Source organism: Sciurus carolinensis, chromosome 7 (genome assembly GCF_902686445.1).
Source record: "Sciurus carolinensis chromosome 7, mSciCar1.2, whole genome shotgun sequence".
In the NCBI taxonomy this organism is placed as follows: domain Eukaryota; kingdom Metazoa; phylum Chordata; class Mammalia; order Rodentia; family Sciuridae; genus Sciurus; species Sciurus carolinensis.
In genome coordinates this window covers 77308201-77432488 of record NC_062219.1, presented here as the reverse complement: position 1 = coordinate 77432488, position 124288 = coordinate 77308201, and the positions used below count along the sequence as shown (strand labels likewise).

The window sequence follows — 124288 nt, the reverse complement described above, 5'->3', positions numbered from 1 at the left end:
TATTATGGCCTCTCCTTTAACCGGAGAGAAAGTAAACAATGTCATTCAACATTGTTTACAAACATTTGCTTGTTGGGGCATTCCAAAAATTATTAAGACAGATAATGGACCTGCTTATACCTCTAAAAGTTTTAAACATTTTGCTGATACATTTGACATACAATTGGTGACTGGAATTCCCTACAACCCTCAAGGCCAAGGTATCATTGAACGCGCCCACCTTACTCTCAAAAATCATTTATTAAAACAAAAAGGGGGAATTGGGGTCTCCTATAGATCCCCCAGGGATAAACTTAACGTAGTTCTTTTTATTTTAAATTTTTTAACTTCGGATGACAATGGGCGTTCAGCTGCTGACCGTCATAGTTCTCCTAATTCCACCCCTCAACCATGGGTCAAGTGGAAAGATGTCCTCACTGGACAATGGAAGGGTCCAGACCCTGTCCTCCGTTGGGTCCGAGGGTCTGTTTGTGTTTTTCCACAGGATCAACAGGTTCCAGTGTGGGTCCCAGAACGACTGACGCGAATCACCGCAATACCTCCACAAGACTCTGCCCCTTCACCCCAGGAGTCGGCATGAAGCTTGCAGCATGCCCGGGATCCGCTGGAGACAAAACTTTCACGTTATTAATTATCTTAGTTTTTCCTGTGATGCCCTATGGCAGTCCACATATATCCAGAAATTTAGTTTGGTTTATTCATAATATTGAAACTAGTAAGAAACTAGTCCTGGCTCAAGGGCATCATGCCCTGAACACCTGGTGGCCAGACTTAACTTTCGATCTTTGTAAGTTAGCTGAAGGGTCTTGGGAACACACCCAGAAAACCAAAGGAGACTCTTATCCACCCTGCAGATTTCGATCTTGGTATTTTTGCCCTGGGCACACCCATACCTACCGATGTGGGGGGCCAGAAGCCTACTATTGTGCTTCATGGGGTTGTGAAACCAGTTCAAATGGATATTGGCTCAAAGGAAAACCTAGAAATGACTACGTACAATTTTCTGAAACTACCCCAGGTGAGTCCAATATAACTATTAGATTTACCCAAAAAGGAAAACAACAAATGGCATGGCTCCAAGGATACTTATGGGGAGTTCGCCTATATACTCGGCAAGGAGATCCAGGGTTCCTATTCCGACTTCAAATAGATATTATAGAATCTGAAACCCCAATTGGCCCCAATTTCATTCTTAAAAACCAACAGGTACCCTCAGTTTCCGGACCAAAAGTACCCACCAAGACCGTACCTCCTCCTATTAGCCCTACGACCACACTATCTGTTAACATCCTTCCTAATGACCCCTATGTTAATACTCCTCCTCTTGAAACCAGAGATCGGCTATTCAATTTAGTTCAGGGAGCCTATCAGGCCCTCAACGCTATCAATCCAAATAAAACCCTAGAATGCTGGCTGTGTCTTTCTTCCAGTCCTCCTTATTATGAAGGAATTGCCCTAATTACCTATTGGAATTATAGTAGTAATCCTGATCCTAAATGTGCCACTCTACCTAGCTCCAAATTTACCATCACAGTGATCTCTGGGCAAGGAATTTGTATAGGGAATATACCCCCTTCTCACTCACATTTGTGCAGTGTCAATTTTACTTTAGGTAATAACAAAGATGACCATTATCTTTGGGGCCCAAGTGGAACTTATTGGGCTTGTAGTACAGGACTAACTCCTTGTGTATCTACCACAGTTTTAAACTTTAGTTCCGATTTTTGTGTTTTAATCCAATTATGGCCTAAAATTTCCTATTTTACATCCAACTATGTGTTAGGGTCCCTTGAAGGACGAAATCGTTATCCTAGGGAACCTATAAGTATGACCATAGCCCTCCTTCTGGGCATAGGTGGTATAACTGCAGGAATAGGGACTGGGACTGCTGCCTTTGTAAAAGGGAACCAATTATTACATCTTCAAATAGCCATGAATGAAGACTTAGCAGCCATGGCAAAATCTATTTCTGCACTAGAAAAATCTCTGACCTCCCTATCAGAGGTTGTTTTACAAAACAGGAGAGGCTTAGATTTACTCTTCTTGCGTGAAGGGGGCCTTTGTGTAGCAATAAAAGAACAATGTTGCTTCTATGCAGACCATACTGGAGTAGTCAGAGAAACCATGGAAAAGGTCACTGAGAGATTAGCTAAGAGGCAAAGAGAATTTGAATCCCAACAAGGATGGTTTGAACATTGGTTTTATAAATCTCCCTGGCTCACCACCCTCCTATCCACTATAACTGGCCCCCTTATCATCCTACTCTTAATTCTGATTTTCGGGCCATGTATTTTTAATAAACTAATCCATTTCATAAGACTTAGACTTGACACTATTCAAGCCATGATGATTATTCACCAGCACCAAGTTTAAACTTCTTTTGATAACTATCTTCCAGCTTCAGTCTCTCCTGCAGATGCGGCCTTGCCTCTTCTTTTTTCCAGCCACAGAAAAAGCTCCAACCGTGCCTTCAACAACGTTTTCCTGCACCATCACCTTGTCCGACATCAACCTTGTCCGGCATCTTACATCTATTTTCTTCCTGGTCCTGACTGCCTTTAAGGCTAGAGGCCTCCCCCTATTTATGGCTATAATGCTAGGCCAGTAGTCAATGACAGGTAATGTAGGGGGTGGCCATGTACCAACCTAAGACAGAAGCTGTAGCATGATCTATAGTCTTTAATGACGGGTAAGGACATGTGCTGGACCCCTCAACCTAAGACAGGCACGGTCTCAAGCCTTTTCTTTTTTAATAAAAGAAAGGGGGAGATGTCGGGGTACCGCAGACCCCATCCTAGCCTGGCACTGAGCCGGGGCAGCCTGGGTTGCAACATCAAGGACTTCAGTGCGGCACCTGGCACTGAGCCGGGGCAACCTGGTTTGCAACAAACAGCTGACAAGGACTTCAGTGTAGCACCTTGGCACTGAGCCGGGGCAACCTGGTTTGCAACAAACAGCTGACACTGCTTAAGGAAGTTGCCCCGGCACTAAGCCAGTGCCAGAATGGACTGCTCTGATTGGACAAGGTGACTCATGCTCGCTTCGCCCTTATTGTATTACATTGTTATCATGCTTATTGTATTACATTGTTATCATGCTTATTGTATTACATTATTATCATGCTCTCCCCACATGCTCTGTAACCTGATTGGCTCATGATTCATATAAATATGACTGTAACTGCCTTGTAAAATCATCATCTGAGGATAAAGAGCTCTGATGAACAACTGATGTGTCGTGTCTCTCTCTGCGGGCAGAAGGAACGCGACAACAGATGTCTGTTTAATGTATGTATCTATACACACAAACATATTTGTGACAAAATAATGAAATACTCATGCAATTATAGTTCTTGTTTCTGTAATTGATCACAAGCTCACAGACGGTATTTATAACTACTTTATTCTACTGCCCCGTTTGTATTTACTTTGCCTTGAACAAGCACCTCTGGGGTTTGTGGTTCTTTACCTGTCACGGTAACCCAAACTTTCATTCCCGAAGGGTCTGGGCCATGTGTACTCCTTCCTGAATTGGATTGTAGTTTTCAGTTGACTTTAACCACAGGGCATGGTCAGACTAAGAGAGCCCCAGATGTAGTTGTCATCACCTCCTTTGTGAAGATGTAGGTCAATTTCCTCTTGGTAGTCAGGATCAATCACCCAGTCAACACCATAACTCTTGTCTTGGCCTGTTGACTCAGAGGTATGAATAAACCAGTGTCTGAGTGAACTCTTAACTTCTAGTTTAATGGAATATTTGTTGTTTCCTGGAGGAGGTAGTCCTCCCTCTGGGACTAAGAAAGACCTCTAGACGTGCGAGTAGTAAGTTGTAGCAACAAGAAGCAAAAATTTGACTAGTGATCCCAAAGGTAGCAGGGATGGGTACTACTCCCAGTTCTACCCCTTAATTTCTAGTCCCATGAATCCTGCCACTGGGAGAGGTAGTCCATATATTGGAAGCTGATTCATTGAACATACACAGACTCAAGAAAACCTTATCATCTAGCCAACACTATAGTTACATATTCTCTGAGACCAACTGCTTCCTGAAGTTAGGGAACATGGTAGGCCAGTGAATTTCATGAGCATCTGCCACATACTTTTTCTGTAAAGTGATCTCATTGTTCAGAAGCAGTGCTGTGTGGAATACCATGATGATGGATAAGTCATTCCGTAAGTTCATGAATGGCAGTTGTGCAGAAGCATACATGCAGGGATGTCAACTCTGTATCCAGAGTAATTTTCTGTTCTACTAAGAACAAAATACTGCCCCTTCCACAATGGAAGTGGTCCAGTGTGATCAACCTGCCATCAGGTAGCTGACTGATCATCCTGAGGATTGGTGCTGTGTTGGGGGCTCAGTGTGAATCTTGGCTACTGGCATATTGGGAACTCAGCGGTGGTCATAGTCAGGTAGACCTTAGTAAGTGGGAGTCCATGTTGCTGACCCAATGTGTAACCTTGCCACCATGGTCACTTTGTCCATGAGGCCATTAAGTGATGACAGGTGTATGTGGGGAAAGAGGCAAACTGGTCTAGATTATTAAACTTCTCCTCTGCTGAGTTCACACTGTGGTGAGCATTCACATGAGACACAAATGCCTTCATGTACTTTGTGTGTTTAGAGACATCTATATACACAACTCCTTTCCATTTCTGTCACCAATTTTCTAGACCTGTTTCTACTAATTCTCTGACCATCTAGCAACCATAGGTTACAGCCTGTCGAGTGCAGTGATGGAGGATGGGAGAGCAGTTACTGAGATCTGGGGTCTCTGATGCCCTCATGACTGTGGCATGCCTGGTTCCTGGACACTTAGCTACTGTAGCAATGCCCTGCATGAGGAGGCTCTGTGCAAGAGCCCTATCACTTCTAACCTTGATCTCAGGCACACAGCTTCCAGGAAGAAAGGAATTCTTATGGTAGACAACCACAATGTTTCACCAGCTCTGCTTCTCCAGTTCCTGCCTGCCTTACAGTAACTTTAAACAATGGACTTTTTTTTTTTTTTTTTGAACTCTAAACAAATGGGGTACAACTTGTTTCTCTGGTTGTACATGAAGTAGAGGCATACCATTTGTGTAATCATGAATTTACATAGGGTAATGGTGTTTGATTCATTCTGTTAATTTTCCCTTCTCCCCACCCCTCCCACCCCTCTTTTCCCTCTATACAGTCCCTACTTCCTCCATTCTTGCCTCCCTCCCACCCCCCACTATGTGTCATCATCCACTTATCAGCGAGATCATTCATCCTTTGGTTTTTTGAGATTGGCTTATCTCACTTGGCATGATGTTCTCCAATTTCATCCCATTTGTCTCCAAATGCCATAATTTTATTCTTCTTTATGGCTGAGTAATATTCCATTATATATATATATATATATATATATATACCATCGTTTCTTTATCCATTCATATATATATATATATATATATATACCATCGTTTCTTTATCCATTCATCAATTGAAGGGCATCTAGGTTGGTTCCACAATCTGGCTATTGTGAATTAAGGAGCTATGAACATTGATGTGGCTGTATCTCTGTAGTATGCTGATTTTAAGTCCTTTGGGTATAGGCCAAGGAGTGGGATAGCTGGGTCATATGGTGGTTCCATTCCAAGTTTTCTAAAGAATCTCCACACCACTTTCCAGAGTGACTGCCCTAATTTGCATCCCCACCAGCAATGTATGAGTGTACCTTTTTCCCCACATCCTCTCTAACACCTGTTGTTGCCTATATTCTTGATAATCGCATTCTAATTGGGGTGAGATGGAATCTGAGGGTAGTTTTGATTTGCATTTCTCTTATTACTAGAGATGATGAACACATTTTCATATATCTGTTGATTGCTTGTATATCTTCTTCTGTGAAGTATCCGTTCATTTCCTTAGCCCATTAATTGATTGGGTTATTTGGATTCTTGGTGTAGAGTTTTTTGAGTTCTTTATATATTCTGGAAATTAGTGCTCTATCTGAAGTATGAGTGGCAAAGATTTTCTCCCACTCTGTAGGTTCTCTCTTCACATTGCTGATAGTTTCCTTTGCTGAGAGAAAACTCTTTAGTGTGCATCTCCTTCAAAGAGCAGGCTCCACCTTATCCCAGCTTAATCTTCAAGATCTGTGTCTGTGAATCTTTATTTTCCAATCTCCCTTCACCCCTCTCCAGACCCAAGAGTTTGGTCACGCTGGTCATGACAACAGCCCATGAGTCTGTATATAATCATCTGGTTCTTTCTTCTTCGAAGTATACAACCAGTTGAACTCCTTTGCCAGTGTCCTTTAAGTGTGTCCCAGAGAGGGGCTAGAATGCTGTAGCAAATAACTTTTGGGTGGTGCCTACATATTGTAGAACCATCTGTGAACCAAGCCCAAATCTTTCTTCCTCTGTTACCTGATCACAGGGTACCTCCTTGAGGACACATGTGCAGGCTGGGAGAGAGAAGAAATGAAGCAAAAGTAGGACTATGGGCATTTGGGCCACTGCTTCACATAACTTACTTGTGCCTTCAGGACCTGCTTGGGTCTGACCACACATGTATTACTACTTCCATTTAATAATGAAGTGCTGCTGTGCATACCATTTATTTATTACATGCACTGTATTTATTAGGACTTGGCAGGTTAGATAGCAAGCAGTTCATTATGGGAAGCTCAGGTTGCATGGTAACTTGTTAGCTTATGCTCAAATGTTTGGCTTCTGCTAAGGTTTAGTAGCAGGTCAAGAGTTGTCTTTCAAAAGGATAGGAAGAGTTTCAAGATGGCGGACTAGAGGGCGGCTGCATTTCATGTTGCTCCAGAATGCAGGATTCAAAAGGGGAGATAGTGAGAGACTTGGGACCAACTCAAAGCCGCCGAATGAGTCTCTCCCGTTGGGGAGGCATCCCGGATGGGGCAGTAGCCCCGGAACGCAGGGAACTTTGTGAAGTAGAGTTGCCCGGCGAGACGCCCCTCCCCCCACTGGAGCGGTAGACACGGACAACTGGGATCATCATAGAGGAGGCGGCTCAGCACAGCGCTTGGACTCGGAGCAACCACTGGGGCTCCGGGCGGCTGCCTGAGGAGGAGCTGCGTGGCGAGCTGTTTGGACTAAGAGCGAGCGCTCCTGAACACCGGGGGGTTGCCCGGAGGAAGAGGAGGAGCACGGCGGGTCGCTTGGTCTAGGAGTGACTGCATCAGAGCTACAGGTGGTTGCCAGAGGAGGAGGCGAGTGGTGAGTTGTTTGGACTCAAAGCGACCGCTCCTGAACACCTGTGGCCTGCCTGGAGGAGGAGCGCAGTGGGTCACTTGGTCTCCGAACGACCGCTCCTGAACACCTGGGGGGCTACCCCGAGGAGGAGGAGGAACAGGGCAGGTCACTTGAACTTGGAGTGACTGCCTAGGGCTATGGGCGGTTGGCGGGAGAAGGAGACGTGAAGTGAGTTGCTTGGACTCCTAGTCGCTGCGTCGGAACACCGGGCGGCTGTTCGGAGGAAGTGGTGTGTGGCGGGTCTCTGGGTCTCGGAGCTATTGTACGGGGCTACAGGTGGTGGCTCAGAGGAGGGGCCGCATAGCCAGGCGATTAGGTGCAGAGCAGGGTCCCAGGACCTAGGCGGCTTCTTGCTGGAAGAGTCCCACAGAGACACGCCTAGGGGCGGAGCGAAGTTTCCAGGACTGCCGGCAGATTCTCTGAGGAGAGGCAGCCTAAGGAGACTCGTCTGCAAAGGGTGAGGCTCCCAGGCCCAGGAGGTAGGTCCGGGCCCCTGGAAACATTGCAGAGGAAGACAGCCCAGCCCAGGCGGTAGTTGTAGATTGAGGGGAACTTCCAGGAGGGGAACTGACCAGCGAGACCTCCCCACTGGGTGAGTCTTCCCTGTCAGGTGAGGTTTTCCCACAAGGATGGTAAAACCAGAGACACAGGCACAAACAGGCCTTGCCTCAGCCTGCAGCCTAGTTCCCCTTTGGATGACCATTGGTCAACAAGTGGAGGCACCTCTGCCCACTATCAGGGAATATACCCCACCTGAGGGTCACCACCCCTAGAGAGGCAGCTTCCTTGTGAAGCACCGCATTATCAACTTCCTCCAAGACTTCAGGCTACTGAAGGATAAGAGGGGATATACTAGCAATCTTCGGGGACATTATAAGTTGATAGAGGAAATCTGCAATATCTTAATGATCCACTGATTCCTGAACATTATGAGAAAACAAGGGAAGAAAATGCCCCAAACAAATCTAGATGTTATATCAATAAAATCCAACGACAGCATGGCAGAAAGGGAGTTCAGAATGTACATAATTAACATGAAAAGGGAAGCAAACGATGAGATGAAAGAGCAAATGCAGGCATTGAATGATCGCACGAAGCGACAGTTAAAAGAGCAAATACAGGAAGCAAAGATCATTGCAATAAAGAGTTAGATATATTGAAAAAAAAACCAAACAGAAATCCTTGAAATGAAGGAAACAATAAACCAAGTTACAAAAACCATAGAAAGCATAACCAATAGGATAGAACACCTGGAAGACAGAACCTCTATTGAAGACAAAATATTTAACATTGAAAACAAAGTTGAACAAACAGAGAAGATGGTAAGAAAACATGAACAGAATCTACAAGAACTATGGGATATCATGAAAAGGCCAAATTTGAGAATTATTGGGATTGAGGAAGGCTTAGAGAAACAAACCAAAGGAATCAACAATCTATTCAATGAAATAATATCAGAAAATTTCCCAAATCTGAAGAGTGAAATGGAAAATCAAGTTCAAGAGGTTTATAGGACTCCAAATACACAAAATTACAACAGACCCACACCAAGGCACATTATAATGAAAATACCTAACATACAAAATAAAGACAGAATCTTAAAGGCTGTGAGAGAAAAGAACCAAATTAATTCAGGGGGAAACCAATATGGATATCAGCAGATTTTTCAATCCAGACCCTAAAGCTAGAAGGGCCTAGAACAACATTTTTCAAGCCCTGAAAGAAAATGGATGCCAACCAAGAATCTTATACCCAGCAAAACTTACCTTCAAATTTGACGATGAAATAAAATCATTCCATGATAAACAAAAGCTAAAAGAATATACAAAAAAAGCCAGCATTACAGAACATTCTCAGCAAAATATTCCATGAGGAAGAGATAAAAAACAAAGAAGCAAATCAGCAAAGGGAGGAATTATCCTAAAGGAACTGTCAAATAAAGGAGGAACCAAGTTGTGTCAAAATAAATAAATAAATAAATAAAATTTAAAAAATGAACCAAATGACCGGGAATACAAATCATATCTCAATAATAACCCTGAATGTTAATGGCCTGAACTCTTCAATCAAAAGACATAGACTGGCAGATTGGATTAAAAAGAAAGATCCAACAATATGTTGCCTGCAAGAGACTCACCTCATAGAAAGAGATACCCATAGACTAAAGGTGAAAAGATGGGGAAAAACATACCATGCACATGGACTCAGCAAAAAAGCTGGAGTATCCATCCTCATTTCAGATAATGTGGACTTCAAGCCAAAGTTAGTCAGAAGGGATAAAGAAGGACATTTCATACTGCTTAAGGGAAGCATAAATCAGCAAGATATAACAATCATAAACATCTATGCCCCAAACAGTGGCTCATCCATGTATGTCAAACAAATCCTTCTCAATTTTAGAAACCAAATAGACCATAACACAATAATACTAGGTGATTTTAACACGCCTCTCTCACCACTGGACAGATCTTCCAAACAAAAATTGAACAAAGAAACCATAGATCTCAATAACACAATCAAGAATTTAGACTTAACAGACATTTATCGAATACACCATCCAACCAAGAGTGAATACACTTTCTTCTCAGCAGCACATGGATCCTTCTCTAAAATAGACCATATATTATGCCACAAAGCTAATGTCAGCAAATACAAGAAGATAGAGACACTACCTTATATTCTATCAGATCATAATGGATTGAAGTTACAAATTAATGAAAGAGTAAAAAAAAAAAAATCTCCAACAACTGGAGATTAAACAATATGCTATTATATGATGAATGGATAACAGAAGATATTAGGAAGGAAATTTAAAAACTCTTACAGGTAAATGAGAACAAAGAAACATCATATCAAAATCTCTGGGACACTATGAAAACAGTACTTAGAGGAAAATTTATTTCATGGAGCGCATTCAATAAAAGAAGTAAAACTCAACAAATAAATGACCTAACACTACAGTTCAAAGCCCTAGAAAAAGAAGAACAGACCAACACCAAAAGTAGTAGAAGACAGGAAATAGTTAAACTCAGAGCTGAAATCAATGAAATTGAAACAAAAGAAACAATACAAAAAACTGAGAAAATAAATAGTTGGTTCTTCGAAAAAATCAAAAAAATTGATAAACCTTTAGCCACACTAACAAAGAGAAGACGAGAGAAAACCCAAATCACTAAAATTTGGAATGAACAAGGAAATATCACAACAGACATGACTGAAATACAAAACATAATTAGAAGCTATTTTGAAAATCTATACTCCAACAAAATAGAAAATTTCGAAGACATCAACAGGTTTCTAGAGACATACGAATTGCCTAAACTGAACGAGGAGGACATACACAATTTAAATAGACCAATTTCAAGTAATGAAATAGAAGAAGTCATCAAAAGCCTACCAACAAAGAAAAGTCCAGGACCAGATGGGTTCTCAGCTGAGTTCTACAAAACCTTTAAAGAAGAGCTCATTCTAATACTTCTCAAAGTATTCCATAAAATAGAAGAGGAAGGAACCCTCCCAAACTCATTCTATGAAGCCAATATTACCCTGATACCTAAACCAGACAGAGACACATCGAGGAAAGAAAATTTCAGACCAATATCCTTAATGAACATCGACGCAAAAATTCTCAACAAAATTTTAGCAAATCGCATACAAAAGCATATTAAAAAGATAGTGCACCATGATCAAGTGGGTTTCATCCCAGGGATGCAAGGTTGGTTCAACATCAGGAAATCAATAAATGTAATTCACTATATCAATAGTCTTAAAATCAAGAATCACATGATTATTTCAATAGATGCAGAAAAAGCATCTGATAAAATACAGCACCCCTTCATGCTCAAAACACTAGAAAAAATAGGGATAGTGGGAACATTCCTTAACATTGTAAAGGCCATCTATGCTAAGCCCATGGCTAATATCATTCTAAATGGTGAAAAACTGAAAGCATTCCCCCTAAAATCTGGAACAAGGCAGGGATGCCCTCTTTCACTACTTCTTTTCAATATCGTCCTTGAAACTCTAGCCAGAGCAATTAGACAGACCAAGGAAATTACAGGGATACGAATAGGAAAAGAAGAACTCAAACTATCCCTATTTGCTGATGATATGATTATATACTTAGAGGAACCAGGAAATTCCACCAGAAAACTTTTAGATCTCATAAGTGAATTCAGTAAAGTAGCGGGATATAAGATCAATGCACATAAATCTAAGGCATTTTTATACATAAGTGATGAATCTTCAGAAAGAGAAATTAGGAAAACTACCCCATTCACAATAGCATCGAAAAAAATAAAATACTTGGGAATCAATCTCACAAAAGAGGTGAAAGACCTCTATAATGAGAACTACAGAACACTAAAGAAAGAAATTCAAGAAAACCTTAGAAGATGGAAAGATCTCCCATGTTCTTGGATAGGAAGAATTAATATTGTCAAAATGGCCATACTACCAAAAGTGCTATACAGATTCAATGCAATTCCAATTAAAATCCCAATGATGTACCTTATAGAAATAGAGCAAGCAATTATGAAATTCATCTGGAAGAATAAGAAACCCAGAATAGCTGAAGCAATCCTTGGCAGAAAGAGTGAAGCAGGGGGTATTGCAATACCAGATCTTCAACTCTACTACAAAGCAATAGTAACAAAAACGACATGGTATTGGTACCAAAATAGAAAGGTGGATCAATGGTACAGAATAGAGGACACGAACACAAACCCAAATAAATACAATTTTCTCATACTAGACAAAGGGGCCAAAAATATGCAATGGAGAAAAGATAGCCTCTTCAACAAATGGTGTTGGGAGAATTGGAAATCCATATGCAACAGAATGAAACTAAACCCATATCTCTCACCATGCACGAAACTAAACTCAAAATGGATAAAGGACCTCGGAATCAGTCCAGAGACCTTGCATCTTATAGAAGAAAAAGTAGGTCCAGAACTTCAACATGTCGGCTTAGGCCCAGAGTTCCTCAACAGGACTCCCATAGCACAAGAAATAAAAGCAAGAATCAATAACTGGAATAGATTCAAACTGAAAAGCTTTCTCTCAGCAAAGGAAACTATCAGCAATGCGAAGAAAGAGCCTACAGAGTGGGAGAAAATCTTTGCCAATCATACTTCAGATAGAGCACTAATCTCCAGAATCTATAAAGAACTCAAAAAACTCTACACCAAGAATGCAAATAATCCAGTCGACAAATGGGCTAAGGAAATGAATAGACACTTCACAGAAGAAGATGTACAAGCAATCAACAAACATATGGAAAAATGTTCAACATCTCTAGTAATAAGAGAAATGCAAATCAAAACCACCCTAAGATTCCATCTCACCCCAATTAGAATGGCGATTATCAAGAATACAAGAAACAACAGTTGTTGGTGAGGATGTGGGGAGAAAGGTACACTCATACATTGCTGGTGGGGCCAAATTAGTGCAGCCACTCTGGAAAGCAGTGTGGAGACTCTTTAGAAAACTTGGAATGGACCCACCATTTGACCCAGCTATCCCACTCTTTGGCCTATACCCAAAGGACTTAAAATCAGCATACTACAGAGATACAGCCACATCAATATTCATAGCTGCTCAGTTCACAATAGCCAGATTGTGGAACCAACCTAGATGTCCTTCAATTGATGAGTGGATAAAGAAACTGTGGTATATATATACAATGGAATATTACTCAGCCATAAAGAATGATAAAATGATGTCATTTGCAGGCAAATGGATGAAAGTGGAGAATATCTTGCTAAGTGAGATAAGCCAATCTCAAAAAACCAAAGGACGAATGATATCGCTAATAAGTGGATGATGACACATAATGGGGGGTGTGAGGGGTTAGTGTTAGGGTTAGAGTTAGGGTTAGGGAGGGGGGCAAGAATGGAGGAAGGAAGGACTGTATAGAGGGAAAAGAGGGGTGGGGGGAAGGGAAAAATAACAGAATGAATCAAACAACATTACTCTATGTAAATGTATGATTACACAAATGGTATGCCTTTACTCCATGTACAAACAGAGAAACAACATGTATCCCATTTGTTTACAACAAAAAAAAAAAAAAGAAAAAAAAAGGATTGGAGTTATCTGTGAATGATAGTGGAAACTTTCTCTAAAATCCTAAAGGCCTAAATTATAATTCACCTATTATTTTAATCAGTTTTTAGTTACTGTGACCAAAATATCCTACAAGAACAACTTAGAGGAGGAAAAGTTTATTTTGCAATCACAGATTCAGAGGTCTCAGTCTCAGTGCACAGATAGCTGCCTCTATTACTCTGGGCCCCAGGTGAGACAGCACGTCATGTGGGAAGGACCCAGCAGAGGAAAGATACTCAGCTCAGGGAAGGGGAGGGAGAGAGAGGAGGGAAGATACACCCTTCCAGGACACACCCCCAGTGACCTATCTCCTCCAGGCAAACCCCAACTGCTTACAGTTACCACCCAGCCAACCCATTCAGACTAGGATATATTTATTAGTTCATAACTGTCAAAATCTAATCATTTTACCTCTGAGTGTTCCTTTATTAACAGGAGATTTAGGGGGATATATTGGAGAAGAGAAAAGCACCAAGATCCATGAGAACTAACTTGTGACAAATGGTTGAAGTGTTGATAACCCTAAGGTAGGACAGTGGAAGTATATCACTGTTATTTTCCAGTTGAAAGCTTCTTCTTGTAGGTCCATTTTATAGACAGATAAGGAGAAAAAGGCATTTTTTAGATTAACAGCTTCATACCAAGTGCCAGGAGATGTGTTAATTTGCTCAAGTAATAAAATCACATCTGGTACAGCAGCTGTAGTTGGAATTACTACTTGGTGAAGCTTGTGATGATCCTCTGTCATTCTCCAAGGTCCATCTGTCTTCGGCACCGGCCAATTAGAATTGAATGGGAATCAGTGGGGATCAACACTCCAGCGTATTTGATGGTGGCACTGATCTCTGAAATCCCTCCAGGTACACAGCATTTCTTTTTGTTTATTATTTTCCTGAAAGAGGAATCTCTAATAGCTTCCTTGTGATCTTTCCTACCTAAGTAGCCCCTATTCCTCTGGTTGGGAAACCAATGTGTGAATTCTGACAGTTACTAAGTATGTCCAGTTATGCATTTTGGATCTAAGGGAATACCCACAGGATGGGTTCATGGATCCACTGGACCTATTGTGAGTTGGACCCAAACTAAAACTCCACTGACCTTCTGACCTGCACAACGCCATAAACTCCTACTGTGATTGATATTTTGAGTTTCTTATAATCAGTGTCAGTTAAGAGCCCATGTCCTATAGTCCCTGAAATGTTTGATTATTTCCTTTTACCCCACTACAGTTGCTGTTAAAAGGTCATACCTTTGGGGGAAGGATGAGAGAAAGATTAACAATAGGTATTTTCAGGAGTGTACAGGGGTCTTTCTTCAAGGTAACCAGTTCCCCTTAATCCAAGTGTTTCTGGGTCCGTGAATTGGCATCAAATCTAGAAATTGACTGAGAGGCCATAATTCTAATTCCATAATTGCAGTTATAGTTTTTATTCACTAGGCCTGGCAGTTTTCAGCTTATATAGATCGAGTAAGAATATGGTAGGTTTCTTATCTATTTCACCTCTGGGAAGACCATGATTAGCTCCATAGGTCTTCATGAATCAGGCTATTCTGATTGCTGCTTGGACTCTACTGTTCACTATGGTAATTATGCCCTACCTGCCTTCAGTGGCTGAGTCCTTCCACTTGGTCCTTGTAACCCTGGGATTCATTACATTTTTTTCTAGTTGAGTGGCTATGGTTCCCACTTACAAGGTCTGACCTAAAGATCTCTTCCAGAATGGTGGTGCCCCTCAGAAATTTGTTTCTCAAAGTATTAGTTAAAGATACATCTCCTAGACCTTCCCAGTATGATTAGTTTTAAAGTGACAAATACATTAATACATCAATCTCCCTAAGATTTTGAGTCCCTTCCTGTAGGTAAATTGAGAGAGACTGATCATCTACAATTTGCTCACAATGGGCCATCTTTTGATTCATGTTTAACTGACCACACAGGAGACCTTTATTAACTCCTTAAGAGCTACACAACATGTACAATCTCTACTTAGTGCATATTAAATTTGGCCTGATCCAACTTCTTACATTATCCCATTTCTTTAGTATCCATCTTCACAACAGTTCCTTGAATTTCTACTTGCAGGAATTTGAAGATTCAAGTAGTTCTTTTGGAGTGCACCACACATCTTTTTGGGTCACACTTTGTAGCATACCTTTAGAGGCTTGATGGAATATAGGTCTAGTTATTGGTGGAAGTTGTGTGCTCTGAGGAGAATCATCATTGTCTTGCTTAGTAAAGGCCTCAGGGGAGACCATTTGTTATGGTTTAGAAATAAGTGCCCCAAAAGCTCATGTACTAAAAATATGATATAAAACGATTAGATTATGAGAGCTGTAACCTAATCAGTGGATTAATTCATTTGATGGATTAATAATTTGAAATGATTACTCTACGGGTGGTAACTGTAGGTAGGTGGGATTGCTGGCAGAAGTATGTTACTGGGTGAAGGCCATTGGGGATTATCTCATGTCACCTGGTCCCTCACTTAGTGTTTCTGCCTCCCAGCTTCCCTGAGTTTCCTCCGCAATGCCCTTTTACCATGATGTTCTACCTCATCAGTAATGGAACCAGCAGAATATGAACCTCTGAAACTGTGAGCCCCCCCCCCCAAATTTTCCTCCACTATATATGCTTTCTGACTAACATACCATTACCGTTTCTTCAGGTACTGCTGAAATAACCCCCTGAGGTGTGAAAAAGTTGCTACTATTGGGGTTGGAGAGACCACTTCTGCTGGCAAAAACAAACAAAACAACTCATCAGAATTTAGGAGCTCAACATTTCCTGCTTCATCAGGTCTTCTTTACACTTCCCCATCACAAATTACAGATTTCCATTGTTTATCAATCAACACTCTCAGTTGTCTATTTATTTTTAACAACAATAACAACAATAGTATATATTTATGGAGTATGTGATGTGATGTTTATACACATACAATGAAATGACTAAGGCTAATTAAAATCACCTCACTTATTTTTTTTTTGTGATGAGATATTTGAAATTTATTCTTAGAAATTTTGAAATATGCATTATTTGTGATGGCTAATCTGAATTGTCACTTTGATTGGCTTAAGAGATGCCAAAGAAGTAAAGGATGGTATAAGAAATGAAATCAGAGAAAATACAGGAAGTGAATGATCACTTCAATAAAGAGGCAGTGATTACAAAAACAAACAAACAAAAACAACAACAAAAAGCAAGCAAACAAGCAGAAATCCTTGAAATGAAGGAAACAAAAGTAAAACTTCAATAAAAAGTGTCATCAACAGACTAGACCACTTGGAAGACAGAACCTCAGGCAATATAGGCAAAATGTATAATCTGGAAAATAGAGTTGACCACAGAGAGAAGATGTTAAGAAACCATGAACAGAACTTCCAAGAACTATGGGATAACATGAAAAGACCAAATTTAATATTTATTGGGATTGATGAAGGCTTGGAGATACAAAACAAAGGAATGTATAATCTTTTCAATGAAATAATATTGAAAATTTCTAAAACCTAAAAAATGAAATGGAAAATTAATACAACAGACTTTCAGGACCCCAAATGTACAAAATTACAACAGACCCACACCAAGGCACATTATAATGAAAATGCCTACATACAGAATAAGGATAAAAATGTAAAGACTGTGAGAGAAAAATACATATAGGGGGAAACCAGTCTGGATCTCAACTGATTTCTCAACCCAGACTCTCAAGACTAGGAGGTCCTGGAATGACATATACCAAGCTGTGAAAGAAAATGGATCCCATGCGAGAATCCTATATCCAGCAAAATTAAGCTTCAGATTTGAAGATGAAATAAAAACCTTCCATGATAAGCAAAAATTAAAAGAATTTGCAACTAGAAAGCCTGCACTATAGAACATTCTCAACAGAATATTCCAAGAAGATGAAATTTAAAAAAAGTGAAAACCAGCAAAGGGAGGAGCTAATTCAAGTTAAAAACTAGAAATAAACCCAAATGCCCAGGAATACAAATCATATCTCAATAATAACCTTGAACATTAATGGCCTAAATTCATCAGTCAAAAGACACAGACTAGTCGATTGGATTAAAAAACAAGAAGAAACAATATGCTGTCTTCAAGAGATTCATCTCATAGGCAAAGACATCCACAGTCTGAAAATAGTCAAGAGTTTTCAGTCAAGGGTTTTTCCCAGGGATGGGAAAAAACATATCACTCACATGGATCACATAAACAAGCAGGGATTTTATCCTCTTATCAGATAAAGTGGACTTTAAACCAAAGTTAATCAGAAGGAACAAAGAAGGCCATTTCATACTGCTTAAGGGAATTATGAATCAACAAGACCTAACAATTGTAAATATTTGTATCCCAAACAATGGAGCATCTATGTACATCAAACAAACCACTCTGAATTTCAAGAATAAAATATACCACAACACAATAATAATGGGTAACTTTAACACGCCTCTGTTACCACTAGATAGATCCTCCAAACAAAAACTAAATGAAGAAGCTATATAAATAAAAGAAATACAATTGGTAATTTAGACTTAATAGACATAGAGAATATTTAATCCATCAATGACTGAGTACACTTTCTTTTCAGCAGTGCATGGATCCTTCTCTAATATAGACCATGCTATATAAGTATCGCATATGTTGGCATACAATTGTAATATTACCATAAAGTAGCATCTGTAGGGTTATTTAGATATCTCCCTTTCCATTGATATTAATTTTTGTGTTCTTACTTTTTTCTAGATTATAGACTTGTTTATTTTTTATCAAATTTTAGCTGTATTATTTCTTCTGTTATTTCATATATTTTGGCTTTTACTCTTATTTTTTCCTTCCTACTACATAATTTAAAAATAATATGGTTGTTTCTGATATAAGTACTTTTAGTTATAAATGTTCATCTCAGTACTATTTCATCCCAGGGATTCTGATATTTTAAACTTTTATTATTACTTAGTTCAAAGCACTTTTTATTTACTTTTCATGTGCTTTCTTACTTAACCTCTGAGATATTTATAAGTATGCCAATTAATTTTGAAATAGTTGACATGTGGGGTTGGGGTTCTATATATCTTAAGGCGATTGATTTCTAATGTAATAAATCATGCAGGAAACACAGTCTGCATGATTTCAAATTAAGAAAGTAATATAAATGCTTTTTATATTGATTGTATTGGTTACATACATGTCAAAACTGATCAAATTGCATACAAATATGTGCAATAAAGCTATGGAAAAAAATAAAAGAGAGATGTCAAAGATTTTAAGAGGCTTCTGGGTGTGTGAGGGTATTTCTAGAAATGATTGACACATGGGACAGAAAACTGAGGAGACCTGCTGTAAATGTGGGTAGCACAGTCCAATGGGGTGGAAGTTTGAATGGAAAAAAAAAAACTGTAGAAAAACAATGAAGCAGAAGCTTGATTCTTCTTGAGTCGATGTTATGATTGGTGCTGCGATTGCCTGAGGACATCATATTCCAGCTCCTTCACTCTTCTAAAGCAGACTCTGACCAGAAACTCTCCAGAGAATTTCCAGGCCTTTGGTTGGTCTCAACTGGGGTTGTATCATTTGATCTTTCTTGTTCTGAGGCTCCAGCTTCTTGAACTGAGCACCAACTGGTTCTCCTAGCTCTCTGGCCTATAGACAGCCATCATGGGACTGTCCAGTTTCCAGTTACATAAGCCAATTTAATTAATCCCCATTTTATAATTTGTATCTTTCTCCCCTCTGTTGGTTTTGTTTCTATAGAGAACCCTAATATATTATTAACTGTGTGTCACCATACTCTGCAATAGCATAATGTTCTCCAGGATCATCCTTGTTACAAATGACAGAGTATCCCCAAGGCTCATTAGTACTGTTGTATACACCACATTCTCTTTATTCATTTATTTGTTGATGGATACTTAGGTGGATTCTATATCTTGGTTACTGTGACTAATGCTGGAATGAACATAGGAGTGCAGATGTCTCTTCAACGCATGATTTTATTTCCTTTGGATATACCTCATAGTGAGATTGCTGGATCAAATAGTAGTTCTATTTTTGTTTTTTCGAGGAATCACAATAATGTTTTCTATAGTAGTTGCACTAATTTACATTTCCCAAGAGTGAGTGTGGTAAGTGTTCCCTTTTCTCCATAGCCTCCCCAACACTTTAACCTTTTTGATAACAGCCATTCTAAGAAGTGTGTTTTAATTTGCATTTCCTTAGTAATTAGTGATTCTTAGCATTTTCTTATGAACCTTGTGTTAGTTTTTCATTGCAGACAAAATATCTGACAAAAGCAGCTTAAAGGGAAGAAAGACTTATTTTGGTTCAGTGTTTCAGAGGATTCATTCCATGGTCTGCTTGCTGCATTGCTTTAGGCCTGAGGTGAGGCAGAACATCATGAGAGAAGAGCATAATGGAGGAAAGCTGCTCCTGTGGCAGCTGGGAAGCAGAGAGAAAGGAAGGGGTTGGGGATAAGAGATTGCTCAAGTCTTCCCACTCCCTTCAAGAAGGTCCCATCTCCAAAAGTTTCCATCACCTCCCAGTTGTGCATCAATCTAAATCCATCAATAGATAAATCTACAGGGTGGGTCAAAGGGGCATGCTGTTTCCTAGCTCTTATGATCTAATCACTTCTGGAAAGTCATACCTCTGAACATTTGTGCTTTGGATACCAAGTCTTCAACACATGAGCCTCTGGGGACATTCTAAATCCAAATCATAACAAATCTGTTGACCATTTCTTTCTTGAAAAACTTTATTCATTTACTTTGTTCAGTAAATCGGGTTGTTTCTTTGCTATTGAGTTCCTCATATATTGTGGATTGTCCCTTCCTTCTGTTATTTCCACTGCTGTGCGACTTTTTAGTTTGATGCAATCCCATTATTTATTTATTTATTTATTTATTTATTTTATTTATTTATTGCTTCTGTAGCTCTGCTTTTGGTGTCATATCCAAAATGTCATTGCCTTGATCAGTGTTATGGAGTTTTCAGTTTTCTTGATGGTTTTAGTTTCAGTCCTTACATTTACTTTTAATGAGCTGATTTCTGCATATGGTATGTGATAAGGTTTCAATTTCATTTTTCTGCATGTGGGTATCTAGTTTTCCAAATACCATTTACTGAAGAGACTGTCATATCTCTTTTGTTCTTGGCAACTTTACTGAAAATCATGTTTGTGAAAGCTAGGTTTACTTCTGAACATTATCCTGTTTCATTGGTCAATGTGCTTGCTTTTATGCCAGTACTATTGTTTTGATTACTATACCTTTTAGTATATTTTCATATCAAGTAGTGTGATTCCTTTAACTTTGCTTTTTTAGCTCGAGAGTCCTTTGGCTACTTGGGGTCTTTTCTTGTTCCATTTGAATTTTAGAATTATTTTTTCCATTTCAGTGAATCTACTTTGGATAGTATAACACTATTCTTTCAACCCTTGAACAAAGGATATCATTCTATTGTGTTTTCCTCAATTTCTTTCACCAGTGTTTCAGTTTTTAGTATATAGGCTGTTTACTTCCTTGGTTAGATGTATGCACATCTTATTTAAGTTCCTTTGTGTTATGGTTTGAATAAAAGGTGTCCCCCCCAAAGTTCTTGTGTTAATGGAGGAACATATGGAGGTGAAATGATTGGATTGTGAGAGCTGTAGCTTAATCAGTTCATCCTAGTTTGAATGGGCTAGGTGGTTAACTGTAGGCAGGTGGGTGTGGCTGGAGGAGGTGGGTCATGGGGGTGTGACCTAAAAGGGTTCATCTTCCCTGTGACCCCTCTTTCTCTCTGCTTCCTAGCCACCCTGAAGTGAGTAGCATTCCTCCACTGTGCCCTTCCACCCTGATGTTCTGTCTCACCTTGGGCCCAGAGAATAGTCAGTCTACCATGGATGAAACCTTTGAAACATGAGTCAAAATAAACTTTCCCTCCTTGAAGTTGTTCTTATCAGGTATTTCATCACAGTGACAAAAAGTGACTAACATGCTTGATTAAATTTATGTCTTATGCTATCTTCAATGCTCTCACCCTAACAATAGACACACTTTGAGGCTGAGAATTCTGATTGTTATTGCAATTCAGCCAATTCCATGAAGAGGGCTTGTGCTTAGTTTTCAATCATAACTTATGGGAATTAAAATTCTCCCTTTGGACATAGATGCTCTTAGCTTATTTATGCAGTGTCTGAGTTTCTATATGAATTCAAATTTCCTGAGTGCATCCTTTTCTTTAATCATTTTGGCAGGAACAATTGTCATTGTATTTCTCATATACTGAGACACTATGTCACTTGCCTCTTTTACATGCACGAATCAGAGAAACCAGAACCAATAAGAAATCAAATAAATTAGATGTAGATGAACAAATATCAGAGAGGATTTATTATAGCAATTGGCTTATAGCTATCATAGAGAACAAGTTCTATGATATGCCATCTGCCAACTGGAAAAGGCCAGTGACAGTTTAGTCTAACTTCAAAGACCTGAGAACCAAGGGGCTGCTGGTGTCAGTCTTGGAATCTGAAGGTCAAAGAAGGATTTCTGATATCCAAGAGCAGGAAAATATGGGTGCCGCAGCTCCCAAGAAATTGAATTTGCCTTTCCTCCACCTTTTGTTCTATTTGGGCCCTCCTCAACTGTTTGGATGGTGCCTTTCCACACTGGGTGAGGGTGGATCTTCCTCATTCTGTCCACTGATTCAAATACTAACCTTTTCTGGAAATAACCTCACATTCAAAACTAAAAATAACTTGATTATGGCTTAACCCAATTCAGTCAACACCTAAAATTAACCATCACAGTGGGAGAGGATCAACCATCTCTGGAGCTTTAATCTTCATGAAAGCATTCCTGTTTGAAATAGCCTAAATGTGTCCATCTTCTGTGCTGTTATTCATGCACCCTGAGTACAATGACTAAGACATGGGGTAAGGTTCCTGATGTTTTTAGTTGTAATAAATACCTCTGTTGATACTTCTGGATCTTTAATCTGTAAATAGATCTGTCTGTGCAAAGCTTATTCCAAAATAGAATGTAAAATCCCCATTAAAATAGAATATACTTTTTTGTAAGAAATTATTTTATGTTCTACACTTCCTTGTGTTTCAGAACCAGCTGTTTGTGCTTGGAATAAATGACCCACGACAGGGTCAGTCATGCCGATAAAAGATACACAAAAGCACACACAAGTAATAATCAAAATAAATTATTTATAACTTAAGATTCTTTCATATAAAAAATAACAAACTATAATGCTTTTACTACCCTCTTAGGAAAGATACATTAAAAATGTTGAAAATTAAGACAATAATTGCATCCTTTATATTTAACAACTTTCATACCTCACATTGGTTGCCCACAATTTCACCAAGATCTAGTTTACCTGTCCTTCATGAAGCATTTTACTTTGTAATTATTACTCGATAATTGCACTTATGACATGTGATCACTGAATACTTGGGATGTGGCCTGTCCAAATTGAAATGTGCTATAAATATATATTTTGAAGACTTACTATGAAAAAAATGCCAAAATTCATTTTTTATTTATCTTTTACTTTTTTAAATGTTGTGGCTACAAAATTAAAAATTACATGTGTAGTTCACATATTTCTATTAGTGCTGACCTAGTACATTTTAAAACAAACTGGCTAAAGCTTTGACTTATCACTATCTTATATATTTCCTATCTGCTTTTAAAATGGGAATTATAAAATAAAATAACAATCTAGCTACTTTTATGTACATTTGTATTTTCTTCTAATGGACATATATTAATTTTTCAACAGAAAAGGTATAAATTATAGTGTTCATAATTTCAGAATTACAAAAATTAGGACTGGCATTTACAAGACACACACTAAAGGAATAAAACAATGTATAAATCAAACTCCCCTACCAGTGAAATGTATTTTCCATCTTACATCAGGTTAAAAAAAAAAAGCCACCTAGAGGAATGAGCAGGAAACTGGGAGGACATAAGACATCACCATCTACCTGCAGAGAAGTTAAAGTTCTCATCTCAATTACTAGGGAAACTCTAACTCAACTATGATTGATGAGATTGTCCAAGTCACTGAGCTTACAAGTTTTTACCCATTTCCATGGGAAAGAGGAGCTGTTTTCCTGTCACAAAGAAAATTAAGAATACATATTTGGTCAGTAATAATGTGGCAGAGTATGTACAATTTTTTTCTTTCCATTTCTAGAATGTAAGACCTTTTATAATAAATCTTACTAGTTACAATCATCTGACATTAAGGAAACTGTCCATAAATCATTTAAAATGTGATTAGTTAATGATTTTTGGTAAAACATACCATGATGCTTTTATTTATTTTTCCCCCTGTTGGTTAAGGGCAGATTATTTTGAAATGTAGCTTTGGTATTGCTTGCTTCTGGCAACAGACTGGTACACTTAATTTTCAAAAGCTGTCCTTCCGACAATGGTACATTTTCATCTATCTTTAGGCCTTTCAATGAGATCATACAAAATGTGAGTTTCTAGAAAAACTCTGGTGCATGTACTTGATCTGCAAAAGCAACTGGCACAACCACCCCCTGCCGGTGCAGCTCCCGAAGAACATCCAGTATTGAGTCTAATTCTGTGCGGAATTTGTCCAGTTCATGATTCTTCAACTGTGCGAGTCTTTTCCATTTCTCAATTTCTTTGTTTTGCTCAGTTTCTACAACTTGGTGTGTTTGCTGTATTATCTGCAAATACAAAAATCTCATATTATTGTTGGAGTTTACATTGGAAGTGAAGAACATTTCAGTCTTGAAGAGCTAAAACTGGACAATGCTGGGGTTTCTCTGGGATACTCAGGCCAACCATAAAATTCTGCTGTACAGTGTTTTCTGTCTCTCAAGGGGTATATAAATTTTCATTGTTTGTTATAGACTGAATGTCTGTGTTCTCTTAAAATTCTTATGTTTTAAAGTCCTGACCCTTGGTGTGGCTATATTTGGAGCAAAGAAAGATTAATGAGGTGAAAAGGATGGGGCCCTGATCTGATAGGATTGGTATCCTCCCAAGAAGAGGCATCAGAGAGCTCTCTCTCACCCATTCTCCCTTTCCTCAGTGTGCACACACCAAGGAAAAAGCAAAAAACATGAGAACACAAAGAAGACTATGTTCTTCAAGCTGGGAACAAAGAAAGCCCTTACTAGAAACCAAACTGACCAGTATCTTGATTGTGGACTTCTGGCCTCCAGAACTAAGAGAAAATAAGTTTTGGTTGTTTGGACCACCTAGTACATACTATTTTGTTATGGCAGCCTAAACAGACTAACATACTGTTCAAGCAAAGCTAAAATACCAGCACCAAGGTAAGTACTTAAAAATATATCATGTCCTTATATCTGCTATTTTAAATTTCCATCAATTTATCTGTTTGTAATTAAATGTAATAAATATATTACTAGTACTAGGTATATTTTAATGATCATAATTCAATGAAAATTTGTTACACATATTTGTTAAAATCACTTGAATATGGAATATTGTTCCCAAAGCCCTGTTCCCAGAGTAAGATGTAAAACTTTTTAGACACTAATCAATAATTACACCAAGTTCTTTCTCCAAATAAAACAAATCAATCTTCAAAGAGATTTAAAGGCTTATTTTCTCTTAAATTGCTATAATTTACTTTTTAACAAGATCAAAACACAATGGAACACTTTAAGAAGTAACTTTTGGTAAAGGTATCTTGAAACTACAGAAATCAAGACACTTAAAAGTTAAGAACTATAAAAATATGTAAATGTAATCTACTACTTTACCTGTTGAAGTTCTTGTTCTCTTTGCTTATGTCTCATTTCCATCTGCTTAATTTTCTTTTCCAAACTCATGAAATGTTTCATTTCTGGTGTATGGTTTTCTTTGGCTTCTCTCAATTCTTCTAAGAGTTTTGTAATCTAAAATTAAAGTAGGAAGTAATTGAAAAACTATGATCACAAAAAATAATTCCTTTTTAATATGTAGTCTTGAAAATCAAGGACGTTGTATAAAATTTATCCAGGTAAGAGGCATCTTGGATTCTTTGAGTAATTAATAACTTCCATTCTTTATGTTCAGGAAGTAAGAGGGTTTGTCCTGTTCTTGATCTCACATTTCTAGATGATTGGAGCACCTTCTCCTTCCCACATACTAATCTGGTTTAGGAGCTCAAAATGAAGCTGGGCATTTTCTTTGGTGCATTCATCTTGGCATAAAGAATTAACAAGATGATTATTTTTAGGATAAAAGGAAAAATAAAACACATAAAGCACCCAACCCAGTAGTGTCCAGTGCACAGAATTCAACTCCTATAATTTTACTTGTTAATTTTCCTATTGCCTTTTAAAAATTATTTTTTGTGTATTCCACAAGTAAAGATATGTATATAAAGGAAAGATAATGAAAATCTAAGTTGAGCTCTTTTTTAAAATTTTTTTTTATGTTTCTAATTTTATTTTTTTAATTTATTTTTAATTTTTTTTATTATTATTATTTTTTATTATTATTGTATACAAATGGGATACATGTTGTTTAGGGATAAGGAGTGTGGTAAGAATGAAGGAAAGAAGGACTGTATAGAGGGAAAAGAGGGGTGGGAGGGGTGGGGGGGAAGGGAAAAAAAAATAAATAATGAGCTCTTTCTGTGTTGGTTGCTGTCTTAGAACCTGGGAATGCAGAGATTGATGAAAGGCATAGTCCCTGACCTCCTGGAGTTAAGGTCTAGTGTGGAATCTTGTGTTTTTACACTACAGCCCACAGAGAAAATGGTGATGTTTTATACCACCTAGGAGTAAAATGAAGGTGGGACTTAAGGGGCTTTTATATTAGGCTTATATTAAACAGTTAACTGCATTTTCTTTATGCTATATAATCATGAAAAAAAATTCCATCAGGAATCAAATTTAGCTAATTGTGAAAAGGCAGTAATAAAAAAATGAAAATGGGTATAATTAACAAATTCAGTCGTTATATGGAAACACTATTATCTTATTACAATGATAATCATACTAAAAACAAAAAATCACAAACCTTACCTGAATTAGTTGAGGGAAGAAAGTGAAAGTAAAAGCAAATTAAATCAGAGGCAAAATAAATATTTTAAATGTCATCCCTGATGATATCATTAATTACTGAAGAAACATGCAGACTTTGAGATTTATAAAACGTGCTATAGTGATGGGTTCTGGACATAAAATTCTTATGTGTTAGAGTACTACAAATTATTTTGATGCATAGTCATACACAGAATGGTCAAATGTTATTTTAATGTCTATAAACTTTTTTTTTTTTTTTTTTTTTTTTTTTTTGGGTGGGGCTGCTAAGGATTGAATCCAGGGCCTAGGCAAGTGCTCCATCACTGAACTGTATTTCTAGTTCTCTCTAAACATTTTAGTGGCTGGAAAAAGATTTTGAGTTTTTTTGTCATATAACATTCCCAGATATTGGTATATATATTTTAACAGCTATAACCCATTTCTGGCCTTAGCAGTCAAGTGAATGAGAATTCTAATATAATGTGTGTGATGGAGAGATGGCCACGAGAGATGGCCAGTGAGATGGTGGAGGAGGAATGCTTAAGTCAAACAAGAAGTGGGTTGGGGGATTCCTAAGGTAGTTGTAACTGGATTGAGTGAATCAGTGCTAGTCTCTATGTTAACTTTACAGATGTCTCATTTAATTTTATTTATTGTCTGATTCCCCAAATAAAATGTAAGGTCCTCAAGAATAGGAATTTTTGTCTACTTTGTTCTCCTCAGCATTTGTAGCACCTCCTCAGCTAATGCTGACAGATTCTAATGCTAATGCTTCCTTCTACATGTTGTTTAGTAACCCTGGGGAAGTTATTTCATTTTCTTAGCACCAATTTCTCCACCTATAAAATGAGAATAATAGTACCTAGCCTTTTGGGTTGTGGTGTGAATCAAAGTAGTGGATATAAAGTATTTAGCACACACTAAGCACTCAATATTTATTACTATTATTATAACTCCTCTATTGTAAACATGTTAAGTGCTAAAGATGTATACTGATTGCCATGAAAAGATATTTGGATGTACTATTAGGTTAAAAAAAAGGCTTTACAGCCTCATCAATGATGAGGCACTAAGCAACTCAGTGAGACCCTATCTCTAAATAAAATAAAAAACAGGGCTGGGGATGTGGCTCAGTGATTGAGTGCTCTTGAGTTTAACCTCGGGTACCACCTTCCCGGGAAAAAAAGGCTTTAAAAATCATATACACTGGGCTGGGGAGATAGCTGTCAGTAGAGTGCTTGCCTTGCAAGCACAAGGCCCTGGGTTCGATCCCCAGCACTGCAAAAAAAAAAAAAAAATCATATACATCCACACATACACAAATGATCATATCATATTTGTGATTACATGTGTGCACATATAAGCATATAACCTTCACACTATTCATACCTCACTGTATGTATGAATAGAAACGATTCAAAAGTATTTAGCCACATATATCTCTGGGTATATGTATATGTGTATCTGGGTATATGTGTAACTTAAATCTAATTTATAATACTAATATCTATCAATATTAGTATAGGAAAGTATACTGAATAATGAATATTCAACAGGAATAGAACATCAGTAAAGTATGAAAGCATGTGTTCCTTAATGAACAACAATCTCAGTTACTTTCTTAATAATTTATTAATTTATTAAGGTGAAAGAGTGTCAACTAAATGATATCACTAAAAGTGGGTAAAACAGATGTCACTGACTACTTACAGAAGCTGGCTCAGGTGGGGGAGTTAAATGATCTGAGTGCAGCCCAAAGATGACTCCCACAGAATCCTTTTACTCAATTGTGAGTAAATAATCTTACAAACCATATAACTCAAATTGCACCACAAAATTCTTGCTATTTTTACTACTTTAAAGAAATTGGTTTCCTTATTTCTATATAATTTTCAATCATCATTCAAAAAAATTTATGGCTTTGTAACCATTGGCATGATGAATTTTCCTGGTTATTTTGCAGGAGTTGTTAGCTACTGTAAGCCATTAGCCCACATGGTCTAGATTCTAATCTCATAGGCAATGAAGGAGATACTAGGCACTGCCTCTTAAACTGCCATTCCCTTTCCTTCCTTTGGTGGCAAGTCCCTGATATTGTTTAGGTGTTCATATGACTCTAGGGTAAATTCTGTTTAATTTAAGCCCATTAAAACTATCTATCTAGTTTCCCTGGGAAATGATGGGTTTAGAAGTTAGCATGTGACCCAGTTCTAACTCAGAGGAAGTTAGCTGGGGAAACAATGTGCTGGATTATTTTTCTGTCTCACTGGCCAGAACACAAGCTCCTTGAGGAACATACTGTTTCCTGGACTTTATCCAGTGTACCAGGTGTGTCTACAGTTGTGCCTAAATATTTATGTGAATGTGCTAGTGAGCCTTAGAGTGATAAGTGCTACAGTCTGGATCTTCAGTGTCTCCCTAAAAGCCCACATATATGTTAAAGTCTTGGTACGGAGTTTGTGGTTCTATTGGGAGATGGCAGAAACTTAAAAAAAGTTTAATAATATTGGCACATCTTTATGGGTTACACTATGATAATCTGATAAAGGTACAATGTGTGATAAACAGGTAGTAAGTACTTGTATCTCTTTAAACATGTCTTGGGAATTTTGTACTCTTGCAGTCATTGTGAAATATATTATTTTAGCTAAAAGTTACCTTACTCTTCTATAGAAATCCAGAACACACTTCTCTGTTTTGGTGCCCATTACTGAACTTCATTTTGTCCTCCTTCCCCTTTGCCTGTCCCAGTCTCTACTGATCACTATTCTATTCTGCTCTTCCGTAAGAATGACTTTTTAGTTTCCACAAATGAGAACATGAGCTATTAGTTTTCCTTTGTCTTATTTCACATAAAGTAATGATCTCCAGTTCCATCTGTATTCCTGCAAATGACAGGATTTCATTCTTTTTTATGGCTGAGAAACATTCCATTATGTCCACATTTTTATCCATTTCATCTACTGATGGATATCTAGGTTATTCATAACTTGAATGGTATGGCAATGAACAGGGGGTACAATTATCTTTTTGGAATAATGATTTCATGTAATTTTGATGACAGTCATTCTAACTGGGGTGAGGTGGTATCTCAGTGGTTTTGGTTTGCACTTCCCAGATGATTAATGAGACTAAACACTTTTTTTTTTTCACACTGTTGGCCATTTGTATGTTTTCTTTTATTGAGGAGTGTCAGATATTTTTATGTATTTATTTAGTAGTACTGGGGATTAAACCAAGACCTTATGTACACTAGGCAAGTGCTTTACCACTGGCTCTATCTCCACCCCCTGCCCATTTTTAAATTAGATTATTTTTGGTGTTCAGTTTTTTTGAGTTCCTTATATATTCTGGATTTTAATCCTCCTTAAATGAATTATTTTCAAATACTTTTTCCCATTCATAGGTTGTCTTTTAACTCTGTTGATTATTTCCTTTGCAAAAGCTTTCCTGTGTAGAAGCTGCTTAGTTTGATATAATTCCATTTGTCTATTTTTACTTTTGGTGCCTGTGCATTTGGGGTCTTACCAAAAAACTCACTGCCTACACCACCACCTTGAAGTTTCCCCCATGTTTTTTTGTAGTAATTTAATAGTTTCATGTTTTACCATTTAGGCTTTTGATCCCACTTAAAGTTGATTTTTGTGTACAATGAGAGGAAGGATATACTTTCATTCCTCTGCATATAAACATCCAATTTTGCTAATTGAAGACACTGTCCTTTCTCCACTGTATGTTCTTGGTAGCTTTGCCAAATATCAGTTGGTTGTATGAATGTGGTTTAGTTCTGAGTTCTCTGTACCTTTCCATTGGTCAATGTATATTTTTATAGCTTTGTGGAATGTTTTGAAGTCAGGTATTATGATACCTCCAGATTTTTCTTTTTTCTTAAGCTCAGGATGACTTTGGTTATTTTGGGTCTTTGGTGATTTCACAGGTTTTAGATTTTTTTTTTTTTTTTTTTGGTTTATTTGTTTCTGTAAAGAAAATCATTGGTGCTTTGGTAATTGCATTGAATCTATAGACCACTATAAACATTTTAACAATATTAATTCTGATCCAAGAACACAAGATACTTTCTGATTTTTTGTGTTCTCTATAATTTGTTCCATCAGTGTTTTATAATTTTGATTACAGAGATCTTTCACTTCCTTGGTTAAATTTATTCCCAAATATTTTTGTATTTATTGTACATGGGACTGTTTTTAAAAATTTTTCAGTAAGTTCACTATTGGTACAAAAAATGCTATATTTTTATATATTGATTTTGTATCCTGCAACCTTACTGAATTTATCAGTTATAACAGTTATTTTGATAGTGTTTAGGGTTTTTCTACATATAAAATCATGTCATCTAGGAATATGGATAATTTAACCTCTTCCTTCCCAAATTGGATGCCCTTTGTTTTTGTGTTTTCCCTCTTGCATAATTGCTCTTGCTGTCTTCCAGTACTAACTTAAATAAGAGTGGTGAAAGTAGACATCCTTTTTCTAGATCTTAGAGGAAACACTTTGAGATTTTTTCCATTCAGGATAATATTGGCTATGGATTTTTCACACATAGACTTTGGTATTTTGAAGTATCTCCCTTCTATACTAAATATGTTGAGTTTTTAATCAAGAATGGATTGTTGGATCTTACTAAATGCCTTTTCTGCCTTTATCAAGGTGACTATTTTTTTCCCTTCAGTCTGCTCAAGTGTCATGTTATGTATACTAATCTGCACAAGCTGAACCATCCTCCCATCCCTTGGATGAACCCCCCTTGTTCATGGTGTATGATCTTTTTGATTCAACAGCACTTCAGAATTCAGTGTCCTAGCACTTTGTTAAGAACTTTTGCTCCTATGTTCATCAGGGATATGTTAGTCTATAGCTTGTTTTTTATTGTATTCGTGTCTAGTTTTGGTATCAGACTGATGCTGGCTCTACTTTCCATTTCTTCTTGATTCAATTTTGGTAGGTTGTATTTGTTCAGCAATTTATCCATTTCTTATGCATTTTCCAGTTTTTTGGCATATTATTTTCTCATACTGGTTTCTTATTTCTATGGTATTGGTTATAATATTTACTTTTTCATCTCTGGTTTTATTAATTTGGGTCTTTTTTCCATGGTGAGTCTAATTAAAGGTCTTCAGTTTTATCTTTTCAAAAAATCAGTTGTTACATCAAACTTTGAATTTTTTTTTTAATATTATTTCTGCTCAGCTCTTTAGTATTTATTTCCTCTTTATGAATGTTGGGGTTGGTTTGTTCTATTTTTTTCTAAGTCCCTGATGTGTATTTAGAGATTTTTTTTTTTTTTTTTTGCGGTGCTGGGGTTTGAACCCAGGGCCTTGTGTTTGCAAGGCAAGCACTCTACCGACTGCGCTATCTTCCCAGCCCTAGAGATTTTTTTGATGCATGTATTTGTTGCTATAAACTTCCCTCTTAATATTTCTTTTCTATATTCCACTAACTTTGATATATATTTGATATCTAATTATTGTGCTATAATTTTTGTTCAAGAAACTTGGATATTCTTTTTAATTTCTTCAATTACAGACTGGTCATTTAGAAGCATGTTTTTCAATTCCATATATATATATATATATATATATATATATATTTTTTTTTTTTTTTTTTTTTTTTTTTTGTGGTGCTGGGGATTGAACCCAGGGCCTTGTGCTTGCAAGGCAAGCACTCTACCGACTGAGCTATCTCCCCAGCCCTATATATTTTTTTATTATTCTTGTTTTATAGTTTTATTTCATTGTGGTCTAAGATTTTTATAAACAATTATTGAAACTTTACTTGCAGCTTAACAAGTGAGCTATCCTGAAGAAAATTCTGTGTACTGACAAGAAAAAATGTATTAAATATTCTAAACATGTCTGTTGGGTCTATTTGCTCTAGAGTATGGTTCAACTCAAGATGTTTCTTTGTTGATTCTTTTGTCTGGATGATCTGCCCATTAAGGAAAGGAGGTTGTTAAAGTTCTGCTTGTATTGTATTGACTCCTATTTCTCCCTTTAGATCTAATAACACTTGCTTTACATACTTGGGTGTCTCAGTATTGGATGCATATCTACCTACAACTGTTAGATTTGCTTGCTGAATCAATACTTTTATCAATATGTAATGGCCTTCTTAATCTCTTAAGAGTCTGATATAAAGCCTGCTTTGTGTGACATAAAAATAATGCTATTAATAATTGCTTTTGGTTTTTATTGTGTGTGGGGAGTGGTATCTTCTTCTAGTCATTCACTTTCAGTCATTATGTATCTTTACCAGTGAAGCAAGTTTTTTTCTATAGGCAGCATATGGTTGGATCTTGTTTTTATCTATTTAGCATGTCTGAATGGTGAATTTAATCCATTTACACTCAAGATTATTACTAATCGATATGAACTTACTCCTGTCCTTTTGTTAGCTGTTTTTGCTTGTTTTGTGTATTCCATATTATTTTTATTCTTTATCTTTGTGATTTGGTAGTTTTCTGTCATAATTTTTTATTCTCTTTCATGTATTTGTTTTTCCAGTGAATTTATACATTCACGTGTTTTCATGATGATTGTTATCATCCTTTTGTTTCTAAGGTAGCACTCTGTTAAACATTTCTTGTAGGGTTGAGCTGATGATGAATTCCCTCAGTTTCTGCTTATCTGGAAAAGGCTGTATTTTGATTTCATTCTGAAGGACAGTATTGCTGACAGTTTTTTCCTTTCAGAACTTTGAACATATCATGCTAGTTTCTTCTGGTCTGTAATATTTCTGCCAACTGATCTGTTTAATTTATGACTTGATATGTCTGCTTTTAAAATTCTCTGTTTTGTACATGTGACACTTTAAATATAAGGTGCTTTGGTGAAGGACTTTTTCAGTTGAATCTGGTTGGGTTACTCCTAAAGCTGAAGGACCTGGTTGAGAGCTTCTCCAGAATGCAAGGGGCAAGTGTAGATGATACATGAGCAAAAACCTTTAAAAATGTGAGCCAAAGTAAACCTTTCTATAAATTGATTATCTTAGATAATCATTTAACTAAACCCAGACCTTATAAGCCCCACAATCATTCTACTATTTGTTATTAAAATAATAGCAGCTGACTACAGAATATCTGAGGTAAGTTACAATAAGAATTTTGATGAATGGACCATAATAATCCCTCCCTCAGAGCTCATATTAGAGGTCAGTCTTACATGGTTTCTAAAGCTTTTATAAGGTATTTATATAGATTAAAAATAAAATAAAAATCCCACTAATGACAAAGATATATAAAGTAACTGAGAATATGAATATAAACAATAACAACATCAATCTCCTCAGTTGTCTCTAGAGACCCAAATCGTTTCAACTAAAGATTTTTGCAGTCAACTAGGAGTGGGAAAATAAGATTAGGAACCTTTGATAAATGCTAAAATATGAAGATTGACTCTTTCATTACAACATTAAAAATAGCCCCCAAAGAACTTGAGGAATATATGCCTAAGTTTCTGTCAACTGATTGAAGATGCTAAAGGCTTATTAAGGTTTTCACCCCACTACAGTAGGTATGATTTTAGAGAGATGTGGTCTGAAAGCATTTGAGTTAATGAAGGTACAGAACAAAACATAGAATATAGAAGAACCTTCCAGGTTTTTACAATTAACATGCTAAGCAAACATCACTTCCCAGTGATGTTGAGGGTATTACTTATAACTATGTTGAAAACTTCTATGTCACTGCTCAGTTTTTCTGATGGCTCTATAAAATATTTTTAAAAATACAGTTAATTATAAAATGTAACAATTCATCACTGTTTTAAAATTTATAATGTGCTTTTTCACTTGTGGCCATGTGGAATAAAAGGGACAGGGATTTAACCCCCTTTTCTTAAGCAGCTAGCAGACAATACAAAATACATAAAATACTTGTTTTCAGACACTAGATAACATGTAGGACTATGATTCGTGTGAGAAGGGAAAGAAACAGGGTGAGCTCTCCAACTGCCAATGGAAGTAGCCTGAAAAATTCCTGGAGCTCATACAGGGGAACATTTCATTATTTCTATCAGCCTAAGACAGAATGCCTCATAATACACAGAATATCAGGGAGAGTTCACAGAAGGTTACCAGTAGTAGGAATAAATTATTATTGTTAGAATAGCTACTATAAATTAGCCATATTAAAAGGTAGGAATTTGAATTCAAGAGCATTATTACCTTTATTCAAGAGACTCAGCACTTTAGTTTTACAGTAACAAGGTTTAAAACCATGCATCATATCCTCTATGATTTGGATGTGTTCCCCACAATTCGTGAGTTGAAAAGCTAATCCCCAATGCAATAGTACTAAGAAATAGGGCTTAATAAGGGCTCTGTTTTCATGATTGGATTAATGCTGTTATTGCAAAACTGGGATAGTTATCTTGAGAGTAGATTGTTATAAAAGGAAGTTTGGCCCTCTCTTTCGCTGTCTTGCCCTTCCACCTTCTGCCACAGGCTAATGCAGAGGAAGGCACTCCCCAGATACTGGCACCATGCACTTGGACTTCCCAGCCTCCAGAACTGTGAGTCAAATACATTTATTTTCTTTATAAATTATGCAGTTTCAGGTATTCTGTTATAGTAGTAGAAAATGAACTCAAACATCAGCTTTTCTATTTTCAAATATCTTGAACTGTCTTCACTATTACTACACTGATAAATTAACACTAACTTGACTAAAATTAACCGTTTTTTTTTTTTTTTTTGGTGGTGCTGGGGATTGAACCCAGGGCTTTGTGCATGTGAGGCAAGCATTCTATCAACTGAGCTATATCCCCAGCCCTTAAAATTAACCTTTTAACCTCATAAATATGAACACATAATTCCTTTTATTGCTTGTTCTAAAAATTTCAGGTCTTTGAGCTTCTGTAAACTTAATGCTTATGCTAACAAGGTTTTATGTACATCTTAAACACTGAACAAAAAAAGTACAAGGTTGAACTACACAGCCTTTCAACTACTGGAACAAGATTTAAACAATTGATTAGCTGCATAATTAGAGTGTTTTATACTTATCTCACCATAATACAATTAACTGTTTTGATGATGTGGCTTAACAAATCCTTGAATAATAAAAAATGTTACATATGCTTCAATGAATAGGATGCACAGATTTACTAACTTTTCGTACTTTCTAGAATAAAAAGGGTCACAGAGTAATAAAATGGTGGGTTTTCCAGAGAGAGTTTTCTTATAATAATATTGTTAGTGGTGATCTGGCAAGGTTGCTTTATTTCTAATTAAGCAGTATCAGTACTAAAGGCAACTGGAATATGTAATCTAAAATACATTTAACTGACATAAAATTTTTTGGTTGAAGGCAAGTAAGAGACAGCAAATAGAGGAAAAGCTTTCTTCATCTTTCATCTTTTCCTGCCTGAAGGCAGGGCATACATTTTTATTGGAGTCTAGAAAAACTCTAGACTAATCAGTGCAGAGAAGGCACAGAGGAATCCTCAAACAAAGCTAATCTTGTTAGTTTTCTCCCATATATTCACCCTCCCACAGTTTATTGCCTTTGGAAACCAGAACTGATTTCCTTTGTCCTATCATTTCTCTACAAGTTTACTGCTCCTTGGTTGGAGATGCTATGTAAGCTATAGTTTTAAACCACTGCTTTGAGTTACTCTTGATTGAGGTTTCTCTTGATGTGTATTTCATGTGTTAATCAATTTCTTTGGTAAATCTGTCATTTGTTGCAAGAGTTTATCTCAATTTGGAACTCATGAGAATTGAAGGAAAAAAGCTTTTTTATTCCCTGACAGTTTGTGGAGACTAGATAAGGTCTTTCTGGAATACCCCACTTGCTCTGGAGCCTATAGATGGGATCATAGGAAAACCAGCAGAAGCTAATAAAAGGTAAGAATTCTCACTAGTTACTTCTCCCAGATCTCTGTCTATAGTACCTTGTTGAGAGGGAAGTGAACATTTCCCCTTGTCCCTTCCTTTCTAAATTCAGATTGGTAGTGAAAAAAACCAGTTCAATGATTAGCCTTTGCACTGCTTGTCATAAGGAAGAAAATCATAGGGTAGAACGTAGACATAGATCTTGTAAATCTGTTGTGCTAGACAGGTTCAGACTAGTGAGTCTGGATAAACAACATTGAAGTTATTCTTAGAGACTCCCTTAGTAAGATTAAAAAATAAAATGCAAGTCAGACTTGGTAAAATTAAAATCTATACTTGCCTTAAATTCTTCATCCACCAATAATTCTCTTTACTCCCCAATTCCTTGACTTTGACCTTCCAGAAGATCTTTTGGATCTATGGTCCTTCTTCCTCAAATTCTGGTCTCATCCCCTCAACAAACTCTTAACTCCTAAAACTCCAACTTCTAAATGCTCCAGAAAATCCTCTAAATGCTCAGCTGTCCATTTTAGCTTCCCTTTTCAGAAAGATTTACAAAAAGCCCTCCAGTCTGATCCTCAGTACAGGACACTTATGTAAATAAATGTGATAAAGGCTCAGGAACTTCCACCCAAATCTATAGGTATTGCAGGCAAATATGATGATAAACTTTGGCTTGTCCTTCCTAGCCTGGTGAGTTTTTTGAAAGTCCAATCTGAGATTCCTTAGTAAATGTTCTAGAAAGCAGACTTAAAGAGCCTGTTCTTGCTGCATTTACATGGATAATCAAGCTAATGAGATGACTTATTTTTGAAAACAAATTGGTCTTACTGTGATTATCTTTGTCAGAACAGATGTGATGTAGAGTGGATAAAGCTGTGTCTCAGTAGCAAATTATAATGTACTCTATGGTTATCAGATTCTTGTCCTTCTCATTTTCTTTGAGATTTTGTTATTTAACTGCCATTTGGCCTAGATTCTGAATTCTAGTTTACCCTAATATCAGGCTATATATAATTCACCAAAATACTATTTCATATGCTTGAAATCACTAAAAGTTAGAACTGCCCTTTTTCTGAAGTCTTAACACTCTGAGGCTGAATGACTTGATATAAACTGCAGAGAATCAATACAACTCATATCTGGACAATCTTCATGGGGCATTCAAATCACTGGAGACATTCAAACTGCCAAAATCTAGAAATTTTCTTGACTGGCTTTCCCTCCTAGACTTAGAAACAGGTTTAAAGATCATTCTAACCGTAATCTTTGTTTTTCTTCTAAACGTTACTTTAGAGGCCAAACTTTGATGGGAGCACCTCATGGGACAATGTACTTAAAATTTGTTCTTTTTGTCTTAATTCATGTTTTTCTTTCCCTCTGCCAATCTTTTACCCTGCAATCTCTAACCCAAATCTCTCCAAAGCTACCAATTTGCAGAGTTCTAAGGCACTGCTTTGAGTTACCTGCAATGGGGTTTCTCCTATGTCATGTGTGCATAGATTAATAAACAAGTTTTTCCTTTTGTTTATCTCTTGTTATGGGGGGGGGGTCCAAACTAAGGACTCATGAGGACTGAAGAACAAACTTTTTTTCCCTGATAGTACTTAAAGCAGAAATGGATATCCCATTTTACCTCCTAAAAAGTCCCCAAAGAACCAAACATCTCCCATCCCACTGCTCATAAAACTTCAACAACAAATACAAACACATAATTACCATTAATAATTTGAAGTTCAGCTGGGGAAAGTAGACTTTATATAGCAAGTTACTAATGTTTTTGGGAGCTGTGATAGATAGTTTCAAGTTATGTCTATGTGTAAAGTAAGAAAAAAAAATGGAAATGAATGATTGAAATATCTAACAAAAATTTATTTTAGCATACTATTTTTGGTTATTTCTTACCTCTTTCTGTAGGATTTCTTCTCGAACTTGAGAAACTGTAAGAGATTCTTGTTTACCCTGAAGCTCATTAATCTGACTTTGGAAATGTTTTATAAGTACCTAGGAAATTGTTAAAAGAACTGAGTTAATAAATAAAGCTCTCCCTTGAGCTTTATTTGAAAAATATAAGAAACCAACTCATGACTGAAAATCTTTAAAAATAAACCTCTATAAAGTCTAAGCTTTTGGAAAGGAGTGGATATTATTTTGTATTTTGTAATTACTCTGAATGCTAGATTTTTATTAATTAAAAATAACACATCTTATAGTATCTGTGAAATACATGTTAGTCTCATACCTGAAACAAAGAAATGGAAATACATGAACAGATATTTCCATCAAGAAACTGAAAACATGAAAAATTAATGACTCTAATGATGTACTTTTACTATTTTAAGGATCGGATTAGACTGACTTCCATTTAACTCATAATTTTACAATACTGCATTTATAACTCTGGGAAAAGACCATATTTATGGCACCATGGTATCATCACACCATATTCTGACTTCTCCCAGAATGCTCCTTACTAAAGAATCACTTGATATAATGCTTACAACTGCTCTCTGACACCTGCTCTTTTGGGGGAAGAAAGCTAGAGAGGTTATCTAAGAGTTTGAATGCTTTTGAAAAGCACTTTAAATACTTCTGGAACAGTACTGTTTATAAGTCATTTGAAATGAGGTTGCAGATTTCATTACACTTCATCCCCTAAATATTTCAACAATGTTCCTTATGCTAGGGGCATGTCTCAAGAATTGAAATAACATTTTTATATTTAAGAAAATTCATTTTCTTAATATTTAATAGCCAGTCCATAAACTTCCCTAACTGAAGAATCTATTTCTTCCTTGAACTTGTTTTCTTTAAATTATAAACAAAGGATGAAGAACAAAATGAACATTCACATATTCTTCACCACTGATTTTCAAACTAACATTTTGCTTTTTTTTCTTTCACTTCTTGAGCACACCATTTATAAGTTGCAGATGAAAGTTCTATTTAATGCTATTTTTCAACCTAACATCACAGAAGATGGGCCACATGGTAAATATTTTTAGATATTCTAAGCAGATATACCTATTATCCAAGAAGAAAGTCATGTGTTCAAGAAATTGCTGATGAGTTGTCAGTGTTTCTCATCAGAGTTCTTAGAAGACTACTTCATAAGGGCCAGAGCTTTATCTGTTCATTATTTTATTTCTAGTACCAGATTGTCTACAGACTTGAATTATTTGCTTAATGAATGAAAGGTAATAGGAAGAATGCCTGAACATAATTATTTGTCAGTTGGGACTTAGGAGGGAGGTGGTTCAACTCCAAGTTCAATTACTAAGGTCCCAATCATGTTAGACTCAACCACTTGTTACAACTCTTTTGGGGGAAGAGTTAAGAAATGTAGAGTTTAATTTTTTTAAAGGGTATATTTTTAAAGGAGAAAAATTAAATATATGGTAATGGCATCCTTCTTTTAAAAAAAAAAATCAAGCCAATACTAATTTCCCATTCCTATTATCAACCTAAATAAGTGAAACTGAAGTATTTACAAATTAAATAATGTTTGCTAACAGTGGTAAAAACATCATATTAAAGTCAAAGACCAACCAAGACAGGTTTGTCATGTACCTCTTGAGTTGCTATTTTACGATTCAGTTCAGCTACTTTGGAAGAAGAATTTTCTACTGCATTTTGACAAAGGAGTTTCTCTACTTCCCTCTGATGAGATGCTTTCAGGGATGCAATATGTGCTGCAGTATCTTCCTTGACCCTATAGTGCAAATGAAAATCACATTTAAAAGTAGCTCCTCAACCTCTAATTCAGAGTTAGCACAAAAAAAAAATAGCATAAGTCTAGAAATTAAAGAAGCAAAGGGGGAGAAGGGATTAATATTATGCGCCATGCTATATGCCTACATGCTTTACACATTATCACCTATAAGTTATAACCACTCCATGAACACACTATTACTTACTGTATTTTATAAGGGCAAACTTGAGTTTAGGAAAAGTGATATATCTAGGACTCTAGATCAATGAACTGTAGAGCCAGGGTTCAAGTCCAACAGAGTTGGACTTCAAAGTCTGGGTCTTCCACTCTATCTCCAACCTGGTGCTACATTCTTTGAGGGAATCTAAGGTTCCAAAATATCTTCTTGAATTTAAAGCAAAGTGTTTGACAATTTTTTCTTTTAAGGTAAACAGATTTCTTCCTTAGATTCTTTTTTTTTTTTGGTGCTGGGGATTGAACCCAGGGCCTTGTGCTTGCAAGGCAAACACTCTACCAACTGAGCTATATCCCCAGCCCCTCTTCCTTAGATTCTTATTTGGATAATCACAGCTGCTCCCTTTAGAGTCTTCACTGGTTTGTGTCCTAGTAGCATTGACCAATTTTTGTCCATGTATATGACTCCTAGGGTTAGTTGTATGTTGTGAGAATAAAATGATCTTTATGATAATTCACAGGACACAAGGCAAAATCTGAACTTAATTTTGACTACAAATGTGAGACTATTCACTGTCTCTGACAAAATTGATGCATTTAAAGGCAGTTTAAATGGTAAAGTAGGAATCACTGTTGATATATATGGCAATTCAAAAACTACAGAAAGATTTATTGGTTGCTTATTTCACTATATGAATATTTCTCCATGGAAACAGTATGGTTAGGATTCTAGCAAAAGCATAAAACACTAAAACACTCATGGTATAACCAAATTATGGTAAAAAATTCATCCTATGTACTAGGAAAGATTATTTCTTAGGCTCTAAGCTATCTGAGAAACAGACTAACAATACTAGGAAATTTTAAATTATGAACACAAAAATTTATAAAAAACATGAATTTTAAATTATTTCTAGGAAAGAATGTGATTCTTCCCATACAGCTTCATACCACTATCATATTCAGGACTGAAGAAACAAGGTTTCAATTTGGAGCAATAAGGTTGTCATAATGACTCAATCACTGACATGGCTGACAATCAGTCAATAAGTACTCGTTAGGTGCTTCCCATGCTCATTCTGCACTTATACCAGGTTGCTGAGGGGATGCAAAAAAAGCATTTCTTACATCTGTTCTCACAGAGCTACAAGGTGGTGTATGATTAATGCTTCCTTGGTACATATTATAAGTTGTGTAGGAGTTAGGGTGGGAGCTGGCAATTTTCAGGAAAGCTCCAAGAAATGTTTGGTAGAATAGGATTTCAAACACAAATGAGCAAAGGCATGAAGAAATGTGGCAGGAAAGGAATGTAGAGTAGTATCAGAATGGTGATGGGGCTTGAGATGCAAGGCAGTGATATTTAAGAAAGTGTGGAGTTATTGGAGGGCACAGTGAGTTGGAGTACATAATATTAATTTTTTTAAGCAAGATGATTGACTATGGGAGGTAGAAACAAAGAGTGATCCAGGTGTGAAGACTATAGTCAATCATGTAGGCTGCTCTGGTTTACTATAGTAAAGAAGCCAGAATGATGAGTATTTATAAGGAAGCATGCTACAGACCATGAACCCAAGGAAAACAGGAGGTGAAAATGGGCCTGGCAATTAGAATTAATATGGCTACTAGACAGGGAACTTGGGAGGTGGGGACTAGTTTAAGGGTAAAAAAGGGAAAGCTCGAGGTATTGCTGATTCTAAGAGAAGCAATCCAATAAACAGTTCTAAGGCTTAACATCTGAGAACAAGTCTTGAAAAGTAAACCAGGAAGTTGTAAGAATAGGTAAGTTTAGGAATGGAGAAAAAAATTAACAGAAGGCCAAGAATTGAACTTTTGGGGAGAAAGCTGGATTTAGGGAGAACAAAAGAAAGTGGAATCTGAAGTCAGAAAAATAGAAAGTTTTAGTCAGAGAAGTCAAGTCATGAAGGTTAATGTGGGAAACCATTTCAGTAAAGGCTGTGTAGTCAACAGTGTTGATGAAAATGAAGATGGAGAAAAAGACAATGGACTGGGAAAGGTCATACCGAAAACAGGCTGAAAGGAGTGAAGGTGATGAGAGTCACATTTCAGAGGTGAGGTGAAAATAAAAGTGGCTACTTTTGGAAAACTGGCACTGACAGACAGAAAGAGGATCAGAACGTGGTTTTACTAGGGGAAAGTAACATCTGAGGAGGTTGGAATGTTCAGAGGAATGAGACCCTGGATAGTGGCTGGGGATTCTGAGGAGGAAAGGGGTGAGTATAAAAGTTCCCCAAAGTATGCATAGATCACAATGACAGTTATTTTTGAAAACAGGATCTTTTCCTTTTAAGACTGTCAATCTGTTGTAATAAGAGCTGTTTTTTGCCAGCAACCTGACTACAGCAATCAAAAAGGATGATAATTCCTTTGTGAGAAGGGCCCAATGGGTCAGCTTATTAAAATCATTTGGGTATATGGAGAAAGACAAGACTGGTCAGACCAAAGAGATAGTTTGGGTTGACATGGAGATTTTGGTTTGTCAGAATCTGGGCCAGCAGCAGGTAGAAGACCCTACCTTGAAAGAAATCTTATCACAATTTCTTAGAATCCAGTTATGAATTCATTTTGGATCCAGAGAAAAATATGTCTTTACCATTTAAAAATTTTTTTTTATGTTCCCATATGTTATGGTTTGGATGTGACCATATTTGGGTCCCCCAAAAGCTCACATGTGAGACAATGCAGGAAGGTTCAGAGGAGAAATGATTGGGTTGGAAAAGTCCTAACTCAATCAGTGAATTAATCCCTTATGGGATTAACTGAAGTGGTAGGGTATGACTGGAGGAGATTGGAATTGGGGCATGGCTATGGGGTATGTATTTTGTTTCTGGAGAGTGGAGACTCTCTCTTCCCTTCCTGAAGATGTGAGCTGCTTCCCTCTTCCACACTCTTCCACCATGCTGTTCTCCCTCACCTTGAGCCCCGAGGAATGCAGCCAGCCTTCTATGGACTAAAGACCTCTGAAACTGTGATCCCTCAAATAAACCTTTCCTCCTTTATAATTGTGCTGGTCAGCTCATTTAGTCACAGCAGCAAAATAGCTGACTAAAACACCATATATGTATAAACAATTTAACGTTTTACCTCTTCATGGAGTTTTCAAATTGGTTCACTGCGGTTTCAGATTCCATCTTCAGCTTATTTCTCTCCAAAATTAATCCCTCTAGCTCATTTTTCAATCTGTAATTTTCTTGCAAAACCTCTGAAATATGGGAATCAGTGAAAGTTTGTGGCTGGTACAACTTCTTATCCATAGTTCCAGAGGAGTGTGCATTTCGTTTATTTGGATGCAAAACATCTTTCTTCGGCCTTTTGACATTCATTTCTTCCCTGCCCTTTGAGTTCTGATTAGACAGCATCATTCTTCTTTCCTTCTGAAGCCTCTCCACAGTTTTTGAAAGGTCTTGTATTTCCCTTCCTTTTGCAGCCAGTTCTTCATTGAGTCTCACCAGTTTAGCTTTAGCATGAGCCTGTTCCACCTGGAATTCTATAGACTGTAAATCTTTATCATCTTTGCTGTTTTTCTTGAGCTCTAATTCAGCATTCTGGTGTTTGAGAACATTTATTTCTGCTTCAAGGTTCCTCACAGTGACTTGATGGGCTTCCTTCACGTCCTCAAGTTCCGTCTCTAGTGCTTTAACCCTTGAGGAATTGTCACGTTGGTTCTGGGGTGCTTCCTTCAATTTGTAAGCAAGTAACTGTTCCTGCTCCTCTAGTCTTTGTTCATACTGAATCTGAGGAAAAGAATCTGTGTAATATCAAGCCCTTGCTAAACACTGTAGCTCTGCATTTACCAGGTCCTACCCAGTCCTTCACTGAGGCACTCATACATTCTGATGTCTCCAACTCTAAGTCAAATGTATTGAAGTCCTACTCTCTGAAGGGTATAACCGTATGTATTCTTATTATATATTCTTGATATATCTTATATAATTTCATAATTGAGAATTTGCTTCATAAATATTAAATCATACATGTAATTTGTATACCCCAAAATTTATCTTAAATCTTAAAAAAATTTAGTTATTAAAGCAGTAATATTATTAATACTAATTCATGATTAATAAATTATCACCATTAGTAATTTGATATGTTAATATTAACCTATTTGCATCCTTCTTCATGCCAACTGTCAAATACACTCTTTGAAGACAACTGGGGATACTGAAGTCTTAGAATAATAGCACGTTTTTACTGGTCTAACATCAATTTATGAATCTCATAATGAGTATGACAGATTGGAATTTGCATACCAAAGTTTTAGTATACAAAATAAATGAAAAAAATTCAACAGTTTACTCTTTGGAGGGAGGAACCAACAGTGTTTGCTCATTCATTCAATATTTATTGAGTTAACTTCCGTGCCAGGCATTGTGCTAGGTTCTAGAGATAAAAAGAAACTCAGTTCTAGCTTTCAAGTACTCCAAAGCCTAGTGAGTAGAGCAACACAGCTACAATGTACTATGTTAACTGCAGTAATGGGCCTATGAACATGGTGCAGAGTGGGAGAGGCATCCCAGTTTTTGGAAGTCTGAGGAAGTGGGGAAGAATGCAAAGACAGCACATTTTAAGTTTGACCTTGAGGGGTGAGTATAAATTTGGGGATGAGTGGAAGGGATATTTTGGAAGTAGGAAGAAGATATGTGAAAGTGACGGAATGCTTGTTGTATACTGAGAATCAGAAAGGAAAGGAGGAAGTGAAAGGTAGGGACTGGAGGCAGGAGTGAAATGGTGGGGACTGTAAAAAGGGAAAAGTTGTTGATCGATTCAGACACATAAAAATGAGAGAGGGGGCTGGAGTTCATACTTGAAAGCCTCTAGGTGGTTGATAGAATATCAATAATTATAATCATTTGCTAAACTCCAAGCATGGCACTAGGGTGTTATATGACACTTGATCCTCCCAATAGCCATGATTTAGGAACTAATTAAAATATTTACTAGTATCTACTCTGTGCTGAGCACCTTACCAAATAATGGAATACAACAATAAAAGCAGAATGGTCCCAGCCACCATGGAGTTCAGGAACTAGAAGGGGAGAGAAACTGCTACCAGTTTAATCCAAACAGCTACAATTGTGGTAAATGCCATCAGGGAGCAGTTCACGGGACTAAGAATGCCTATAGTGGTAATTTGTCTACCAGGGAGTCCAGGGAAAGTTTTGCTGGGATTGAAGGACATGAATTCCCTCAATGTGGGAAAGGGAAGGGCAGAGTATACTGGTCATAGGCAACAAGTATACAAGTTTCTGTTGCTGTAGGAAAAGAGAAGCAGGATGATGTGAATGAATAGAAACATAGTATTAAAATGAAAACATAAACAAAAACACTGGAAACCAAGGAAAGGTCTGGTCTTTTGTGGGTAAATGCCATTTATTTATCCTAAGAGTAATAGGAAGTTGTTGAAGGGATATCAAAAAAGGTGTGTGTGTGTGTGTGTGTGTGTGTGTGTGTGTGTAGAAGAAAGACACAAAAATATAATTTTGATCTTAGTGTCAAGAGTTAGAAGATGGGACAAAGTGGACGTGTGTAGAATAGTCAGAGAGTTACTACAGTAATCCAGGCCACTTTTTGCAAAAATTAATGATTGCATAGTGACATGTTAATAAAGATAAACTGCAGAACTGAAAGACAATTTGGAGTAAAAGTGGATAATCAGCAGTAAGTTTTTCATTTCTTTTCCATATGAGGAAACAGGCTCAGACAGGTTAAGTAACTAGTACAGTGTCATGCTGGAACTGGGCTTCAATTGAAGGCCAGTCTGATGCTAACACTTATTTTTTCCTTTGTGTTATACTCTCTTAACACATACAGGACATGGTCTGCAAAAAGTAGGACAGGGGTAGAGATGGGGGCAATAGGAACTTGACAAAAACTTGGAGCAAAGGCTTAAGAACATGGAAGAAGGATGGATCAGCTACATGTAATAGGCTTGTCAAGGAGCACTGCAAAACTTCACGAGGCTGGATGCCCACATACCTATGGCAGCCCCTCTCTCTCAACTCTGCAGTCTTCAGACACAAAGCAGCATGACTGACTGAAGGAGATGGGGTAAATTGGGGCACAAGGTGAGGATGTTAAGGTGGGTGAAATGGGTGATAAAAGGGTATGTATTAGGATGTAGAACAGTGAGAGAACAAAGTGAACCAGGCAGGGGCTGAGAGATTTAAGAGGGTGGAATAGAGGAAACACAACCTGCTTGATATGACCTTAATTTTCAGGCCTTTGTATTTGCAGGCTGTTAACCTTTTATTGTCCCTGGAATCTAATATTCTTTGTTACTTCTCTCAGGATAGAAATCTGTGAGGAACAGGACTGGCTTCCTAAAAGTAGTGTGGCATAGGGGTTGGAGGCCTTGGATGTGAGCCCTTGCTTTGCACCCTCCAGCAGTGGAACTTTGGACAAGATGGTAAAATTGTGAACATTTCAATTACCTCATCTGTAAACCAGGGTAACAACTCTGGAAGAATTGTGCAAGATGAATTGGCACATTCTTGAAGCATCTAGCACAAACTCTTGACAAGAACATGTCCTCAACAAATATTTAAAAGTGAATTAAATACCTCATCTTTGGTCTGTTCAGGCACTTATATTTCAATCCATTCCTATTTCACAAAGGAGTGGAAAACTCAGTAAGAAATTTCTAGGAGCTACTCCTCTGCATCCCTGGCCTAACCTACAAAATGTATACTTTTGTCTCATTCCCTTAAATTTCAGTGAAAATACTTTTAACTATGTTAATTTCCTTTTTCATTTTATAATGAATATGTATCAGGGGTATTTTTGCTCTGCTTCGTCCTTGACTTAATCTCCACTAATCTGAATATTAAGAGCGGCAATGTATCCTGTGCTTATTTTATGTGTGAAACAACTGCGTTGCTCAAAGAGAACAAGGTAGGATGGATTTGGGTTTCTTCTGCACCTAGTACCACTTGTGGTAAGGGTTTTTGTGGGTAATGATGCTTAGAGCTACTTGTTAAAAAGCGATTAAGGATGGCCCTATCCCCAAGCTCCCATCTCTGAGCTCCAGCTACGTTGCACTTACCTTCATTTTCTGAAACTGTTGTTCCATGGTACGCAGGCTTTTCTTTGCTTCTTCATCTTTGCCCTCCAGATCAGCTTCTAGTTTTTTTATCCTTTTTTCCATAAATTCCACTGTGTTTCTATCTACTGTATCACCAGCTGCTGATGCAGCCAATATTAAAGCAGGTAAAGAATTGGGATATCTTCTCTTCAGAATTCCTTCCATTTCCTTAACCTATTAAAATATTGTTGAACATATGTGAGGTCACAATTATATATAAAAATGAAGCATTTTTATATATAATTGTAAACTTAGATTATTATAAACTTAGATTATTCTCTATCAGTCATTTTTAAATCTCAGAGTTTATAGCATGCCCATAGACTGAATCAAAGGCACAGAAGTACAATTAATTTCAAATTTTATATTTCTAGATTATCTGATTAAAAAATACTCCATGATAGTGTCTAACTACTGGTTAATTTACAGAAGTCCTCTTACAGTCACTTGAAAACACACCTTCAGCTTTTCTTTTAGTAAAAATCAGCCTCTGAGTGCAAAGCTGTTGTTCCCCACTTCTTTCTTCCACAGACCCCCTTATGTGATAGTGTTTCTACTAGTCATTGACTGAAATATTATTTATGTGCACATGCAAACTTTTTGCAATAAACACAGAGCTTCCTAAGCACTTGCCCCTTTTCAGCAACAATCGTGCCTCTACCCCAACATCCCCACAAAAGTCACCTCCAAAAGAAGTCAAATCTAATTTAAAGTAACTTCTTTTAATTGAGAATCAAGGAGGTTTAGATGATATTTAATGAAGTCTTCCTAAAAGACTAAATACTTTTCATTTCACTGATATATGGTCTTTCTGTAAGACAGAACTATCAGAGTCCACAAAAATTACAGCTTGGTATTATATATGACTATGTGTGTGTATACCTGGCATTTTAAAAGGTATTATAGTTAAGATATCCTTAAAAAACATACATTAAAACACTAAATTCTTTGTTAATAGTTTTCTAGCCTATGAGCATGCAACAGAACACACTTGAGAGGCAGTCTAGAACAGTGGTTAAAAGCATGTTTGGTTAGACTGTGTCACCAGCTTTAGGACTGAGAGTCAACTCCTTAAACTAAATCTCTTGTTTATGGGTAAAATGAGTATGCTAACAGTATTAAGTCATTAGGTGGTAGAATTAAGTAAGGATAGGTTGATTTTATATTGGGAACTTGGGAGAGTGCCCAGCATATACCAGGGACTTGATAAATTCATTTTATTATGAATTTGTCTAAAAACCTATCATAGGCAAGATGAGTTGCGAGTGCTCAAAATCCTGCTTATAGACTAAACATTCTTATTAGCCATTTAAGGGTCATAGCATTTGCAAAGTTAACAGTAAATATTTCCATTCCTGAAAAATGCTTGCACATTCATTGATGCACTATAAACTGGGATATATCCAGGTACAAATATTAGAAACTTATTTCATCTATGAAAATTTTAAAATTTTGTTTCCTCTAGTATTAAAAATCTAGTTATTTGAGTTGTAGGCATATACAAGTATATGTATAGAATACATACCACCATATTAAAAGGTGAACAACTAGAATTTTAAAAAGAATATATGTTAAAATATTTATAATTAATGTAGTCATTTAAAATTTTAAGAGGGATGGGGGAGCCAAGAGCTGCACGCCTATAATCCCAGTGGCTCAGAAGGCTGAGACAGGATTTTGAGTTCAATGCTAGCCTCAGCAGGTAAGTGAGATCCTGTCAAAAAAAAAAAAAAAAAAAAAAAAAAAACTTGGGGATGTGGCTCAGTGGCTAAGCATCCCTGGGTTCAATCCCTGGTTTAATAAAAAAAGAGGTGGTATGCCTCTACTTCATGTACAAACAGAGAAATAAGATCCCATTTGATTACAATAAAAATAAATTAAAAAAACAAAACAAAACCCACAACACTGTGGTCGGGGCTGTTCTCCCAATAGCCATTTTTTGGGGCATTGTGTGAGACAGTCATCCAGATGGCTTAATAGACTCAAATTTGGGCTTCTCAAAAAAAAAAAAAAAGAAAAAAAAAAAAAAGGGGCTGGGGAAGTAGCTTAGTGATAGAGTGCTTGCCTAGCATTAACGAAGCTCTGGAAATGATTGCCCAAAAAAAAAAAAATTCAATTTAATTTTGATATCTTGAACTATATTATGTTTTAAGGGAAAATTTAAATTTTATTTGTATCTTTAATTTTGCCTTAAAATATTCTTTGGTCCAAGAGACCAATATGACTGATGTACACAGTACGTTTTTTAAAAACTCTTACTGAAAACTAAACTATGAAATATTCCATTAAATAAAAGTGTGAACAAATACACATAATTGGAAATTACAAAATGCATCTAATTAGCCCTGTTTTTACTTATACTCTACTTAGAAAAATAAATATTTGTTTATAATTACTCTATTTCAGAATATGGCTCCAAAATAATTTTGAATGTACTATGGTGTACCTTAATTATAAAATACATATTCAGGTCTACACTTATTAAGATGCTAAGGAAACAGAATACATATGCAGTATATGCAGTATTCCAGCTACACAAAATACTATTAAATGATGAATATTTTATGTAGATAGAATTTAAGATGATAAATCAATGAATGTTTTATGAAAGTGTTAATAAAAGGTTACTTTTATAAAATAATGTATTTCTGATCAATCTAGATTACTATTTGAATTCTTAATTTTGATCTTTAGCATTTTTCCATTCTTTACTGTCACACATTCAGTTCTACAAGATTTCTCTTTAAAAAGTCATCGAATGGAGGTGATTTCTTTGGTCTTTCTTTTCTCATAATTCTTGATTTTTTTCTACATTGGCTAATTTAAATTTTAAGCAATGAAGGAAAATCTTGGACTACTCTCACTTTAGAATATTTCTAGCTCTTCAAACCACCTTTGTCCTATTCCTTTCTTGTCCCCTGAATCAAACTACTGTCATACCTTTCAACATAAGCAAGTGTCCTGTAAAAGTAACAAAGTTAAGTTTTTGCTTGATTTTCCTCCTGCTCACAAAACTAGGATCATTTTCAGCCCACTGATGACCTCACAGTTTTGGATTTGTGATGGAATAATAGCCATATGTTAATTCTTGACTACAGAATCATGAACCTTCATGAACAAGGCTGAAAATTCTTATTTTAATATTTAGTCATGAATATAAATGCTACATTAATACATGATTTTAAAATAGATGAAAAAATTAATTATAATTCTGCCTCCACCCAAAATTATATTAACTCCAGGACTCAAGTGATCCTCTTGCCTAAGCTTTTCCCAAGTAGCTGGGCCTATGGGTGTGTACCACCATGCCTGGTGACATACCTAATTAGATTCACTGTATGAGTTTAACAAAGGTCTCCTAGGCACACTAACCATGAAATGAATATTTCTAAATCTAAACAGCAAGAGCTCAAGATGATGGCCAAATCTTTGAGAGGTTGAATGTTCAGCTCACAGAGGGTTTTGTAACATTTCCCAAGCATTATCAACATGTTTCCAATTCAAGGACCTTTCTTCCTGTGCTCCTCTCTCACCTATCTTTCTTTGGTCAGAAGAAGGGCTAATTGTTTTGTTTGTTTTTTAAAGCAATGAGGTCTGGCTATGTTGCCCAGTCTGTCCTGAACTCCTGGGCTCAAGCCACCTCCTGTCCCAGTCTCCTGAGTAGCTAGAACTATAGGTGTGCCTGGCTTAGGAGAAGGAATGCCTAACTCTATATCCAGAACTTTAAAATTCTGCTCCTTTCTTCCTAGATCTGGGACCAAAATGAACATTCACCAATAGGTCTATCATCTTATAACTGATATACATTAGTCTAAAAATTCTTTATAAAGCTATAGATTATATAAAGTGATGTTTAAAAATTAATGTTACTTTAAAACAAGATTCTCCAGGTTAACTACATCTAATGCAGACTCCTCAAACAAAAATTCACTATATACAAAAATGCCTTCATAAAAATTTACCCTTAAAACATACTTGTCGCTCCAGATCCTGAATTTTTTTGGCATCAACTGCTCTATCTTTTGAACGTAACTTATGCTGAGTAGATGAACTCCCAGATTCAGCTTTCAATTTCTCAATCTGTTAATCAAGAAAGAGCATGTTAAGAAGCATATACGAAATCTAACAGGAAAGGACTGGGGTAAGCATAATTTTGCTTCATTCATTGACTAATTCCTCAACAAACACTGAATGAGCTCCTCCCAAATTGCAGGCACTTCGCAGGCACAGCACAGGGCTGCTGAAGATAAAGAGGGCAAAGAAGACAAACTGGGTCTCTGCTCTCATAGTCTATTGTTTTGGGAGAGAGACAGTTGATAAACTAATGAATAAAATAAATTAATTAGTAAATAAAATTATTTCAGAGAGTGACAAGTGCTATGAAGAAAACAGTGAAAAACAAAAAAAAAAAAACAAAAAAAAAAAAACCAGAAACAGAACCAGAAGGGATAGAATTGGCAGCTAAAATAGCTAAGGGTGTCATGAAAGGTCTTTTGGGGGATAGAAATTTGAGCTGACACTTAAACGGGAAGGAAGAGTAAGCCATGGAAAGAACTGAGGCCAGAATATTCCAGGACAAGGCAATAAGTGGAACAAGTCTGGCACATGCAAGAATCAGAAGACCTCTGATTGGTTGGAGGAGAGTGACTTGGGGAGTATTGTACTAGCTGAGGCTGAAGCAGAAGGCAGGGTTCAGACTACATGGGGATCTGTCAGGTTATGATGAGGAGCTTGCATTTATTTATTCGTATTCTAATCTAAAATTGACTAAGTATCTAAACCTGAACCTAAACCATCTATTTAAGTTAACAGGCTTTAGATTAATAATGCAATGATGCAAGGTTATGTAGAACACACAGTGAGGACAACATGGTTCATTTATGGAAGTGCATTCTGAAATGGTCTATTACCTCAAGTTTCAGCTTCTCAATTTCTTCATTTGCTTCCTTAAGACGAACTGCATCTTTATCCAGAAGTTCCTGATTTTCAGCATACCACTGTAACCTTTTTTGTAGACGACTGATTTCTTGTTTATGTGTTTCTTCTAAAATTTTTATTTCATATAACTTTTCACCTATAGAAAAAATAATTCAATAACCTGATAGCAATTTTTTTAAGTATGGAAAAGAGATTTTGAATGAAAACCTTTGCTTACTTAATTAAAACACTATGAAGAAATGAGACTTAAAATAACTGATATATACAATGTAGTGTATATATCTACTAGTAATGGAAGACAAGAAACTGTATTTATAATCCAAATCTTCAACCTCAAAGTTGTTGATCTAGAAATTTTTGAAAAATCAGTATTTTTTTCTCCACTGACTTTCATTATAAAAGTGCAGTTGTTTTCATGGAAAAGTAAAGGTTGGATTCAAGAGATAAAAATGAAGAATGCTTACAATTATATTCAAAAAGAACACTGGCAAACATCCATGAGAGCTTAGTATGTATTAAACTTAAAAAAGTTTTAAAAACTCTTTTAAAAATAGTTTTTCTTTAAAAAAGAATCTCATTATCATTATTCTATTTTACAGATGAGGAAAGCAAATGTCATTTTCTTACAAACAGGTAAGAAAGAATTTCTTTGTGCATATCTTACACTGAAGCTGATGACACTGTAGAGGAAAGATCCTTACTTTGGCAAACAAGAGCTCTTCTGATTTTTCCAGTCATGCATTTTGCTATTGAAAGTTCCAACCCACAGGTGTATTTCACAATGTGCTCGTGGTACACATTAAGCAGCTTCCCTCTAGTCCCTCACTTTCCAATCTTACTATATGTCAAAGCCCAGTCAAATGCCATTCTTCTTTAAAACTTTTATTTATTTAGCAGCCTATCCCCCTTGTTTATTTGTAATTTTTTTCTCATATTAAAGTTCTCTGCATTCTTCTCTTACTCCCTTTTGGCCAGTGGAGGCTGGCAGTCTTTATAAAACACAGCGCAGTGTTATGTGTTCATTTGGCAATTACTGAAGAGCATATAATGTTTCAAACCCAGGGATTTAGACAGACCCTGCTCTCAGGAAATTTAGTCCCACTGAAATGACAGACATGTAAACAACTAACTATAAAAAGGCATGAGTTCAAAATAATCTTTGATTTTCTTTGATTTTGTAACTATTTCTGTTGAAGTTATTTAAAGGTACTTTCTAGAAACTCAACTATTTAAAAATGTTTCTAAAATTACAATACACTTTAAGGAATAGCATTTTTTGGGGGGAGAGGTACTGGGGATTGAACTTAGGGGCCCTCAACGCTGAGTCACATCCCTAGTCTTACTTTGTATTTTATTTAGAGACAGGGTCTCACTGAGTTGCTTAGCGCCTCACCATTGCTGAGGCTGGCTTTGAGCTTGAGAGTCTCCTGTCTCAGCCTAGGAATAGCATTTTAATTGTATCATTCTGAGATAAGGTAGGCTCTTAGGGAAAGAGAGAAAACTCTTACTAGATGGAGACCCAAATCTATGAGCATGACTGGTCATGCTGTCTCTTAAGTTAGATGAACAAAACCTCCACTATAGGCCTGTAACGGATCATTCAAAACAAAAACAATCAAAGTGTCATCAGATTCAAAGACCTAGGAATCAATGTGCCCATGGCTGATTTATAGCTAGACTGCTTAACCAAAAATATTCTGAACTGCAAATATCAAATGATTGACATGGGGTTTGATTTTCACAAAAGTTCGCCTGGGAACCTGCATATTTCTTCCCAGGAAAATCCTCTATAGACAGAGAGATCAACTCTGGGTGCATCACTTGTCTTCTATGAGAGGTGAGGAGTGTCTACATCCTGCCTTTGGGGTATGTATACTTTCACTTTGTTGTCCTTTAATAAACTTGTTTTTGATGCATCCTGAAATTCTTTTTAGTTGGCATAAATCAAGAACCCTCCATGGAGCTCCAGTGGCGCAATCGGTTAGCGCGGTACTTATAAGAACCCTCCTGGCTCAAGTTAAGGTTCCACTGGCCCCCTTGGAGGAACCCTCTCAAATTCATGTCCAGTGATAATTCAATTTCTACTATTTAAATTTAAAATTAAAACAGTTTTGACTATAAATGTAAACTGTTTCAACTCAGTGTTTTACCAGTGGCATAAGCAATCTGATCTTTGGCTTGGTCCCGCTCCTTCTTCATTTTTTCTAAGTCTACTTCAAGACCTTGTTTATCTTGCTTCAACCTTTTGATGTCTTCTAACAGACCATTTTTTTCTTTCTTGATATAAAAGAAATACAAAAGGAAGTTACTTTCAAACACAATAAATTTCAGTATAGTTTCTGCACTCAATCCATCAAAAGTGTGCTGTGAAATATTTTTCTAAATTTTAGCTCTGATTTTATTACTACCACCTGCCCCACCCCTGAATCACGAATAGCTTCCCATAACCCATTAAAGTTAGTTCTAATGTTCTCAGCAAATTCTCAGAAAACTTGGAATGGACCCACCTTTGGACCCAGTTATCCCACTCCTTAGTTTATACCCAAAGGACTTAAAATTAGCATAGTACAGTAACTCAGCCACATCAATGTTTATAGCAGCTCATTTCATGATAGTGAGGTTGTGGAGTCAACCTAGATGCCCTTCAACAGAAGAATGGATAAAGAAACTGTGGTATATATACACAGTGGAATATTTTCAGCCATAAAGAAGAAAAATATTATCCCAAAAAACCAAAGGCCGAATGTTTTCCCTGATAAGTGGATGATGATATATAATGTGGGTGGGAGGGGAGGGGAATGAGAGAATGGAGGAACTTTAGATTATGTAGAAGGAAATGAGAGGGAGGGGGTATAAAAAATGGTGGTACGAGACAGACATCATTACCCTATGTACATGTATGATTACATGAATGGTATGAAATCTACATCGTGCACAACTATAGAAATGAAATGATGTACCCCATTTGTGTACAATGAATCAAAATGCAGTCTGTAAAAAATTAAAAAATAATTAAAAAAAAGATCCTCCAATCTACTGTTCTAATTTCTTCTATTTACTAGCCCTCTTGATGCTCACTTGCCTGAATCGATCATCTCTTGCTGTACTGTTCCAATAACTTTCTATCTAGTCTGCTTCTTCCACCCTCAACCAATATAGTCTATGTTCCTCAAAGCAGTCAGAAGAACTGTTGCAGTCAGTTCATGTTATGGTTTGAATATGAGGTGTCCCCTAAAAACTCCTGTGTTATTGCAGGAGGTATTGATACTCAGAGGTGAAATGATGAGATTAGGAGAGCTGTAACCTAATCAGTCTGTCCTAGTTTGAATGGACTAGCTGGGTGGAAACTAGGCAGGTGAGATACAGCTGCAGGAGGCAGATCACTGGTAGCATGCTCTAGAAGGGTTCATCTTCCCTGTACTTCACCTTTCTCTCTGCTTCCTGGCCATCATGATCCGAGCAGCTTTCCTCCACCAAGCTTGTCTGCCATGATGTTCTGCCTCACCTCAGGTCCAGAGCAATGGAGCTGGATGATCATGAACTAAACTTCTGAAACCATGAACCAGAAAAAACTTCTCCTCTTCTAAGGTTTTCTTATCAGGTATTTTGGTCACAGTGAGGAAAAGCTGACTAACACAGTTAATATCATTCCCCTGAAACACTCAGGTGGCTCTTCTTGATCTTAAAGCAAAGTCTTTACCATGACTAGGTCACATGATCCAGCCTTGACCATGACTGACCACAACTACTCTAAATATTCTTTCTTTTCCACTGCAGATACAGAGACCTCCTTGGTACTCTTTGAACCTCCCCAGAACTCTCCTACCTCAAGGGGTTTGTACTTAACTGCCTCTTCTACCTACAGCACTTTCTCCTTGGATAGCCAGCTAGCTTGCTCTTCACTTTCTTGGAATTTCTGCCTCAATGAAGCCCTAGGAAGGCTTTCTCTGACCATCTTCTCTGAAATAGCAAGCCTTATCCTGGCCCCCAGGTACAAAGTTTTATTTTCTTCACATAGAACTCATCACTTTCTGACATTAATTAGCTATTTACCTGAAAGCAGAATTTTATTTTGCTACTCCTTATGTCATAAATGCATTAAAAAATGCCTGAGACATTTAAAAAAAGCCTAATGGATTCTCAATATGCCCTGCAGTCTATACTCCTCTCAAAACTCAAAGTGCCATGTCCCATTTCTTTGCTTGACAAAAATCATATTTATGTCCAAAACTTAGCTCAAATTCAGCTAAATGATTAGTGACAATCCCCACTTCTGTGCTCCCACAAACTTCTGTACTTTTAATGTGGCATGTATTGCTTAGTTTCATGTAACACTGATTTGTGTACATGCCCCTTCCCTTTTTGGGCTAAAAGCTCAATGGAGATTTATTGCTTCCTGTTTACTTTATGGTACTTAGCACATGGCATGTACTCAATAAACATATAATGAACCAAATTCACAAATGCTAAAACAACAACAACAAACAACTCTTGGGACTCACAGCACTATACTTGGTAGCAAAACAAATTCTGTATCATACCACCTTACAAATTAAAATTAGGTCTTGCAAAGAAAATGCATGTATTCATAAAGCATTGTATAATCTTGTGTGTGTTTTTTTTTTTTTAGGTACTCACAGATTTAACTGCATTATTCTGTTGTTTGATTGTCTACAGATGTCTTTTCAGTAGCACTGATTGTTGAGTTTTTAAATGTTTGGATATCTTTTTGTAAATGCCTTTTGTTTAATTAGTTTAATTTAGAAACATTCTCTAAGAGTGCCTCCTTGACAGAATTATCTAATTCCAGAATCCAAAAGATCTATAAATGTGAGTTTAGTGAGGCAACCGATGCTTAAATGGGTGTCCACTCTGGGTCTGAATATGTCCAGAGACAGAAACTGCCCACCTTCAAGAAAACCTGTATGCCCCAAGTCAATCGTGTGGGCCACGGGTAGGTAGCAGTACTTTCTTTCCCCTTTAAATTATTGTGCAGACATTCAGAGAGGTCTCTGTCTGCCTGACTTAATCTTCTACTACTCATTTTCCCACCCACTTCTGCTTCCCAGAAGGTAACACATTCATAACTCAGGGCTTTTGCATTTACTCTTATCCCTGGCCAAAGACTCCATCTCAGCATGACTGGCTGCTGCTTCTCTTAAGCTCTCTACTCAAATCTTTTTCAGAGAGCTTTCTTGTCCCCACTATTAAATGCTGCCTTACCTCTACCTTGTCTCTCATTATTTTAATTTTCCTCAAAGCACTTGTTTCTATCTGTAATTGTTTATTTATTGCCTATCTTCCCCATTAGATTATAAGTTCTTCATGAGAAGTTGAGACAGGAAAGTTTTCTTGTCATCTCCGTCTCTAAGGAGTGTATGTACAGATAGAATGATTAGGTACACAGGTATACAGATTGGTGAAATTTTCCCTAACTCCACTATTTTACTGAAAGTTGTGGTCCTTTTAAGGTATCCTGACTATACTGTGAAAGTTGCTGATACCAAGATGAAATTGTTCTTGTCAGGCCCAGGCAAAAGTCAAGTCAGGAAATAATGAAGGGGGAGGGCTCATGTCTGAGATAAGTCTTGTTTCATTCTAAAAAACCTATAAGAAATTCCTTCACCTTCTATGTGTAGCCATGCCTTTGCAAGCCTCACATATATCACATAATTCTGTAAAAACATTTAACTTTAGTATTCTTTAAGACTGCAGAAGTTCAGATAAGATACCCTCCACAGGATACTTGCCCAGCAATAGCATCTCTACCAATGAGCTCATGCCAACTCCTGTCTCAGGTCTCCAAGACCAATGAACTTTATATTCAAATAAGTTACTTGGATTTCTACCTTTTTGAATTTAGAAACTTCTCCTTCCCTGGGTTTAATCCCTAGTACCTAAATCAATCAATAAAACTCCCCCTTACCTCAATCTCTTTAAATATGCCCATAATTTACTATGAATATATTTCCATTGCAGTGCTCTGCACATTCCAAATGAACAATTCATTGTTAAAAAGAATCTATATGTCTGTGTTGTTTAACTTGAAGATACTTTGCTATTAAAGTTCAGGCCTTGCTGGGTGCCATGGTGCACGCCTGTAATCCAAGAGGTTCGGGAGGCTGAGGCAGGAGGATCATGAGTTCAAAGCCAGCCTCAGCAATTTATCAAGGCTCTAAGCAACTCAGCAAGACACTGTCTCTACATAAAATATAAAAAAAGGGCTGGGCATGTGGTTCAGTGGTTAAGTGCCCCTGGTTTCAACCCCAGACCAAAAAAAGTTCAGGCCTTGTGGTTACTGAACTGGAGGCCTAAAGAGCAGATGCTTACTGCCAGGTTTTTACTCCTCTTTATTTTTGTTCCCCTAGAGATTTCCCTTTCTTGTTATTTATTATATTTTATCCACTACTTTTTTAGGGTATTTTTAGTGGAAATTTCAATTTTTTAAAGTTGTCATAAAAATATGTTCAATACAGAACTTATAAAAGGTCCCTAACAATTTTTGAATGAAGACTATACTATATTCTTCCAATCCTTCATAAAATGTGGCAAAACTAATTTAACTTGCTAATTTTTGAGGCCCACTGATAAGGGGGAGGTATCCAATCATTTATTCTTTATACTAATATTCCTAATCATTCTATACATACATGCACAAATGCATCTGAAGTTCCCTAATGGATTCATATGCATTTTACCTACTACAAAAATCTGTTAAACATTAACTATTAGATTAAGTTACATTTAGATTTCTATGTGACCTAACTGTACCATAAATTTCTTACTAAAACCTGGTGTATAATTAAAATTTTTCTATGTACTTAGTCATTCGAACAGATTGGAAAGGTTTTTCAGTTTAGTGCTCTGGCTCTTCATGGGAGGGGTGCGGAGAAGAAACTACACGGGATGTCTGGAAATGTGGCAGAGTGGATTTGATTGTTAAAATGACTGGTGGGTGCTATGAGCACATAGTTCCTAGGGATACAAAAATTGTGTAATATATAGAATACTTCTGCTTAAAAGAGAACTAAGTTTGATATGGTTTCATGTCATAAACACCTAATGAAAGGTTAGATTATAAAGAGGATCCTATCTAAATATAGTATTACCTTGATTCCTCTAATTAAGGTCACATGTATACTAAACGCTAATCAGATATTTGCTCTTAATTTTTATTTTACTTTTTTGTGGTACTGGGGATGGAACCAAGGCCTCATACCTGGTAGGCAAGCACTTAGCCACAACCCTAGTCCCTTAATTTTTAAATGGTATAAATATAAAAACAGTGTTATGGTTTAGATATAAGGTATCCCCCAAAAGTTCCTGAGTGAGACAATGCAAGAAAGTCTGCAGTTGAAATGACTGAGTTATGAGAGTTTTAACCTAATAAGTACATTAATCCCCTAATAGAGATTAACTGGGCAGGTAGAGTGTAGCAGGAGATGGGTTACTAGGGTCATGACTTTGGGGTATGCATTTTTTCCCCGGTGAGGAACTCTCTGCTTCCTGGCTGTCATGTCCTGAGCTGCTTTCCTATGCCACACCTTCCACCATGATGTTCTGCTGCACCTTAGACACATAGCTATGGAGTCAGCCATCTACGGACTGGGACCTCTGACACTGTGAGTCCCAAATAAACTTTTCCGCCTCTAAGTTTTCTTGTGAGGTCTTTTGGTTACAGCAGTTAAAAAGCTGACTAAAACAAAAAGATCTTATTCATACACGTATTATAAAAACATTTTTTGACACACATGGGAATTCTTATAATGATCTTTACTATCACTAATAGTTAAAATCCTTATGCAACTTACCTGTGCCACCCGTAGTTCTGCTAACAGATCTGTAAAACTCTGGTTTCTGGTGGGTTCTGAATCTTCAACTGCATGAGACAGGAATCGACTTTTGTGTATCTGTTCTCTGATTTGTTTTAAAAGAGAGATATCTTTTTTACAAGGTACTCCTTTCAATACAAAATATTATATTCTAAAAATTAAATACTAACCAATATTGGAACTATATAAATCACTAAAGATAAAAGTTTAATTTAAAGATTAAAATACTAACCTGTTAAAAAAGAAGTGTACTTTAAGAGAAATGCTTAGATTTCATCTAAAGTAATTGAAAATCCTAAGATTATTGGTTTATTTGTAATATAAAAATACTTCCTCCAAATTTTCAGAGGAAAAAAAGTCAATGGTGCAAAAAAATGTGCTGGCTGTTAAATTTCCTGTGGTATTCAGGTCCTCTTTGTCTCACTGTTCTACACTCCTTTCTGAGGAACACAAATTGCAAATTTTATACATGGAAACTACAAAACCAAACACTACTATTTAGACCTCAGATTCAATTTTTCTGTTTTTTCAGAGAAATTATACAAAGAGTTTAGGAATTTATAAGATCACCTAGTCCTAGTATAAAAAAGAAACTATTTCATCATGAAAGTTCATTTAGGGCTTAGGTTTGGGATCTCAGCAGAGTTCTTTTTACCAGTCAGGTAGTGTAAGATGTGATATATTAAAATGCATAGGCAAGCATCTAGAAAGAAAGCAGATATAACTGCTTTCATGCATCAGAACTGTGCTGATCATCATACTTGGCTTTGGTTACACTACCCAGAAGAAAAGGGTGATTTTTTTTTTTTTTTTAATTTACACAAAGGCATCCTGCTTCCCAACCTGTGTGGCTACTGGTTCTGTCTGCTATGTGGTGTGCCTTTTTCTACTTTGCATGGAGGACCAATATGAGCTAATGGCAGTCATGCCTTTTATGCCCTAGGCTCACCTAATCACAATAATGGATGCAGACTATGAATAAACACAGTAAACCTTATGATATTTATGATCAAAGAAATTTTTCCTAATAATGGTCCTGTCTGAGTGATTTGGTATTTATATACAATAGTGCACAAATACTAGTCATTTGCAAAAAGAAGAAAGCACCTTAGCTTGTCCATATTTGTGGGTTCAGTCTTTTTACTTCATATTTTAAAGCTGAAAGTAGTAACATCCAAAAGGCCTTATGATCTGAAATATGAGTAAATAGGTACTGGTACTCCATTGCCCTCTGTGGTACGTGCCGGCTGATATTAACTCACAGGTGCCTCCCTCCTCTGGAGAAATGCCCTCAACCAAGTGGTAATCCCTAGCTCCGAGGACATCCCCTATTCCTTCCCAGGGTACACCCAGTACGTTACTGAAGATGCCCTCTGGTACAATCTATTCTCCAGAGCTTCCTGGTAGGAACAGAATGAAGTCAGGCTTCAGTAGAGACCATATTCTTACCCACTTTCTCTCTCCCTCCCTCTCCCAACTTGTTTCTCTAGTTCCCCTTTTCTTGAGTATAAGTTATCCCACAGCGTATCACCTCCACAATGATCCCCATCTTAGATTCTGCTTCTATAGAGCCTAAGGTAAGACTGAAGTGAGCATTGGATTTTTTTTTTTTTTTTGAGTGCTATTAATCATATGGTTCTTTAGGAAATGGTAAAGTATCTCAGGCTTAACGACCAATCAAGAGGAATACTATATATTCAGTTTTCTGAAAATGATGTCATACTCAAGTATGAATATGCTTAAAGTACTAAAATATGTACTAGTCATCCAATATAAAAAAAATCCACTGAATATTCGATATACGAAAATTACTAAAGTAGACATCAGTGTGTAAATCCAAATAAAAGTAAAAATAAGTAAATACTATTCCTAAGTAAAAATTAGTATACTGTTAACATAATAATACTTAGAACTAGTCTAAACATTTGATTTTAAGAATTTCAAAAGGACTTACTTTAAGGAGGCTAACTCACTGAATAAACTCTGGTTTTCCTTAAACATTCGTTCTTCATTTTTTTTGTTTTGGTCTTGGAGATCTTTCACTTGATTATACAACCGTTCGTTTTCCTTTTTAAAAACAGAAAATTGCATTTTAGTTAAAAGTCAGTAGTACTTAACTTACATAACACGATTGTAACAAATATTTTAAGTACTTTTAAGATCTTTTAAATTTCTTTAGTTTTTGAGTATGTAAAATCTTTTTCAAACTTTTTATATTGTCTTAGAAGCAAACCTTGTGTCTAAAAACAATTATTTCCCAAATGTTTAAAATGCTTGGCTGAAAGTTGCAAAATTTCCTAAAGCTTAAGCACTCAGAATCTGTGTAACACACTGAATTTCACAGGGGTGAGTGAGAGAGTCCCTGAGGGAATTATCACATCCCAACTGTGTTGGCCGGGGATGGGAAGGCCCAGTGGGACACTGTGTCCTGCTGTTTCTGGCCTGAAAGAGGGGGGAAAAATCACTCCTAGAAGAAGATTCTGGAAGGATGGCTTCTAGCAGTGTGATACTTACATGTAGCCCTAATAGGTATTCATGCTTATATCTGAAACTAAAGACCTAGTGTTTCTGAAAGTTGTTAGGACAAGGCAGAGCAAAGAATAGACCCATTTAGCATTGGTACTTGAGGAAATATCACAATGGATACTACTGAAGTACAGAAGATAATTAGAAACTACTTTGAAAATTTCTACTCAAATAAAACAGAAACTCTCAAAGTCATCAACGAATTTCTAAAGACATAAGATCTACCCAAACTGAAGCAGGAGGGCACACACAATTTAAACAGATCAATTTTAGGCAATGATATAGAAGATGCCATCAAAAGTCTACCAACCAAGAAAAGCCCAGGACTACAAGGATTCTCAGCTGAGTTCTATAAGACCTTCAAAGAAGAACTAATACTCCTCAAATTATTCCATGAAATAGAAAAGGAGAAATGAAATAGAAATGTTCCAAACTCATTCTGTGAGGCTAGTATCACCTAATACCAAAAACAAAGACACATCAAGGAAAGAAAATTTCAGAACAATATCCCTAATGAACACAGATGCAAAAATTCTCGATAAAATTCTGGCAAATTGCATAAAAAAACTTATTAAAGAGACAGTGTACCATGATCAAGTGGGGTTCATCCCAGGGATGCAAGGTTAGTTCAATATAAGGAAATAAATAAACGTAATAAATCATAGCAACAGACTTAAAGAATCATATGATTATCTCAACAGTTACAGAAAAGCATTTGACAAAATATAGTGCCTCTCCATGTTCAAAACACTAGAAAAACTAGGGATAGCAGGAACATACCTCAACATTGTAAAAGCTACCTATGCTAAGCACAAGGTCAAATTCATTTTAAATGGAGAAAAATTGAAAGCATTCCCTCTAAAAACTGGAACAAGACAGGAATGCCCTCTTTCACTATAGTCCCTGAAACTCTAGCCAGAGCAATTAGATTAAAAAAAAAAAAAAACTGAAGGGATATGAATAGGAAAAGAAAAACTTAAACTATCACTATTTGCTGATGACATGATTCTATATTTAGAGGATCCAAAAAAACTCCACTAGAAAACAGTACTAAATGCTCTGAAAGAGAAATTAGGAAAACTCCATTTATAATACCCTCAAAAAAATGAAATACTTGGGAATCAATCTAATAAAAGAGGTGAAAGACCTCTATAATGAAAACTACAGAACACTAAAGAAAGAAATAGAAGACTTTAGAAGATGAGAAGATCTCCCATGTTCTTGGATAGGCAGAACTAATATTGTCAAAATGACCATAATACCAAAAGCATTATACAAATTTAATGCAATTCCTATCAAAATCCCAATGACATAAAACTAGAGAAAGCAATCATGAAATTTATTTGGAAAAATAAGAGACCCAGAATAGCCAAAGCAATCCTTAGCAAGAAGAATGATGTATAACAAAAGACATAACAATACCAGACTTTATACTACAGAGCAATAGAAACAAAAATGGCATGGAACTGGCACCAAAACAGACATGTAGACCAATGGTACAGAATAGAGGACACAGAGACGAACCCACACGAATACAGTTATCTCATACTAGACAAAAGTGCTAAAAACATACATTGGAGAAAAGATAGCCTATTCAACAAATGGTGCTGGGAAAACTGGAAATCCATATGCAGAAAAATGAAATTAAACCTCTATTTCTCACCTGCACAAGAATCAACTCAAAGTGGATCAAAGACTTAGGCACTAGAACAGAGACCCTGCACCTAATAGAAGAAAAAGTAGGCCCAAATCTTCACCATGTTGGTTTAGGACCTGACTTCCTTAACAATTAGACTCCTAAAGCACAAGAAGTAAAATTAAGAGCCCAGAGAATAGTAGAAAATCTTTACCACACGTACCTCAGGTAGAGCACTCATCTCCAGGATACCTAACAACTCAAAAAACACCAAAAAAACAAATAACCTAGTCAATAAATGGGCTAAGGAACTGAACAGTCACTTCACAAACATGAAAAAAATGTTCATTATCTTCAGCAATTAGAGAAATGCAAATCAAAACTAAGATTTCATCTCACTCCAGTCAGAATGGCAATTATCAAGAATACAGCAATAATAAGAGTGGGCGAGGATGTGGAGGAAAAGGTTCACTCATACATTGCTGGTGGGACTTCAGATTGGTGCAATCACTATGGAAAGCAGTATGGACATTCCTCAGAAAATGTGGAATAGAACCGCCAGTTGACCCAGCTATCTCACTCCTCAGTTTATACACAAAGGACTTACAATGAGCATACTACAGTGACACAGCCACATCAATGTTTCTAACAGCTCAATTCACAATAGCTAACCTATGGAACCAACCTAGATGCCTTTCAACAGATGAAATGATAAAGAAAATGTGATATATATACACAATGGAATATTACTCAGCCTTAAAGATGAATGAAATTATGGCATTTGCAAATAAATGGATGGAACTAGAGAATATCATGCTAAGTGAAATAAGCCAAATCCCAAAACCCAAAGGCCGAATGTTTTCTCTGGTAATCAGATGCTGATCCATAGTGGGGGTAAGAATGAAGGAACTTTGGATTGTGCAAAAGGGAGTGAGGGGAGGTGTGGGGGCAATAGGGATGAGAAGAATGACAGAATGAGACAGACATAATTACCATACAAGAATGACTACACTACCTGTGTGACTCAGCAACATGTACTGCTAGAGGAATGAGAAGTTGTGCTCTATTTGTGTACAATGTGTCAAAATTCATTCTACTGTCATGTATAACCAATTAGAAGAAAACAACAAAAAAATACTAAAAAAAAATAAAAAAATTAGGACCATCAGATTTCCATGAACTAAGCATATAACTTACACTTACACTCAAAAAAAAGAACAGTCAGCAGTTAATTACTTCAAGAGAACAAAGAGGGCTAGAGAGCAATTAAAGGTTCAGTAAATGAAATAGGTATACAGAGACATTTTTAAAATTTAGATAGCCAACAGAAAAAGGGCATAAATGAAAATGCAGTTTTGAATAAATTGAGCATTTGGGTTGAGGAAACAGAAAGCATCTTTTTATTATTTTTAAATTTTTAGATGACCCAGTAATTGTACCTATTGGGTACAGTGTGATAATTTCATGTATTTATATGATGTATGATGATCATATTGGGAAATTAGCCTTTCTTCAAAAAAAAATTTTTTTGTTCTTTTTAGTTACACATGACAGTAGAATCTATTTCGACATATTTATACAAATATGGAATATATCTTATTCTAATTAGGATCCCAGTCCTGTGGATGTACACGATGTTGAAATTCGCTGTGGTGTATTCATGTATGCACATAGGAAATCATGTCAGATTTGTTCTACTGTCTTTCCTATTCCCATCCTCACTCCCTTCCCCTGCATTCCCCTTGGTCTAATCTACTAAATTTGTATTCTTCCCCTCCTCTACCTTCCATGTTAGTGTCCACTTATCAGACAGAACATTGGACCTTTGGTTTTTTGGGATGGACTTAAGAAATTAGTGTTTCTATCTCCTTAAACATTTATCCTTTCTTTGTGTTGGGAGCCTTTGAAGTTCTCTTGCTTGCACTTGATAAAATGCATAGTGAATTGTTGTAACTATAGTCACCTTACTGTTTTGTACACTATTACAACCTACTCCTATCTCACTGTATCTTGTTATCTAACACCCCTTCCCACAACCTCTAGTGGTACTATTCTATTCTTCTGAAATTAACATTTTAATCTCCCACATAGAAAGTATCCCTTAGCTTGTCACTTAAAGGTTTAAAATTCTTCAATGGCTTCCTCTGTTTACGGACAAAGTCTAAACTCTTTTGCATGGCAGATGAGATCTTTCAGTTTGATTCCAAACCCCATTCCAGTGCGATCTGAATTTCTTTCCATGCTTTCATTTACTTCCCTTTCTTCCCACCGATTCAGTTTTAGGCATATTCAAAGTACTTGCTTTTCCATATCTGTTTTTATGTATTCCTCTTTCTTCTGTCAGGGAAAGTTGTTCAATTTGAAAACAGACTGAAGAGATTACTGAGTACTACACAGAGGATCCTGTGGGAATTTTTGATTCCACAGGTATGTGCAGAGTTGACTTTCTATTGATTAGACTGTTTTACAACTTTGTAGTGGTGGAAGGTAAATGGTAGATACCTGACAGCAATACAATTTTTGTCTGTAGCAGTAAAATGAACTTTGTCTGGTAGAGCATAAAAATCCTCCCATTTAAAAAAACTCACATATTCATTTTATATGTGAATGAGAGTAAATGTTTTTAACTTTCTGAAAATTATATGTTAGCACCCAGCTTTCCCAAATATCACATATAAAACACCTGTTAAAACACAGTGAAAATACTACCTCAGTGTGAAATTCTCCATTTCCCTAAGTAAAATCAGTTTTTTAAAAACTTCATAATGTTCCTATTGCACTTTTACATATATATATATATATACATATATATATATATATATATTTTTTTTTTTTAGTTGCAGGTGGACACAAAACCTTTATTTTTATGTGGTGCTGAGGTTTGAAACCAGGGCCTCACTAGGCTCACTAGGCAAGGGCTCTACCACTGAATCACTACTGCACTTTTAATAAATGTTTTTCTACAAACATAAAAAAAATTGGTGCTTGAGCTAAAGAGGTACTCCAACCAGCTTAGATCAGATGGAGAAGAAAAAAATTGGCATTTAAATGCTGGGACTTATCAATCTCTTTAAAAGTAGGAATCTGATAAAAACTAAGGGATTTTGAAGATGGAATGAAAATTATGGACTATTTCACTGTGTCTTGGAACAGTGCCTGGAAGATAGCACTTAAACACATACATAATTAATGATCCCCTCCAAATTCCCAGATAATACTGCATTCTCTTCATGGGAGAGATGGTCGACACCCTTATAAGTCTGTTAAATCTTAAAAATTCATGCTCTATATGGCAAAATTAGAGAGCAGGTAAAGAATTTGAACAGTTTTCACTCACAGATGCAGTGTGTCTGGTAAAATCTGACTACTTAATTTAGAGTGAACGATGTAATCACTAGTATAGCAGTGCTTTCTCTGTCTGAATCTGGGTGACAATACATGGTTCAGTGTTTATATAATAGGTGTCAAAGGAAACAAATGTAATGAATGATGAGGAGATATGGAGAGGAATAGGGAATAAGAGGATGGGAGACAGGGAAGGAGGATAAAGTTTCGGTTGCAGATCACTTAGCCTTCCTTATCTGTTAGGGCAGTATCACCAAGATTCCATTACACATCACAGACACGTGCCTCTGTTAACAAATAGGTCTTCTCACAGTAAACCAAAAAACTGTTTACCCTCAGGGCCTTATCAACTGATTTCAGATTCATATTTCTGAATATAAGAGCAAAACTAGCCAATATTATTACTAGAGCATTATTGAAAACTAAAGAAAAATAGGATAGTTTCTAAGGAACATGGCTATTAAAACAAGTAACTGGTTACTGTGTGCCAGCCTCAAAGTGTACCTGCTACGAGGTTGGGTTATACTGTATTATTTGATTTCACCATTACCTTATGAGGGAGGTACTATTAATACTACCCCTCTTTCACCAATAAAGAAACCAAAAGAGAGGTGAAGTGATTTTCCATGGCTGTACACTAAGTGGCAGAACTAAGACTCAAAATCAGGTACTATGAATCCAGAGCCCATGCACTTAGCCACTTTAAATCTGCCAATGAGAAGGATAATCTAATTATTAAATGGGCACAGAAATACTTTAATATGCCTCATTTTTACAATGTAAGGATTAAAAGAAAATCTGCCATGTGCTACAGAATTGCCATACCTGTTGATATCCTTGAAGAAGTGTCTCTTGTTCTTGTATTTCTTTTTGGATTTGCTTCAGTTTTTCTCCAGTGACAGGATCAGTTGTGTCTCCAAAATGTAACCATCTTTGTTTTCTGTTTGTTTCTTCAAAGCTACTTAACTTTGAGAAAATGCAGAAATTGTTTTATTTGGGAAGAGAAATGATGCAGTGAGAAGTGAGGAAGAATAGAAAACTCGAAGTGCTTAGACCCAGTCTTATAATACCAACCACACTGGAATGTGATGTAACCACAGTTAAACCAGCACAGTGATGTTTTGTGTTGATGTCTCTGTAGTGAAGAACTCAGAAATGTTACAGAGAAATAATGGAGAACTTCCATAGCAGTTCTTCTTGAAACAAGATTTCTCTGAGGGTCACAATGAACTAATAGATTTGTTTTAAAAAGGACTGTTACAGAACAAAGTCAATTAAAATTTAGACCCCTCCCTACTGGGTTCAATTTACACTCTTGAAAGGAAGCACACGCTGCCACCATTTCCATATCTTATATAGCAAACGTAGCAATTGAACAGCACCAGGACTCAAGGATGACAGTGATTTAGCAAGGAGTTCAGGGTTTTTTTTTTTTTTCTCTCTTTAATAAATAAAAAGAAAAATAGGAGTACCTTGGCTTGAAGAATATAATTTTCTTGATTCAATTTGAAGAGCTCTTTTTCTTGCTCTCTCTTTAGTTCTTCCAACTTATTTTCTAGTTCTTTCTCTTTTTCTGAGAATGTGACTTTAATTTGCTCAATTAGGGCTTGCGCACCCCTCCATTTTTCTTCGGCTTCCTGAACTCTTTTAAGCATGAATAATTCTTTCTCCTTGTTTTCACCACAGTATCCTGAAGAATCCTTTTAAGGAAAAGCATTACTTCATTATAGTGTTTTTACATACAAAATTCAAACACTGGTGATTAGAAAAACAAGACACAAAGAAAAAAATGACATGGCTAATAATGTTCTATTAGAATATCACCAAGAAGGATTAGAATATCATTCCTGGGGCTGGGGAGATAGCTCAGCTGGTAGAGTGCTTGCCTCGCAAACACAAGGCCCTGAGTTGGATCCCCAGTATGGAAAAAAAAAAAAAAAAAAAAAAAAAAAAAAAAAAAAAAAGAATATCATTCCTGAAGGAAAAAAAATTTCACATATTTATTAATATTTTGTTAATTTTGTTTTTAATATATTAATTGTATATAATAATGGGATTCACTGGGATATTTCTGTACCTTTATATGGCATGCACTGATATGTTTTATTATTTATAATTTAGTTCTGAAACAATTTTAGAACCAAAAAATCATAAATTCAATGTAAAATTTAATACCTACAGTCTGAAACTGAACATAAGAATCAGCTGCTGTGTGATCTTCAGACTTATTAGGAGTGGTCAGGTGACTTTCACTTTTGGGAGTTGGTTTACTCAAAGTCGCAGGCTTGATGAGTTTTGTTCCAGATAAGATACCTAAATATTGCAAACAATGGATGAAAACACCACAAAATGTAACTCTGATGTGCATTCAGCAATTATGTAACAATAAATATGAAAACGGTGGGAACACTCAGACGAATGGAAAATCTCCAAACAGGCTGATGAACAACAGGGCAACACAGCTGTTTTCACTGATAATTGTGCTCAGAAGAACTGCCACCCTTAATCAACATTCTACTCAATGTGACACAGATGGTTAATCGACTCAATGCATCACATAGCAAATGGAGCTAAATAAATGTGAGGAGACTGAATTGGGATGACTTCAGGCTTTATTACTTTTAAATATATTATTCTTTGAAATATTCACAATAATAAGTAATAATTTCTAAATGATGAATTAAGGAGCAAACAAGAGTTGATAACATTATGAAGTATTTTAGTTCAGATTAATCGTGCCTTTAATAACAACATATAACAAGATATTACATTAGCAATAAAATAACAAACTGCATGGAGGACTTTATAATAGCTAACCCAAATTTGATTTTAAAAGCTTAATAATACTGTTTAATATCATAGTAACATATATCAAATCAGAAAAAAGTGATTAATGTATATTCTGATCCAACTTTCTGCCTTCAGGTTAACTTTTGAAAGCCCGAAGAGCAGAAATAATTCTAAGGCCAATATATTATTTAGCTAATAATCAACAACATTTAGGGGCAATATCTAGAAGCTATATTAAAATCCATATTCAAGTATTACAGGTCCTAAACATCCAATAAACATTATCTGATTGCCTTAGAGGTAAATAAAAAACTCAGAATTTACATTTTTATAATAATTTCTTCAAGGTGCTAATTTTTTAAATGTGCAGCTTACTTTTTCATTAAAATTATTACACGTGATTTGCCTCAGAAAGAGGCAGCTATGAACAGGTTGTTGTATTCACAGCTTTAGCCTGACAATCTTTTTAAACCAAAGGGACAGTTTGGATGTAATTAATATTGGAGGTTTGAAAATGAATCTGAGAGGGCTTGGAAGTCAAACAGGGATGTTCCCAGTAAGATGTGACTATAGAAATATCTCTTATTTTAGTTCATAAAAAATGTGAGTTTGGAACAGCCTGTGTACTGTAATTTAGACAGATAAGATAGGTATATTAACAGGTTAACTACATCAAGATCTATAATATTCAGTGGCTGAGAAGCTCATTGTTGATAGACTGATTTACTAGAGAATGGACCCAGGGGTACCACTAAGCTTTATCCCCAGACCTTCTTAATTATTGTTTTGAGTCAGGGTTTTGCTAAGTTCCTGAGGCTGGCCTCAAACTTTCAATCCTCCTGCCTCAGCCTCCTGAGTTGCTGGGATCAAAGGCATGTGCCAGCATGCCTGGCTTCTTATAGATTTAAGGACAACTCAGTCTAATATATTGTTTAAAGAGAATGTGTGAAGTGTGAGATCTTTAATTCTTATAAAATGTTTTGTCCATTTATCCATGTCTACCAGTTTCCTTCCTTCCTTCCATTTGTTGATTCATTCATTCATTCATTCACGATTCTTCTAAGACATACAGAATGAGAAGCACAGAATCATTTTCACCAAGCATGATACCAGTGGTTTCTCACTAAATTGTTGTGTCCTTCTTTCTACATTCCTGTATTTTTGAATTTTAAATAACGAGAAAGTTTTCCTTTCATGACAAAATTAATCTAAAAATAAAGACACAGGAGTTAAGAGTCAAGGAAAATATAGAATAAAAAGAGAAACAACCAGTGGCAGTTGCTGCTAATTGCCAATCCTCTCTTTCTCCCCATTAATAGAGACCTATTTTAATCCTAGGCAGTAGTGTGTTCAGTTAAACGTACATGACCCCTTAAACTATGCAACTGAGGGTGGCCACACCATCAGAGTTCTGGCCAAAAAGATGGAAGCAGAAGTTTCCTACATGGGGCTTTCAGGAAAGTGATTACTTTCCTGATTAAGAAGCTGACAATTTGACTGCCATCTACTTTTCACTCTACTTCACGGACAGGACCTGAAGGCTGAATAGCTATTTTGTAAGAATGAAGATAGGCTGCAATACTATGGATTCTGCAGTAGGAAAGAAAGGATCTAGTTTCCTGCGCGGCTGTGCCAGCTCTGAACTCACTGTACTCTTTATTACATGAAAATGAGAAGGATTTTATTTGGTTAAGCCCCATTATTTAGGCTTCTTTTTCATCTTAAATGATGCTATTCTAACTGCATTTTCAATACTTCTGTATATTAATCTCTCTCTCAGAGTCTGCTTCCTGGAGAACTCAACATGTGACAAATAGCAACTACTTCAAAAGAATAACAGTTCTAAGCAAAGTTAAAAGTGTAGCAGGCAATTCTTCAATAAAATTAAAAAAAAAATCCCAGTAGTTAATGAGAAAAAGTACTTTAGGATAACAACAATCATGGTCCACCATTATACTTTAATATATTTATTTTTATTTTGGTAGTCACTGTAAAACTTTGAAATATGGAAAAATAAGTGTATTACTTGACTTTACTCATAAAAAGTATTGTTGCACTCATCTATCATTCCCCTTCACTCACTGTGACATTACTTCTGTCTTCATTCTTAGGGATGTCAATATACTAATTGGTGAACTTTACAGTGCCTTAGCTTTCTGCTTTTTCAAGTTCAGCTACTTAATCCCATTGGCATAGTTCAAGTCTTTCTATTACCATTAATGAGACCACTTCCTAATCTGTTTTAGGAGTCTCTTGGACAACTACTTTATATCTTTTCTCTCCCATAACCTCCAATTCCTCTTTCCCATCTTCACTTCCATCTAATGATGTTTTCTGTTTCTCAGAGAAAACTGAAGCAATCAGAAGAAAGCATCCATATTCTCTCTCAACCACACAGATCCACTTACCAGCATATACTCTCCCTCCCTGTCTGCTTCCATAGTTCCCAGAAAGTAGGAACTACCCACGTACCTATCTAATGCCAATCCTTTCACTGTGCACCACTGGAATTCTTCTACTCAAGGACACTGCCTTGGCAATTATTCCCTCTCTCTACTGCCTTGTCAATTCTTTCTACTTAATCTTTCTTCATAGGATACGAACATACTATCGTCTCTCCCATTAAGAACAAAGCAAAGCAAAACAAAACAAAAAACTTCTCTTGATCACACCTTCCAAATCAGCAACTCTCCCACTTTTTTGGCTGCCTTTTATAAAGCAACTTTCCTATATGGTGCTCTCTTACCTGAAGCACTAATTCTACTCTTCCAAATCCCTCCTACTGCTATTTTGCCTTCCACCACTAGCTCCCCATGGAAACTGCTCTTCTACTATACTGAGGCTCACCTGCTTACTAAAATCAAAGGTCAACTTTGAGTCCTCACTTTTCTTTACCTGTCAGCAGTAAATGACAGAGAAGAGCCTTCTTAATATCCTCACTTGGTTTTCAGGATTTTCCATGTTGTCAGGTCTCCTCTAACCTCACTGTCTCCGTTCCAGGTTCCTCCTCTTCTGCCTGATATGTTAAGTTTAACATGCCTAATCCTCTGGCCTTGGTTTGCTCTTTTCCCTCTAGTTATCTTTTGGTAGTCTCAGTGAGTTTCTTGACTTATAAAACCATCTCTATTATTTTTTTGACAACTCCTAAATAATACCTACAGTCCACACTTCCCTCTTAAACTCCAGACTTTTATATCTGTTTCCTTGTCTCTGCTTCCATGTCAAATAGATATCTCAAAATTTATCATCTTAAAAACTAAACTGCTAGTCTTTTTTCTGCCCCAAATCTACTCTACTACAGAGTTCCGCATTCCAGAGGATAGTAACTCCATTACATCAGTTGCTTGGGCCCAAAACTTTAGCAACCCAAAAGTAGTCCTTCAGATTACTGGCTCTACCTTCTAAGTATATCCTTAATTCAACTACTTTTCATCACCTTCAGTGCCACTAGCCTGGGTCAAGCCCTGTAGCTTCCTGTATATTTATCTTTTGGAAAAGCAGTGAAGATCTTTAAGAATATTTCTCCCTGGGCTGGGGAGATAGCTCAGCTGGTAGAGTGCTTGCCTCACAAGTATAAGGCCCTGAGTTCGATCCCCAGTACCACAGAATATTTCTCCCCTAAGAAACAAGGAAAGTAAAATAATACAACATAGGCACAGAATTCTATTTTGAAAAGGACATACACTATTATTACCTTTTTTCCTAGCTTGATTTGAGGTAGGAATGGATCTCAAGTTTTTGCCTTTTGCAACATCCTTTGAAGTTTTCTTTTCAAAAGTAGAAAACATCTTGAGTGGTGAACTGGGTTTGCCATAGCCTGAGCTCCTAACTGATGCATATAATCCACTCTGGGTTTTTCTTTTAAGCAAAGGAGGTGCACTTCTGGCCTTCTTATATGGTACCTGTTTACCAGTTATAGCCCCTTCTTCTCCAGAACTGAGCTGAGATCTGAAAGTCTGTATAAAATGAACACAAACTCTTCAGTGTCTAATGAACTTCAACTACTGTTGTTAATGAAGATTTAACAGATGGCAGAACAACAGTAATTATCAAATAATACTGTTTGTAAAAAAAAAACTTAAAGTTCTCTAATTCCTCAGTTTTAGCATTTTAAAGCATATGTTCAAAGTTAGTATTAAAACAAAGTAATACAAATAAAGTGAAAAGAGCTTGCGTGAAAGCAACACATAGGATTACTAAAACGAACACAGAAGGAAGAACATATTTTGAAATGACATTTGAAAACATTTCTTTTCTCTAGACTCTTTAAGATGCTTTAAAATGTTATTAATATCTTGTCTTATTCCAAAAATAATTAGAGATGATTTATAACAAATACATAATTCAAAATTATAGAACACAAGTAGAATATCTGGACCATGGAAATTATAAAGCAGAAAAGATTAAAAAGAGACAAAAGAACAGTGAGGTTTAACTCCTATAAAATGACAACTTATCTAAGTGCAAACTATGGAAAGACTGAACAATGAGCATTCACTGATGAATAAACTTGATTTTCTTAAACTTCAAATTCTGGACTATATGTACTAAAAAAAAAGACACAAAAGTGTAAAGAATGGCTTAGAAAAGAAAACTAATATTATAATGGAATTTTTGAATTTGGGAAATGGCAGGTGGTGGTAATAAGTATCACCCCCAAGTACTCAGAATCTCTTATGGAGGTAAGTATGTGATCAATCCCGCTAGCTTAAATAGCCCATACTTATTTTTAGTATTTGCATACTTTATATAATTTCATTTTTCAATACAGTAAATCAATTTAGAATATAAACACTTACTTTGTTAGTTTTGTCATCCTGAGGTAATAACGAAGGATCAACAGATATTTTTTTCTTCAAAATATCAAGGTACATTTTATCAATGTGTTCTTCCATAGTAGTTACCATTGGACAGCTATTTTCCATACTCTCATTTGTTGTCTTTGGTAAAATCACATTCTCATTTTTGTTAAAATATTGGTTCGTGTGTCTTGGGTCTTGAGACATAATATTTGCATTCATCTTAAGGGGTAAAGAGCCAACATATTCAGCTTCTTTATTATCAGTCACTTTCTTTGAACTATAAGCAAAAACAGGATACAGAGAAAAAACTCCATGTAATACAATTCCTCAGGTATTAGTTATACACACACTATAAGTTGCTAATTATCCAAATTAAGCTACTAATGTTAAATACATTATTTACAATTCTGGTTAACAAAGGATACTCACATAGTATCACATAACTGTTTTTAATTTCAGATAATTTTAGTGCAGCAGGATAAAGTACTATGCAGTATAATATATAAGTGACTCTTAAAGAAAGGCCAAATCAAACAAGACAGATTGCTTTTGCTTAAGAAAAACATAATATAAATTTTAAAATGAACTTTTTGTAACGGATCTTTTGTTTATAACTTTTTATTAAGTCAACATGCATTTGAAGCAGAAAAAATATTTACACATTTCTGGAAGAAACTCAAGAAGTAATTATAATTTATGCCGAGGAGGCAGAGTATAAACACTAAGAACCATAAAATATGATCCTAATATGGGAAAATTTTAAGTAAAACAAAAATCACTAGGATTTTAAAATCACTTCTGTGGTTTAAACTACTTAAATGAAACAATTCGGATAATTAGCTATTAAAAATCTGGAAAGAGGGCATCCCTGCCTTGTTCCAGTTTTTAGGGGGAACGCTTTCAGTTTTTCACCATTTAGAATGATATTAGCCATGGGCTTAGCGTAGATGGCCTTTATAATGTTTAGGAATGTTCCCATTACCCCAATTTTTTCTAGTGTTTTGAGCATGAAGGGATGCTGTATTTTATCAAATGCTTTTTCTGCATCTATTGAAATAATCATGTGATTCTTAACTTTAAGTCTGTTGATATGGTGAATGACATTTATTGATTTCCGAATGTTGAACCAACCTTGCATCCCTGGGATAAAACCCACTTGATCGTGGTGCACTATCTTTTTAATATATATTTGTATGCGATTTGCTAAAATTTTGTTGAGAATTTTTGCATCAATGTTCATTAAGGATATTGGTCTGAAATTTTCTTTCCTTGATGTGTCTCTGTCTGGTTTAGGTATCAGGGTGATATTGGCTTCATAGAACGAGTTTGGTAGGGTTCCCTCCTCTTCTATTTCATGGAATAGTTTGAGGAGTATTGGAATGAGCTCTTCTTTAAAGGTTTTGTAGAACTCGGCTGAGAACCCATCTGGTCCTGGACTTTTCTTTGTTGGTAGGCTTTTGATGACCTCTTCTATTTCATTGCTTGAAATTGGTTTATTTAAGTTGTGTATGTCCTCCTCGTTCAGTTTAGGTAGTTCATATGTCTCTAGAAATTTGTTGATGTCTTCAAGGTTTTCTGTTTTGTTGGAGTATAGATTTTCGAAATAGCTTCTAATTATGTTTTGTATTTCACTCGTGTCTGTTGTGATGTTTCCTTGTTCATTCCGAATTTTAGTAATTTGAGTTTTCTCCCTCTTTCTCTTTGTTAGTGTGGCTAAGGGTTTATCAATTTTATTTATTTTTTCAAAGAACCAACTATTTATTTTATTAATTTTTCCGATTGTTTCTTTTGTTTCGATTTCGTTGATTTCGGCTCTGATTTTAACTATTTCCTGTCTTCTACTACTTTTGGTATTGGTCTGCTCTTCTTTTTCTAGTGCTTTGAGCTGTAGTGTTAAGTCGTTTATTTGTTGATTTCTACTTCTTTTTTGAATGCACCCCATGAAATAAATCTTCCTCTAAGTACTGCTTTCATAGTGTCCCAGAGATTTTGATATGATGTGTCTTTGTTCTCATTTACTTCTAAGAATTTTTTTATTTCCCTCCTGATGTCTTCTGTTATCCATTCATCATATAATAGTGTATTATTTAGTCTCCAGGTATTGGAGAAGTTTCTGTTTTTTATTCTGTCATTTATTTCTAATTTCAATCCATTATGATCTGATAGAGTACAAGGTAGTATCTCTATCTTCTTGTATTTACTAACAGTAGCTTTGTGGCATAAAATATGGTCTATTTTAGAGAAGGATCCATGTGCTGCTGAGAAGAAAGTGTATTCATTCTTTGTTGGATGGTATATTCTATATATGTCCGTTAAGTCTAAATTGCTGATTGTGTTGTTGAGATCTATAGTTTCTTTATTCAATTTTTGTTTGGACGATCTATCCAGTGGTGAGAGAGGTGTGTTAAAATCGCCTAGTATTATTGTGTTGTGGTCTATTTGATTTCTGGAATTGAGAAGGATTTGTTTGACGTACGTGGATGAGCCAATGTTCGGGGCATAGATATTTATGATTGTTATGTCTTGCTGATTTATGCTTCCCTTAAGCAGCATGTAATGTCCTTCTTTATTCACCGCTTCTATTCAACATCGTCCTTGAGACTCTAGCCAGAGCAATCAGACAAACCAAAGAAATTAAAGGGATACGAATAGGAAAAGAAGAACTCAAACTATCCCTGTTCGCTGATGACATGATTATATATTTAGAGGAACCTGGAAATTCCACCAGAAAACTTTTAGAACTCATAAGTGAATTCAGTAAAGTAGCAGGTTACAAGATCAATGCTCATAAATCCAATGCATTTTTATACATAAGTGATGAATCTTCAGAAAGAGAAATTAGGAAAACTACCCCATTCACAATAGCATCGAAAAAAATAAAATACTTGGGAATCAATCTCACAAAAGAGGTGAAAGACCTCTACAATGAGAACTACAGAACACTAAAGAAAGAAATTCAAGAAAACCTTAGAAGATGGAAAGATCTCCCATGTTCCTGGATAGGCAGAATTAATATCGTCAAAATGGCTATACTACCTAAAGTGCTATACAGATTCAATGCAATTCCAATTAAAATCCCAATGATGTACCTTGCAGAAATAGAGCAAGCAATTATGAAATTCATCTGGAAGAATAAAAAACCTAGAATAGCTAAAGCAATCCTCAGTAGCAAGAGCGAAGCAGGGGGTATTGCAATACCAGATCTTCAACTCTACTACAAAGCAATAGTAACAAAAACGGCATGGTATTGGTACCAAAATAGACAGGTAGATCAATGGTACAGAATAGAGGACATGGACACAAACCCAAATAAATACAATTTTCTCATACTAGACAAAGGTTCCAACAATATGCAATGGAGAAAAGATAGCCTCTTCAACAAATGGTGCTGGGAAAACTGGAAAACTATATGTAATAGAATGAAACTAAACCCCTATCTCTCACCCTACACAAAACTCAACTCAAAATGGATCAAGGACCTCGGAATCAGACCAGAGACCCTGCATCTTATAGAAGAAAAAGTAGGTCCAAATCTTCAACTTGTTGGCTCAGGATCAGATTTCCTTAACAGGACTCCCATAGCACAAGAAATAAAAGCAAGAATAAACAACTGGGATAGATTCAAACTAAAAAGCTTTCTCTCAGCAAAGGAAACTATCAGAAATGTGAAGAGAGAGCCTACAGAGTGGGAGAATATCTTTGCCAACCATACCTCAGATAGAGCGCTAATTTCCAGAATCTATAAAGAACTCAAAAAACTCTACACGAAGAATACAAATAATCCAATCAACAAATGGGCTAAGGAAATGAACAGACACTTCACAGAAGAAGATGTACAAGTAATCACCAGATATATGAAAAAATGTTCAACATCCCTAGTAATAAGGGAAATGCAAATCAAAACTACCCTAAGATTTCATCTCACCCCAATTAGAATGGCGATTATCAAGAATACAAGCAACAATAGGTGTTGGCGAGGATGTGGTGAAAAAGGAACACTCATACATTGCTGGTGGGGTTGCAAATTAGTGCAACCACTCTGGAAAGCAGTGTGGAGATTCCTCAGAAAGCTTGGAATGGAAACACCATTTGACCCAGCTATCCCACTCCTTGGCCTATACCCAAAGGACTTAAAATCAGCATACTACAGAGATACAGCCACATCAATGTTCATTGCTGCTCAATTCACCATAGCCAGATTGTGGAACCAACCTAGATGCCCTTCAGTTGATGAATGGATAAAGAAACTGTGGCATATTTATACAATGGAATATTACTCCGCAATGAAGAATGATAAAATTATGGCATTTGTAGGCAAATGGTCGAAATTGGAGAATATCATGCTAAGTGAGATAAGCCAATCTCAAAAAACTAAAGGACGAATGATCTCGCTGATAAGCGGATGAGGACATATAATGGGGGGTGGGACGGGCTAGCATTAGGTTTAGGGTTAGGTTTAGAGTTAGGCTAAGGAGAGCAGTAAGAATGAAGGAAAGAAGGACTGTGTAGAGGGAAAAGAGGGGTGGGAGGGGTGGGAGGGGTGGGAGGGGTGGGGGGGAGGGGAAAAATATAATAAACATCATTACCCTATGTAAACGTAAAAAAAAATAAATAAATAAAAAAAAAAAAAAAAAAAAATCTGGAAAACACACCTTAAGGAAATATACTAGATTTGGTTAAATGCTCCAAAAACATGAGAACTGTTATTCTCAAATTATTTAATCATAGTCAGTTAAGTCATTTAATTATATAATTAATGAAGTAAGATTCAAGAAAAGTTTAAGAGGCTACCATTTTCACTTTACATGGACTGGCTTCCTAGTAACTGCTAAACTTAAATAGTTGAAATAATCAGAATATATAATAGTGCTTTCTTCCTTCACAGCAGCAGAACCTGACTAGATGCTAATCAAGATTATTTTCCATTCTTGCTGGGTATTAACTAAACCATATTTCCTTGCCACTTGTCATCTAGAAGGGGCCATTCAGTACTTCTTGCTTTTGGAAGTGTGAATCCTAGGATGACAAGAGCTCAACACATTAGCTTAGTGGTCAGGTTGTGGGTGATAGGAAACCAATAGCAAAGTATGGAGATCTGTTTTACAGTGCAAATCATTTGCTAAATTGTCACCTACAACAGCTTATAAAGAAGACCATATACCTGCTTAACCTGGAGTACTAAGATAAATGGTTGGACAGAACAGTTGCTAAGTCCTGGCTACTACGGGTTCCCTTCAATAAGATATAAAAAACCAGATGAGCTCTGGATAGAATGGTCTGGTCTATAAGGAACAATATAAGGGATCAGACAAGAGTCTAGAAACTCAGGGCCCACTGGATTCACTATTTACGTCTAGACCCAAAGAATGACTCAGCATGGTCAAATGCTATGAGAAACAAGATTTTATGATACTTCTCAGTTAAAAAGAGTGAAATCAGTCCCTTGGCAATGAAGATGTCCACTTTACACTTAAGGTTCTATTTCCCCAAATATCCAAACAGCTGCAAATAACGAGGAAAAAACCAAACAAACAAACAAAAAGGAGAGGGTCAAGGAACCCAAGACATAAAGCAGATTTAAAACCTATGTCTAGCAAAGAATTTTAAGTTTGATTACAGCATATGGAACCAACTGGAATCAAATAGATCAGAAGGCTACTAAACTTTCTGAAGTCACACAATCCTGTTTGAAACAAAACAAAACAAAAAAGCAAAGTGTCAGCAACTGGGATCACCAAAATTACCTAAAGGCAGGAAGTGGATTGAGAAAGGAGTGTATTCCCCAAGATGGGTCCACGGTCCTCCTGAAAGCTACTTTGGTTGGGGTCAATGGTAATAACATACAAGGTGAATCCTCCAAAGAAGGGAACCAGGGGCTATACAAAACAATATATTTGTAAATATTTCTTTTGAAGACTAAAATAGCTTAATCAAGGAAAATCCCCATCCCCAAGGTGGGGGTCTTTTAAGGTCATTTCAGTGTTTTCAAAATTGCAACACTGGTTGCTATTGCTATACTTTCCCTCTCTGAATGGGAGTATCTGTTTTAGTTTCATCATTATATACTGGATGGGGATAAGGAAGCATATAACTTGCCTTTTTAATTCATCCATTGGTAGGCAAGGTGGAGTGACATCCAAACCTGATGGAGAGGACTGCACTTCACCTGGAAATCCTAGCCCTTCATATGGAGGCAGTCCTGAGTGGTACTTTGGGCTATCTGCTTTGGGGAGGAGATAAGTGTGTCTATGTATGAAGAATAATGAAATGGAAATTTTATTATTAGAAGGGTATATTATGGCAAGATAATTACTACACTAATTTGCTTTCCTCTCTAGGCACATAAGCAAACCACATTTCCCGATTCTCCTGCACTGTTTAGCTAGCTAGATGTGCTCATTTTTCCAAGAGAATGCAAGTTGAAGTACTGAGCCCTTCTGTGTTGAGGCTGTTAGAAGAAAATCATTCTCCTTCCCTATCAATTTGCTGGATGATGCCATGATAACACTAAGATGATAGAAAAAGCCTGGCTCACGAAAAGACTGTGTGGAGCAGAGCCCCACTGCAACCCCAAAGACACTACCTCCAAACAACAATGTTCACTGAGCAGTCTCCCCTTTAAAAATATAAACTAGCACTAAAGATAAGTGAAGCATACTATACCTAACAATGGATTTTAGTGTAAACTGAATGGATTTTAGTGTAAACTTCACTATATCATTTCCTCTCCACTGGTCAAATGTGGGAATAACAACCAGAAATCATTTCAAGTGGATTTATATGATGAGTAGAAGTACAAGAAGGGCTCAAAGTGTCTGTTGAAAACACAAATGAGCAAGTGACTAGATGACAGGCTCCTTCACAGAAATATTTCAAAAAGATCAAAGATCTGACAATACAAATGGTTAAATACACAGACTGCCTGTGTTCCCTGGTTACAATCATTTGAGCTTGGGTAATTATTTATTTTAACCTTGAAGCTCAGTTTTCTTGTCTGTGAAACAGGGATAGTAACGGACCATGCCCATGGGGCTGCTGAAGGATTAAATAATGTGTGGAAAGAACCCTGCATTGTACCTGTGCACAGTAAACATGAGAAACATGAGCTGTTGTCAACATCATCTGCTTCTTATGAGAGCTCCATGACTAAGTTTGGCTTAATTCAGATACATCATTTGAATGATGAGAAAAAAGATGCTTGTCCTATATGTTATGAGGATCATGTGACGTGGGATGTGACACTGTGCTTCATAAATGCAAGGTTACTGTAATGTGCTATTCTGTGTTGAAGAATGACATTGAGTCACACTTCTATTAAACCGTACTGGCGGCAAAGCACTTTTATGTAGCTGTTTTCTCCTGTGACCAGAGAAACACACCCTGTAAAATTATGGTTAGACTGTGACTAAGTCAAAACTTATTTATTGGTTTATAAAGAAGCAAATCTATAAAGAAGCATATTCTACTTAAAGTCGAAGACATTGTATTTTTCAGTGAAAAGTTTTAAGACAAACTAATGGTAGCGACTTTCTTAGCAGCGATTTGTCTTAGCACTAGAAGAATTTTGATAATTAACTGAATGAGAATAAATATAAAGAGAGCAGAGACTTACAGGTAGATACATATGAGCTAATATTAGCCATTTAATAATTCACTAGGAAAGAGTAAGTGGAAAAAATGACTGCAAAAGTTTCCAGTGACAAAGCAAAAAACAAATAACGCAAATAAAAACTCAACTAACCAATTTACCTGCACAATACATTCCAAAAACTCATACCTGACAGGTTGTAAATCAAGACCAGTTATCCCAAAGGAATCTATTCTGATAGGTTTCATCAGCTCCTCTACTGTGGGCAGATCTAAGAGGTGAAAAAGTTAAAAGGAGAAACCAAAAATTTTATGCCAATTACTGAATTTACATTTTCTCTAATGGACACAGTTAACAAAATGCACAATAAACCCAGCTTCTCACCACAAATTTTTTTGTACCAGAAAAGTTTCCTTTGATATTTGTCAAATATCAAAATCAAATATATATTTCTAATGTCAATATCAGATATATATTCATATTCACACATTTGCTAAGTATGTATTTAACTGATACCTATTAAAAATTTTAATATATGTACATTAAAAGAGTAAAAAATGTCAACTGAGTTTTAATTTGGTCAAAGCATATTAGAAGAGGAACTGAAATTTTATTGCTTGATTCTTTTTAGTTAAACCAATGATTGTGGATTTCATCTGGACAAACCCTTTAAGTTCAGAAACTGAAAAACATTAACTTCAGCAAGTTGTTATTTAAATTAATATATACTGGAAAATGTTTAGAGAGGGTCTCAAAGAATTGAAAATTCTATTCCTCCAACCAACCACCCATCAGCTTTTACCAGATTCAGTAGTAGAGATGTTTTTTGAAGACTCTTCATGTTCTTGAGAATGATCTTTCACTGAACTCTTGATATTTTCCTCTGTGTTACTCTCAATTCTTTGTTCTTCTGCATCTCCCAAAGAATGAGCTATATGACAGTAAGCCTGATGTAAGGCTTCAATGTCACTATTGCTCTGTCCATAAGAAAGACCTACAGATATAAATATAATTCCTAGGTATAATCACATCATAAATACATGGGGAATATAAAACACTACCACCATTTCTTAATCCAGTTAGGAATGTGAACAAGGCTGTAGGACAATGGCAACGTTATAAGAGCACAGTAAAGTAGAAACCTACATAATCATGGCTGTAGTCTACCAACATAAAAATGACAGCAGGCTCAATAACTGTATTTTAGCAACTTGAGACCTGTCCTGCATAGTAACTGTAAAGTCTGACCTCACTAGTTATTGCCTTCTCTTCCTATTATCCTTAACCAACCTATTTGCATTGGATAAAACTGTTCTTAAATTTCCCAAATAGGCACATTCTTTTGAAGGATTCTACCTTTGCTTTACTGCTACCATTCTCTCACTCTCTGCTGTCCTGAATCATATTGTAGTCTGCAGTTTTTTAAATTATAATTTACTCCTCTCACTCTGCAATCCACTATGTGTTCTGATAATTTGCTAAAATTGTTGTAATCCAAAGAAATTTCCTAATGGCCCAAACTATCTACCTTTACTGCTTTTCAACCTGTGAGACACTGGTTATTGTCCTTTTCCTGTTGATCATTTCTTCTTTCTTTCTTTGCCTTGGTCTGCCTACCAATCTGAGGGTTGCTTCTCCATTTCTTACATTTGGTGGCTTACCCTGGGGGTGTTTATCCTTAGCCCTCTTTTTTAACCTTCTACTTTTCTTTAACATGACTAATTCCATCAAGTCCCTTACAATTTTAACTATTACTCAAAAACTCAATGTCTTCCCAATCTATGTCTTTTGTCCTTTTCTCTTTTCTAAACATCAGATTCTTTACTAGACCCTTAGATTGTCAGATAAGTAAATCACATCTAACATAACATCAAATAAATTTATTATATCCTTCACCAAAACTTGTTCTATCAGTATTTAGTAATTTAGCCAATAAGATTATTATTTACTGTTACCCCAAATAGAAAACTTAAAGTCACTGTTCATTCTTCCTTCTCTAATAACCTCCTTCCATCAGCTAATAAAGATTCCATTAAAAACAACTTGAAGAAACTAAAGACAACAATGACGTCAGATATTTGAGTGTTTTCTTAATCATTTTTTACTTTCATTCCTAACAGAAATTCCAAAATCAAAGAATAAGTAATATAAGAATGGAAAAAAGTAAGAAAAATAGGGTGATTGGTCTTCTCTTCCCTTGCTATCCATGGTTAATTGTTTAAAAATAAAGTAAAATACACACGCACACCCGCCCCACCCCACCCCCACATCTATAGCCTTGTTTTCTTTTATATACACTTTAAACTGTATAGTGCACACCTATGAGGGGATATTTTCAACTCTAAACCCAGCAGCTGAGTGACACATACGAGTGTATAAGCATACCTTACAGGAAAGTTCTTTCTAGCTAAATCTTCAAGTTGCAAGGGCTATTTGGAGCAAATACAATAACAAGTATGCTTAAACTCAGAAAAAAGTGAAGGATACAGTTGGAACAGAATTAATAATAGTTAAGGGGCAGAGATTTTCTGAGAGGACATGAGGAAAAAGATCTTGCCTGTTAAGCTGAACTAACTTTCCTTCTAAACCACCAGTCAGACTCAGAGTAGCACTACTGAAGGAAAGAATTTTATGAAAAAAAGACACAAGGTAAAGTTTTCTGTCCTTTACAGAAATATTAGTTCACTTAAATATCTGCTGAATATTCAAAAAAGAAATGTCTTTGATAGTAAATAGCATAGAAGTACTGAATGTTTGCACCTAATTTAATAGGTGTGAGGAGTCAGCAGAGCTTCTAGGCTTTAAAGCAACAAAAGATCAAACATGCAGAAAAACCAATGATCTGAAACTAAGGAGAAGGGGGATAAAGACATATTAAGGTTTGCTCAAAAACAGTGGGAAAAGGTACTTTTCCCCTAAGTTGTTAATCAGTCATATCAAAATTTAATTCCATGAACATGCAAATTAACTTTTCTTCAGGCATTTTATGAAAAACAGGGCTTACTTACTACCCCTTAAATTAAAAAAAAAGAAAACTCTGTGCAATTATTTTATACATACTACAAGTCCAAAGTTTCCTATATTTTTCAATTTTAGAAATTTGAGAAGTGTTAAGTTCTCCTTTTCAGAGGAAAGGGCCTAGTCTCACGAGTCATAGTGTCACCCTGTGACACTACCCAGTCATGTAGCCACAGCACAAAATGGTACTTGCCTGGGAAACAAATGAAAGTAGGTGAAAGGCAAGATCTGGCTTGATGCTAGGAAAACCTCATTTTTATACTTTCTAACCTCTTAATACAAAAAGCACAAAGAATTTTACAAATGATATCACTAATAAAAGACGATCTTTAACAATGTTTTAATCAAACAGTCTACTTATCAGGAGAAACATGGTAAAACAAAATAAATAACCACCAAAATTATCAGTTTTTATACCAAGTTCAGATGCTTATTTGAAGACTTCTAACTGTACTTTTGATGGCAAATTTAATATTCCACAGCCAAAAAGTGCTTATACTATATCCTTCAAGTTCTTTATTATGGCTTGAATCAGTAGCAGAGAGTGATAAATAATAATAGTCATACAGTTGTCTTCTACTGCTTACTGAGTCTTAGCAATGTACTGTATATTATCTGTTGATATTATAAGACCCTGTTTTAAAGAAGAAACAGGTTTAGAGTAATTCATTGTCTGCTGTCACACAGCTAGTAAGTGGCAAGGCTAGGACTACGAATCCACGTCTAAATAAGAAATGCATGCTCTACTATCTTCTAGTAATTGAGTAATCAAAATATTTTAGTCAAGAACCCTTAAGAAATGAAATTTTAAAACTACAGCTTTATATACATTGGACCATCTTAGAATTTATGTTTTTAGCAATATATTTCTGATTTCCAATTTTTTTTCTTACAACATGCAATAGCAGTTTTCCTACTGTTAAAAAAATAATCAGTTTTTCAGGAAAAATCATGGGTTCCACATGTTTGGTTCATGTCCCACTTTATGTTTCAAAACTTAATCGTAATAACACCTAATCTGCCCACTCACAACACTTCCATAACTGTGATATTTTGAAGATGGTATATAATTGTAATATTTTTGAAAACTTTTGCCTTCTCTGGTTTTTAGGTATATCTTAAAATTTCTCTGGCCATTCTACACATATATGAACTTTCTATAATATGCTTCTGATTAGAAAAGTTGTAATTCTGTATTTAAAAAAAAAAGAATTTCTGTGAGCTTATTGAATACTGTACAAGTAGACTATCATCACATCTACTTGGCATGGCTACTTAAATTAGTAGTAGCAAGGCTGAGGGATATGTGCTCTGTACACACTTTCATTATAACAGAAGAGTCAGCTGGGCAACAAGTGAGTAACAGCCGTGAAGGAAAAACTCTGATTCGTAGAACGATGTCATTTTTTGACTTTTGTATTTATACTTGAAGAAGAAAGTGGATTAAACAAATACAGACAGTGATGACTTTTGGAAGTTCAGTAACTAGAAATAAGATATTTGACAGGACATAGTGGTCTGGGTCTTCTTTTGTTTTTTGATCTGGCTGCTGATTACATGGTGTATTTAGTGTTTAAAAAGTCATCAAGTTACACTATTATGATACATGAACTTTTCTACAAGTATTTTGTTCTTCAGTAATAAAATAAAAGTAAAATAAAAATAAAAAGCAAGCTGATATTTAAAGTTGGTTTGTGATTTCTACTGTTCTTTTTAACCAAGTGTCTAAATCAGTTGACTAGTATCCTGAGAGACTGTAAAACAAGGTGATTAAAAAGTTCCTATTTGCAACTATTTATGTGGTAAACCAAGAATATTTTATATAACAGAAACAACATATACACACAGTGGAAGACTGATGGTGCTATGAGAATATAACATTTATCAAAAGATCATTATTGTTTTCATGAATTTTATAGGTAAATGTTACCAATGTGTCCTTATATTCTTATATTGAGTGACAAAATATCATTTTGCTAGCTATAGATAGAGTTCTGTATGAGACTTCAACTGGAGATAAGAGTTTCACTGCTTGAAAATGTTTGAAAAGGCATTGTCTCAAAGATCTTTCAAGGTCAAAGCTTTAAGAAGGACTAGCTATATCCCAGAATTTTGTGATGTAACCTAGCTTTTTACTAAAGAGAGGAAACTGGAAAAGCACAATAAGGTGAAGGTTCCATATCTCCAGCATATGGCAAATTAAACCGAATACTCTGGAAGGGCACAGAATATTAATTAACATTCACCTATATATAGTACTACTCTTTGTTTCAACAGCATCATTCTTATTAAGTATTCATTTAACCATCCTCAACTTGATCCATCAGCATTGTGTCACATTAGCAAGTTCTGATTAAATTGTCCAATGATAGAAAACATAAGACTTACAGTTTTTATTGTCAATATGGTTATTTTACATGTTTCCCTAGAAATGAAGCCAGTTAGTCATAAAGTATTCCATATTTAGAGAATAACCAACTTTTTACTTTTACCTGTTCCTGTCATTTCATTTTCAGTCATTTCTGGTAGGGTCTTTGGCTTAGCTGTTGCTTTTTCTTGTTCATCAAGGTTTACTTCTTCAATAGACTCTAATGAATCAAGCAACACAACTAGAAGAATATAAAAAATATATATATAAGGAACACAGAAATGTGTGTGGTTCTTTGAAAAGATCTAATAAAGCTAATCATATGCATGAAACAAAATGCATAAGACAAAATAAAATGCATAAAAACAATGTTTATACATAAATGGTATATAATTTATACATATATATGTATAAATGTATATGCACAAGAGAGTAGGCTAACATCTACACACATATTTATGATTATACACAGGTATGATGTGCATTTATAAGTGGAAGGCAAAGGACCTAAGGAAAATAACAAAAAGGAAACATTCTCAAATGTAACACTGGATTTAAGATAGGCACATTATTAAGAAAAGCTATGAACTTTAATTTCTTAGAGATATTTAAAAACAAAGAGAAATTTTTCAGAATTATTTAAATGAAATTTTGAAAAGACTAATTTTTGGTCAACTAAAATATCTTAGTACACAATATTTACCATTAGCCAGCATACCGGTTTTCTCTTCTTCCTAATTTAAAGGATAAAAATGATTATATACTTTATGAAATCAAAAATTAGATAAAACAACTTCAATGCAAACAGTTATGAATGCGAAAACCAGTGCTTTACTCCACTAGGCAAGCATCAGAAACCACTTTCTAGGTTCCCTTCACCATTCTCATTCACTCATTATTTTCTAAGCCTACAGGAACTGCAGTTCTTTCAGAACTTCTAAAAATCTCTTCTAAATCTCGGCAATTACTAAAACTAATTTAGGCCTTAAAATGCATTACTTAAAATGTCTAGGTGTCCTGTGCTCATCTACCTTGCTCAAAAATTTCCATTTTTTTGAACATTAATATTACTTCAAAAAGAATCTGCAATGATAACATTACCAATTTTCCCTTATTGTTCAAAATTATAACCAAATATAACATACACTCCCTGTTTCATCTGTTCTGAAAGATAGAACCTTTAGAAAGCTAGGCCACCAAATAGCAAGAGAGATGAAGTTCTTCAATATTACAGGTTCCCTTAGAGTATGTTTTTTAATTAGTATCACCTTACTACCCATCTGGTTAGGCAGTGTGTAGGGTTCTCTCATAATAGCAGTGCTTTAATTTCTTCCTATTTTGATCCTACTCAGACAGCTCTTTATGAAGTTTCCATACTTAGGTTGACACATTTTTATGCACATTTTCTTGATACACTGTACTACTGTACCTTCTACTGACCTATTTTTTTCCCATAAAATACTGGAATGGCCCTATTTCAAATAGATCTGTTTAATTGGTAAGGGTACTCATCAGGCCATATCGATCTTTGTGTTATTCCTAAGGTTAGTTTGTTTTTTCCCTCAGAGTGAGTGACATAAGTTACTTGAGCTCAAATTTTCAAGTAAACTTAAAAGTAAGAGTATTTATGGATACCAAAAAGTATTTCTCTCTTCTAGAGAGTCTTTGGTTTTGTACATGTTCAAAACATCTAGTCCTAACACACAGTCCCCAAAGAGACTGTATCCAGAACAGGAAGAAATAACTATTAGTAATTATTCTACTAGTTAGCTTCAAAGATAAATTCTATTCAGCTGTCAAGAGCCCTGAATAAATCTTGAAGAATTGAGAAATGAGAGAATTAGAGTTTGACACTGCCGAATGTGAATGAAATAATATCATTCCTTAGCCAAGTAAAGTTTCATATACTAATGTTACCACTAACATAAATACTGAGGAAGGGTATTGATTATACTTCACAAGGGCAAGACCTACCAAAGAGAAGTCTAATTTCATATACCAGTTTAAAATAGTTTTACATTTTAATTGTTCCAATTTCTAAGCTTGATTTAAGGAAATAATCTGGCAAAAAACAAGTTTCATAAATTCGTTGATAGTTTGATTTTTTTTCTTTAGGTTTACATCAAATTGACATTCTGAGTAAAGAAAATATTTGAGTGTTAAGACCGATAAGTTTACATCATTGAGCAAGGCTATGAAGAACTCCCTATGTGGAATTCTTCACATGATGATAATCATTCAAGTTGATAAAAGAAGTTGCAATATGATCAAATATATAATTTTTGTATACCTGTTTGGGAACATTTATTTCTTCTGATTTGAGATTATCCTTGGAGTGAGTCTCATCATCTTTAGAAATCAAAGGTGCATCTATATCCTCTGCATCTTCAAAATCATCAGTGTAATTTTCTGAAGGAAATAATTTTAAAAAGTACAAGAATCACACTATCAAAAAAGTCAAATTCCAGGTAAAAATTGTTGATTTCCAAAGGCAGAAGTCTGCATAAGAACAATTTATTGAGATATTAACATAAAGTATCTTTAAAGAATATACAGTTTTTGCAAAGATTTAATAGGAGTTCAACTTACAAGACTATCTCAGGTTTATTTCATTTTTTTGTACTTTCAAATAGTTCAAAGCTTTAAATTTTTAAATCTTTTATATTATTATCTAATTAAAAGTTTCTAGCATTGTTCAAAGAATTTTATGTTGCATTTTAACTAGAACTTTCAAGTTTGTTTCTTCAAAAACTTAATTTCTAATTGCTTACTTATAAGGCAGAACTTCTGTGAAATTTTGACACTTTTTAAAAAATTATTTTTTAATTTTTTACAGACTGCATTTTGATTCATTGTACACAAATGGTACACAATTTTGTTTCTGTGGTTGTACATGATGTAGATTCATACCATTCATGTAATCATACATGTACATAGGGAATGTCTGTCTCATTCCACCACTTTTCATACCCCCCTCCCTCTCATTTCCCTGTACATAAAGTTCCTTCATTCTTCTCTCACCCCCTACCCCACACCCCCATTATATATCATCATCCACTTATTAGGGAAAACATTCACCCTTTGGTTTTTTTGGGATTGGCTTAGTTCACTTTCGGGATTGGCATGGTATTCTCCAATTCCATCCACTTCTCTGGAAATGCCATATTATTCTTCTTTATGGCTGAATAATATTCCATTGTGTATATATACCACATTTCTTTATCCATTCACCTGCTGAAGTGCATCAAGGTTGGTTCCACAATCTAGCTATTGTGAATTGAGCTTCTATAAACATTGATGTGGCTGTGTTACTGTAGTATGCTAATTTTAAGTCCTTTGGGTATAAAACGAGGGGTGGGATAACTGGGTCAAATGGTGGGTCCATTCCAAGTTTTTTGAGGATTGTCCACACTGCTCTCCAGAGTGGCTGCACCAATTTGCAACTCCACCAGCAATGTAAAAGTGTGCCTTTTCCCCTACATCCACACAAACATCTATTATTGTATTCTTGATAATAGCCATTCTAATTGGAGTAAGATGAAATCTTAGAGTTGTTTCAATTTGCATTTCTCTAATTACTAGAGATATTGAACACTTTTTCATATATTTATTAATCACCTGAATATCTTCTTCTGTAGAGTGTCTGTCCAGTTCCTTGGCCCATTTATTGATTGGGTTCTTTGTGTTTTTGGTGTAAAGTTTTTAAGTTCTTTATACATTCTGGAGATAAGTGCTCTATCTGAAGTACATGAGGAAAAGATTTTCTCCCACTCTGTAGGCTCTCTGTTCACATTGTTGATTTTATCCTTTGCTGAGAAAAAGCTTTTTAGTTTTGAGTCCATACCATTTATTGATTCTTGCTTTGATTTCTTTTGCTTTGGGAGTCTTGTTAAGGAAGTCTGATCCTAAGCCAACATGATGAAGATTCAGGCCTACTTTGTCTTCTATTTGGTGCAGGGTCTCTGGTCTAATTCCTAAGTCCTTGATCCATTTTGAGTTGAGTTTTGTGCAGGGTGAGAGATAGAGGTTTAATTTCATCTTACTGCATATGGATTTCCAGTTTTGCCTGCACCATTTGTTGAACAGGCTTTCTTTTCTCCACTGTATGTTTCTGGTTCCTCTGTCTAGTATGAGGTGACTATATTTATGTGGGTTCATCTCTATGTCTTCTATTCTGTACTATGGGTCTGCCTGTCTGTTTTGGTGCCAAAACCATGTTCTTTTTGTTACTATTGCTCTGCAGTATAGTTGAAGGTCTGGTATTGTGATACCTCCTGCTTCACTTTTCCTGCTCAGGATTGTTTTGGCTATTCGAGGTCTCTTATTCTTCCAGATGAAGTTCATGATTGCTTTCTCTATTTATATGAGGAATGTCATTGGGATTTTAATTGGGAATTGCACTGAATCTGTATAGTGCCTTTGGTAGAATGGTCATTTTGACAATATTAATCCTGCCTATTCAAGAACATGAGAGATCTTTTCATCTTCTAAGGTTTCCTCCAATTGCTTTCTTTAGTGTTCTGCAGTTTTCATTGAAGAGGTCTTTCACCTCTTTTGTTAGATTGATCTGCAAGTATTTTTTTTTTTTTGAGGCTATTGTGAATGGAGTGGTTTTCCTAATTTCTCTTTCAGAGAATTCATCACTTATGAATAGAAATGCGTTAGATTTATGCATAATGATTTTATATCCTGCTACTTTGCTGAATTCATTTATTAGTTGTAGAAGTTTTCTAGTGGAGTTTTTTGGATCCTCTAAATATAGAATTATGTCAATGGCAAATAGTGACAGCTTGAGTTCTTCTTTTCATATTTGTATCCCTTTAATTTCTTTGGTCTGTCTAATCGCTCTTCCCAGTGTTTCAAGGATGATGTTGAACAGAAGTGGTGAAACAGAGTATCCCTGTCTTGTTCCAGTTTTTAGAGGGAATGCTTTCAGTTTTTCTCCATTAAGAATGATGTTGTTCGTGGGTTTAGCAGAGATAGCTTTTACAACGTTGAGGTATGTTCCTACTACTCCTATAAAGATTGAATTTTGATTATTTTAATATTTTCTGATCTCTGTAGGTAGTCCTGCTTGTAATCGTTTTGTACTTTTGAAAGATCTATTTCTGACCTGTCCCTTAGGTAAATACTGACCCCATATGATCTTTGGTGTTTCCCAATCCCAGGCATTTCTTGGCTAAAGTCTCTAAACTACATCTCAATTGTTTTGCAGCAGAAGCAAATATTAACTAATGTCATCAGTCTACTTATGGAGAAGATGGGGCATACTTGGCCAGGATCTCTTCATTGATTTTCAAGTTGCTTGTAGCTCTTAAATCAAAGGATTAAGTAAGACCGTGGGTTGAAGAAGGGGATAGCCTTTTCAGAGTGGCATCATTTTGGAAATGAATGCCATCTTAGTTGTTTAAAAAAGAATATCACAGTGAGGAACAGGATGGCCTGATAACAAAAAGACTGGATGGGTACTATGGTGTTGCTTCTGGAATAACTTCTACTCTTCTCTTACAAGGAGGGGACAATGCAGATGCAATTAATACTGGAAGAATGAATTTGAGAGTGCTTGGGAGTTAAATAAGTGAGATCTGGCTATAGAAATATCTCTATTTTACTTCATAAAAAATGAGTTTGGAACAGCATGTGTATAGTAATTGCAGTAGACAAACTAGGTCAAGTTATATCAGTACCTATATTCAGTGACTGAGAAGTTCTTTTTTTCTTTATTTTCTTTCTGAAGCTGGGGGTTGAACTCAGGGTACTGTACCACTGAGCTACAGTATCTCCAGCCCTGTGTGTTTTTAATTTGAGACAGGTCTCATTAAGCTGCTGAGGGTCTCACCAAGTTACTGAGGCTAACCTCAAACTTATGATCCTCCTGCCTCAGACTCCTGAATCATTGAGATTATAGGTATGCACCACCACACCTGGCTCACTTTTTCTTTTCTACATGAGAAGAGTGAAGTTTGGGATTTTCTAAGCACCAATGGATATAAGAAAATTCTCAAAGTAGTAATGACAATTACTTTATATTAGACATGCTTCTAGGTGATAGGCCTATTAGAATTTTAATATTCTAGATGGGACTCTCAAGTTTTTGGGGGGTGGGTATTGGAAACCGAACCTAGGGGCATCTTGCCAGAGCCATATCCTTTTTTAAAAAATTTTATTTATTTTTTTTATTTTGAGATAGTGTCTTGCTAAGTTGCTGAGGGTCTCACTCAGCTGCTGAAGTTAACCTCAAATGTGCAATCCTCTTGCCTCAGCCTGGGATTACAGGTATGAACCACCTCACTGGGTAGAATCATCAAATTTAAAGTAACCTCAGAGGTTAGAGGTACTTAAGAAAAGATGAACAAGGAGAGAGGAGACAGGGCAGAGTATAATGCTAAAATCAGACAACTGCTTGGATCTGGGGCTCAATGGTAGGGCTTATAGTATATAAGCAACTACAGAGAGGCAGTGTAAGAAAGTTCAGACAGTACAGCATAGTGCTTAACATCATGACTTGGAAACAGAAGACACAGATTCAATTCCTTGTTTTACTACTTTGAGCAATAGAACTGATGACAAGTCACAAACTCTCTTGGTTTCACTTTTTCCCATTGTAAAGTGGGGGTGATGATAGTATTTATCTCAAAGCATTGCTGAGAAGATTAAGCATTAAAGTGTTTGGAACAGCAGCTCATATATAATATGCCCAAGAGTTAGCTATTATGTTTAATCATAGTAATTATTGTTGCTAGCATTATTTAGCTAGTAGTCTTGTACTTAATCTGAATCAAAAGTTAATAAAGCCAAATCTTACTTATTTTGTTGCAGCACTGGGGATTGAAAGCAGTCCCTCATACCTACTAGGTAAGTGTTCAACTACTGAGGTCTACCTTGATCCCTGCAAATATTGAGTGGGAAAATTGCTAACGCAATTTGTATTATTCCAAACAATATTTTAATATACTCATTCTGTAACTGAACAGCCTACAGGCAAATACTCCCATACAACATATGAATAACTAACTTCCTTCCTGGGAGTCTGTCCAAATAAAGTAAGTCAGAAATAAGAAGGAAATGCCATTAATTGACATTTCTCACAGAAATAAGACAAAAAAAAAAAAAAAAAGGAAAGGAAAATATCATGTCAAAGATTTCAGAAACAAACATTAAGGCAAATTAAATTTATATAATAATTAAAGAGCAAAACCAAATTGAGGTGATTTTTACATGAGAAATATCAGTATGCAGGTTTTTACATATTGTTTAGAAAACTGTGAGAATATTGACTCACACTGACTTTTCTGGCAGTAAGATGGTACATATTCAAGATATTCTCTACTCTTGTAACTTTGAAAATATTTTCATACACAAAAAATGTTCTTCAAATTTAGAAACAGTAAACCATATTTAATGTACAAGATCTTTTGGAGACATTTTTTATTCTTTTCTGGAAAAATCAGCTGTAAACTTATAATGCAATCTAAAGAACTTTCTCCTCTGTTGTACTGGAATTAAAGAAACTATTTTTAACTTCCTTTGTAAATAATTAGTAAGTTGGACAAAATGTATGCAACAATTGTTTACAGATACTGAACAACTGGCAGTGAAAATGTGATTCCTAGGAGAATATAAACAAATGAGATGAGCCTCACAATTACCTGAAGGTGTGGATGTTTTGCAGTGCTAAGCAGGGAGTGAGAAGACAGCGCATGGAGTTGAGAAGACAGGAGTTCAGAAAGGCTAAGGCAGTCCGAAGTTGTAGGGTAGTAATCAAGAAAGGAGGAGGTAGGTAGAAACAGAGTTCTGGAAAATGTCCCAGTGTTTCCCTTGAACATTTACTAAATATTAAGCTGCTAAAGTGTAGGTTGAGCCAAGAACAACTGCAAAGCTGTAGGCGGGACAATTCCCAGAGTTCACATGGCAAGAAGCCTGCTTGAGTGGAAAGTCTGCACTGATCACATGGGACATTCAGTAGAAACCTCAGAAGGGATATGTCTTAAGAACAGGGTTAAATGATACCTATACTGGCTACACTATATCTCCCCTAAGGAACAGGAGAAAAGCCTCAAAAGGATCAAGTGGCAGGATCAACTATCTACCAGATCAAACCTCAAGTTTTAAAAGAAGAAAATAAAGTCCAGACATTCGTTTAACAATGTAAACCCCACAATATCCAATAAAAGGAAGCAAGAAAAAGTGTCCCATACCAGGACCAATAATAAAGCAACCAACAGAAAGATATCCAGAACTGAACAAATATTATAATTCACAGAATATGGCTAACACTCAGGACTTGAAAAAAATGAATATAAGACAGAAAAGATATTTTAAAAATCCAAAAGAAATTTTGACAGTAAAAGGGGAAAAACAGAAACAAAAAAATGGATGGATGGAATTAACAGCAGATTAAAGAAAAGATTAATGAACTAGACTATATAGCAATAGAAACTGAAGCACAGAAGGGAAAAAATTTTAAAGACTTTTAAAGATGGAAACATCCTAGTGACCTATAGGGAAAAACAGGTTCTATATAAAAAAAAAAGAAAGAAAGTAAAGGTAGGCATTGTTAATCAGAGAGCAATTAAGAAAAAAAAATACAACGAAGAGGCATAATTAAAATGCCAAAAGAAGAAACAAAATGTTACATATAACCAAAGAACACAGGACAACAATGATGGAAAAGATAGAAAATACTGGCAAAGCAGTAACAACTATATCAATAAAAACACTTCTATAAAGGATAGAAACACATTAATTTAAAGTCCAAAATGATCATATTAGTCAAAAGTACAAAACCTGGCTCTACATCCTCTACAAGAAAACCATTTAAACATTAAAAACACACATAGGTTGAAAGTCGAATGATGAAAAAAGGTGTGTATCCCACCACAATGCTTTGGAGGTCTTTGTCTTGGCTTCAGAGATCCCCATACCTGACACAGAAACTCCTTTTCCTGTCTTTCCAGCTGGTCCTTGGCCCGCTCTAAACAAATGAGGCAGCAATTCACTTTTAATAATTTCTTAGTAGCTCAGATTATAGTCTAGGCAACACCACTCTACCTGTTCAAAGCTTTTTCCAAGACACTATAATTTACCCTTTCATTATTATTCTCGTCAATGTCATTATTAAAAATTACCTTTTCAAATATTATAAAATTTAAAACCAATGGAATTACCTGGTGATTCTTCATGTTTTAATTCAGTCTCATGTTCAACATCAGTTAGTTCTACATTAGCTTGATAACTGGAAAAAATATTACATGTTAACAATATATTTTCCAAACAATCCTGTGCATGTATACATATATATTTTCATTTTTAAAATTACATGTATCTTCTGAAGTACTCTTTTCCTATCAAAAGCTAAACATTTGGGAGCTGTAAGCAAAATGTTTTGAAAAATTGAGGGTCTTCAAATCCTAAGACTAACTGTTGCTGCGTAAGTTATCAAAGGAAAAAATTGCCATTTTTTTCCCTAAATTTATATAGAAATACATATAATTTTATCCATAAGTGTATCCATTTACACATTATACATTATCTCATGACCTGTACACCACTTCTTCACTAAAGATTAGGAATTGACAACAAACTATGAGAACCAAGGGGTTCTCAGTGGGGTAGGGTGGGGGACCAAGGTCAGCATTCACATGCTCATTAACCATTTATTCTTGAAGTAGAAGTTGAACAGGAGCCTTAAACCAGAAAAACCCACCAAAGGGACGAGTTGTTTGAGCATGTTTTAATTGGATATATCAGTAATGCTTTCTTTCAAACCAAGGAATCAGTTTTACCTTTTTCAATCCATGAACCCTATCTTTAGGGTGACTAGCAGATCTGAAAAACCATAAAACTACAATAATGGTAATAGCAACAACACCTAATATTGCCTACTCAATGCTATGCTGCATTCTGTTCTAGAGCAGAAATTCTAATAGTTAAGAATATTATTGAAAAATGAGAAAAAGTTAAGGAATATTACAAAGGGGCAAAAAATTGTGGCCAATAAACCAATAAAAATTGTGGCACACTTGATCTGGGAGAGACAATTGCCATGGTCCCTGTGTGTCCCTGAATGTTCTTTCTAGGTATGCCAATAATTCAAGGCACTGACCATTTTTTACCAAGCCACCTCAGGGCTATGTTTGCAGTAAGCTATCTTGAGACATGAGGCAATGTTTTTACCCAAAGAGCTGGCCTGTTTCCACTTAATATAAAAGCAAAGGTCAGTGTTACTTTCCTGTAAATGCCACCTATTTCATGTGCAGACATCCATCATGGATCCTTGACCATGCCCCAGAAGAACTCACGGGGTATAGAGAAGCAATGCAATATTGCTTCTATTGTGAGAAATAAGGCCCTTTGTTTCTGACTAGGAATCTAGTATTTATAGCCAATATTCACAAAATTGGAAGACTAACTAGTTAGTTTGCAAGCAGGGTAAAAGTCTCAGGCCCTGAATAGTTCATGCCAGCAAATGTACTGCTTTATACACTGTATAAAAGAAGTGAATCATCCTGAGATGAAGCACTCTAATAACCAGAGGATATGATTTTCCTGACTCTTCCTGTATTCTTGAAAAACAAAATAAAATAATAATCAGATTTCTATTTATAACAAAAGCAATAACATGGATAACTAACCTGAGGAAATTAAAGACCTCAGGTTTCATAAAGGTCTTAAGAATGGTGATGGTCTACTGTACTAAGGAGAGGACTAGCTCAGTCAACTAGTAGGGTTTCTAGGATGAATGAGGTTTCCTAACAATAACAGAGTCAACTACCAGGCAGAAAGGTAAGACACAGACCAAAACTTGTCTTTGCTTCCTGGTTTTTACTTCCCTTTCCGTTCTTTCCATTCTGCCCCCAATTTATAATGTAACTCAAACTCTCTTAAAATCACCTAATTTATTTCCTAGTAAGAAGCATACTACTATTGTCTATAGTATCTTAGGTATGCAATTTCATCTGGAGGGAGAGTGGACTTTCAACTACAAATCAACATATTATGTTCACACATAGAATTATTCTGACTATAATAATGAATAAAGTTAAAAAAATCAAGATTTATTTTGTTATAATGTTTAACTAATTGAGTCTTTGTACATATCAGTCTTATAAAAATTCAGAAAAACACAAATGCAGTAAACAGTTTATATTGTTACTTTACCTATGTAAAGTTTTAAAATGTGTGGAGTCATTAGAATCCAATTCCTTATTCAATCTTGAATAATCAATGGATGAAGTCAATCCTTTCTCAAGCCTGGCAAAAAACTGCTCTTTCTCCTCTTGTTCTTCTAATGTATCCAATCCCAATCCAAGAATACTATGATCCAGCTCAGAAACTACTAGTTCTAAATAGAGAGCATGAACATATTTTATTGATATATAAATTTTGACAAAATTAATTTGAATGATGCATTTACTGACATACATACATACACATGTATAGTAAGTTTAAAAAATGTTTACAATTTACTGAATCTTTCACCTAGCAAATTAATAATCAAAATCAACATGTAAGGTTTAAGGCTTCTGTAGAGTTACAATTCTAAATCTCTGGAAAAATATTAAATCTGTCTATATACTTCAGTAAAGGAGGATCCAAGATAGTTAGGAATTAATTTTTTATAGAAATTCTGAATATAAGTATATGAATTAATAACTTATTGACTGAGATATCTCAAATTTCTTACCATTTGTTTCTAAGCTGTCAACACTTAAGATAGAGGTTCCACTGCTCTTAAGAAATTGAATTTTTTCGGCAGAATCCTCTTCTATTTCTGAAAAAGGTTGAGAAGTCGTCTTTGTTTTCAAATAGCTTACATTTGTTCCAAGCAGTCCTAGGAATAGAATTGAATATGGTTGGATATTTATGTTCAAAGAACTGTTTTGATCACTACACCACACAATAATACTATTATATTAATTTTGTGCACAGTAGCTACAAAATAAATCTCCTCTGTTAAATAAAAATCCCATCCTAGAATTTTCAGAAGAAAAGTTATTGTTCTATTTGTCTGGTGTACATTTAACTAAAGAGAAAATTTCAAAAATTCACACAAGATTTAAAAAATTATTAAAGTACTTGAATTCTCTTAAAATCACCTAATTTTAAGAGATTTTAAGAGAGTTCAAGGATAAATTAAGTAATTAATATGGTATGCCATATCACTTTTCTTTTACCTTATTCCCTGTTCATTCTTGTTTTTTTTTTATGGGGGGTGGGGGGGAAGGGGGTACTGGGGATTGAACTCAGGGGTACTTGATCATTGCACCATAACCCCAGCTCTAATTTTGTATTTTATTTTAGAGACAGGGTCTCACTGAGTTGCTTAGGGCTTTACTATTGCTGAGACTGGCTTGGAACTTGCGATCTTACTGCCTCAGTCTCTGGAGTGGCTAAGATTACAGACATGCACCACTGCACCCCTGGCTTCCCTGTTCTTTCTATACATACAGAGATTTTGTTGCCTGACTCCTAACACTTCAGGAAAAAGGGTGTGGACAGTATGAACTAGCATAATAAAATACTAGCAGGAAAGTAGATACAAATAAGGACAATTACAGGGATTAGACAAGATCCTTTGTTAGTATAAATGGCACTTCAAGAAAAATAGAGGGAGACATTAAAAGATCTTTCAAAGTCATTATTCCTACAGTGTTGGAAACAGTGGCTCATTGCAGTAGAGAATCTCACACCAGAATTTGTGGTATCTATTGTTAGAGGAGGGAAAGCTGTTATCATCTCTCACAGCTTTTGGAATGTGAATTTGTCTCTAAAAAAAAATAAAAGGGGGAACGCCGCTTGTGTTGGAGTTGAGTGGGTGCTATGCGCCGGAGTTCACAGCAAATCTTAATGTTTAATTAAAGAATAGAATACAGAAAACCACAAAAAACTTCAACTATTGATTTAATCTCATCTGAAATTCTACAGGTGTCTTCTACCTCAGCATATCAAGGCAGCAGGCTTCCCTTTCCCTGAGGCTTGAATGCAAGACATTCTTCCATACATCTCAGAATTCACCTGAGAGTGGTACTGCTGCAGCCAGCGGGAATTTTAAGGGCAAAATTGGGAAATGGCAATGGATTGAAGGACTCAGGATTTAAGAAGATAAGGTTTTGAGAGACTCGGAACCAACTCAAAGCCTCCCGCTGAGTCTCTCCCATTGGGGAGGGGCCCCGGATGGGGTGGTAGTCCTGGAACATAGGGAACTTTGTGAAGTAGAGTTGCCCAATGAGACATGCCCCCTCCCCCCCCTTCTCAGAGGAGGAGTCGTCCAGCGAGACTCTAGGACTCAGAGCGACTGCCCCGGGACCCCAGGCGGATGCTCAGAGGAGCTCCACAGAGAGATGCTTAGGAGTGCAGTGAAGGTTCCAAGACTACAGGCAGCTTCTCTAAGGAGAGGCCGCCCAACCAGAAACTTCGGCACAGGGTGAGGCTCCTGGGCCCAGGAGGTAGGTCTGGGTCCCTGGGAAACTTGCAGAGGAGGGCTGACCAGCCCAGGTGGTAGTTCTGGATTGAGGGGAACTTAGTCTAGGAGAAGAGCTGGCCAGCGAGACATACCCACAGGGTGAGTCTTCCCTGCCAGGCCAGGTTTTCCCACAAGGGCAGTAGAACAAGAGACAGACCCAAACAAGCCTTGCCTCAGACCGAGTGTAGTTCCCCGGTGACTGACCATTGGTCAACAAGTGGAGGCGCCTCTGCCCACTAGCAGGGAATATACCCCACTTGAAAGCCACCACCCCTAGAGGGGCAGCTTCTTTGTGGAACACTGCATTATCAAGTTCCTCCAAGACTTCAGGCTACTGAAGGCCAGGAGGTGAGTTATTGGAAATCTACAGGGACGCTATAAGCGAAGAGGAAATCTGCAATATCTCAGCATTCGACTGATATGACCAATATAAGAAAACAAGGGAAGAAAATGTCCCAAACAAATCTAGATGTTACATCAATAAAATCCAATGACAGCATGGTGGAAGGAATGTCAGAAAGGGAGTTCAGAATGCACATAATTAAAATGCTCAGGGAAGCAAACGATGAGATGAAAGAGCTAATGCAGGAATTGAATGATGAGATGAAAGAGCAAATGCAGGCATTGAATGATCGTACCAATCGACAGTTAAAAGAGCAAATGCAGGAAGCAAAAGATCATAATAAAGAGTTAGAGATATTGAAAAAAAAAACAAACAGAAAACCATGAAATGAAGGAAACAATAAACCAAATTAAAAACTCCACAGAAAGCATAACCAAGAGGCTAGAACACCTGGAAGACAGAACCTCAGACATTGAAGAAAACATATTTAATCTTGAAAACAAAGTTGACCAAACAGAAAAGATGGTAAGAAATCATGAACAGAATCTACAAGAATTATGGGATATCATGAAAAGGCCAAATTTAAGAATTATTGGAATTGAGGAAGGCGTAGAAAAACAAACCAAAGGAATGAACAATCTATTCAATGAAATAATATCAGAAAATTTCCCAAATCTGAAGAATAAAATGGAAAATCAAGTACAAGAGGCTTATAGGACTCCAAATACACAAAATTAAAACAGACTCACACCAATGCACATTATACTGAAAATACCTAACATACAAAATAAAGACAAAATTTTAAAGGCTATGAGAGAAATCAAATTACATTCAGGGGGAAACCAATAAGAATATCAGCAGATTTTTCAACCCAGACCCTAAAAGCTAGAAGGGCCTGGAACAATATTTTTCAAGCCCTGAAAGAAAATGGATGCCAACCAAGAATCTTATACCCAGCAAAACTTACCTTCAGACTTGATGACAAAATAAAATCCTTGCATGATAAACAAAAGCTAAAAGAATTTACAAAAAGAAAGCTGGCAGTACAGAACATTCTCAGCAAAATATTCCATGAGGAAGAGATGAAAAACAATAATGCATATCAGAAAAAGGGAGGAACTACCCTAAAGGAATAGTCAAATGAAGGAGAAACCAAGTCATGTTAAAAAACAAAAATGAGCCAAATGACCGGGAATACAAATCATATCTCAGTAATAACCCTGAATGTTAATGGCCTGGCTCATCAATCAAAAGACACAGACTGGCAGATTGGATTAAAAAGAAAGATCCAACAATTTGCTGCCTGCAAGAGACTCATCTCATAGAAAGAGATACTCACAGACTAAAGGTAAAGGATGGGAAAAAACATACCATGTACATGAACTCAGCAAAAAAGCTGGACTATCCATCCTCATTTCAGATAATGTGGACTTCAGGCCAAAGTTAGTGAGAAGGGGTAAAAAGAACATTTCATGCTGCTTAAGAGAAGCATAAATCAGCAAGACATAACAATCATAAATACCTATGCCCCAAACAGTGGCTCATCCATGTATGTCAAACAAATCCTTCTCAATTTCAGAAATCAAATACACCACAAAATAATAATACTATGTGACTTGAACACACCTCTCTCACCACTGGATAGATCTTCCAAACAAAAATTGAACAAATAAACCATAGATCTCAATAACACAATCAATAATTTAGACTTAATAGACATTTATAGAATATACTATCCAACAAAGAGCGAACACACTTTCTGCTCAGCAGCACATGGATCCTTCTCTAAAATAGACCATATTTTATGCCACAAAGTTAATGTTAGCAAATACAAAAAGATAGAGATGCTACCTTGTATTCTATCAGATCATAATGGATAAAAATTAGAAATAAATGACAGAATAAAAAACAAAAACTACTTCAACACCTGGATATTAAATAATGTGCTATTGTATGATGAATGGATAACAGAAGACATCAGGGGGGAAATAAAAAATTCTTAGAGGTAAACAAGAACAAAGATACATCATATCAAAATCTCTGGAACACTATGAAAGCAGTACTCAGAGGAAAATTTATCTCATGGAGCGCATTCAATAAAAGAAGAACAAAAATCCAAATAAACCAGCTAACACTACAGTTCAAAGCCCTAGAAAAAGAAGAAAACAGCAACACCAAAAGTAGTAGAAGATAGGAAATAGTTAAAATCAGAGCTGAAATCAATGAAATTGAAACAAAAGAAATAATTGAAAAAATTGACAAAATAAATAGGTGGTTCTTTGAAAAAATAAACAAAATCGATAAACTCTTAGCCACACTAACAAAGAGAAGGAGAGAGAAAACTCAAATTACTAAAATTCGGAATGAACAAGGAAATATCACGACAGACACTGGTGAAATACAAAACATAATTAGAAGTTATTTTGAAAATCTATACTCCAACAAAATAGAAAATCTCAAAGACAAAACAGGTTTCTAGGGACATGTGAATTACCTAAACTGAACCATGAGGACATACACAATTTAAACAGATCAATTTCAAGCAATAAAATAGAAGAAGTCATCAAAAGCCTACCAACAAAGAAAAGTCCGGGACCAGATGGGTTCTCAGCTGAGTTCTACAAAACCTTTAACGAAGGGCTCCTTCCAATACTTCCCAAAGTACTCCATGAAATAGAAGAGGAGGGAACCCTCCCAAACTCATTCTATGAAGTCAATATCACCCTGACACCTAAACCAGACAGAGACACATCAAGGAAAGAAAATTTCAGACCAATATCCTTAATGAACATCAATGAAAAAATTCTCAACAAAATTTTAGCAAATCGCATACAAAAATAAATTAAAAAGATAGTGTACCATGATCAAGTGGGTTTTATCCAGGGATGCAATGTTGGTTCAACATCCGGAAATCAATAAATGTAATTCACCATATCAAAAGACTTGATGTCAAGAATCACGTGATTATTCCGATAGGTGCAGAAAAAGCATTTAATAAAATACAGCATCCCTTCATGCTCAAAACACTAGAAAAAATAAGGATAGTGGGAACATTCCTTAACATTGTAATGGCCATCTATGCTAAGTCCATGGTTAATTTCTTTGTTTTTTTTTTTTTGCGGTGCTGGGGATTGAACCCAGGGCCTTGTGCTTGTGAGGCAGGCACTCTACCAACTGAGCTATCTCCCCAGCCCTAATATCATTCTAAATGGTGAAAAACTGAAAGCATTCCCCCTAAAAACTAGAACAAGGCAGGGATGCCCCCTTTCACCAATTCTGTTCAACATTGTCCTTGAAACTCTAGCTAGAGCAATTAGACCAACGAAAGTAAAGGGATACGAATAGGAAAAGAAGAACTCAAACTATTCCTATCTACTAATGACATGATTATATATTTAGAGGAACCAGGAAATTCCACCAGAAAACTTCTAGAACTCATAAGTGAATTCAGTAAAGTAGCAGGATATAAGATCAAGGCACATAAATCTAAAGCATTTTTATACATAAGTGATGAATCTTCAGAAAGAGAAGTTAGGAAAACTACCCCATTCACAATAGCCTCCAAAAAAATAAAATACTTGGGAATCAATCTAACAAAAGAGGTGAAAGACCTCTACAATGAGAACTATTGATCACTACAGAAAGAAATTAAAGGAAACCTTAGAAGATGGAAAGATCTCTCATGTTCTTGGATAGGCAGAATTAATATTGTCAAAATGGCCATACTACTGAAAGTGCTATACAGATTCAATACAATTCCAATTAAAATCCCAATGACGTACCTCACAGAAATAGAGCAAGCAATCATGAAATTCATCTGGACGAAGAGGAAATCCAGAATAGCTAAAGCAATCCTTAGCAGGAAGAGTGAAGCAGGGGGTATTGCAATACCAGAACTTCAACACCACTTACAAAGCAATAGTAACAAAAACAGCATGGTATTGGTACCAACACAGACAGGTGGATCAACGGTACAGAATAGAAGACACATACTCAAATAAATACAATTTTCTCACATTAGACAAAGGTGCCAAAAATAGGCAATGGAGAAAAGATAGCCTGTTCAACAAATGGTGCTGGGAAAACTGGAAATCCATATGCAATAGAATGAAACTAAACCCCTATCTGTCACTCTGCACAAAACTCAATTCAAAATGGATCAAGGATCTCAGAATCAGACCAGAGACCCTGCACCTTATAGAAGAAAAAGTAGGTCCAAATCTCCAACATGTCAGGTTAGGATAGACTTCCTCAACAAGACCCCCATAGCACAAGAAATACAAGCAAGAATCAATAATTGGGAGATTCAAACTAAAAAGCTTTTTCTCAGCAAAGGAAACTATCAGCAATGTTAAGAGAGAGCCTACAGAGTGAGAGAAAATCGTTGCCACTTATACTTCAGAGAGAACACTAATTTCCAGAATCTATAAAGAACTCAAAAAACTCTACACCAAGAATACAAATAACCCAATCAACGAATTGGCTAAGGAAATGAACAGACATGTCACAGAAGAAGATCTACAAACAATCAACAGATATATGAAAAAATGTTCAAATCTCTAGTAATAAGAGAAATGCAAATCAAAACCACCCTAAGATTCCATCTCACCCCAATTAGAATGGCGATCATCAAGAATACAAGCAACAACAGGTGTTGGTGAGGATGTGGGGAAAAAGGTTTGCTCATTCATTGCTGGTGGGGTTGCAAATTAGTGCAGCCACTCTGGAAAGCAGTGTGGAGATTCCTTAGAAAACTTGGAATAGAACCACCATTTGACCCAGCAATCCCACTCCTTGGCCTATACCCAAAGGATTTAAAATCAGCATACTACAGAGATATAGCCACATCAATATTCACAGCTGCTCAATTCACAATAGCCAGATTGTGGAACCGACCTATATGCCCTTCAACTGATGAATGGATAAAGAAACTGTGGCATATATATATAAATATATCATGGAATATTAGCCATAAAGAAGAATAAAATTATGGCATTTGCAGGCAAATGGATGAAATTGGAGAATATCATGCTAAGTGAGATAAGCCAATCTCAAAAAACCAAAGGATGAATGATCTCGCTGATAAGCAGATGATGACACATAGTGGGGGGTGGGAGGGAGGTAATAATGGAGGAAGGAGGGACTGTATGGAGGGAAAACAGGGGTGGGAGGCGTGGGGGGGAAGGAAAAAATAACAGAATAAATCAAACACTCTTATCCTATGTAAATGTATGACTACAGAAATGGTATGCCTTTACATCATGTACAGAGAAACAGTATGTATTCCGTTTGTATACAATAAAAATAAATTTAAAAAAATAAAAATAAAAGGCTAATATATATTAAATATATTAAGTGTTTTATGACTGATTAGACATTACTTTAAGGAATCATTATTGATTTGTTAATGTAATATATATTTTTTAAAAATCTGCTAATTTTAAGAGATACTTTATAAAACCTGTGGATAGTAGTGATACAGTGCCAGAAATTTGTTTGGGGGAGGGTTTTTATGGTTTAGATATGATGTCTCCCAAAAGCTCACATGTGAGTGAATGCAACGTTTGGAGGAGAAATGAATGGGTTACAGCATTAACATAATTAGTGAATCAATCCCTGCCAGGATTAACTGAGTGGTAACTGAGGCAAGATGGGGTGTGGCTGGAGGAAGTGGTTCATTGTGGGCATGTCTATGGGTTATATATTTGTTTCTGGAGAGTGGAGCTCTCTCTCTCTCTGCTTCCTGAACATCATGTGAGCTGCTTCCCTTCACCATGATGTTTTGCTTCACCTTGAGCCCGGAGGAATGAAGTCGGCCTTCTATGAACTAAGACCTCTGAAACCGAGAGCCCTTAAATAAACTTTTCTTCCCTAAAATCGTTCTGGTTGGATCCTATAGTCACAGCAGCAAAAGAGCTGACTAAAACAAGGGGACACAGATGAAATATGACTGGTCATGAGTTAATCATTGTTGTACTAAGGCAGTGTGTATACAGGGTACATTATCCTTATTTCTAAATATGTCTGAAATTTTTTACATTTAAAAAATGTTCCATGAATCTTGAGCAAGAAAGTATAATTTATGTTTATATATAAAGGTTCTGAATATTATCTATTTTTATTCAGATATTTTGACAACCTATGTGTCTAGGACAGAGTTCATGCGTGCCATATAATGAAGGTCCTCAACACCATTAGGGTTAAAATCTGGTAGGAGGAGCAGACAATCACAATGAATATTAATTAGTTTAGTATGTGCTGGGCATTGTTTTAAATGCTGGGGATTTAGCAATGAAGGACAAAAAAAAAAAAAACCAAAACCCTGCCTTTTTGAAACTTACATTCATGAAAGTAGAAGACAAGCAATAAGTAAAATAAGTACATTATAATTAAAGTTTATTAAAAAATGGAGTGTTAAATGAAATGCAGAGTAGAGTTGAACGTGAACAACTCTAAAACTCTGAAGGAAATCTACAAGATGTTAATAATGATAGGGAGAGTCCTGTCAAGACTGGAATATCTGAGATTATTTCTGCAAGGAAGTAACACTTCTATCAAGATATGAAGTGGAGATAAGTAGGTGAACTGGAAAAGGAAGACAACTGCAGGCAGTGGGAACAACCGGTATGAAGGCCTGACAATGAGAAGAACAGGCCTCATTTGAAGATGAAATCAATAAAGTCAGACCCAAAGGCTGAGTGTAAGTGTCGGAGGAAATAAGCCTGGAGCAAGAAGTCAATGACTACACCATTAGTTCTTTATTCAATAATATTCTTTTCAAGTACTAGCAAGGAAAAAGAGTCTAAAAAATAATTCTTTAGCTAGGTGCAGTGGCGCACACCTGTAATCCCAGTGTCTAACCTATAATCCCAGTGTCTGAGACAGGAGGAGTGCAAGCTCAAGGCCAGCCTCAGCAACTTAACGAGGCTCTAAGCAACTTAGTGAGACCCTATCTGAAAATAAAAAAAGGGCTAGAGATGTGGCTCATGGTAAACTGTCCCTGAGTTCAATCCCCAATACCAAATAAATAAATAAAAAATAATTCTTCATATGTGTACTTTAGCACTGTTTGCAGGGTTTGGGGATTTATGTAAAAAATGCACCCAACTTTTAAATAAGGCATTTCCTTAATGTACTATAGTATTAAGAACAAAGAAGTGAATCTACTCTAACATTCATTTATTAAACACACTTATTTACTGTTGAAGGTCAGGGGATATAAGGGAAAAGAAGTATTTCTGCCTACATAAAGCTCCCAGGTTCAGAAGCAGCCCTATAGGTTACAATTATCAACACAAGTGCAAGTGCTATTATGGTATTCTCGCTTCAAAACAGGAGAAAACAACTGTGTCAACAAGGGAGCTAGAAGAGGTACTAAAGGACTGCAAAGAGTGGTGATGCCAAGTTTTACTGGATAAGGATGACAAGACACTGTAATGGCAAGGAAGCATGAGTCAATCAGAGGCAGGGGAGCCAATAATGTTTCCAGGAGATATAGAATAACTGAGTGCGATTAGGGACCATGAGATAGAAGGGAGAGTTCTGGTCAGGTTATGGATAGCCTCAACTGTCATACTTAAAAATTCAGACTCAATTTTATGGGAAATAATAAAAGCCACATGTAAATCTCCTAGAGAAGAGATACGGAAATTCTGTCAGTTCACAAAATGGTGCTTAATACTGATCCACAAACATTGAAAACATAGATACTTTAAATAGAGATAGTTTGGATTCTTTATGGACATGGCAGTATCATATAAAGTAAGTGGTGCTATATAGAATATACAATTACTGCAAGTTACAGGAAATATCACATGATATATTAGTGCAAGAAAACACTCATGAAAGTACTTTTGCACTTGTAAAGATGTAACTAAGACTATTCTGGAAAAGGCATGAACATGTGCCAGAAATAGCCCTTTACCATTAAGGCAGTAAATTATTATTATTTTTACTACTTATTAACGAACTGTGATACCAAAATCTATGGATTTGTTTAAACCTTTGCCATGTGATCACTGCCAGAATATTTTATTAAATCGCTTTATATCAATTTATTATTAAACACAATGATGATATATAACAATAATCTATTCACCTTGAGTAAATAAATGATCTCAATGTAAAATAGCCTGATAATGCAAAAACACAGATTTTCAATTATAAGATAAAATGTGAAATACCATGAAAATTAATCTAAACCTCAAGAAGCCACACTGTTAGTATTATTTTCCTTTTATATTTATAGTGCAGAACAAAATCCAGAATTAAAAGTCTTGACTGACCCCTTGTGGTCAAATAATTTAAAGCTAAAAATTAGCAATATTTACCACCATCTTCAAAATCATCTTCAGTTATCCACCAAGGAACTGTATCTTTCTTCATTTCTTTTTCAGGTTGTCTAGTTGTTTTGCTTGAACTTTCAAAAGAATCATCTGAAAGCTGAATCAGATACAAATTATTAAATTTCAAAATACACTACAAATCAGAGAAGCTCACATTTATCTTTCAAATTAGTTCCCACAGTTATCAGATATTATCCTTAACAATAAAGTATAAATTCATATCTGTGATCATAGGTGGTCAAATAACTTAAAAATCAAGCATATCTTTGAACACTGATTTCATATCCAGAGTTAAACAAGTAAACCCAGAGAACAACCAAAAAAGAAAATGATTAATAAATACACTTATTCAGGAAAGGAAAAAAAAAAAAAAAAGAACATAATCCTATCGTCTAGACATTCTCTATGGACTGTGGTGGTTGAGAAAAAGTACATGGGGTCACTCTAAGAATGCAGAATTCAAAATTCCCAATTCCAGAACAAGGAAGAACTGAGTTTCAGTGAGTGGAGAGGATAGTTGACCAGAGAAATCAGCATTTTGTCACAGTGATTAATTAACTTGGATAAATCTGTATTTATCTTTTCCTGATAGAAAATGAGTATTTGATCCAAACATTACTACAATCCTGAATTCCCTACTCTAATCCCAATTCCCTCCTCCATCTTATCTAGTAAGGTGAACTCTCCTTTCACTGAGAAAATAAAGACTTCAGTCAAACGCCTCCTTTCTTCTCCTCACTCCACCATTAAACTCATCGAAGGCATTTCTCTCTGAGGAGACAATTCTTTCCTGCACTAGCAGCAGAACCTCAGAGGGATCACTTCTCTTTTCCAGGTTCTTTCTTCCTTGGTTATACAGTTTCATTCTGTATCTTCACTTCCTGTCCTGTACTCTCCCCACTTACCTCAGATTATAAACCTGCTCAGCACTGCATCTCTAGCACCTTGTGTAACACCTGACACTACTGTGGAGAAAAAGAATAAATACCCAAGTCTTCTCTTTACTTCAGCAGCATTCTTCCCATCAGGATACTCTCCAGTTTGCAGTCACTGCCACCCCTCTATACTGTAATATCCTTGGGCTCTTTTGCCCATTTCCTCAGCACAATACTTCTCTAGGACTATGTTCTTGATCCTTCTTAATTCTATGTCATTAACTTTTTCTGGAGAAGAAATCAGCATTTATTACATGCTTGTTCTAAGTCAGGATCTGCCTTTAGATTCCCTCACTTAGTTTTTAAACTATCCTGCAGAGACTTACTGATGAGAAACCTGAAGCTCAGAGAGATTAAACAACTTGCCCAAGGTGTTACAACAGTAAGTCGAAAAAGAGACTAATTCAAACTAACTCAGGTCTCTGACTAAAAGTCTACTTCCCACTACAGTACGTAGTCCCCTCCGCAACCAGGATATTGTTTCCTGGGTGGCCTTTAAATCTTCCAAGATGACAACACACACACACAGATAGACAGTTCTACCTGCCAAACAAAAAACTATTCAATGACTTGTAAAGAGTGTCAATTTTAAAATGTTCCAAAGGGACTCACTGTGTTTCCTGATAACCAGGTAGGAAGGACAGAGAGAAGAAAAAATATTCTTTATCTTATCTGAATTTCTGGTTAGTTGCAGCTCTTTCTACTTAGCCTTTAAACATCACACCATCTTAAAATGTTATATTTCTCCCTCCTCCTCACATTTTTTCAGTTTATTTATCTATAAGATAGGAGTAGGATTGTGGAAAGATCAGGAAAAAATGAAGAGAACCCACCATTCTTTCTAATGCATCATAGGTGTCTGACTATCAAAAGCTTTTATTCTGCTTTCCAGGTTTGTCATTAAAAACAAACAAAAAGCTGGTCCTCAGATAATTAGTGTTACCAAGGATACAGAGAATGTGGAACCCTATTAAACTAATGCATTGCTAGTGAAAATATAAATAGCATAGCCACTCTAGAAAATAGTTTGGCAGTTCTTTCAGGGTTTAACAGAGTTACCATATGACACAGCAATTTTACTCCTATGTATAGAGAAAAGAGAAATGAAAACATACATCCACACAAAAACTCATATGTGATTGCTCAGCAGTATTCATAACTGCCAAACAGTGGAAAGACCCCAAGTTTCTACTGAGTGAAAAGGGAATAACCAAGATGTGGTATATTCATCTGATAGCATACAATTCAGCTATAAAAACAAATGAGGTGCTAACTTTATGCTAAGTACAGGAAGCTAAACCCAAAAGAACACTGTATGATTCCATTTCTATGAAATGGCTATAACAGGCAAACCTTTAGGGACAGGAACAAGATTAGTGGTTGCCTAAGGCTGGGAAATGGGGGAAGAGGTGGTGGGGGAGACTAACAGCTGTGGGACTTCTTTCTGGGGTAATAAAAATGTCCTGAAACTGATTGTGGCAATGGTTACATACTTCTAAAAACACTGAATTATACATGCTAAGTGGGCGAATTGTATGGCACATGCATTATATCTCAATAAACCTAATTTTAAAAAGCTTGTCAAACCATGCTCCTAAAAACAAAGATACATAAACTATACCTTGGAATAGACTGTTTGAATAATTTATCAAAATGTACAAGGAAGTTTGTATGACTCTTAAAATCATGGTTTTCATTGTAAAAAAATGAAATACTGCTTTATCCAAATCTCTAACATGAGACAAGATGTTTTTATAATTTGAGAATGGATGTGAGAGGAAGATAGGCAAGGAGTAAAGGGGATAGCATATTGGAGAGTGTGTGTTTTGGAGGATCATAAATGGGGGGCAAAAGAAAAATATTTTCCAAAAGGTCTATACTGTACTGCCATTAATCTTTCAAAATGAAAATGCTTTCTATAAATTTGATTTTCAAAATGTGCCCATATTCAAAATTCAAAAATCAGTTTTTCAAATGGAAAAGTGAGACCTATTCTGTGTGCCTATTACATCGTGGTAATTGACAGATGCTTTTTAAATTCTTAATTCTACAAAATAGGTATTACTGTTCCTCTACAATAGATAATGAAACTCAGGTTCTTCCCTCTACAAAATTTCCTTTATAAATAAAAATGCTGTAAAACATTTTAAAATGTGGCTCTCCTGAATGCTTTACAAGGATCCTTCATTTATGTAAATACATAGACTGTGATATAACCCTTTATTCATTCAGTAGATATTTATTAAGCATTTATTAGGTCCTGCATATATAGCAATGAACTTACAGCCATCATGTCACAGAACAAATGTTCTTACAATAAAAAGTAGAAAAAAGAACCATACAGAAAAGTAATGAATGGTGATAAGTGCTATAAAAAGTAAGTGCATACCAAGAAGTGACTTAGTTGTTTTTCATTGGGTTAACAAAAAACAAACAAGAAAAAACCTCTCTGAGGTAGTGATATTTAAGAACTTTACAAGCCAGGTGGAAAATAAGGAAATACCACAGCTGTTGGAGGGATATATAGCACAAACCCCTTGAGGAAAAATGAGCTCAACAAGTCTGGGGGAGAAAAGGCCACTGTAGAATAAAGTGGATGAAAGGGAGGAGTGACATAAAGTCAGTGAGGGAGACATGAACAAAATCATGAAGAACTTAATAAACCACCATAAGGAGTTTGGATTTTATTCTACAGGTGATGATGGGAAGACCAATAGCATTTTGAGAGTTGGATTTATGTAACACCTCATCAGGCTGCAGTGTGGTGAAAGGAATTCTGGGAAATTAGTTGTGAACAGCTCCAATAGGCCAGGTGAGAGGATGACATTGAAGGAACAGGTGGCGGTATTTGAAATGGGAGCGAACTACAGGGATAATGGGTAAATTCTGAAGATGGAGGTGATAGTTTGATTATAAGAGAAGAAAGGGAAAATTAAGGAATGCATCTTTGTGGTTTTTTAAGTTGTATTGACTTTTCTTATTCAATAATTCTCCATTTTTACCTTTCTTGACCTAGTAAAAATAATCATGGGGCTGGGGATGTGGCAGAGAACTTGCCTAACATGCATGAGGCCCTGTTTAATCCACAGTATTAAAAAAATATACAAATAAATAGTTATGTTTTGTTTTTGTTCAGTGTGCAGTGCTGGCAATTCAACCCAGGGCCTCATAAGTGCTAGGCAAGCACTCTGCCACCGAATTACATTCCCAGTCCTAAAAGATGAGTCTGAGAAATTTACCAAACATCTTTTTAAAAATATGAACTTACCTCCTTCATAAACTGTTCAAATTCTTCATCCAGCTCTTCTTTGGAATGGTGAGCCATAATCAGTAATTTTCACTTCCCAAACAAACATCCTATTTACAACACTGGAAACACTAAATGATAAAAGAGAGAAACACCTTTTGAGGACATCCTTTACATCAGCTTCAACAACCTACCTTCTGCTTGAGGTCCTGAATTACATTTTCCTCTGTTAATATCTAGTTGTAAAAGGGTGGTCTCCACAATTTTTCTTAAACCTACACATACTGGTGTATTACTTAATACTTCTCAAACACAAACCAGGCCCTCGAAAATAACCTTAGATATTATAACAGCACACCAAAAGGGTCACTTTTTCTTACAAAGCACATAACAGTTTGAGTAGTCTGATTCAAATAATTTCTGCGAGTTACTTTACCAATCAACATCAACAGTTTAGCAAAATAGACTTTTCGGATAAGGGGATGTTGCCAGATACAGAATTCATTACGATTTGGAAAACGTAAAAGTTAATAGAGTATACAAATCAGCACGAATTATGTTTCTTTTGAAGCAAAGACCACCCCCAAAACGATGCACCGAAATCTTTAAAAGGAATCCAGGGATTTGCAATCCTGTAAGGAAATCAACTTCAGATTCGTCCCAGCTTTTGGATTTTAACTTGACGCAGTGCAAACCCCAGCTTTCTTTTGTAGAGGTGAGAGAGGGGTAAGTGTTTGGAGGCCCCCAAATACCTTCCCCAAATACAGAATAACACCTCCTCCCTTTAGGAGCATTTTCGGTCAGTTCAGGGTGGGTGCGGTTCAAGCCTTGGCCCGAGGGCTTGGTAAGAGGCTGACCCCACTAAAAGGCCTTCAGTCCGGCGGCGTACAGGCTCCAGAAAGCGCGCATGCGGTCGTTGGCGGGAAGATAAAGACGCGTTTACAGTGGAGTCGGGCGGAGAAGGGGGATGACCGAACATGGAAAGCCCCAGAGACCGGGTCGCAGGTACGGTCTCCGCCACCCCAGCGTGGCCGGGGGGCAAGCGCCCAGGCCTCACCTGCTTTTGCCTCTGAATCCCGCGCTTCCCCGGAAGGCCCGTGCGGGCCGGCAGTTGTCAGGGTAACAGACGTCAGCTGCCAGTTCCGGAGTCACATGACCAGGGCTAGTCACGTGCTTGTGGGCCCAGCCGGGCGGCCTTTCGTTTCTTGGTGCTTTTGCGAGGAAAGATCGGCAGCAGCGGCTCGGCTGGCTGCAGTGTCCTGTGAGAGGTCGCCGCGGAGCCAGGCCGCAATCCCGGCTGACCCTTGGCGCCTTGGAAAAGTGCCTGGCGGCGCCGGGCGACTAGGTAGCCGGGACAGGGACGGTGCTATAGCAGCCCGCGCCTCCCGAGAGACGTGGGAGCTCCCCCGCTGCTTGTTCTTCCCTCTCCGCTTCTCGGCCTTCCCCGCCTGTCTCATTTGAGCGCTATTTTCCAAGCTGAAATTTTGAAGAAATATATTGGGGTAATTTCACGTTCAAAGAGCACTGTGGGCGTCGTGAGAAAAATAAAGAACTCTGGTATTAGAATAGAGACTCTGTACCACCACCTAGTGGACAAAAAGTTGAATGCACGAACACGAAGATTGTTACTGAAACCTCCCCTGTCCCATCCTCCTATATATAGGACACCTACAAAAACTTTAAATTTTTGTTAAACTTTTGCTGGTATCCTATGTATAAGACAATGGCACCTAATGAGTTAAGACAGCCTATTCTTACCTGTGGTTTCCCGCCTTACTGTTCTGTTCAAAACCCTATTTTATAATCGCAATTAACAATTACTTTTTAGGATTTTTGTTTCCTATTTCTTTCTCCCTTTCATTTCAAAGAACACAACATCATCTGGATTTCAGAGGACAACATTTAGAATGGTGAAAGTAAACTCGATGAACAGTCGAGTTTGCTGTGGGCAGTCATAATTTAGGACCTCAACTCGTCTGAACTTTTCATTCAATAAGTGTTTATTGCAATCCAAATGTGTATGAGTCAAGAGCTGTGCTCTATGAAAACATGAATAGAAATAGAGACATTTTAGCTACCACTTATTGAGCAGTTGATGGGAGCATCACAAGCATTGTTTAATTCTTACAATTTATGAATTCAATTTCAATTTATATTTTTGTTTCTCCTATGTGCTGAATGAACAAGGCAGTATTTTCCCTAATACAGTCTTCAGAGTAATAGTCAAGTAGAAAAGACAATTGTTTAGGGGTGCAGTGAAAAAAATTACTATGATACTTAATGTACATGAATTGAGAAAGTTTGGGAAACTTCTCAACAGATTCACAAATTGTGATCTAAAATCAGTATTACTCAATATATGGTTGTGCATGGTCATCCTTGTTGGCAGGGCATTCAATACTAGTAATTTTACTATTGAGTTCTATTCCTACTCTATATGAAGACTATGGTATACCTCCTCCACCGTGTTCAGATTCCAGAATGAGAGACTTCTGTCATCTTTCAGAGACCTTCCTGGTTTGATTGCTGAAATTCCTGAGTCACAGGAATTTTCTTGTTTTATGCAAACTGAGAGAATTGGTTCACCCCTGTCCCTTCCTTCATTGATTGCTCCTACCCTTGACATTACACATCCATCATGAAAAGATGGCTTTGTCTCACATCTCATTAAGAAATACAGATCTCATGAGGCTGGAATTTATTCCCACTTTTCCCACTAAATCTATAAACTGTGCCCGAATCTGTATTTATCTTAATCTGTCCTTGTTTCAATGGAAGAAGTACCCTGTCTTTTATCAAAGATCTATCTTCCCAGATATGATTTGGAGCCATTATTCATTCTTCTTGTTTTATTAGTCATTTCCTCTTCTTCCTATATGTTTAACCTCTGACTGTCTGTGGGATTCTTCCTAACATCATTTAAGTATTCCCTGGGATCCTTCATATAAAATGCAACTTCCCAAACCTTCTCCGCTGTCTACATTTCTCTGTGATTGAACTTGTCTCTGCCCTCCTTCCTGCCAGTCTTTTCTGGGAAATTATTGCCACTTCTCCTCCCTTTTATCAGACTTTCTAATCCAGTATCCATTGACACCAGGACACTGAATCCATTTTTGGTAATAACACCAATTTTCTCCACATTGCTAGATTAAAGAAATAAAAGACATCTAAGATTGATATCTTAATATTCTAATACCATTTGATATAGTTATTTACTTTTTCCTTTCCTGGTTTTTCTTGTACTTTAGGGTCTCTCCTCAGAGTCTTTCACTGTTCCTCCGTTTATTCCACCTAACCTCTAAATATTAGGATTTCTTAGGGGTAATTTCTGAATTCCTTTTCTTCTTATTTTTTTTATATTCTTATCCTAGGCAATCTGGTCCTCCTGGCTTTAAATATCACATATGTACTTATGACTCTTAAATATAGGCCTCCAGTTCTAAAATCGCTTTTTAAACCCTAGTGTCCTATATCCAAATTATTCAATTCTATCTCCACTTGATGTCTCACAAATATCTTTAACTCAATGGGATTATTGCTTTTTTGCCCTCCTGCCACACTGATTTCTTTCTCTTCAGTATTTCCTATCATACGATGTGGCACTCCACTTATTCAGTCACTCAAGAAAAGAAATCTTGGTGCTCTCTCTTCCTGAAGTCCTTCATTAAGATTTGTCAATACCTTGTGCAAAATATGTCTCCACTCAGTTTACTTCTTTACATCATATTTGCTAATGTCCTCCTACAAGGTATTATTTTCTCTTGCCTGAAATACCTCGCTAGCCTCCTAGCTTTTGTCTTTCTCTTTCACATTGTCTGTTCAATTAAAAAAGTTATAATTTGAAAATACAGATCAGGTTACTCCATTGCTTAAAATTCTTCAATGATTTTTTATTGCACTTAGACTAAAATCCAAACATTTATAAGGCCTTGTTGATATGTTCAGCACTACTTACCTCTATAAGGGCTCATCTCATACCCACTCTGCAAGGTTTACAGAATTATTTGCAACCAAACTGCAGAATTTAGTTCTTTGGTACTATAGAGGTTAATTAGAGCTTTGATAAATAGGACTGTAGGATGAATGTTAATAAGTTTAAAGAGTGTTTTTCATTTTGTACAAATGTATAAATTTATAGAACTTAACATTCAAAGGGCTCAAAGTTGGCCAGACTGAATTGTAGTATAGGAGTCACTAAATTTTCAATACTCAGTTCAAGCACTATACGTTTTTAAGAATAATTTTTTCAAAAGAATAGCTAATTTTTTTTTCAATTTATTTTTATTGTAAACAAATGGGATACATGTTGTTTCTGTTTGTATATGGAGTAACAGCATACCATTTGTGTAATCATACATTTACATAGGGTAATGATGTTTGATTCATTCTGTTATTTTTTTCCTTCCCCCCCACTCCTCCCACCCCTCTTTTCCCTCTATACAGTCCCTCCTTCCTCCATTCTTGCCCCCTCCAACCCCCAATTATGTGTCATCATCCGCTTATCAGTGAGATCATTCACCCTTTGGATTTTTGAGATTGGCTTATCTCACTTAGCATGATATTCTCCAATTTCATCCATTTGTCTGCAAATGCCATAATTTTATTCTTCTTTATAGCTGAGTAATATTCCATGGTGTATATATATACTATAGTTTCTTTATCCATTCATCAATTGAAGGACATCTAGGTTGGTTCCACAGTCTGGCTATTGTGAATTGAGCAGCTATGAACATTGATGTGGCTGTATCTCTGTAGTATGCTGATTTTAAGTCCTTTGGGTATAGGCCAAGGAGTGGGACAGCTGGGTCAAATGGTGGTTCCATTCCAAGTTTTCTAAGGAATCTTCACACTGCTTTCCAGAGTGGCTGCAGTAATTTGCAGCCCCACCAGCAATGTATGAGTGTACCTTTTTCACCACATCCTCTCCAACACCTGTTGTTGCTTGTATTCTTGATAATCGCCATTCTAATTGGGGTGAAATGGAATCATCGTGTAGTTTTGATTTGCATTTCTCTTATTACTAAAGATGGTGAACATTTTTTCATATGTTTTTTGATTGCTTGTAGATCTTCTTCTGTGAAGCGTCTGTTCATATCCTTAGCCCATTTGTTGATTGGGTTATTTGTATTCTTGGTGTAGAGTTTTTTGAGTTCTTTATATATTCTGGAAATTAGTGCTCTATCTGAGGTGTGAGTGGCAAAGATATTCTCCCACTCTGTAGGGTCTCTCTTCGCTTTGCTGATAGTTTCCTTTGCTGAGAGAAAACTAGAATAGCTAATGTTTTTGAGAGCTTATGCTATACTGGGCATTGTTGTATGGTTCTTTACGTTTTTCAATTTAGCTACATTTTGAAGTAGATATTATTATTGGAATCTTTGAGAATTTAAGATTTAAAAAGTAACTGTCTAAAGTTCACTTAACTAACAAGTGGCAGATCAAGATTCCAGCTCTGGCATCTTGACTTCATGATGTGTAATTGTAAACACTGCATAATATTAACTCTCATGATAAATATGTAGTGAGTTTTAATAAAATGCCAAAGTAAGTTGGCTACTTCAATAATTAAATTAAGTCACTTTGGATAGGATCAAAGATTCCTACTTTGATAGTTCCTCATAATTTTTGCCGGTTTCTCATGTGTCTTTGTGATTCCTAGAATGATATGAACTTTGATATACATTTTGTGTTTGTCCAGCTCCCCAGCGAGGTTCTTGGTGGTAAGAACTGTATCTCACCTTTATTGCATTTTCTCATAGCCAGCAGTATAGTATGGGAATTTGGTCAACCTTAATGACATAATTTCAGCCAAGCCCTACAGTGTTACATGGGGGTATAAACCCAAGGCATGCTGGGATTGAATTAAGGAGATGAACTGAATCGGATTCAGTTACATAATAGTCCATTATAACAAAATACTACTTTTTTTTAACCTTTTTTTTTCAGATGTGGAGATTCTCTTCACTGATGTAGATAATAAGGAAGACATTGAAGGAATTATGTTATTCTGGTCATAAGAAAATTAAATTTAATGACTTTACAGTTTTGTTTTTCATTTATTACTGCTATTGTTTACTTTTGCCCATTTGTCCATATCCTGGCTGCTTTTATTTTAATTACTTAAAATTTTTTAAATTCTTTTACATATAAATCTGATGTTCTAAGTTTTAGCCGATGTTATAAATTTCCCCAATAAGAATAATAATACATAATAGAAATATTGAGAAATTGTACAGTCATTTTTATAAGCATTTAGATGTTTCTGAAATACAGACAGATGCTCTCTCCTCAGGCTATGAAGAACTGCCAGTTTACAATTATGTCATGAGGACATGATGGTGATTTCTGTTATGAGACTGTTTTTAAAATAATTCTACAATAATTCTGTAAGTGGTCATTGAGGCTACATGAGTAATCATAATAATTTGGCTAGGCCTCTAAATAAAATAATTAACAACATTATATTTATTATTTAAATGCAAAAACATAAAATTAATAAATTGGGCCTCATGAAGTTAAAGGAAATCTTTTGTTCTATGAAAGACCCTGAAAAAATAAGCTAAAGACACAGAGAAAGAGGAAACTTCACAGAGCCAAGCTGCCAGGCAAGACTTCCCCACCCTGTGAGACTTCCCCACCGGGACCGTAGATCCCAGCAGCAGGGAACTTTGCGGAGCCAAGCCACAGGGCAAGGCTTCCCTGCCAGGGCAGTAAATCTGGGCAGCTGGAAACTTTGAGGAGCTGAGCTGCCTGGTGAGACTTCCCCGCCATAGAGGTAGAACCAGAGACCCGGGCCCAGACCAGCCGGGCTCCAGCCTGAGTCTAGTGCCCCTTCTGCTGACCATTGGTCAACACGTGGAGGCGCCTCTGCTCACTAGCAGGGAATATACCCCACCTGGAGGCCACCACCCCTAGAGGAGCAGCTTCCTTTGTGAATCACTCCATTATCCAGTTCCTCCAAGACTTCAGGTTATTGAAGGCTAGGAGGTGAGTTATTGGAAACTTACATGGACACTATAAGTCAATGGGGGAAAACTGCAATATCTCAGATTTTCACTACTAGAGGGGAAGATACCTGAGCAATATGAGAAAACAAGGGAAGAAAATGTCCCAAACAAACCTAGATGGTACATCAATAAAATCAAATGACAGCATGGCAGAAGAAATGTCACAAAGGGTGTTCAGAATGTACATAATTAAAATGATCAGAGAAGCAAAAAATGAGATGAGAGAGCAAATGCAGGCATTGAATGATTGCACCAATCGACAGTTAAAAGAGCAAATACAGGAAGCAAAGGATCATTTCAATAAAGAGATAGATATTCTGAAAAAAACAAACAGAAATTCTTGAAATGAAGGAAACAATAAACCAAATTTAAAAATCCATAGAAAGCATAACCAATAGGATAGAACACCTGAAAGACAGAACCTCAGACATTGAAGACAAAATATTTAATCTTGAAAACAAAGTTGACCAAACAGAGATGGTAAGAAATCATGAACGGAATTATAAGAATTATGGGATATCACAAAAAGGCCAAATTTAAGAATTATTTGGTTTGAAGAAGGCTTAGAGAAACAAACCAAAGGAATGAACAACCTATTCAATGAAATAATATCAGAAAATTCCCCAAATCTGAAGAATAAAATGGAAAATCAAGTATAAGAGGGCATATAGGACAACAAATGTACAAAATAACAACAGACCAACACCAAGGCACATTATAATGAAAATACCTAATATACAAAATAAAGATAGAATTTTAAGGGCTTCTAGAGAAAAACATCAAATTACATTCAGGGGGAACCCATATGGATATCAGCAGATTTTTCAACCCAGACCCTAAAAGCTAGAAGGGCCTGGAACAACATTTTTCAAGCTCTGAAAGAAAACGGATGCCAACCAAGAACCTTATACCCAGCAAAACTTACCTTCAGATTTGACGATGAAATAAAATCCTTGCATGATAAACAAAAGCTAAAAGAATTTACAAATAGAAAGCCGGCATTACAGAACATTCTCAGCAAAATATTCCATGAGGAAGAGATGAAAAACAACAATGTAAATCAACAAAGAGAGGAACTACCCTAAGGGAATAGCCAAATAAAGGAGAAACCAAGTCATGTTAAAAAACAAAAATAAGCCAAAATGACCGGGATTGCAAATCATATCTCAATAATAACCCTGAATGTTAATGGCCTGAACTCATCAATAAAAAGACATAGACTGGCAGAATGGATTAAAAAGAAAGACCCAACAATATGCTACCTTCAAGAGACTCATCTCATAGAAAGAGATACTCACAGACTAAAGGCAAAAGAATGGGAAAAAAACATACCATGCACATGGACTCAGCAAAAAAGCTGGACTGTCCATCCTCATATCAGATAATGTGGACTTCAAGCCAAAGTTAGTCAGAAGGGATAAAGAAGGACATTTCATACTGCTTAAGGGAAGCATAAATCAGCAAGACATAACAATCATAAATATTTATGCCCAAAACAGTGGCTCTTCCATGTATGTCAAACAAATCCTTCTCAATTTCAGGAACCAAATAGACCACAACACAATAATACTAGGTAATTTTAACACACTTCTCTCACCACTGGACAGATCTTCCAAACAAAAATTGAACAAATAAACCATAGATCTCAATAACACAATGGATAATTTAGACTTAACGGACATACACAGAGTATTCCATCCAACAATGAGTGAATACACTTGCTTCTCAGTAGCACATGGATCCCTCTGTATATAGATCATACATTATGCCACAAAGCTATTGTTAGCAAATACAAAAAGATAGAGATACTGTCTTGTATTCTATCAGATCATAATTGAATGAAATTAGAAATAAATGACAGAATAAAAAACAGAAACTACTCCAACACCAGGAGAGTAAATAATACACTATTGAATGATGAATGAATAACAGAAGACATCAGGGGGGGAATAAAAAAATTCTTAGAGGTAAACGAGAACAAAGATACAACATATCAAAATTTTTGGGACACTATGAAAGCAGTACTTAGAGGAAGATTTATTTCATGGGGCGCATTCAACAAAAGAAGTAGAAATCAACAAATAAACGACTTAACACTACAGCTCAAAGCCCTACAAAAAGAAGAGCAGACCAACACCAAAAGTAGTAGAAGACAGGAAATAGTTAAAATCAAAACTGAAATCAACAAAATTGAAACAAAAGAAACAATAGAAAAAATTGACAAAATAAAAAGTTGGTTCTTTGAAAAAATAAACAAAATTGATAAACCCTTAGCCACACTAACAAAGAGGATAGAGAAAACTCAAATTACTAATATTGAGGATGAAAAAGGAAATATCACAACAGACACGAGTGAAATACAAAACAAAATTAGAAGCTATTCTGAAAATCTATACTCCAACAAAATAGAAAATCTCGAAGACATCAACAGGTTTCTAGAGACATAATATTCACCCAAACTGAATCAGGAGGACATACACAATTTAAACCAATCAATTTCAAGCAATGAAATAGAAGAAGTCATCAAAAGCCTACCAACAAAGAAAAGTCAAGGACCAGACAGATTCTCAGCTGAGTTCTACAGACTTTTAAGGAAGAGCTCATTCCAATACTCCTCAAAGTATTCCATGAAATAGAAGAGGAGGGAACCCTTCCAAACTCATTCTATGAAGCCAATATCACCCTGATACCTAAACCAGACAGAGATACATTGAGGAAAGAAAATTTCTGACCAATATCCTTAATGAACATCGACGCAAAAATTCTCAACAAAATTTTAGCAAATCGCATACAAAAACATATTAAAAAGATAGTGCACCATGATCAAGTGGATTTCATCCCAGGGATGCAAGGTTGGTTCAACATCAGGAAATCAATAAATGTCATTCA

At 36.1% G+C, this 124288-nt stretch overlaps 1 protein-coding gene across 4 annotated transcripts; it reads right to left on the bottom strand.

Moving 5' to 3' along the window:
- Positions 1-22538: 22538 nt before the first annotated feature.
- On the bottom strand, positions 22539-115577 carry Cep162 (centrosomal protein 162). 4 transcript variants are annotated; one of them, XM_047558319.1, is made up of 28 exons: positions 115453-115577; positions 114417-114526; positions 110199-110310; positions 99747-99893; positions 99221-99404; positions 97228-97295; positions 90351-90469; positions 88764-88794; positions 88185-88301; positions 83477-83668; positions 82864-82945; positions 81183-81332; positions 75084-75363; positions 73979-74240; positions 69674-69807; positions 68967-69194; positions 68320-68460; positions 61942-62054; positions 59967-60072; positions 54306-54432; positions 52128-52291; positions 51193-51297; positions 47179-47391; positions 43218-43867; positions 39800-39941; positions 38135-38233; positions 25127-25261; positions 22539-24058 (listed from the first exon to the last, which is right to left on the bottom strand). In XM_047558319.1, the coding sequence occupies exons 2-28, from the start codon at positions 114471-114473 to the stop codon at positions 23849-23851; spliced, it is 4368 nt and encodes a 1455-aa protein (XP_047414275.1). In that variant the 5' UTR covers positions 114474-114526; positions 115453-115577; the 3' UTR covers positions 22539-23848. The 4 variants fall into 4 exon arrangements, with proteins under 4 accessions (XP_047414275.1, XP_047414277.1, XP_047414276.1 ...); XM_047558321.1 differs by having other exon boundaries at positions 99747-99833; XM_047558320.1 differs by lacking the exon at positions 115453-115577 and adding an exon at positions 115148-115166.
- Between the last annotated feature and the right edge of the window lie 8711 nt (positions 115578-124288).

Coding starts and splice junctions, on each gene's coding strand:
- Cep162 (XM_047558319.1), bottom strand. CDS start 114,473: ATGGCTCACCATTCCAAAGAAGAGCTGGATGAAGAATTTGAACAGTTT. Junction 83,669..88,184: donor AAATGAAATGACAGGAACAG/GTAAAAGTAAAA, acceptor TTATATCTGTAG/GTCTTTCTTATGGACAGAGC. Junction 69,808..73,978: donor AAATCAAGCTAGGAAAAAAG/GTAATAATAGTG, acceptor TGCAATATTTAG/GTATCTTATCTGGAACAAAA.